Source organism: Molossus molossus, unplaced genomic scaffold (assembly GCF_014108415.1).
Source record: "Molossus molossus isolate mMolMol1 unplaced genomic scaffold, mMolMol1.p scaffold_m16_p_3, whole genome shotgun sequence".
NCBI classification, from domain to species: domain Eukaryota; kingdom Metazoa; phylum Chordata; class Mammalia; order Chiroptera; family Molossidae; genus Molossus; species Molossus molossus.
Genome location: NW_023425366.1, coordinates 131699070 through 131843248, shown reverse-complemented (window position 1 = coordinate 131843248; position 144179 = coordinate 131699070). Strand labels below are relative to the sequence as shown.

Genomic DNA, 144179 nt, shown 5'->3' with positions numbered 1-144179 from the left:
ATATGTTGGTAGTGGGCCCTTGGCACCCAGCTTTTGTTTTTTTGTTTTTAACTAACAGAGAATACAGGAGTACCTCTGTATTCACTGGGGATACATTCCAAGACCCCCCAGTGGACCCCTGAAACTGTAGATAGTATTGGACCTGATAGGTACCATGTTTTTCCTATACAACCAGACCCTTCCTCTTAAGGAGTCACTTGGCGACTTCTCTTTGGCATCTGTGAATTACCAGCATCACTACTCCTACGCTTTGGGGCCATTGTTAAGTAAAATAAGGGTGACTTGAACACAAGCACTGACTGTGCCATCTTGAACTTCGACCTAGTGACCAAGACCACTAATGCCAGACCAAGGACGGGGCATCTACAACCTGGAGACCTTGGAGGCAGGGATGATGCACATTCCAGGTAGGACAGAGCAGGGCACTGTGAGATTCATCACGCGACTCCGGATGGCACACACTTTCAAACCTCTGCAGTGTTCATTTCTGGAATTTTCCATTTAGTTTTGGGACTGCAGTTGACTGTAACTGAGACTGCAGGAAACAAAATCATGGACAAGGAGGGACAACTGAGGTCATCAGTTTCAATCACAGGAGGTAAGAATCATTGACAATCTTTGGTCTTTCTCTGTCTGACTTATTTTACTTAGCATAATACCCTCTAGGTCTATTCATGCTGTCACAAATGGTAAGATTTCATTCTTTTTTATGGACAAATAATATTCCACCTGTGTATATGTATTAAAGCATTTGTATCCACTCGTCTACTGATGGGCACTTGGGCTGTTTCCATATCCTGTCTATTGTAAATAATGCTGCATATATTCTTTCAAATTAGTGTTTTGGGTGGGTTTTTTTTTTATCCTCATCTGAGGACATTTTTCCATTTTTTTGTTCAGATAGAGTGGGGGAGAGAGAGAGAGAGAGAGAGAAAGAGAGAGAGAGAGAGAGAGAGAGAGAAACATCAATGTAAAAGGGACACATTGAGTGGCTGCCACCCGCACAACCAACCAGGACTGGGGACAAACTGCAACCGAGGTACATGCCCTTAGCGGGAACTGAACTCAGGTCTCTCTGGACCACAGGCTGATGCTCTAACCACTGAGCTAAACCGGCCAGGGCTTTTTTTTTCCCAAATATTTCCCCAGGAGTGAAATCTCTCAATTGTAAGGCAGTTCCATTTTCCACTTTTTTCTTTTGAGGAACCTCCGTACTATTTTCTACAGTGGCTGCACCAATCTGCATTCCCACAAACAGTGCACAAGGGTTCCCTTTTCTCCACATCCTCACCAATAATTGTTTCTTGATTTATTGATGATAGCCATTCTGACAGGTGTGAGGTGATATCTCATTGTGGTTTTAATTAGAATGTATTTGATAATTAGTGACATCGAGCATCTTTTCATATATCTATTGACCATCTGTATGTCCTCTGTGGAAAAGGATCTATTCAGGTCCTCTGCCCATTTTTAATTGGATTGTTTGATTTTTGGTGTTTAGTGGACGAGTCCTTCATAAATGTTGAATATTAACCCATCAGTTGTATCATTGACAAATACGCTCTCTCATTCAGTATATATTTACATCCTTGGTTAAATTTATTCCTAGGTATTTTATTTATTTTTTGATGCAATTGTAAATGGTATTGTTTTCTTAGTTTCCCTTTTTGATAGTTCATTATTAGTGAATAAAAATGCAACTAATTGGATATTAGTTTGGATATTTATTTGGTATCCTGCTACTTTACTGATATTCATTTATCAGTTCTAGTAAATTTTTTGGTAGAATCTTTAGGGTTCTCTATATACAGTATTACCTGCAAACAATGACAGTTTTACTTCTTCCTTTCAACTTGGATGCCTTCTATTTCTTTTTCTTGTCTGATTGCTATGGCTATGACTTCCAGTACTATGGTGAACAAGAGTGGTGAAAGTGAACTTTCTGATCTTGTTCCTGATCTTAAGGGTAACACTTTTGGTTTTTCCCCATCGAGTATGATATTACTTGTGTGTCTGTTATATATGACCTTTATTATGTTGAGGTATGTTCACTCTATTTTCACTTTGTTAGAATTTTTATCATAAATGTGTGCTGGATTTTGTCAAATGTTTTTTTCTGTATCCATTGATACAATGATGTGATTTTCTTTTCATTTTTTATGTGGTGTATCACCCCAGAATATATTCCACTTCATCATGGTGTATGACCATTTTAATGTATTGCTGAATTCAGTTTGCTAATATTTTGATGAGTATTTTTGTCTCTATAGTCATCAGGGGCATTGGACTGTAATTTTATTTCTGTGTAGTGTCTTTATCTGGTTTTGGAATCAGGATAATACTGCCCTTGTGAGAAAAAAAAAAAAAGCTTGCGAGTCTTCTTTTCTCTTGAATTTTTTGAAATAGTTTGAGAAGAATAGGTGTTAGTTTCTCTTTGAATGCTTGGAAAATTCACCTGTGAAACCATCCAGTTCAGAACTTTTATTTGTAAGGAGATTATTATTATTATTTTTATTGCTTCAATTTCATTGGTTGTTATAGGTTGATTCAAATATTCTGTTTCATCTTGATCCAGTCTTCCAAGATTGTATGTTTCTAGGAATTTATTCATTTTTTCCAGATTATCCAATTTGTTTGCATATAATTGTATCATTTTTTAATAATCCTTTGTGTTGTGGCACAACAGAGTCAAAGAAAGACCATTAGAGACTTGAAGTTCAAATAAGAGCCATTTATTAGCCGGCCAGCATCTGATTCCGAAAACCCCTGTGACAGAGTCTTCAGAAATCAGCCCTGATATGCTTTATTACATGTCTTTTATACCTTACAGCAAAAGTTTAATGATATAAGAAAATAGGATCTTCTTAATATAATACCCAGGGCTACAACAATGCTGTACAGAATTAGTTTGCCTTGCAGATAACAGGAACACCCAGGCACACCCAGAAACATCCAAGCACACACAGGTATTTCAAGGTACATTAGGTCACACTTAGCTCTGAGCTGCACCAACACAATGCAAGCCTAATTTCTTGAGATTGTGGGGGAGGTCAAGTATCTGACTCAAGACCTCCAGGCTCCATGGACTCTGTCAAACATGTAGCCGGATCCCAACAACTTTTTAGTTCAGGGGTATTCCAATTTACTGAGGTTATTTTGATCTCTATCCTGTTGATTAAATTCTTTACAAAACAAGTTCAGCTAGCGGGCACACAGTGACTTTCCCAATCATCAATTATGGAGCTATAAACAAGTCAGCACAATAATTTACCAATCATCAATTATGGAGTTATGAATGTGTCAGCACACTTTGCATTTTTGTGGTGTCAGCTAATACTTCTCTTTTATTTCTAATTTAATTTATATGGGTCTTCTCTCTTTTTTTTTCTTGATGACGCTGGTTAAAGGTCTATGGATCTTGTTTATCTTTTCAAAAAACCAGATCTTTTGTATTATATAAAATTCTATTTTGTATATTTCAGCTCTGATCTAGCTTAGTTCCTTCCTTATTCTAACTTTGGATTTTTTTATTGTTGTTGTTGTTGTTGTTTTTATCCTTACCAGAGGACATTTTTTGCATTTATCTTCAGATAAAGCAGGAGGAAGGGAGGGAGGAAGAGAGAGAGAGAAACATCAATGTGAGAGAGACACATAGACTCGTTGCCCCCACAAGACCCCATCTGAAGCCAGGGACAAACCACAACCAATGTATGTGCCCTTAGTGGGAACTGAACTTGGGACTCTCTGGTCTGCAGGCTGACACTCTAACTGCTGAGCCAAACTGGCCAGGGCACTCTGGATCTTGTTGTTCTTTTTCTGGTTCTATTAGGTGTAAGTTTAGATTGTTCATTTGAAAATTTTCTTGTTTCCTGAGGTAGGCCTGTATTGCTATAAATTTCCCTCTTAGGACTACTTTTGTTGTGTCCCATAGATCTGTGTGTGTGTTCATTTTCATTTGTCTCAAGGTATCTTTTTATTTCTTCCTTGATCTTATTTTAAGCCATTTATTGTTTTATAATATGCTATTGAGCTTCCATGTGTATGTATTTTTCAGATTTTTTTCCTGTGATTGATTTTTAGTTGTATACCATTGTGGTCAGAGAAGATGTTTGATATGATTTAAGTCTTCTTAAATTTATTGAGACTTTTTTTGTGGTCTAACATATAGTCTATCCTGGAAAATGTTCCATTTGCACTTGAAAATAATGTATATGTTATAACCCAGTAATTCTTCATCCCCTAGAAGAAGGAACCTCTCCTGGGTTCCTTGAACCCGAGTTGGTTTTACGAAAACTCTTGAAGAGGAAGGTATGCATCAGCCATGACCATAAGGGTATTGACCATGAGCTTAACTAATCAGGAGATGCCAGACGGGGCAATGAGACATTCAAGGCTGGGGTCTAGTAAATGTTAAGAAATATAAAATAACTTATGCAGCTGCTAACTGCTGATATCTGCTTCTGTACACGTAGCTTGTTTGCTCTACTAAACTCTTGAGTAGCCCCTATCCTATATAAGCAACCTTCCCCCTGAGCTCAGGCCTGCAGTTCTCCTTTGTGTAGGTTGGCTGCAATCCCTGCGCAGGTAATAAAGCTCCTAATATTCAAAATTACTTTGTGTCCGAGTGAGGTTGATTCTCCTGGGTTACAACAGTATATTCTGCAGCTTTGGGGTGATATGCTCTGAAGATATAAGTTAAATTAATCTGGTCTAGTGTCACATTTAAGGCCACTGTTTTTTTGTTGATGTTCTGTCTGGAAGATTCATCCATTGATGTCAATGGGATATTAAAATTTCCTATTATGATTGTATTACTGTAGATATTTCTTTTACTGTTAGTCTACATTTGCTTTATACATTTAGGTGATACTATGCTGGGTGCATAAATGTTTACAAGAATTATATCCACTTATTGGATCGATATCTTTATCATTATATAATGTCCTTCTCTGTCTCTTGCTATAGCCTTTATTTTGTCTAATTTAAGTATTGCTATCTCAGCTTTTTTTGTTTGTTTGTTTCTATTGGTATGAAATATCTTTTCCATCCCTTTACTTTTAATCTGTGTAAGTGTTTTGATCTGAAATGGGTCTGTTGTAGACAACATATATATGGGTTTTTTTTTTTTTTTTTACCATTTAGCTACCCTGTGTCTTTTGATTGGAGCATTTAATCCATTTAAACTTAAAGTGATTATCAATAGGCATGTATTTATTGCTATCTTATTATATATAATCTTCTTCTTTTAAAAAAAAATCCCTTTAATATTTCTAATAGTACTGTTTTGGTAGTAATGAATTCCTTTAGCCTTTTTTTTTTTTTTTTGGTCTGGGAAGCTATCTGTCCTTCAATTCTAAATGATAGCTTTGCTAAGTAGAATAGTTTTGGTTGTAGGTCCTTGCTTTTCATCAGACTATTTTATGCCAATCCCTTCTGGCCTGAAATGTTTCTGTTGAGAAATCAGCTGATAGTCTTAGGGGAGCTCCCTTTTTAAGATTCTCTCTTTGTCTTTAACCTCTGCCATTTTAATTATAGTGTGTTCTGGCATGGGGCTCTTTTGACTCATCTTGTCTGGAACTCTCTGTGCTTCCAGGACTTCTGTGTTTTTGTTTCTTCCTTCACAAAATTAGGAAAGGTTTAGTCATTATTTCTTTAAATGGGTTCCCGATTCCTTGATCTCTCTATTCTTATTCTTCTACCCCTATGATTTGGATGTTGTTATATTTGATGTTGTCCCAGAGATCTCTTAAACTATCCTCATATTTTTAAAAAATTTTTTATATTTTGATGCTTTAGTTGGGTGTTTCCTGCTACCTTGTCTGCCAGATTTCTGATTTGATACGTTGCTTCATCTAATCTGTTTTTGATTCCTTCTAATGTATTCTTCATTTCAGATATTGTACTCTTAATTTCTGACTGGTTCTTTTTAATGATTTCTATGTCATTTTATGCTTATTATTTCTTTGTTTATGTTCTCACTGAGTTAATTTATTCTTTTTCTAAGTTCCTGAAGGATTTTTATAACCATTGTTTTGAACTCTTTATCTGGTAGATTGCTTGCCTCCATTTCATTCAGTTCTTTGTCAGTTCTTCTCCTTCTCTTTAATTAGGGGCATGTTTCTTTGTCTCTCTATTTTGTCTACCTTTCTTTATTTGTTTTTATATATTAAGAATGTCTGATATATCTCCCAGTTTGGTATAATGACCTTTTGTTGTAGGTGTCCTATAGGGCTCAGTGACATATTCTCTCTGATCTGAGCTATGGGTTCCAGGAATGTCCCTAGTGTGGGTTATATGAGCTCTTCTATTGTAGTCGAGTCTTTTTTTCCCCAGTATTTATTTATTTTTAAAATCATTATTGTTGAGAGTATTAGAGATGTCTCCCCATCTGTCCCCCAGCAGTCCTCTATGCCTAGTTTCCATTCTACCCCAGGCCTTCAAAACCCTATTGTCTGTGTCCATGGGTAATGCATATATGCATGTAAGTTCTTTGGTTAATCTCATTTCACCCCCACCCACTTTCCGTCTGATGTTTGTCAGTCTATTCCATGTTTCCGTGCCTCTGTTTCTATTTTATTTATCTGTTTATTTTATTCACTAGGTACCACATATAATTGAGATCATGTGGTGCTTGTCTTTCTCTGACTGGCTTATTTAACTTAGCATAATACTCTTTAGGTCTCTCCATGCTGTCTCAAAGGGTAATAAATAGATCATTCTTTTTACAGGTACATAGTACCACAGCTTTATTATCCACTCATCTACTGATGGGCACTGGGGCTGTTTCCAAATCATAGCTATTGTGAAAAGCACCACTATGAACATAGGGGTACATATATTCTTTCTGATTAGTGTTTCAGGATTCTTATGATATATTCCTATGAGTAGCATCACTGGGTCAAATGTCAGATCAATTTTTAATTTTTTGAGGAAATTTCATACTGTTTCCCGTAGTGGTTGTACCAGTCTGCAATACCACCACCAATGTACTAATAATGTTCCCTTTTCTCATTATCCTTGTTAACACGTGTTGTTTATTTATTGTTGGTAGCCATTCTGGTAGGTGTGAAGTTGTACTTCATTGTCATTTATTTGCATCTCTCTGATGATTAGTGATGTATATCTCTTGGCCATTTGTAGGTTCTGTTTGGAAAATATCTGTTCAGGTATTCTTTCCAATTTTTAATTGGATTGTTTGTCTTTCTTAGGTTGAGTTATATGAATACTTTATACGTTTTGGAAATTAACATCATATCTGATATATCATTGGCAAATATGTTCTCCCAAACAGTGGGTTTCTTCTTCATTTTGATGTTGGTTTCTTTTGCTGTGCAAAAGCTTTTTAGTTTGATGTGGTCCCATTTGTTTATGTTTACCTTTGTTTCTCTTGCCCTAGGTGACGTATCAGTAAAAATTCTGCTACATGAGATGTCTGAAATTTTGCTGTGTATGTTTTCTTCTAAGATTTTTATGGTTTCATAACTTACATTAAATATTTTTATCCATTTTGAGTTTATTTTGTGTATGATGTAAGTTAATGGTCTAGTTTAATTTTTTTGCATGTACCTGTCCAATTATCCTAACACCTTTTATTGAAGAGACTGTCTTTTCTCCATTATATGCTCTTGCCTCCTCTGTCAAATATCAATTGAGCACAATGGTTGATTTCAGGATTCTCTGTTCTGTTTCACTGATCTATAAGTCCCTTCTTGTGCCAGTACTAGGCTGTTTTGATTACAATGGCTTTGTAGTATAACTTGATATCTGGCATTGTAATCCCTCCTACTTTGTTATTCTTTCTCAAGATTGCTGTGGCTATTTGTTTTTGTTTTTGTTCCATATACTTTTTTTGGAGTATTTGTTTTAGATCTGAGAAATATGCTCATGTTCTTTTAATAGGAATTGCATTGAATTATAGATTGATTTGGGTAGTATGAACATTTTAATGATTTAATTCTTCCAATCTGTAATCATGGTTTGTTCTTCCACTTGTTTATATCTTCCTCTATCTCTCTTTTCAACATCCTGTAGTTAACCTAGGTCTTTTACCTCCTTGGTTAAATTTATGCCTACGTATCTAATTTTTGTTGTTGTTGTTGCAATAGTAAATGAGATTTTCTTAGTTTATCTTTCTGATAGTTCATTATTGGTATATAAAAGTGCCATCGATTTCTGGGTGTTAATTTTGTATCTTGCTACATTGCAAATTCATTTATTAAATCTAGTAGTTTTTTAGTGGAATCTTTAAGGTTTTCCATGTACAATGCTATGTCATCTGTGAATAATGACAGTCTCACTTCCTCATTTCCTATTTGGATGACTTTTATTTCTTCTTGTGTGATTGTTGTGGTTAGGACTTCCAGTACTATGGTGAAACAGACATCCCTGTCTTATTCCTGTTCTTAGGGGAAATGTTTTCATTTTTGCCCTCTGAGTATAATGTTGGCTGTAGGTTTATCATATATGACCTTTATTGTGTTGAGGTATGATCCCTCCATTCTCACTTTGCTGAGAATTTTTATCAAAAATTGGTGTTGGATTTTGTTGAATGCTTTTTTCTGCATTTATTGATATGATGTGATTTTTTTCTTTCAGTTTGTTTATGTGGTGTATCACATTTATTGATTTGTGAATATTGTACCAGCCTTCCTTCCCTGGAATAAATCTCTCCTAGTCATGCTGTATGATCTTTTTAATATATTGCTGGATTCAATTTGCTAATATTTTGTTGAGGATTTTAGCATCTGTGTTCATCAGGGATATTGGTAATTCTCTTTCTTTATAGTGTCTTTATCTGGTTTTGGAATTAGGATAATGCTGGCTTCATAGAAAAAGCTTGAAACTGTTTCTTCCTCTTGAATTTTTTGGAATTGTTTTAGGAAGTTAGGTGTTAGTTCTTTCTTGGATGTTTGGAAAAACTCTCCTGTGAAGCCGGCTGGACCAGGGCTTTTGTTTGCTGGGAGTGTTTTGTTTATTCTACTTCCATTTCATCAGTTGTTATCAGCATATTCAGGTTTTCTGCTTCTTCCTGATTTTATTTTGAAATATTGTATTTTTCTAGGAATTTGTCCATTTTGTCTAGGTTGTCCAGTTTTTGGCATACAATTGTTCATATTATTTTCTTACAATCCTTTGTATTTCTGTGGTGTCAGTTATTACTTCACCTGTTTTGTTTCTGATTTTTTAAAAATTTGGGTCCTCTTTCTTTGTTTCTTAATGAGTCTGGCTAAAGGTTCATCAATCTTGTTTATTTTTCAAAGAACCAGCTCTTGGTTTCATTGATCTTTTGTATTTTTTAGTCTCTGTGTCATTTATTTTCTCTGTGATCTTTATTATTTCCCTCCTTTGACTTACGCTGGGCCTTTCTTGTTCTCATCTTAATTATTTAAGTTGTAGGTTTAGATAGTTTGTTAGAAATTTTTATTATTTCTTGGGGTAGGTTTGTAGTGCTGTGAACTTCCTTCTCAGGACTGCTTTTGCTGTGTCTCATAGATTTTGGGTTGTTGTGTATTCATTTTCATTAGTTTCCAGGAAGTTCTTGATTTTTTTTTCTTGATCTCATTGGTAGCATGTTAACTGTTTAAGAACATGCTATATAGCCTCCATGTGTTTGAATGTTTGAGTGTTTTTATTGTTACTGATTTTTAGTTTTACTTCTTTGTGATCATTCAAGATGTTTAATATGATTTCAATCTTCTTGAACTTGTAGAGACTTAGTCTGTGTTCTAACATGTTGTATATCTTTGAGAATGTCCCATGTACACTTGAGAAGACTATATTCTGCAGCTTTGGGTGAAATGTTCTGTAAATGTCAATTAAATCCATGTCATCTTTGTGTCATTTAGAGTCATTCTTTTCTTGTTGACTTTTTGTTTAAGAGATCTATCCAGTGATGTCAGTGTGTTGTTAAAATCCCCTAATATGATTATATTGCTGTTGGTCCCTCCCTTAAAATCCTCCTGAAATTTTTTTATATATTTGGTTGCTTCTATTTGGGTGCATATATGTTTAGCAGAGTTAAAAGCTCATGTTTTATTGATCTCTTTGATATTATGAAGTGATCTTCATAGTCTGTTGTTATAGCCTTTATTTTGAAGTCTAATTTGTCAGATATGAGTATTACTACCCCAGCTTTTTTTTTCTCTTTCCATTGCGTTTTAATTTTTTCCCCCATCCCTTCACTTTCATCCTGTGTGCATCTTTTTTCCTGAAGTGGGTCTCTTGTAGACAGCATATATATGTGTCGTGATTTCTTATCCTATCAGCTACCTATGTATTTTGATTGGGGCATTTAAGCCATTTATATTTAAGGTTATTGTTGGTAGGTACTTATTTGTTGCCATTTTTATTCTTTATGCCTTTGTTCCTCTTTTGCTCTCTCTATTTTTCTTCTTCTTACAACAGTCCCTTTAGCATTTCTTACAATGCTGATTTGGTGATAATACACTCCTTTAGCTTTTTTTTTTTTTTTTTTTTTTTTGTCTGTGAAGCTATTTATTTCACCTTCAGTTTTGAATGATAACCTTGATGGATACAGTAGTCTTGGATTCATGTGCTTGCTTTTAATTACTTTGTATACTTCATATCAGTCCCTTCAGGCCTGAAGGGTTTGCATTGAGAAATCCGCTGACAGACTAATAGGAGCTTCATTGTAGGTAATTTTCTGTCTCTCTTTTGCTGCTTTTAATATTTTTTGCTTTTCTTTAACATTTGCCATTTTAACTAGGTGTGGGTCTTTTTGGAGTCATTGTGATTGGGACTCTGTGTTTCCTGAACCTGAGTGACTTTTTCCTTCACCACGTTAGGGAAGATTACTGTCATTATTTCATCAGACAGTTTCTCCATTCCTTGCTCAGATTCTTCTCCTTCTGGTACCCTTATGATATGGATGTTGTTATGTTTCACATTTCCCCAAAGCTCCCTTAAACCATCCTCCTGCTTTTTATTTTTTATTTTATTTTTTCTATTTGCTGCTTTGATTGTGTGTCTTTCTCTTCATTGTCTTCTAATTTGCTGATTTGGTCTTCAGCTTTTTCTAATCTACTGTTGATTCCTTTCAGGGTATTCTTTATTTCAGCTATGTTATTCTTCCATTTTGATTGGTTCATTTATGAATTCTATATCTATTGTCATGCAGATTAAGTTTCTACTAAATTCACTGTAGCTCTTATTAAATTTCTTGTAGTTCTAAGTTGTTTGAGCATTCCTATAACCATTACTTTGAACTCTATATATGATTAATTGCTTGTCTCTATTTCACTTATCTCTTTTCCTGGATATTCTTTCATTTGGGGCCTCTTTCTTTGTTTCTCCATTTTTGCTGTTTTCTTTGCTGTGTGTGTGTGTGTGTGTGTGTGTGTGTGTGTGTGTGTGTGTATCAGATAAGACTGCTGTGCCTCCCAGTCTTGGTGGGGTGGCCTTCTTTTGGGACCCAGTGGAGTAGTCTCCTTGGTCTTCTGAGCTGTGTGCTCTAGGAATGACTCTTGTGTGGGTTATGTGGGCTCTCCATTTGAATTTGGGTCTTGATTGCTGTTGTCCATTTGTGGGTGAGCTCAGTCTTTAGGAAGAGACCAGAAATTGGGTAAGTATAAAGAATAAAAGATAGAAAATAATTAATTAAACAACAATAACAATAATTTTAGAAAGTAGTAATGCTAAACAAAATAAAATATAGACTAGGAAGGGAAAATTGGAAAGGAAAAGACAAAAGAAAAAAATTTGAATTAAAAAAAGGTAAAGAGAATGAGAAAAAAAATAGGCTAAAATGAAAGACAGTATTAAGAGAACATGGGGAAGAAGAGAGAATAGAGAGAAATTCCAAACAAAGCAAAAACAAACAAATGAATAAAACCACAAAACCCTTGGATCTGCTATTTGTGGAGTTCACTGGATTTTGTTCTTATGTAGTTGGATCTGGCCCCTTGGTGTATGAGTCCCTGGTCTCTTGGGCAGTTCTCTGGTATAGGCCAATATGAATCACTGTCCCTGCCTGGCTCTGGGCAACCTGTCTGAAGCCCTGCAGTGTGGTTGTGCCTAAGTAGTCCGGCGAGCAGGGTTTCCCTAGCCCAGAGGCTGGATTTGCTTCAGGTCTCACCCTTTGAATGTAGTTTTTCTGTGCTTCTTTCCCTTCCCCAATGGAACTGGGACCTGCAGGTTATCAGGTCCAGTCAAAATGGTTTAAATGGACTTATGTTGGGCATGGTGCCTGTAGCTTGTAGGAGAGGCAGGCAGGCACTTCCTCTTCTTCCAGTGCCTCAGCTCTGCCTGGGTCACTGGAATTCCCTGGTCACCACCCCACACAGGTGAGGATATAATGAAAAAAACAAAACAAAGCACCTTGCTTGGCTCTCTAATCTTTCTGCACAGCCGGCTCTGGGCGGGCTTCTGCCCAGGCTCCCACCAGGCCAGATGTCCTGTCCCCAGCACCACCAGGCCTAGCCTCTGAGGTTCAGATTTCTAGCCCAGAGCTGTTCCATGGGTGGGGGAAGGGCTGCTTTCTTTGCTAGAGCTGGGGAGGATTGTGCCTTTTCCCCCAGGGCACTCTGATTAGTCCCTGTCCTGCTCTCTGCTGAAAGTTCTTTCAGAGAATAACTGGCCCCTCAGATTCACCGCTGGGTGACCCACTCAGACCCCTCTTTAGGTCCAGAGTTTTGCTTAATGGTGCCTACTTCAGACCCAATCAGGGTGAGATTCCCAGGCTGGTGTTACAACCAAACACATGCTTTTTGCCTGGAATAGTGCAGTCTGAGCACCCCCCCGCCTCCGGTGGGCTGAATCACCTCTGATTCCGTATCTGATGCCACAGGGGCTCCTCTTCCCTTCTCTGTTGCTCTTGTTTGGGGATCCCCATATGGGGCTGAGTCCCCCATTCCCAGGGGCTGTTGCACTTTCCCTCCAGCCTCCCAGCCGCACCCTGCAGCTGCGTGAGCGGGCTCCCCACTCTGCGTCTTCTCCTGTCCCCTCTCCACACTCCCTGCTCACAGCATTTCCAGTCAGCTGGTTTTTCAAGTCAAATATTCTGCGGTTTAGCCACAAGTCCAATCTGGTGCTAGGAGCTAGGGGAACTTTCTTAGGCGGCAGCCGTCTTGCCTCTCATCTCTGAAATCTACCTTTTCTAATTGTGATTTGAGTCTTAATTGCTGTTGATCCATTCATGGATTGGGTTGATCCTCAGGCTGGTTTACTGTGAAGAGTGACCAACCACAGTGTTTGAGCTATTGTGTGGCTGACTCCCTGAAGCAGAATTCACCTCAGCTGAGTGGTGCCTGCCGCAGTCTCCCACTGCATGTGCAGCTTCTGGATCTCATGGGTTTGTGCTCTGCTGTGATCTGAAGCACCAGGTGTGCTGCTTCTGGGGCTTCTCAGGAGGAAGTCTGGTTTAGGTCAATGACAGACACCACCTGTGACCAACCCTGGGATACCTGTTAGTAGCTACAATGTGATCCTGTTGGCCTAGGTGTGTTTGGGAAGAGCGAAGCTTCCTGTCCAGGGCAGCTTCCACAAGTACCGAGCTACAGGCAGGTTAGTAAAGGGCCCACGCCACCAGAGACCCACCTCTAGCTGCCAAGTGTCTCTTAGGCATCGCTACTGAAAGGGCCTCTGGCAATACATAAGCTGCAGGAGGTAGGCTCTCTGTAAGCCATCAGGTAGGGGAAAGTTAAGCACCAGGTTGATAAAGATTCAAACTCAGTGCTGGTGCTGGGTCCAAGGCCATTTACCATAAGTGTCAGGGTACACCAAGACCATCCACCATCCACGTGAGGCCCATGGATATTTGTGGGGGGCAGGGTCTCAGGGAGTCATCAGGGTGAGGTCAATAGTGTGTATCAGGCTAAAACAGGTTGAGGTTTGGATGTTTGAAGGGAGGGCTCTGCACAGGAATGGTGACACTGGTCAGGGTGCATGGGGACAATGGCCCTTGTTTTAACCACACAACTCAGTCTTACCCTGTGTGTCTCACACCCTCTGTGTGTGCCTGAACCTCCTGAGAACCTTTTGAAGAAGACTGCACCGCAGGCCCAGGCTGCACACAGCTAGCTGACTTTTCCACAGGGTGCAAGCTCAGCAGGGCACAACCACTGGGAATTGGGAGGGTGGGGCTAGTGCATTTTTCCAGGTTGATGCCTTATAGAGAGGAGAGCTTGACCCAAGAGAGCATGCAAGAGGGTCTCAGCAAGGGACATTGGCAGCTGCTCATTCAGCCCTCTCCCTGAAGCCACACCACCCAGTCTCTTCCTGCATAACTCCAGTCCCCTTTGAGCCATCATCCTTCTGCCAGAAACCAGGGTGAATGTCCATGAACATTTTTGTGTGTTGGCCCTTAAGAGGGTGCCTAGGTCTCTAGCAGACTCCTGTCTCTGCCTGGCAGACAGAATCCCTGCTGATTTTCACAGTCGGATGCTATGTGGTCTCTTCTTCCTGGCGTTGGTGCTTTGGGCTGGGGAACCCCTCAGGTGGGACCTCTGCTGCTGAGATATGCCTCCTGATTCTGAACTATGCACAGGGGTGCAGGACCAGCCTGCTGTGTATCACCACCCTTGTTACCAGTCATAAAGTCGCCTCTTCCATAAATCCTTGATTATAAGATTTCTGTTCAGCTAGTCTTTAGCTGGTTATTCAGGTTGATTGTTATAATTTAGTTGTAATTTTGATTTGGTCCTGGGAGGAGATGAGAGAAAGTTTCCACATCCTCTGCCACCGTTTGGGATCTCCCTCCATAATATTTTCTTAATACATATTGCATTCTTGCTCAAATCAAAATTGTTGCCAAATGGTTTCAGAACCATGGACAGGAGCACAGCCATGCTTTTAAAGGGCCAGTACCTGTGCAACACAACAGCCCACAAGAGCAGTGGGAAGCCGGAGCCCGAGAGGGACTGGTGTGATCCAGCTGCCCGCCCATGGGACCCACAGGATGGTGGGGCACCAGAGATACCTGTGCAACCCAATAGCCCACAAGAGCAGTGAGAGCCAGAACCTAAGAGGGACTGGTGCCATCCAGCTGCCCGCCGATGGACTTGCAGGATGCGAGGGCACCAGAGAGGCCTGTGTGACCCAGCAAGAACTGTACAATCTAGTTACTCACAGGACATGCAGGGTGCTGAAGCACCAGAGAGACCAGTGCAACCCAGCAGCCCGTAACATAGGCATACAGCTGGGTCCCCAAAGGGACTGTGCTATCCAGTTACCGGTGGGACCTGCAGGTTGCAGGAGTACCAGAGAGGCCAGTGCTACCCAGTTGCGCACAAGATATGCATAGAGGATGTGAAAATGGAGGCAGAGTGAATGGAAGCTACACAGGTGATCTCCCAGGACCAAAGAGGAATTACAACTAAAATAAAGACAAATCCTTAGAAAAAAGGAACAAAAAAGCAGCAGGATAGGACCACATAACCAGGGACACTGGTAGGATCTGCGGAGGTGCGAGAGGGTGGGGAACTGGGAGCCCAGGGAGAGCAGCAGTCTTAGCTGTGAGCAGCTCCCTTTGGGAATAAAGACCAAGCCTGCTCCACAGCACAGAGAGCCAGGACCCAGCCCCAAAATAATCACAGCCACTCACCTGGAGGCTACGGCACAGGGAGGGCAGATTGGGCTGGAACTCTGTGGGGACACCCAGGATTTGGAGGGCACTCAGAGTTTTTGCTGAGTTGTGGCCACAAAGGATGGTGGCCATTGTGCTCCTTCCCAGATCTGTGGGGGAAAGCAGCAGCCCTCCCCCCCCTCAGAGATTCAGCCTTTCCCAGGTGAGGCAAAGAAATGCAAATTGAGGATCATTAATAGCCAACATCTATCCCACCCTCTGGAAATCCACTTATGCAGAACACCAAGGCTCCATTCCAAGGCACTGAGTAAATGAGACTACTAGGCACCAGGAAAAAGCTAGAGGATAACTGAACCTTTCTTGGGCTTGCAAATCTACCCAGGAAAGTAAGACTTAGTGCTGTATAACATAGGCCCACCTAGGTTCATCCAAACCCAGTAGAGGGAGCCACAAACAGCAGAACACCAACACCCACAGGGAAAATTTGGCAGGCTCCAAAACACACTGAGATAGCCAAAATGGTGAAACAAGGAAACAAATCCCAAATGAAAGAACAAGAGAACTCTATCGAAGATGAGATCAATGAAATGCAGTTAAGCAAATTATAAGAGGTAGAGTTCAGAACCATGATCTTGAGGAAGCTCAGCAGCATGAGTAAGCACATCAGCACCATGAGTAAAGATATAGAAATAGTGAAACCAACCAAGGGGAAATGAAGAATGACATAGCAGAAATAAAGAACACATTGGAAGGACTAACCAGCAGAGCAGAGGAAGCAGAGGAACGGATCAGTGAATTAGAAGACAAGGTAGGAAAAAAATTAACCAATCAGAAAAACAAAAGGAAAAAACAATTAAAAAACAGGAAGATAGCTTAAGAGAATTGTGGGACAACTGGAAACATAATAACGTTCACATTATAGGAGTCCCTGAAGAGGAAGAAAATGGGCAAGGGTTAGAGAATATATTTGAAGAAATACTGACAGAAAACTTTTCTAACTTGGTGAAGGAAGAAGGCATTCAAGTTCAAGAAGCACAGAGAGCCCCAAGTAAGAAGAACCCAAACAGGCCCACACCAAGACATATAGTAAATAAAATGCCAAACATTAAAGACAAAGAGAGAATCCTAAAAGCAGCAAGAGATAAGCAACAGGTTACCTACAAAGGAAACCCCATAAGTCTATCAGCTGACCTCTCAACAGAAACATTACAGGCCAGAAGGGAGTGGCATGAAGTGATCAAGGTCATGAAAAACAAGGATATGAATCCAAGACTACTCTATCCAGCAAGGCTGTCATTCAAAATAGACGGTCAAATAAAGAGCTTTCCAGACAAAAAGAGGCTCAGGGAATATATTAACACCAAACCAGTACTGCAAGATATGCTAAAAGGCCTGCTGTAATGAGTAGAAGAAATAGGACGAAAAATAGAACCACACTAAACAAAAATGATAATAAATAAGTACATATCAATTATCACCTTAAATATGAATGATTTGAATGCTCCGATAAAAAGACACAGAGTACCTGACTGGATAAGAAAGCATAACTCATAAATATGTTGTTTACAAGAGACCCACCTCACAATAAAAGATTCACATAGGTGGAATGTGAAGGGGTGGAAAAAAATCATTCAAGCAAATGGAAAAGAAAAAAAAGCTGGAGTAGCAATACTCATTCTGATAAAGTAGATTTCCATATGAAGGCCATAACTAGAGACAAAGAAGGCCACTGCATAATATTGAAAGAATCTATCCAACAGGAAGATATAACCTTGATAAACATATATGCACCCAATATAGCAGCACCAAAATATATTACAAATCTTCTGGAGGACTTCAAAGGAGAAATCAACAGCAATATAATCATAGCAGGGGACTTCAACACCCCGCTGACATCACTGGATAGATCTTCTAGACAAAAAATTAACAAGGATACACAGACTCTAAATAAAGCACTAGATCAAATGGATTTCATAGATACCTAAAGAGAATTATACCCCAAAAACTATAGAATTCACATTCTTCTCAAGTGCACATGGGACATTCTCAAAAATAGACCACATGTTAAGGCACAGAGTAAGTCTCCACAAGTTCAAGAAGATTGAAATCATATCAAGCATTATCTCAGATCACAATGGCATGCAACTAGAAATCAATTGCAACAAGAACATGCAAAGACATTTGAAAACATGGAGGCTAAATAGCATGTTATTGAACAATGAATGGGTTACCATGAAGATCAAGGAAGAAATTAAAAACTTCCTGGAAACCAATGAAAATAAACACACAACACCACAAAATGTATGGGATGCAGTGAAAGCAGTTCTGAGAGGAAAGTTCATAGTACGGCAGGCCTACCTCAAGAAGCAAGAAAAATTTCTACTAGACTATCTAACCTCACAGCTTAAAAAACTAGAAAGCAAACAAAAAGAAAACCCCAGAGCAAGTAGAAAGTTTGAAATAGTAAAGATCAGAGCATAAATAAATGATATGGAGACCAAAAACCAATTCAAAGGATCAATGAAACAAAGAGCTGGGTCTTTGAAAAGATAAACAAGATTGATGGATCCTTAGCTAGACTCACCAAGAAACAAAGAGAGACAACCCAAATACACTAAATCAGAAATGAAAGAGGAGAAATAATAACTGACACCACTGAAATACAAAGGATTGCTAACAAATATCATGAACAATTATATGGCAACAAATGCGACAATCTAAGCAAAATGGAAAAATTTCTAGAAACACATAGTCTCCCAAAACTGGACTGGAAAGAGATAGAAAACTTGAACAAACCAATAACAACAAAAGAAACTGAAGATGTAATCAAGACTCTCCCAGCAAACAAAAGCCCAGGCCCAGACGGCATTATGGGGCAATTTTACCGATCATTCAAAGAAGAACTAATACCCTTTCTCCTCAAACTATTTTGAAAAATTCAAGAAGAAGGAAGATTTCCAAACTCATTTTATGAGGCCAGCATAATTCTGCTTCCAAAACCAATAAAAGACACTACAAAGAAAGAAAACTACAGGCCAATATCCCTGATGAACATAGATGCCAAAATCCTGAACAAAATACTACTGAATCAAATCCAGCAATATATCGAAAAAAGAATTCATCATGACCAAGTGGGATTCATCCCAGGTATGCGAGGCTGGTACAATATTCATAAATCAATAAATGTGATACACCACATAGACAAAATGAAAGCTAAAAATCATATGATTGTATCACTGTACACTGAAATAGCATTCTACAAAATCTAGTACCCATTTCTGATAATAACTCTCAGCAATCTGGGAATAGAGGGATCATATCTCAACATAATAAAGGCCATATATGAAAGACCTACAGCCAACATCATACTCAATGGGCAAAAACTAAAAGCATTTCCCTTAAGAACAGGAACAAGACAAGGATGCCCACTTTTGCCATATACGTGTGTGTGTGTGTGTGTGTGTGTGTGTGTGTGTGTATATATATATATATATATATATATATATATATATATATTCTTACCTGAGGACTTTTTTTGATATTTTCTTCAGATAGAGTGGGAGGGAGAAAGAGAGAGAGAAACATCTACGTGAAAGGGACACATAGAGTGGTCGCCACCCACACGTCCCAACCCAGGCCAGGGACAAACTGCAACCAAGGTATGTGCCCTTAGCGGGAACTGAACCAGGGTGTCTCCAGACCACAGGCTGATGCTCTAACTGCTGAGCCAAACTGCCCTGGGCACAGATTCACCACTCTTATTTCACACAGTACTAGAAGTTTTAGCCACATCAATCAGACAGGAAGAAAAATTAAAAGGGATCCAAACTCGAAAGGAGGAAGTGAAATTGTCATTATTCACAGATGACATGATACTACACGCAGAAAACCCCAAAGACTCCATCAAAAATTTTCTAGACTTAATAAATGAATTTCTGCAAGTAGCAGGATACCAAATTAACCTCAAGAAATTGATGGCATTTTTATACACCAATGATGAACTCACAGAAAGAGAAACTAAAAAAACAATCTCACTTACCATCATGGCAAAAAAAATTAAGACCCAGGAATAAACTTAACCAAAGAAATAAAGGACCTATTTTCAGAAAACTACAAGCCATTGAAAAAAGAAATAGAGGAAGATATAAAAAAGTGGAAGCACATACCTTGTTCATGGATTGGAAGAATTAACATCATTAAAATGTCCATACTATCCAAAGCAATCTATAGATTTAATGCAATCCCAACAAAATAGTGACATACTTCACAGAACTATAACAAATACTTCAAATGTTCATATGAAAAAAAAAAAAAAAGACCTCAAATAGCCACAGCAATCTTGACAAAGAAGAACAAAGTTGGAGGGATCACATTACCAGATTTCAGGTGATACTACAAAGCCACTGTAATCAAAATAACCTGGTACTGGCACAAGAACTGGCACATAGATCAATGAAACAGAATAGAGAACCCAGAAATAGACCTAAGACAATATGCTCAATTAATATTTGACAAAGGTGGCAAGAGCAAAGACAGTCTCTTTAATAAACCATGTTGGGACCATTGGAAAGCTACATGCAAAAAAAATGAAACAAGACCATCAACTTACACCATACACAAGAATAAACTCAAAATGGATAGAAGACTTAAATGTGACTTGTGAATCCATAAAAATCCTAGAGGAAAATATAGGCAACAAAATTTCAGACATCATATGCAGCAGAATTTTCACTGATATATCACCTAAGAGAACAGAAACAAAGGAGAAAATGAACACATGGGACTACATCAAACTCAAAAGCTTCTGCACAGCAAAAGATACAATCATCAAAATAGAAAGGCAACCCACTGTGTGGGAGAGCATAATGCCCAATGATATATCAGATAAGGTGTTAATTTCCAATATATATAGAGTACTCAGACAACTCAATAAAAGAAAGAGAAAGAACCCAATTAATAAATGGGCAGAGGAACTAAATAGACACCTCTTCAAACAGGACATACAAATGGCTAAGAGACATGAAGAAATGCTCAACATCACTAATCATCAGAGAGATGCAAATTAAAACAACTATGAGGTATCACCTCATACCTGTCGGAATGGCCACCATCAACAAATCATCAAACAACAAGTGTTGGTGAGGGTGTGGGGAAAAGGGGACTCTAGTACACTGCTGGTGGGAATGCAGACTGGTGCAGCCACTATGGAAAACGATATGGTGTTACCTCAAAAAATTAAAAATTGAACTGCCATTTGACCTAGTGATCCCACTTCTAGGAATACACCCTAAGAAGCCTGAAACACCAATCAGAAAGAATATATGTACCCCCATGTTTGTAGCAGCACTATTTACAATAGCTGAGATTTGGAAACAACACAAATGCCAATCAGTAGATGAATGGATAAAAAAGCTGTGGTACATATACACAATGGGGTACTACGCAGCTGTAAGAAAGAAAGATCTCTTATCCTTTGAGATGACGTGGAGGGACCTGGAAAGTATTATCCTAAGTGAAAGAAGCCAAACAGAGAAAGATAGGTTTCATATGATCTCACTTATTTGTGGAATATAATGAACATAACAGTCTGAGGAATGGGGTAGTGCCAGAGACGTGGAAGTGGGGTAAAGACTGACAATCTCCCCAAGAGGGGGTGGTCGGGGAGAGAGAAACCACAGAACTTATATGCATGTGTGCATGAACAATGGACATGGGCAGCAAAGCTGGAGACAGGGCTGGGAGGGTGGGGGAGGGTAGAATCAGTGGGGGAAAGGGAGAAACATCTGTAACAGAAATAAATAATTTAATTTAAAAAATAAATCATACATGTAGGTAAATAGAAAAACAAACAAAGGGCCATTACCTAAGCTTGAGAAGGACCAAGGGTTGCAATCTGTGTATACAGTATTTGTAAAACAAGGATATTGCAAATATTAGTGAGGGTTTTGCAGGAAATTTTTAAAAAGCATATATATCTTTTTAATGCTTTAACCACCAGTAGAGCTTATGTTATTACTCTACAGTGCTAATACTCAAATATGCCAGATTTTATCAGACACATGCATTGGTCATGAAATAGAACCATATGATATTATGACCTGATAATTCTGACTCCTCATTAATAAAACTACAGGATGTCTTTAGCCTACGTATCAGCCTTGCATGATGAAACATTCACAGGGCACAAGCTGCTACTTCAGGAGAGAGAATGTGGGATGTCAAGGAGAAGATGTCAGAACGTCCTGCTGAAGTGGTTCATGGAACCAGAGAGGACTGGGCTTAAATACCAACGCATCATCACTCACTGTGACCTTGAGTAAACTTAATTCAATCCCCCCAAGACTCAGATTTATCATCTGAAAAAATGGAGGTGATAACATTCCCATCATGAGTTGTGGTGATGCTGTTTCTGACTTACTGCCCCCACATGGCTTCGCACTATTCCCACACACCTCTGCCTGATTCGCTCTGCCTGCCCCTCACTGCCGTGCCCACCACGCTTCCCTGGATCTCCACGCTTCCACGGTGCTGGTCTCCTCTTTGTTCCAGGAGAACTCGGGATTATTTTTATTTCAAGTCTGCTGCCTTCCTGCTCCCTTAGTCCGGATGCTCTCTGTGTGCCGCCTTCTTTTAACTTGGGATTGCGTTCTGTCACCACCTTCTCGAAAAGACCTTCCCTGCCTGATCTGTTAAAGGTTGTTTCTGCCTGACCCCAGTCACTCACCATTATTTATTTACGAACACTTATCACCACCTGAAACTATTTACTTCTTCATGTGTTGTCTTTGTAAGCGTCCCAAGGGCAGAGGCCCTCACTGTCCTTTTCTCTGGCGAATCACTATGTCTATAAAGGATCTTGATACATAGTAATTTTAATTCATATCAGTCAAGTAAATGAATGACCATAGGAGTACCTGGGACATGTGGCTGTAAACGGGTGTCCACCTTCTTGACCTTCACCATTTCATCCCTTGGCATGTTCAAGTTGAGAGTCTGGCCATGGGAGATGCTGAGCATTAATACAACAAATTTCTAACCATGATGGTTGGAAGACAAGCTCATGATGGTTTATAATATGCTTTTGAAAATGTGCTAGAAGCTTATTGGAAAGAGAACCTACCAATGTCAAGGTTGTGTGACTTTGGGCAAGGGGATCTCTTAGGCCTTGGCTTTCTTTGCTAACATCCCCTCCAACACCCAATGATGGAGAACTAAGAATAACCTTTGCTGGTTAGTTTTCAGTTGCTCCTTGATCTATTTTTTACTGTTTTGTGTCTTGTGGCCTTGTCACCATGGACTGTGTCACACAATGTCTTCCTGGGTGACTTCTGTTTGAACCTGGCCCGTGAGGGCATCTGCTGACATCAGGGATAGAACAGAGAGGCTGGGGCATTGCCTCCTTCTTGCCTGGCTCGCGTCATGTCTCTGGCCGAGGTGCCGTGCAGGCCCCTTCTCCAAATCACAGCCACATGGGGTGGCCATTGACCTGGGTCCCCCTTCACCTCATCGGGCCCAGGGAGATAAGGCTTCCTTTCATCTCCAGTTCCTGGGTGCCTCAACTGGTCTTGTTGGTTCCTTTATTCTTGCTCAGACTACTTTTAACAGTCTTTTGATTGAAGACTTTTCATTGAAACCATCATAGTGAAAGTTACTTTTCTCCAAGACTCTGACTGACATATAGTCCATTTGAAAATATATCCAGAGAAACAGATTCTAAGAACTCCTGCAGAAGCCTGTGAAGTTAATAGGCATCACTATGAAGATTTCTTTTTTGAGTTTGACCTGGAGCCTTCGTACCGCGGTCTAAGCCCCATCCCTGGGTCCTGTCTCCAGTGGGGAGAAGGCGCCATGGTCCTGACGTGCACTAGGTAACAGAGCTCGGCAGACCTGGTGACTCCTGGCGCAGAGTGATGAGAGGGCATCTTTCTTCCCAGTGGCCCTTAATCGGAAAAGTTTTTTTTTTCTTTTTCTGGCATGATAGTGACCGTCTCCCAGTAAACCAGGAAATTCGGTGCCCATTTATCCCAGTTGACAGGTCATTCTCCCTCCTGTGTCCGGCAAGTCTGCGGATTAATTGCAACCCTCCTCAGAAACTGAGCCTCACATTTAGCTGAGCACACTAATAAAAGGATTATTATTTTTTAACAGCTCAACTGCCATAGTTCACTCTTATCTGCCTCCGAGTTGGTGAGCAAAATTAATGAGGGTGGTGTGGACATGCATAACTGCTTATGTTTGTGACCTTCTTAGAAAATACTACTTTCCTGCATTTCCCTCCCAGCTACCTGTAAGTTACTTTCATTCTCCAAGTCCAAGTAGATCCAAAGATAGGTTGAGACAACAGTTCGCAGGTGGCTGTCAGAACCAATGGTGGTTTGTGTGGAAAACACATAGCTAGTTTGGCAGTGTGGCTGGAATTCCAGACAGAGCCAATTCAAACATTTCTACCTCCAAGGGAAAGGTCAAACCGAGTGTTTCCATTACGGTGCTGTTATAATAGATCTCCTGCCTGGATGATCGGGTTTGAAGAGTTGGAAAAGTATGCAATACACCCAACTCTAAAAAGGGCACAAAAATAATGTGACCTTTTGGAGCAGTGAGTCAGAATCTTGCAGAGAAGGCAATGAGGTGGAGTGGGAAGGATGAAGTGGTAGGTGACCACTTACCTTGCAGGCAACTGGAAAAAATGAACTTGTGTACCATTTTCTACCTGAGAATGATCTTTCTGAGATCTCCAAGAATTCGCTCAAGGCCATACGTCTAGTTTGGTGAAGCTGGGACACAAACCTATGATTATCTGACTTCAAAGTCTAAGCTCCTAGCTATTATGCCAAATTCCTACTTAAGATGAGCTGTCACTGTCTTGAAGTCACATAGAAGATGTACCATAAGAGCATTCAGAGTTATACCCAGTAAGCTACCTAATTCAGGATCACGGGAATCTGAGTTCAGTGGTCTTAAATTCTGAAAGATGTCGGCTTACCAGGATACAGGTCACACTCGGGTCTCATCCTAGCACCAGCACAGAGTATAAGTGAGATGCTCATTTAAACACTATCATCGGAATTCTGTAATGGCTTGAACATATATGCAATTACCAAACACCAAGAGTGCACCATATTAGAATTTATTATAATACAAACAAGTCTAAACACAATGTGTTATCTAATTAAGAAAATATGAACATTTACTATTTTTCTAATATAACACTCTATTCCATTATTTGAGCTGGAACAGCCAACATGAGTGTCTTTTATTCACTTCGGAGAGGACTCATGTTGAACCAGTAGGTACTACCTGTGCAAAGGAGTCTTCTCTGGCTGCAGGGTTTTCACAATGCAAGTTCATGCCCTCTCATGACCTGTCTTTATGGCTTGTCTGTCTCCTCCTCCTTCCCTTCCCCGTGAGCCATTTCAGTCCTCACACTGTCCGATGAGAAGACACGGTGCACATGTCTGCAGTGTCACTGCACGTCCTAGAAGGACACAGACACACAACCCAGGATGGCTAGTCGGCCATCCCTGTAGGAGGCACCACAGAAACCTGGTTCAGGCAACTCCCTAAGTGCCCTCAACAGCAGCTGTTTACATGACAGGCTTCAACATTCAAGGCTTTATTCCCAACACTGGCCTGAAAGAAAAGACAAAATCTTTTTCAAAAAACCTTTTCATTGTCCACAATCATTACTAAAACGAGTAAGTTAGGAGTCTGTAGACTATCTGAGGCACATTGTAGGAGGCATGTATTCACAAGCGTTCGGGTGCATTTTAATCAGAGTGCCTTCAAGAATCCACCTCTTCAGAGGGATGAAGTGCCCACTGGTAATTACAAAGTCACGGGGATGTGAAGTACAGTAGTTTGTACTTTAATATTGTGATGTCAGTAATATTGTGATAACCATGTGTAGTGCCAAGTGGGTACTGGAAGTATTGGGGGGAACATTTTGTAAAGTATATGATTGTCTAACCATTTTGCTGTCACCTGAAGCGAATACAAAATAATACTGAAAGTAATATGTAATTGTAAAAAAGAAATAAAGAATGCAAAAAAAGATTAAAAAATCAGACGTCTTTTAGATATTATTTTATCAAAATACAAAACATAGTCAGAAGGAAAGGAGGTGACAATACCGGTCGGTACAGCCTATGTTGTCGATAGAAGCAACACACATGTGCGTGAGGAGAGCCTTCCGGAGGCACACTCAGTTTTTACTTTTTAAGCCTCAACAACTAACTCTTACATATAATTAAAACCATGGGGCAGCGAGACTGACGCCGACACACACGTCCCTCTTACATATATTCTAGAAAAGGAATTGCCCGGCCTTGATAACTACTGCACCGTGGCTCAGTCACTATAGCTTAAACTAGCATTTTCCAGAGTGACGGATTTAAAAAATAAATATCTATCTCTATATCTTTTAGTGTAGGTAGCCTTTGGTCAATGTTTTTTCATAAAGGAATGTGGTGGAGTAACAGCATACACACGTTGAATGAACACGCATTTGACCACACGTACTTAGCAAAAAAACCCCAGAAATGCAATTTAAGGGAGGTAGGGAGCCTGCCTCCATGTCCACCTGCTTTGGGGAGAGTGTGGCAGGGCCAGGACCTGCTTGTCCCTCAGTCACACAACTTCCACGAACCTCTGTGAATGTGGCCACACTGCTGATCCTAATATTCTCAGGTACTTTAGAGTCATACATCATGGACCTATCTTGTCCTCAACCCAAAAAACAGCAACCTGCTCCATTGCTCAAGAAAGATTCTCATTGCTCAAGAAAGATTCAGCTGTGTCAGATTGTTTGAAGGGACCGAATGTGGTCCCACGAGGCTCCTTCCGGGGGCGCTGCACAGGCAGCTTCGGTTCTGCTGCATGTTGTTTGCTTGCTGTTTGCACTGACTTTAGAACCTAACCTTTGGGTAAGATGACACTCTTCCGCAGGTCTGAAGCAGGAGTCGGAATTAGGATAATCAGGACTCCATCATCTAAACTTACACTGAGTCAGTACTGAGGGCAGTGGCTGAAGTTCAGGGCTTTTGTCGAACAGGCTGCTTCTCCTGCACAAATGTGTCAAAATTCTCTTTCCAAGGGTAGACTTGGCTTCTCCTTTAGAAACAGAAATGCCCGAGTAACCAAGGGTTCCAGGTGGACCATCTGCTTTTTGTCTGATCACCAAGAACATTACAAAATCCTAAAATTATTCTGGAAGATTTCTTCCAGAGCAGGGAATCTAAGAGGAAAAAGAAAAGGCTAAATAAGAGGAACTCCAGTGTGAATTTTCTTTTCAAAACACATCAGTGGATACATAGTAGCTAGTATCGTCACCTGTGTCCGTGCATGTGTGTGTGAGCATGAGCACATGAGTGGTGGTCCTCAGGGAAGCGTCTATTAATCACCACCTCGAACTGTTCTAGCCTTGGACAGGCAAGGGGAGAATAAATAAATACGTTTACATTTTATCATTCCGCAAAGGATTAGATTAAATAGCTTTGCCAAAAACGGGCACCAGCCTTCTGCGCCAGGTGCGTGGAAGGGCAGACAGCAGGCAGCGCGGGCACGTCCATGTCAGCTGTGTCTGCATTGTGGCCGAATGGCCACGTCGGCTGGACTGTGGGGCAGAGCGGGAGCTGCCTCTCTTCACACCTGGAGAGTTACTGCGCCTGACCTCAAAGATAAATCTAGTTCAGAAGTCACTTCAAGTAGAACAATCTGGTGCGGGCTCCAGCGAGTCGGGAGGCAGGGTTGGCCACTCCCCATGTGGGGGCTCCCTGGAAGCTGAGGTGGTATTGCAATAAGAAGCTGCTTTGACTGAAAGGTTTTGCAGTTCACAAGAGGATGGATGGAAACAATGGCAAGAGTAGGTTTTTTTTTTTTTTTTTTCTGGGCTCAAGAAATCATCCTTTCCCCCCATTACCAGGCAGGGCCTTTGTTTTGGAGACAGATAAATGTATACATCATGGTGAACAGAAGGACTGCATGTGGGTTTGGAGCATTTCCAAAGAAGCTCTGGCCAGGGTCTGGGTGCGGTTCAATACAACCCTGTTCTCACCGAGTCATTTTGCAGGTAGGGTTGCTAGAGCCACTTCAAAACCACAGCTCTCCCTAGGACAAAGGGCACCTTGGAAAAATCCCAAATTGGTCAGCGTGGTTAGCTGCTGGAAGGGCACTGGGCAGTGACGGATAACCTCAGCTCTTTGCAGATAGTGTGGGCTCGCTGTGTCGCAGACATGACTGTCCCCGCGAGTGTGAGTGGTGCCAGGCTGAGTCACAGGCATTCACGTGTTTCTCTGCTCCGTGTCCGGATGGCCGCAGGATGATGGCAGACCCTCCAGCGGCATCTCGGACCGGAGAACCGCAGCTGTCACGGAGACTGCGAAAGCAGCTGCACAGGTGGAGACAAGAGGCATGCTCTCCTTTCCTCTCTTCCGTCATTTCTCAGCCACCAGTCTGAGAACCGCTCGGTCAGTGGGGACAGGAAGTCAGGTGGCACTCCTACGGAGAGCTGCTGCTCAGCCCAGAGATCGGCTGCCCCGGCCTGGCAACGAACTAGACAGAGGCACTGGTGCCACTGCACGGTCACGGGGACGCTTTAATAGGTTTTCCATCTTTGTCGTACTGGTACACCAGCATCTTGATACAGTGTGAGTTGGCTGGAGAGATCCAGGGGCTACTGGTGATGGAAAAGTTGTGGTTGGGGTGGAACTGTACCGGCTGCTTCTGGCACTTGAAGAAGGCCTTCAGCGTCGCAGCCGCCATGGTGCGGAAACGCTTGCTGATGAAGCAGTAGAGGAAGAAGTTGATGGCCGTGTTGAGCAGGGCCAGCATGTTGGCCACGTCGGACACGACGTGCACCAGCCGGCGGTTCTCGATGGGCGCCCCGTACAGGTGGTAGAGGATCATGGCGATGCGGGGCGCCCAGAGCGTGGCGAAGATGGAGGTGATGGTGAACAGGATGGCCGTGGTCTTTCCCGTGGAGTAGCCGCGCAGGCGGAAGTTGCTTTTCCTCCTGAGCTTGTACACGATGATTGAGTTCAAGACGAAGAAGATGGAGCAGGGCACCAGGTACACAGTGAAGCAGTGGACCCAGATGAGGACATGATGCAGGGAGGTGCTGATGTAGTCTTCAGTCCAGATATTGGGCCACCAGTAGTAGGGGATGCTGGTCAGGAAGCAGGTGAGGTAGACGCTGACAATGACCTTCCGGGTGCGGGCGGGGTAGGACACCGTGTGGTACCTGAGCGGGTGGCAGACGGCGATGTAGCGGTCGATGGTCAGCGGCACGGTGATCCAGGTGGAGGTGTGGATGGAGGAGAACTCCAGCACTTCGACGATCTTGTTGGGCACCTGAGGCAGCTGCATGTTCAGGATGAAGTCTTCCAGGAGGAAGTCCACAAACACGATGAAGAAGAGGACCAGGATGTCGGCAGCAGCGAGGGCCAAGAGGTAGTTGTAGGAGGACTTCTGCCTCCTGGCCACCAGCTGGGAGAGGACGATCACGGTCAGGATGTTCGCTGTGGAGAGAAGAGAACCTGCTTTACCTCTGGAGCAAGGCGGCTGTGCGGCTGGGGTGGGGCCGGTGCCTGTCTGCTTCACACGCCCGTGGGGGTGGAGGGGCAGAGCCCGGGCTCCCGGGAGGTCACCTTGCGCTGCAGTGTCACCCCTGGGAAGGTCTAGATACTACTGGACAGTGCTTTCTGCTCATATTGTCATGTGCTTTTGTCCTCACACAGTCAGGACAGGTGAGCTGCCGCTGTCCTCACTGCAGACCTGAAACCGGCTCAGAGAGCTCAAGGAACTGCTTAGAGTTAGGAAGCAGTGGTGGCGGGGCCAAACCCAGACACACGCACCCCAAGTCCCACGCTCTTTCCTTTGTCTGATCGCAGGGAGAAGGGGCGGCAATGGCTCTTCCTGCTGCACGTGTCCAATAGGGGACTGGACTCTATGACCTCTTAGAACCTTTTAGAAACTGGATTTCAGGCCCTCTCCTTCTTAAGTAGATTTAGAATTGAAGGGGTGGAGAAGATCATGACCTTTCAATTAATTTAAAAATAATAATACTGTCAACAATAAAAAAATTAATAAATTATGTTTATTTTTTGAGTAGGTGATCTACACACATGACCCATAATTAAAAATAATAGCGGAGACATTAAATTATCCCTGCAAGCACCCCTGGGCCCGTCAGGACAGTCACGATTAATAAACAACCTGTGCTTTCGTAGTCCCTGTGATACGGCTGTGTACAGTTTTTGCATAGACAGCAGCACTATATTATTTTTTGGGGAGGTCAGATTTGTTTAGAAAATGCATCCACTTCATTTCTGATCAGTTTTGAGAACAAATTTCTCTTTAAATAGGACACATCTGGAAAGTCATTGGGGGTCCTCTGAAATGCTGCTCCAATGGGCAGTATCTGCACATCACTGTACAGGTCTGTGCTCACACGCTCTGGGAGCCAACCCTGAGTTCTGAACATGGTTAATGCTCTTTCGAAAGTGCAGCCCCTTGTCTGAAGTCCAGCAGCGGCAAAGCTGGGGTCTGGGTCTGGATATCTCTTCTTCTTTCTCTCCCTCTTTTTAAAATATTAAACACTAATTCACATGTAAAAAAATGTCTTGCAATATACACACCCTGGTGTACTCAAGTTAAACATATTTTAACATTCTGTCATCTTTACATTGGTTCTTTTTTTAAAAAAAGAGTTGACGTCTTATTTAAATGCCTGTGGTCCTATCCCCTCACCCTTCCTTCTTTTCCTCCCTTCCAGGCCGCACAGGGCTGCGTCCTCAGCACCATGTGGTGTCCTCTGACTTTCCTTGGTGCTGAATCTGCTCATTAGCATGCTCCTCTTTCAGTCAACATTCGTTTTTGAGACCTGTGTCTGTCGATACATGTAGCTCTTGGTCACTCATTTGAACAGCTATATACATTCCACTGTGTAAACTTACTGCAATTTATTTATTCATGTACATACATATATAGACATATCTCTACAATAGATATACACACATCTATATCTGTCTATAGCTGTTTATATATACACATAGACATGCACACATGTACATAAACATGTCTATGTGTTTATACATATACACACATTATACAGACATATGTGTGTGTGTGTGTACTTGTGTGTGCCTATGTGTGGGAAAGGGTTCCAGGCGGTGGGGATGGCAACTGCAAAGCCCCTGAGGTGGGCATGAACTCGGTATTCACGGGGCAGAAAGAAGGCCTCTTCCCTGTCCTATTTCCATCCTGTTTGACAGATGAGGAAACTGAGGCTCGGATTTTTGGGTGACTTGCCTGAAGCCACACACTGAGTGAGTGGGGTAGCCAGAAGGTGACTCTAGCTCTGTCTGAATTTCAGGTGTATGAAGTGCTTTGTTGAGTTTGGTCGTAGGAGAGGGAGGGACGAGCTTCCCCGTTCTCTGGTGTAGAAAGTGCTGTGGTCGTTTCTCAGAAGCTGCTTTCCTGCCCGTTGAGCGATGAGCACACTCTCTCCTGGCCCCACCTTGCCCTCGCCTCTTAACTCTTAGGAGGCCGGAATGAACAGATGCGGGGTCTCCCCAGGAAAAATGTTGTATATGTTCTGACTTTTCACTGCTGTCTCTCACTGCCCAGTCGAACCCTGCTTGATGTATGATACTGGAAGTTTTCCATATCAAACTCTTTAAAAATGTCTCTGCCCCGTCTAGTCAATGTTCTAAGGCAGGCAGACATCAACTCCAAGCAAAATTGCTAAGTAACCCTACTTGACATTTCCTTAAGTTGCTGGTAGTTCCTGCTCTTGAGAAACCAGCCCACATACACTTAGTTTCCTACTTCTGTGCAGGGGGACTCCCTCCAGGCACCACCAGGAACATCGGGGGTCCCGGGGTGAGGCGGATGTGTGGGCACCCGGGACCCGCAGGGTGAAGGAAGGGTGCCTGCGTACTGATGCTCTACAGAAGAAATGAGAAGATAGAGCTTTGAACTCTTAGGGCTTGATATTTGTTATAATTCCCCACATCAAAAAATCCTTTCGTTTCCACAGAGGTACGTTTTGCCCTAAAGAAAGGAAGTGGTGTGTGTTCATGGCGGGGAAGTGAAGGACCTGTCGTCGCTGATGGGGACTCCACGCCTCGCTTTTCTCTCTGACTAAGCAAAACTCTGTTAACCAATCATGAACCTCCTGATCAAAACGCAATGCTTCTACAGAGGTGATCTTTTCCGTTCATGGTGTCATCGGACAGGCTGAAGTTCCGGGGTAGCAGGAAGCCTGCGCTTGGTGACGGCAAAGCTTCTTTGTCATGCTCTTGGGGGGATTTATTGCCTGTACTTTGCAGCTTGCTGTGCTAAAACTTGAGAGGGTGGGTGTGGGAGTGGCTGAGAGGACACCGGTGAGGCTGTCGGACCCCAGCTCCCAACGGCACAGAGCGAGGTCAGGTCTTGCCCAGCTGTTTCTCTGTCCCAAGCGTCCCTGCAGGTTCTTTGTGAGAGGCCGCTGGAGAGAGTATTGACTGGGAGTTCTGGGTCTAAATCTCTTAGTTCTGCAATGCTTCTTTTTCTTTTTTGTCTTTGAAAATTAAATTTTTTCAATTACCAAAGTAAAACACACTTGTATAAAAGTAAACATATCAGTGCATAGTAATATTATTAGCTGACTTTTCCTGAGCGTTCAGTGTAAACAGGGCACTTTTCAGGGCTCACACACAATATCTCACTTCCCGTGCTGTGAGGTTGATACTATGGTTTGAGAGCATCAGTGCTCAGAGAAGTTCAGTGACTTGTTCGAGGTCACACAGCAAGCAAGTGGTGAGTCAGCACAATACACCAGGCCTTGTCTCCTGACTTTATACGGTTAGCTACCACTAAAAATCAGAAAATGAAAGTCTGCCTCAATCCTATCTTTTCAGAGGAAGTGCAGCGTCCAGCCTCTTAGAGGGCCCCAGTGCCATGCCCCCTGGTCGTCATGCCCTGTGTGGTCTCCTCCTCTGGAGTTGGAGCTGGCTCTGGACTTAATTCTGACCAGCTGACTATGGCAAGAGTGACCCTGCATGCTAGGGTCATAACTGGTTCTTTTTTGTTGTTGTTTTTTAAAATATTTTTTCTTTATTGATTTTAGAGAGAGAGGAAGGAAGAGAGAGAGAGAGAGATAGAAACATTGATGAGAGAGATCATTGATTGGCCACCTCCTGCATGCCCCCCACCTGGGATCAGGCCCACAACCTGGGCATGTGCCCTGACCAGGAATCGAACCGGTGACCTCTTGGTGCATGGGTCCACGCTCAACTACTGAGCCACACCGGCTGGGCATAATTGGTTTTTTTGAATACTTGCTTTTGGGGTGCTTCCTCTTGGAACCCAGCTGTGAGAAGCTCAACCCACACAGAAAGCCATGTGTAGGGACTCTGGCTGAAAACCCAGGTGAGCGCTAGCTGACATCCAACAGCCACGTGAGCCGTCTCCAGCCAGCTCAGTAGAACCCCCAAGTGACTGCATCCCCGCTCCTCCTGGATGCAGGCACAGGGGCTGCCCCGGTCGCCCAAGTGCCCTGATAAATAATCATCTACTGTGGTTGTAAGCCTCTAAGTGTTAAGGCAGTTTTCTGTCCTACACTAAATAACCAGCACAGAGCTTTGCGAACCATTTGGTTGATATCTCCAGGATGTTTCTATGCCTATATTATAAAGATAATTAGTGATAATGATGATCACCACAAAATGAGATCATACAATAATATTGTATGCCAGATGATTTTTTTTTCTATGTCAGTAATACTCCTGGAATAGTCATCCATGGCTGGACAGTATTTATTTAATTTTTTGGCCACTACAAACCTTCGGTAAACATCTTTGTATATATCTGTCGAATAAATTCCCCAAAGTAAAAATGCTGGTTTAAAGGATAACACCCTGTTTCTCCCTCCTTTCTTCCCTCTCTTCCTAAAGGCAGCTCAGAAGATTTGTAAGAAAAGAGCTCAAGCTGGAGCCTCAAGAGGACTTAGGTCAGATACCAAGAAGAACTTTCCAATTGCAATGGCAGTTACGTGAACTGGAGCAGGCCACTGACACCATGGTTCCTTGGTCCACGCAGGTCTTCAGAGAAGGGCAGAGTTGCTTATCTTAGCTGAGTAAATTCCTGGGATTACATTCTGCAAATCCTCTGTCTCTGCCTTCTAAATTATGTTCTTGAGAATTTCCGAGAAGAGAGCCATGCTCCCCTTTCTGCTGCCATCCCCAGTGACTCGAATGCATCCTTCCTCCTTCCGGTTGCCTGTCTTTACTCTTCTGTGCTAGCAGAGTCAGCCCTTGTGATTTGCAGACACGTGAGAACTCCCCACACCATGGACAATTCCAGGGGTGTTCTTTCAGCTGTTCCCCGGAGGTGCCCCTTGTGCGGATCAGGTGGGAATTCGAGACTGAACTGAATGGAGGGGCACTGCCTCTTGGAGTGGAAGAAAGGGGAAAATAAAGGGTGATGCCTGCAAGACTCAGCATTCAGTCTCTTGGCTGCTGGTGTCAGGAGGTCGGCAGGAGGTTCTGTCCTGAGGTCCAGGTCTCCCCGGGGCAGCTGTCCCACCCCGGGGCTCCAGCCTTGTTCCCACCGTCCCGCTGCCCTAAGGCAGCACTTGGAGCATGGAGAGTCTTTCCTGCAGCTGGCTACTGGGGCACAGAACTGCCTGTGGTGGGAGAGTGGAGATCAGACAATGGGAAGCCCCTCGGGCTTAGGTGGGATTCCGACAGCAGCCCCTGTGTGCCCATGTGCAAGTCTCTTTTCTCCCCAGATCTGCAGAATGGCCCAGTGAGTGTAAAGCAGTCGTAACAATAGTAGTGTCATGCTTCACACCCGGTGAGGAGAGTGCACGTTGAACAGGTGGACAGGGCAAGAGGGCTCTGTGGGAGGGAACAACGTGTGCAAAGGGTAAGAGGTGTGGAAGATGACACCCCACTTTCTCTCAGAGCTGCTAATGGTGTCACATGCTCACTCTGTGTTGGGCCTCAGCTCCCCTTTCCATACACATGGAGTCTATTTCATACTAGAATGTTACATAGTATCTAATATTAAGTATCCAGGTTAGCTACTCACTAATGAAGTCTGTCCTTGCTCCATTCCCTGAGTGTGGATGAGAAAGGCCGAAGCTGGCGGGGGGGGGGGGGGGGTGCAGGGGACGATGACTGAGGTTGGACACAAAGGAAGAAACTGTCTGTTACACCAGAGATGAGCACATTTAACAACTATTTATTTATTTATTTATTTATTTATTTATTATTGTTTAATTCTCACCTAAGGATATTTTCCCATTGATCTTTAGATAGAGTGGGAGGGAGAAAGACACACACACACACACACACACACACACACACACACACACACTGGTTGGTTGCCTCCCACATGATCCAGACCAGGGCTTGGGATTGAACCTACAAACGAGGTATGTGCCCTTGACTGGGAATGGAACCCAAGACTCTTCGGTCCATGGACCCACATTCTAAATGGCTAAACCAAGCTGGCCAGGGCATGGTGCATTTATTAATAACAGTTCCCTTTATTAAGCACTTACAATATATGACTCACTTGGGAGTAGCTTTACTTGCATTAACTCTCATCCCCACACAGTAACAGACAGGTACTATTAATATCCCCATCATAAAAATTGGACAGCTACATGCAAAAAAATTGAAACTAGGACCACCAACTTACACCATACACAAGAATAAACTTAAAATGGATAAAAGACTTAAATGTCACTCATGAATCCATAAAAATCCTAGAAGAAAACATAGGCAATAAAATCTCACACATCACATGCAGCAGAATTTTTACCAATACATTGCCTAGGGCAAAAGAAACAAAGAAAACAATAAATGGGACTACATCAAACTAAAGAGCTTCTGCACAGCAAAAGAAACCAGCATCAAAATGAAAAGGGAACCCACTGTATGGGAGAGCATCATGGCCAATGATACATCTGATAAGGGGTTAATTTCCAAAATATATAAGGAATATGTACAACGCAACACCAGCAAGACAAACAATACAATTAAAAAATGGAAAGAAAACCTGAATAGACACTTCTCCACAGAGATGACTAACAGACATGAAAAAATGCCCAAAGTCACTAATCATAGTCGAGATGAAAAGTAAAACTACAGTGAAGTATCACCTCACACCTGTCAGAGTGGCCGCCATCAACAAATCATCAAACAACAAGTGCTGGCGAGGGTGTGGAGAAAAGGGGACTCTAGTACACTGCTGGTGGGAATGCAGACTGTGCAGCCACTGTGGAAAACACTATGATGTCTCCTCGAAAAATAAAAAAATGAACTGCCATTTGACCCAGTGATCCCACTTCTAGCAATATATCCTAAGAAGCCTGAAGCACCAATCAGAAAGAATATATGTACCCCTATGTTCACAGCAGGGCTATTTCCAATTGCTATGAATGGAACCAGCCTAAGTGCCCATCAGTAGATGAGTGGATAAAAAGCTGTGGTACATGTACACAATGGAGTGCAGTGTGGCTGTAAGAAAGATCTCTGACCCTTTGCAACAGCATGGACCCTTTGGATGGACCTGAGAGTATTATGCTAAGTAAAATAAGCCAGTTAGAGAAGGACAAATATCACCTGAGCTCACTTATATGTGGAATCTAATGAACAAAATAAACTGAGAAACAAGATATGTCCAGAGGCACAGATGCATGGAACAGACTGACAGAGCTCAGAGGGAAGGGGGGTGATGGGAGATGGGAAGAGATTAGTCAAAGAACTTATATGAACATATGCAAAGTCCATGGGCACAGACAATAGGGTGTGAAGGCCAGGGGTGGGGCGAGGGCTGGGTGAAAGGGGGAAAAGAGTGGTACCGGGGAGACATCTGTAACACTGTCAACAATTTAAAGATGAGCAAATAAAATGAAGTGGACCACACGTCTTGCCCAGGGTATTTTTATAATTAGCCATGCAGTTTGCTTTGCCCCAGAAAAGACAATACAGGTAACTATTTTCATTGCTTTCAAAATAAATTTATTTTCCTGTTTAAAAAAATATCTCCATTCTAGAGACAGGAACACTGAGGCTTAGTGGGATGAGAGCCTGGCCCAATCGGACACTAAGCGAGGACCAGACCCGGCACTGAAAGCCCGTGGAGTAGACTCGAGCCATCCCCTGTGCCTGCTTGCCCACATGGCCCCAGAATTAGCTCGAGGGAGCTGACCATTAGCTGGAAATGAATCCGTTCATTTTTCTCCTCCTCCTTTTTTTTAAACAGTGTGTATCACCTGGCATGTATGTGCCACAGAGTAACTTGGGGAGAATTCCCTCCAGAGGGTTTGTAGGCCTTTGAGAATACCCACCACTGCCAGCCCCGAGGCATCAGTGGGGATGAAGAGACAGCAAGTTCATTTCTGCCCCTGAGGATCGAATCACGTTCTTGAAATTTAGGGCATATGCCCCTCACAGCATCTCATGACACCCCACTGGCCAGTTCTCCCCTATATCATCCTAGGGGCTCCGTTTCCAGCAACATGGTCCACGCCCTCGTGTCTGGCTGGTGACTGCACAGAGTGCTCATTTGTTTTGCTGTTTTGTGGGAGATGGACGCTGGGTGCCAGGGGAAAGCAGGAAGTCAGAGGCTTCTGGGTTCTTCATTAGAGTTCACTGGGGTGTCAGAGGCTAATTGTCCCTCTGCTTGGATTGTCATTGTTTGATTCAACATCTTCAGCAAAGCACCACCCACCTGCCTCCCGGTGGCGGCCTTGGGTAGGAATTTTTAAGTGTGGGCAAATAGCTTATCAACACAGCCAGCACAAGCCTTCATTTTCTTTTTATTCTATGTTTTCCATCGCCATTTATCTCCTCTATGCCCTCTCTCACCCCACCTGTAACCTGCCCCTGCGGTCACTGCTCTGTTGCAAGCCTTTCTTTTCTATTGCTGGTCTTCTTTGGAAGAGTTAAAGGAGGTTGTTCACTTATTCACTCAACAAACATTGACTGAGCCACCTGCCATGGTACTGGGCCAGAAATGGGGTCTGGCAATGACCAAAAACACAGTGGTTCGAGTCCACAGTGAACTTCAAACCTACTTTGACAGTGAAATTCTGAGCTGCCACCTACTAGCTATGTGGCCTTGAGTAAGCCATCCATTTTTCTGGGCCACCTTCTTTCCTTCAGAAGGTGTGTGCTCTGGGCACTCAGTGCTGAGCTGGGGCTGAGGGGAGGCGGGTCGTTCCTTCCAGGGAGCAAAGCAGAAAGGAAAGGGGTTGAGTGATCAAGCAGCAAGTGTGACCTAGGAGGCCCTGGCATTCTCTTGGGCCAACAAAGAGAAAGTGGCGATGCATTTTGGGAAGACGACAGAGGCATGGAGGGGGCATGGACAGGGGTGAGTAATGCAGGCGCAAAGGAGGCCCAAGCTGTCTCCCTGGCCTTGGCATCTCTTCCAGGGACCACACCCTGGGGCAGCTGGTTGCGGCACAGCTAAGGCCACATAGAAACTATGTGATGAGCTGTGACTTTGCACCCAGCTGCTTCCTGGTATCAGTCCTGCGTCAGGTGTCCCCCACTTACCAAAATAAACAGCAGCGGATGTAATGTCAAGGGAATGAGCTATTATGTACAGATGTTCCATTAACACAGACTCCACCCGAGTGACAGCATAAGGCCAGCACTCTCCTGCTGCAGGGGGCACAGCAGGGGGCACCCCAGGGCTCCCTGTGTCATTCCAGTAAGACAAGTGGCAAAGAGCACAGATTTGGGGGCCAGGCTGCGAGGGTTCAGACCTGCCCCTGCCGCTCCCTAGCTGTGTGCCTGTGGGCGATTTACTTCCTGTGCCTCAGTTCACTCACCTCTGAAAAGCATGAGGACATGGCCCCCGGCACAGGCTTTAGTGAGCAGCCAATGAAATGATACGGGGGAGGGGAGCCCGAGAACAGTGCCGGGACCAGGCGCGCTGCATGGATTCTACCATTATCACCCTTGGGCAGATTAGTAATTCAGAAGGGCATCAGGTATGTCTTCTTTGCTTATTATTATTAATAAGTTGCCAATCCATTACTTAGTTTCTGGCATAGAGTAGTTGCTCCATAAATGTCTGTTGAACGAATGAATGAATGAATGAATGAGAGTATGAGTATGAGTATAGTTTCACACAGCATCATAGACATGCTGAAGGGCTGGTTAACATTCTGAGTAAACTAGAAGTTACTAAGGGTTTACTGCAGAAAATTAGTCAGGCAATGTGATCAAGGGTAACTGGAAATTAATTTAGTGTTCAATGTGTGATAGAGATCTTTTGGGGACTATCAGCTTCCTGAGAAGAGGTTTTGTGCTAAAATCTTTCATGTACATCCAATTCAGTTCAATGTAAATTTAGTGATGTCCAACTATGTGCCAAGCCTGGATCAGGCTCTTGGGAACCCATTTCCTGGGTTCAAGGTGCTCAGAAGTTACTGAATAAATCACACCAAGGAAGACCAAGGAGTCATTTAAAACACCCTTTAATGGCTCTATGCCAGGGCTTGCGAACTCACCTGGGGGCTGGGGCCAGGCAGGTAACATCAATATGTGAGGTGGGCTGTGGGCAACTTTAGTGAACTAGATAGCTCATGCCCCTTTCAGCAGGGCAGCCACTGTTTTGTTCTACCTGGTGGTTTCCTAGGCGGGATGACAGCCAACTGTGCTAGGTCTTCCAGTGTTTCAACAGAGGCTTGCAAGCAACACACACACACACACACACACACACACACACACACACACACACACTGTGGCCAGTGGGTCACTGTTTTGAGACCTCCACTCTACAGCCAAAAGCCAGTGTCATGGCACAGCTCACGCCATCAGCTCCCTTCTGCAACCCATGCTAATGCCCTTCACTTGACAAATTGCCTGAATGAGCAGTGCTCTCTCTCACCTGCCCAGCAGTGTATGGGCTGTGTCTGCTGCCTGGAATGCCTTCCCTGCCTACAACCCTTTATTTGGCAGGCCTTTTATTTCAAAGTCATCCCTGATCTCATTGGGCTGAATTAAGAATCTCACTGGATAAAGTATTTAAAACATTTTTTTTAACGATCTTCAAAATCTTTATCACCTGTGTTCCCTGGGTGCTCCTAAAAGGCAGGGGCTGTGTCTCTTTTTTCTGAACCTTGAGGGCTTATCAGGGCAGTCCAGGAGTATGTACTTAATTAGTATTTGTGGAACAGAAAAGTGTCAGATGGATGGATGGATGGATGGTAGGTGAACGGATGAATGGATGGTGGGTGGATGGATGGATGGATGAATGGATGGTGGGTGGGTGGGTGGGTGTATAGATGAATGGTGGGTGGTGGATAGATGGATGGCGGATGGATGGATGGATGGATGGATGGATGGATGGTGGGTGGATAGATGGATGGTGGGTGAGTGGGTGGATGAATGGTGGGTGAGTGGGTGGATGGATGGATGGATAGATGGATGGATGGGGTGGGTGGATGGATAAATGAATGGTAGATGGATGGATGGGTGGTGGGTGGGTGGGTGGATGGATGGATGGATGGATGGGTGGTGGGTGGGTGGGTGGATGGATGGATGGATGGATGGGGTCGATGGGTGGATGGATGGATGGTGGATGAATGGATGGGTGGATGGGTGGATAGATGGATGGTGGATGAATGGATGGGGTGGATGGGTGGATAGATGGATGATGGATGGATGGATGGTGGGTGGGTAGATGGATAGATGGATGGTAGATGGATGGATGGGTGGTGGGTGGGTAGATGGATAGATGGATGGTAGATGGATGGATAGATGGTGGGTGGGTGGATGTATGTATGTATGAATGAATAAATTGATGATGGGTGGACAGATGATAAATGGATGGATGGTGGGTGGGTGGGTGGATGGATGGTGGGTTGGTGGGTGGATGGATGGTGGGTGAGTGGGTGGATAGATGGATGGTGGATGAATGGGTGGGGTTTGTGGGTGGATAGATGGATGGTGGATGGAGGGATGGATGGTGGGTGGATGATGGTAGATGGTGGGTGGGTGGATGGATAGATGGTGGGTGGATGATGGGTTCTTCAAGGCACTCTCTGTGGAACAGTCACCTGCTTGCTGTCACTTTCCTGATAGTCCATGATGTATGCATAATGAATGGTTGTATCCCTTCCCATTGCTTTCTTCTTTCTAAACCCAGTGTCTCTAGGTAGCCTCTTGGGACCTCCTTTCTGTTCTCTGCTATGATGGCTGGGGGATTCGAAGTCCAATTCCCATTTACTCAACTCAGTTTCCTCATCTGTGCAACGGGGACAATGACATTTTCCCATGTGGCTTTTAAGAAGACGGAGTAAGTTAACATATAAAAGTGTTAGTACCATGTGTAGCTGCAGTGGGTACTCAGACATAGTGTTCACTTTTCTATTGAGTATGATAATTTCTTTCTTAGAGTCTGACACTTGTCCTTGCTGGAAGGTGAAGGGGGTAGGAGCACCAATTCTGAAATCAGAATTTGTGGGGTTGGGTGCCAAGCTTGCCCATTCCTAGCTTTGTGGTCCTGGCCAGTTTCTTAAGTACTCTGTGCCTCGTTGTTTCTCATCTGTAAAGTAGGATAAGGATACCTGTCTCAGAGGGTTCTGGTGGGCATGCTACCAAGTGTCTCAAAGAGCACCTGGCACAGAGTGAGTGCTCAATCAATGTTAGTTTTGTTGCTCACCAGCTCAACCCAGAGCCTCTGGGTGAGGGAGGCTTTGCATTTTGCTGAGAATACTCAGGCCAGCCTCCCCAAACCCTTCCTTCTACCACAGAAACTCACTCACTCCCTGCTGTGCCCAGGTACCTTGCTATGAGCTGCCATGTCATAGTGAAACCAGAACCTGTTTATTCTCTTCCGGTTCTTCCGACCTGGCAGGAGCCAGAGAGATGTCCAGGGAGAAGGGCCAGGACGAGAGAAGACAACTATGGAGCACTTACTTCAGAGGGGTGACAGTCTACCCTGGAGGATGTGAAAGGCTTCTTGGAGAAAGTGGCGTGTGTGCAGTGACGAGGAGTGGGAGCCAGTCACCTGACTGGGGAGCAAAGCATGCCAACAAGAGGGGACAGAATGTGCAGAGGGCCAGAGGCGAGTGAGAGAAGATGGCTGTTGGAGCAGCTGGACTGGAGGCCTGCCTGAACGAGTGCTGAATCAGTCACCATCATTTCACATTGGAGTATTTCATGTCCAATCAAGGATTTGAGGTTCTTTTGAGAATTAGATGGGGAAGCCTGCTGGGCCCACATTTCCACGGGGGCCGCTCTCTAGCTCCACAAGCCCCACTGGCCGCACTCATTTCTGTCGTCTGCCTGCCCCTGCAGGGAGGGGGCTGGGAGGGTCCTGCAGGAGGAGCAGAGGGCAATCATCACCCAGCTCTAACCGCCTGACTCTGTCCTGGGGCACCGGGAGTCCTAGAAGGGCTTTCAGCATTAGGCAGTTCTACTAAGTAGGGGCTTGTTGTTTCTGTACCAAACCACAGACATTCCTGAAAAAAGACAAGTTGGGGTGAAGAGCTGAGAGAGGGTTCTTTATGCACCTCAATGGCAGTTTCAAACATGGGTTGGCATTGCAGCTTCCTCATAAGTGAAACTGACAGGAGCCCTGGAAGTGCTGACAGGCAGCACCCCACACTACATGCCTGTCTTCGCGTGGGCGGGCAGGGGCACGTTCTGTGGGCTCTGGATGTCCAGGAGCGTGCACATCGCCAGCTGCATCTCTCCAGAGCCACCGTCGCGTGAACGTTCTGTCCCACCGTGGGACCTGCGTCCCTGCAGATGTGAGGTTGAAGAGCCAGGGCATGTGGGTGGAGGGAACAGGCCATGCCCAGAACACAATGTATAATTACCTGGGGACCTCAGCAAGCAATGGCTCTGGTTGAAGAAACTGGTTTTTGAGCCTCCAGCCCATGCACTTAGCCAAATGACATGTAGGTCAAGGAGGCATAATTATATGGAAATGGGTTTATGTTTGGAAACTTCTAAAAACCCACCTTTGCACACTGGGAGGGGCAGAGAGAGGGAGCAATGTCCATTCTGCCCTAGTGGGGGCCACAGGTGAAGGATGCCTTGCTTCCTGTCACTCTGGAGGGGTCTGTTGCTTTTCTGGCTGCAGGACATGTCTGGATGTCACAGAGAAAAACAGTCGATGCCTTCTTGGTGCAGCATGGACGCTGGAACCAGGCCTGACACGTACTTGCTCTGTGACCTTGGGCAAGTGCCCTCACATCTCCGTGCCCCCATCTACTCGTCTGTAAAATGGGTGAGCACTAGATGAGTGAGTGCACAGAAAGAGCTTAGAAGAGTGTGGGCTGCAAAGAAGACCTCGACTGGCTCTGCTCCCTCTTCATCCCACTTCCTTCCTGCCCGCCCTCTGTACCGGCTAAGGAACCACTGCACCCGAAGCCCCCAAAGCCACACTCTCCAGCTGCTGGGCCTTTGCCTGTTCAGTTCCCTCTTCCTGTAATCTTCCACCATCCACTGTCTGCGCCTCAGGAGTCAGCCTGTCCAGTCCCCAGTGCTGCCCTCCTGCCTCGGACAGAACCACCGCCTCCCTTCGTTTCCGGGGACAGTGTTAGTAGGAGAAGCAAGCAGGTTTTTTCCTTTTTAGAAATAGGGGAATGTAAATAACCATAGCAGTAGTAACAGTGATAGCAATGATGACCATAAAGGGTTCTATACCTTTTTCCTGCCATGAGGGAAGTGGCCTTAATAATAAAATAGCTTCTATTTAGCAACCTTTTATTATATACTAGAAACCTTGATAAGTGTTTTACACTTAGTAGTCACCGCTGTTATAAAGGTGGATATTTTTAGATCCTTTCTGTAGAGGTGGGGATTTCAGATTAGGTTGAAAGACTTACCCGAGAATACATGGCTAGTACTAGTCACAAAGTCCAGAGTTGAACTCGGTTCAGCCTGGCTGCAAAGCATTACTGCTACATTCCTTAAGAAGGCAGCAGGTCTTAGGGACATTGCTTCTGATGACAACTAAGTCAGGTGAGAACAGAGATGGTGCCCCTCGGCCTGCTGGTCTACTCCTGACATGCATACTATTATTGGATGCTCCCTCTCCAGGCAGCCTGGACCTTCTTCGCTGCCCCAGGGAGCAGAGGCCTTTTCCCGCCTGTCCAGGGCTTCCTGGAGTGAACTGGGTATTCCTTGGTGAAACAAGAAAGGGATGGACTTCTTTCTTGGCAGAGGGAACCACAGTGCAGAGTCAAGGCCATTGGAAAGCATGCTGTGTGTGCAGAACTGCAAAGTGACAGGCTCGGCTGTGTGTGCATCACGGGGAAATGAGGCGTGAGAATTCGGGAATCCAGCGTGATAACCTCAGTGAAATTGCTTTGCAAACTCCTAAGGTTGTGTGGGGACGAAGGAGACAATGCACAGGGAGCCTCTTTGCAAGACGAAAAAGTGTTTAGGCAAATGTTAATTATCATGAGATACTTCAGAGGTGGCCTGATTGGTATCAGGAGTGAGATAGCAAACAATTAAAATATCTGCTAATTTCTGTGCAATCCATATTCTCAAAAGCATTCATAAATTTTAAAAAGTTCTAATTTCCTTGTTCTCACCTCCTTTTTCAGTGAACAGGCTGTCACAGACCTCAGAAGCCCACACAAATCCAGTCAATTCCTTGGCCATTATCAATCACACTGCCCAGCTTTGAGACTTAAAGTAATTTATTGTTGCCCACTTGTAAGACCACATCTAGCTGATTCTTTTTTTTTTTATCCTCACCCAAGAACATTTTCCCATTTTTTATTCAGATAGAGTAGGAGGGAGAGAGAGGAAGAGACAGAGAGGGAGAGAAACATCGATGTGAAAGGGACACATCGAGTGGCTGCCACCCGCATGACCAACTAGGGCCGGGACAAACCACAACCAAGGCACGTGCCCTTAGCAGGAACCAAACCCAGGTCTCTCTGGCCTGCAGGCTGATGCTCTAACCACTGAGCAAAACTGGCCAGGGCGGGGCCACATTCTTGACCACTAGCACAGTGCTCGCACAAAGTAGGCACTTGACACTGTTTGGTTATCATCATGTTACCCCGAGATCCTGCAGGGACTCCTCAGTTCTGTCCTAGTCCCTCTGTGCCCACAGCGATCTGTCTGTTTGCTCAATAACCCGGTCCATTTTCCCCAGTTTAATAAAATACTATTGGTAAACTAATTTCACTAACATTAAATACGGATGCTACTAATAAGGGATTCAAACCTACAACTTAGCCACAGTGATAAGGCAGGAAACTAAAATAAGAGGTGTAGCCATTGAAGAAGACACAATAGTTAACATTATTTGCAGATAATGTAATAGTATGCTTAGAAAATGCAAGAGAATTAGCTGAAATGTTACTGGAACCAGCAAGAGTCCTCAGGAGGACCCAAGCCCAAAGGTAATGGCAGTGGCTGGTTAAACAATAGGATGGGAAGGAAATTCCATTCACAACACTCCAGATGCCAACACCCTCCAAGGGCTGCACTCCGAGAACAGGTGGAGGACGGCCTCCTTTTCAACACTGGGCTGCATTTTTACCCCAGGTGCCCAGGAAGCTCTGCTTGTGCCCAAAGTGCCCCAAAATTTCCCACAAAATTGTTCTGTCAGCTCTAGCTCTTACCAGTGTAAAAACCACGTTCAAACCCAGGCTGCCTGATGGAATCAGACGCTGCCCCTCTCATGCTCATCCTCCTTTCAGGGGACACCCATCACCTGTGAAGATACACCTCCACCTGCAATATGGACAGCTTTTGTGAATCTACGCCCCCAAGGTGAAAGTGGCTGTCTCCATCCCCATCTCCATTTCACAACAAGAGATCTTGCTTGAATAAAAGCGCCCACCTAGGTGGTCTTGCAACCCAAGTGTCCTGAGCAAAAGCACTGCTGAGCAGACAGGAGCACGGGCTCCAGGTCCTGATGTCCGGGTCATGAGCCTGGCTTTGCTCCAGCACAAACTGCATGACCTTGAGCCACTTGACAATTTACCATATGCTTCAATGTCCTCATCTGTAGAATGGGCTAATAATAGCACCCGTTTCATAGAATTAGAAGGATTAAATTAGTTAATTTATGGGAAGCGCTTAAAGCAATGCCCAATAGGTAACAGGCACTCAACTAAAATTAGTTATCATTATGGTAACTGAATATTCATTTAGTTTCTACCAGCAATTGTGCCGTCCACCTTTTAGTCATGGACACTGCTGCATGGGGGGGGGGGCGTGGGTGCCATTCTGGGCCACTGGTTTGGGCTCCCACATCCCCTGAGATTTTCTTCGGAACAGCAAGTTATTACACTACAGGGTAAAAGTTTAAACCATATAAATGGACATTTAAAAGGTAAGAAGTGGTCAAATATTGACAATTTCACATGCTATAACTTAATAATTTTCCTTTACTTGTTTCTCCCACTGGACAATACATATGTCTTAAGCATAGGCGAAGTTTACCCTTCCTCTTGTCCCCAGCCCTTGGCCAAGGTCCTGATGCTCAGGAATGTTTGGTGCATGCATGTGATGAAGCAACAGGCTTCACCACTGAAGCCATGTGGTCTGAACACACACTGCATGTTGGGTCCCAGAAAGGAAGAAGGTGAGTTCCAGATAGTGAGACAAAAGTCCGCCCTGACAGCCACACTGCATTCCCAGGACTGGGACTGTCCATGGTCAGGGGCTTCCTGCTAGAACCACACACCAACCTCCATATTAGGTAGTTTGCATCTTCATTTCTCCACCTAGGTTATGTCCTCTCTGAGGGCAGGAATGAAGACGTATTTGTCTTTGTGGCACCAGAAATTAGCACACAATTTGCAAATGAAGGCATAATTCAAAGTCCCAGCAGGATTCAGAGGGGTGGCTCCATTTGGGGGGTCATTCCTGCCTTTGTATATTTAGTGAGGTCTAAGATGCAGCTTGGGTTGCAGCCCTGCCAACCAGTAGTCACTTGGAAAAGCTCTTGATGGATGAAGTAGCCCTTTGGAGATTTTAATTCACTTTGCATATTGGCCAGCACTACATTAATATTAATGACTATTAATGATGGCACCTTGAAAGCATTAGGAATAGAGCCTGGCATGTAATAGGTGGTCAGTAAACATTCATTACCTAAACTGCACTTGGGATTCTGAGCACTTGATGGAAATTGAGCCCACTTATGGCTGATAAAGGAAATCTTGGGAGGATTTGGAAGATGACAGATTTCTCAGGGGAACTGTTTCATCACAATATTCTACTTAAAAAAAAAGGCAACTCAATTTTCATTTTGTAGGTAAGGTGTGGGGAGGAGAGGGAATTCACCTGTCCATCCTTGCTTAAAAATAATTTCAAATAGTTAAAGCATCTGCTTGGGAAGAGGGCAATGGGGATGTTGGGAGAATTCCTAATCAGGGAAGAAAACATAGTCCTTCAAAACTGCTGCAAAGACCAGGCGGGGGGAATGAACCAAGGGAGAGAGGTCTGCAGACACAGCGTTGTCTTTCCCGATGCCCTGAACACCAGTGTCTGCAGCAGGCCCAACCGCAAGCACCGAGCACAGCAGTGACACACATCTCATCACAGCTCAGCTCTGCTGCCCAGTAGCTGTTACCTTGGGCAGGCCACCTCGCTTCTCAGGGCTTCAGTTCCCCCATCTGTCAAATGGGGGATGATAAAAGTACCATCTCACAAGCAAAGCTCTGAAGGTTGAATGAGGCAATGTGTTTGATCTAGGGCTTGGCTCTGAGTAAGTGCTCAGGAGGTGGTGATAATGATGATGAAGGAGAAAAAGAAAAAGGAGGAGGAGAAGGAGAAGAAGAAGAAGGAGATGGAGAAGAAGCAGGAGAAGAGAAGAAGGATAAGGAGCAGGAGCAGGAAAAGAACATGGAGAAGAAGACAAAAAGGAGAAAGAGAGGGAGAGGGAGAGGGACAGGGAGAAGAAGAAGAAGAAGAAGAAGAAGAAGAAGAAGAAGAAGAAGAAGAAGAAGAAGAAGAACAACAACAACAACAACAACAACAACAACAGTGGCAGAAGCAGCAGCAACAATAACAAGAAGGAAAAAGAAAGATGATCAAGCTATTGTCCTCATCTCTTCCAGGTTGGTATGTAAGTTACATTTAGGGGATTAAGAAGGCAGTATATACATCCATCCATCCATCCCTCCATCCCTCCATCCATTCATCCCTCCATCTCTCCCTCCTTCCCTCCCTCCCTCCATCCATCCATCCCTCCATCTATCCCTCCATCCCTCCATCTATCCTTCCATCTATCCCTCCCTCCATCCATCCCTCCATCAATCCCTCTATCTATCCCTCTATCTATCCCTCCATCAATCCATCCCTCCATCCCTCCATCCATCCCTCCCTCCAACTATCCCTTCATCCCTCCATCTATCCCTCCCTCCATCCCTCCCTCCATCCATCTCTCCCTCCATCCATCTCTCCCTCCATCCATCCCTCCATCTATCCCTCCATCCCTCCATCAATCCCTCCCTCTCTCCATCCCTCCATCTATCCCTCCATCTCTCCATCAATCCATCCATCCCTCCATCCCTCCTTCCATCCCTCCATCAATCCCTCCCTCTCTCCATCCCTCCATCTATCCCTCCATCTCTCCATCAATCCATCCATCCCTCCATCTATCCCTCCATCCCTCCATGCATCCATCCCTCCATCCTATACTTAGAAGGCCTCTCACCATGTGCTGAGGCCCACTGGAGGGTTTTAGAATCAAGGAGAGCCTCTGACTCCATGCCTACTGTCAAGGGCTAAGAGCCCAACTCCGTGTCTTTCTCAAGTTCCCAGGCAGAGATAAGTTTGAGTCCCTGTAGGAATTTAAATGCCTCACCCTCACCCTTATTAGAGAATGTGTAACACTGTGTTGTGGTTATTGATTTGCCTTTTCTACCTAAGTAAAGTGTGAGTTCTTTAAGGACAAGGACCGTTTCATGGTCATCTTTGTCTTTCCCTCCATGGCTGTCCCCTAGAATTCCCGGCACAAGGCAGGGCCTTGAGGAATGGAGCCTTGCCCTTCGTGAAGCCTAGAAGGCCCAGCCGGGGACCTGACAGGAAACCCTTGCTGGTCTTCTGTTTGTGAAGCACATGGCCTGGGCCAGGCGAGTTACGTTCATTGTCCTCTGCATTTCCTCCTACACAGCGGGCTCTCTAGTGCTATTTTATAGATGTGAAATCAGAGAAGTTAATGACACAGTCAGTTGGACGTACAGTCAAGGTCTTACCAATGTCCCTTCTTGCAGGAGAGCATATAGAGAGACAAAGAGGACAGGAGGCCAGAAGCGTGACAGTGGAAGTGTGTGTGCACTTGTGTGTGTATGTGTGTGTGGGGTGTGTGTGTGCATGTGTGTGTGTGTGATGTGTATGTGTGCATGTGTGTGATGTGTATGTGTGTGTGCATGTGTGTGATGTGGGTATGTGTGTGTATGTGTGTGTGATGTGTGTGTATGTGTGTGTGCATGTGTGTATGTGTGTGATGTGTGTGTGTGCGTGTGTGTGTGATGTGTATGTGTGTATGTGTGTATGTGTGTGTATGTGTGTGTGCATGTGTATGTGTGTGTGATGTGTGTGTATGTGTGTGTTATGTGTGTGCCTGTGTGTGATGTGTGTGCCTGTGTGTATGCGTGTGATGTGTGTGTATGTGTGTGTGATGTGTGTGCCTGTGTGTATGCGTGTGATGTGTATGTGTGTATGTGTGTGATGTGTGTGCCTGTGTGTGTGTGATGTGTGTGTATGTGTGTGATGTGTGTGCCTGTGTATGTGTGTGTGATGTGTGTGCCTGTGTGTATGTGTGTGATGTGTGTATGTGTGTGCCTGTGTGTGTGTGTGGTGTGTATGTGTGTGTGATGTGTGTGTATGTGTGTGTGTGTATGTATGTGCGTGTGTGTGGTGGACATAGTCACATCTGATGAAGGCATTAATGCAGTAAATTCAAAATTCTACAGGGGGCAAGGCAGGGCCATCCGTGAGAGAAGCAGGCTAGGCATCAGAAGACAGTCTCTGGTTGGAAACATGATAGGGTGAGGTGGGGACTTGGGGGGACTGGGCAGCACACAGCCAGGGAGAGCTCAGCTTTACCAGACATTGACATTTCTCAGTAGTCTGGATTGTTATGAGCTCACTTCTAAATGTTAATAGGAGAGAAACTGCTTTTTAGAATGAGCAGGTTTCTCCCCCACGCTGAGAGGTGCATCTCCAGGGGGCTGTGGGCGGGTTCTGACCCCAGGCCTCTTCAGGAAGTTAAATGAGGGAGTTGAGAAGGATGTTGACCAGCATGCATCTGACCAGCTTTCCCAGGGAATATTTAGTGATGACAGTGACGAAGAAAAAGAAAATTCTCTTATTTCCCAGAGCCACCTCTTCTGGCCAGAGATCAATTCTGAGAAGAGCCGGGGGCCACCGGCCTTCATTTGCCCCTCCCGTGAGCTCTGTCCCCTCACTTTCAGCACACCCTCAGAGCTTCCTCCTCAGTCTCAGGGCACCCCTCTTCCTGATGGACTCTGGGTCACCGGAACTGGAGGCGTTCACAGCGACCTTGCCCCTCCACCACACCGGCGAGAACGCACTCCCACTCATCTGTCAGATGGCAGTGCTGACAGTCACTCTGTCCTGCCCGTCCAGGTGCTCGCTTCCTCTCAGTGCAGGACTCCTGCAATCCATGGCTGGGTAAGGAGCAGGGCCCGCCCACCACCAGGACAAACGCCTTGGCTCTCTGTTGTGCTGCGATGCTCCCATGGCCTCTGGCAAGCCAGGCACACACCCTTGGTGTCTGAGGACATTCTTCGTCTGCTCAGTTCTTTTGCTGGTTTACTGGGAGACTGAGGTCATGGTGCATGGGGGAGGAACAGGATGTGAGGGCTGTGGCCATGACCCGTGGCCCCCACTCCTGCTGTGTGCTGGTGGTGGGCCCCAGAGGTGTTGCTCGCTCTTTCCTGCCAGAGCCCAGAGGGCTAGGCAACCACCTCCTTACCTTCTCGCTGCCTCCCTCGCCCCGTATTCCATCTATTCTCTCCACAGCAACAGAGAGACCTTTGAAAAACTCAGATTAGATCACTGCATCTGCTTAAAAGGCTCCTGTGTCTTATGCAACACTTAGAGAGATGTTGTCCCTGAATATCCTCAGGGGGATTGAATCTAGGACCCCCAGGGACACCAAAACCCTGTGGTGCTGCAATGCCTGTGTGGAACAGCATGTGTTTGCATGTATCCTGCACACATCCTCTGCATGACTGACAGCCCCTAGATCATCTATGACACCGAGTACAGTGGGAATCACCGTTATCCTAGATTGTTTGGGGAATCAATTTTCTAGATTTTTATTTTCTAGTATTTTCACTCCTTGTTCAGATAGAGTGAAGAGAGAGAGAGAGAGAGAGAGAGAGAGAGAGAAACATTGACATGAAAGGGACACATCGCGTGGCTGCCACCCGCACAACCCAACCAGGGCCAGGGACAAACTGCAACTGAGATACATGCCCTTAGCGGGGACCGAACCTGGGTCTCTCTGGACTGCAAGCAGATGCTCCAAACCAGCCAGGGCTATTTTCAAGTATTTTCAATCTGCAGCTGTGGGACCCCAGAGAGGAAGGCTGACTGTGCATCCAGATTCCTCACCATGGATCCCAAGGCCCCCACCCAGCCTGTGCCTGCTGCTTCCCTGCCGTCTCCTGCCCCTCTGCCTCTGGCTCACTGTTTTCCCGCCTGGTGGTGGGCACCCTGCAGGTGTGCTCACTGCCTCCTACCAGAGCCCCGGGTCCACACCGCAGCCACACTGTTCTCTGAGCCAGTGCACTGTGCCTCCAGACTCACCCTGGCGGGCCCTCTGCCTGGAACCCTCCCCGTGCTCCCTGGGGCTGGCTCCCTCTCCTTACCCCAGCCTCAGCTCAGACGGACATCAGCTCTTCGGAATGCCCTTCTCTGACCCCCCACCAAATACAGCTTCCTGTGCTCTAGCACGCTTGGTTACCTGACGGCCCGTTTCCGCATCCAAAACCATGTAGTCTGTGCATTTGCCTACTGTTCGCACTCATCTCTCTGGTGGGGTGGAGGCCTGAGCGGGTCTGTGCTGCTCCCCGGTGCCCAAGAGGTGCTGGCCTATGACAGGGCTCCACTTGCAGCAGTCGGCCTTTGTCCATGGGAGACATGTTCCTGGAACCAAGGAGAGCGCCACAGCCCGCACAGACTCTGTCTGTATATGTGTGTACCTCTGATACAGTTTAACGTACACGTTAGGACAGTAAGAGGAACAACAGTGATAAAATGGAACCATGGCAGCAACATGCTGCAGAGAACGTGGACGTGGACGTGGCACTATTACGTGGACGTGGCACTATTAAGAAAGACAAGAGTGCCTTGAACACTGGTACTGCCACACTGCGCAGTGGCTACCACACGACTAATGGGCAGGGCGCGCCTACCGCACGGAGACTCTGGGCAAAGGGCGAGTCACATCGGGGGGAGCAGTGGGACTGCATGAGATCGACATCAAAACTTGGTCATTGTGTCCTTTTGGAATTTTCCGTTTACTGTTTCAAGCTGCAGTTGACCACTGCTGGCGGAAACAGTGGAAAGTGAAACTGGGTGATGAGGGACTACTGAGTATGTGCCAGGTGAATACAATGGGCATGTTCACCCCATTCCCTGAGGAGAAAACTGAGGCTCAGAGCAGACCTCACAACTAGCAAAGCTGCAGCGCTGGACTCAAATCCAGGCCAGGGGCCTAATTCCTAAACCCATGCTACTTCCCGAATGCCCTCCCACTGGGAGAAGGGGCGTTGGTGCTCTGGAAGGGTGCTGGCTGTGGAGGGTGGACATGCTGTGGGTACTGTGCTCTGTGAGGGTCACGAGCGTGGGCCCAGCCCACTCTCCTCACGGCACCAGCCCTTCCTGGGTTCTCTCCCATCACTGCCCCTTTCTGCCACCTTTCAGGGAAGCTGCTACATTTCCTTCAAGAGGCAGATTATGGTTCTTGTCAGCAGCTCTGTGGTGAGGTCAGGAATGCTAAAAGCAAAGGGTTGCAGCCAGAACAGAATAACCAGCCAATCCTATGCCTTTGACATGGGAGGTGCGTGTGCATGGCTCTGTGTGTATATGTATGTGTGTGCATGCATGTCTGTCTGTGTGTGTGCATGGTTCTGTGTTTATATGTATGTGTGTGCATGCAGGTGTCTGTGTCTGTGTGTGCACATGGTTCTGTGTGTATATGTATGTGTATGTGCATGCATGTCTGTGTGTCTGTGGGTGCACATGGCTCTGTGTGCATGGCTCTGTATGTATATGTATGTGTGTGCATGCAGGTCTCTGTGTCTGCATGTGTGCATGGTTCTGTGTGTATATGTATGTGTGTGCATACAGGTCTGTGTGTCTGTATGTGTGCATGGCTCTGTATGTATATGTATGTGTGTGCATGCAGGTCTCTGTGTCTGTATGTGTGCATGGCTCTGTATGTATATGTATGTGTGTGCATGCAGGTCTCTGTGTCTGTATGTGTGCATGGTTCTGTGTGTATATGTATGTGTGTGCATACAGGTCTGTGTGTGTGTGTGTGTGTGTGTGTGCATGGCTCTCTGTGTAGAGTTCCTCCACTGTGGCTGTTAGTTTGCTCTCTGTTTAAGCTGAAAGTAATAAGAAATATCTGTGGCAGGAAAGTAAATCCCCCAGCTCTACTGACTGCCAAAGGTGCTGGTACATGAGGAGGAAAAGAAAAGAAGTTGCTGGTAGACACATCAGTCCTCTCACTGTAGCATGTGTTGTCCCAGCTCAGGGTCCATTTGCATGGTTATGAAGCTCTGGCTTTCTGTTTCTCTTCTGCTTGTATCACACACCATGTTCTCCCCCGTCCCACCCCACCTTTCAGCACTCCAGACTCCGGCCCTCTTTCTGCCCCAATATGTGTGCAACAGACCTTCTTCTGCCTCAGAACCACTGCACAGCCTACTCCCTTTGTCCTCTTCCTTTCATCCTTCCTTCCTCTGCCTTCAGGTTTCAGAATGTTCCTCTGAACATGGGTGGATGCATGGATGCGTGGATGGATAGACTCATGGATGGATGGATGGATGGATGGATGGATGGATGGATGGATAGATGGATGGATAGACTCATGGATGGATGGATGGATGGATGGATGGATGGATGGATGGATGAATAGATGGATGAATGGATGGATAAATGGATGGATAAATGGATGGATGGATGGATGGATGGATGAATAGGTGGATGGGTGGATGGATGAATAGATGGATGGGTGGATGGATGGATAGATGGATGGATGGATGTTTAAATAAGTGAATCAATGAATGCAGATGCAGTATAATTGTGCTCTATGGGTTCTCCTCTCATCCTTCTTTACAATAGAGCAAAATGAAAACATACATTTGGGTTAAACGTCCTTGTGTTCTCTCATTATTGTTCAGCTGGTCATTGCCTTTACTCAAGAGAAGAAAATTCTTTTTTTTTTCACTTTATAGAAGAGCAAAGAAGTTTCCTCCGTTTGCGTCTCACTGGGACCCAACGTTGTCATGTCCCTGCTACACCCGACCCTAATTTTCTTATGTTTCATTCGGAGTGGAGAGGCAGGTTATTCTTGTTGCAATGTCCAATGCACACTGAATTTGGAATCTGGGGAATTTAGGGCCAAGGTCACCCCTGGATAAGTAAACCTGGGTAACTTCTTTGTCCTCTTTGGGCAGCGGTGTCTTCATAATGAGCATTGTTAGATCAGTGTTTCCCAGGTTTTGGTGACTGGCCCACCAACATTATAATTTTTGTTATACTCCTGTGTCCCTGCACTATTATTTACTTAACACTGTGTTTAAATTGAATGGCCTTTTTTCTTGGATTTATACTCTATGCCTTGTTGCTGTCCAATCTAAAGGTAATGTGAGCCACATAAGAAATCTCAATTTTTCTGGCAGCTACAGTTAAAAAAATGAGAAACAAGTGAAATAAATTTTAACAATATGTTTTATTTAACCAGGTTTATCCAAAATGTAATCAAAGTAAATTATTAATGAGATATTTAACTTCTTATTCACACTAAATGTCCAAAATCAGGTGTCCATTCTACACTTCCAGAAAAACTCTCTGTAGAGGCGAAATTTTCACTGGGTATCCCTGCTCTCTGTGCAGGTGTCAGAAACGTGCAGTTGAGGGAGTAGGTTCATACATCCAAGATACCCTAGGTAGACAGTTATTTTCCAATAACTGAACTGAGTCGAGTATCAGGTTTTAATTGCACACTGATTAAAATGAACGAAACGAGACTTGGTCCCACCCTTGCTCTAATCAAAGGTCAGGTGCTCGGAGCCACACGTGGCTGGTGGCAGTAACCAGCGTGGACGTATAACCAGTCGCCTCCCGTACAGACAAAGAAAGTCTTCACAATAAATGCCACGGCTGTGCATCCAGCTGGGCTCCGCTGCCTGCCGAGGTGCCTGCTAGGCCCGCTCTGTGCCTGTCAGCAAGGAAGGGCTAGCGCGTATGAAAAGGTGTTAAAGACAGGCTAGCACCCAGCTGAGACTTTCCCTGTGATGGAACCAGGAGGATTAAGAACTGACAAGGGATTTACTAGTGCAGCCTGTACCACCTAAAATAACACCACAGTGAGACGACAGCAGCCACCCCAGCAGCTGGATGATCACGGAGCTCTAACATCCAGCTATTTCTTTTATTCCTGTCACCTTTCTCCCTCCGAAGAGACCACTGGCAGTGTGAATTCGTGAAAAGCAAACTAAGCGGGAGTTGGAAAAACTGCATCTGGTTCCAACTCTGCCATCCCTCACTCTGTAACTTTGGGTAAGGTCAGGTTCATTGTATAAAACGGGGTGTTTAGAGCAGCCACAGAGTGGCAGGTGTGGGCTGTACCAGCCACAGATTGTCCCGTTTAGTCCACACCACCAGCGCTGCGGGGAAGGCACTGCTGCACCCATTTTTCAGAGAGGACTACTGAGGCCCACAGTGGCCCAAGCAACTTGCCAGAGCCTCACCAGTAGAAAGCCACATACTGGAATTTGAATCCAGGACTGGGTACCACTGAGCTCATATTCTAATCTACCACCCTGTCAGTGTCTAAGAGCTCTTCTCATTGCAAAAAAAAAGGTTGGGTTAAAAGTTAAAAAAGCTTTTATAAAAAGGTGAGTTTGTGTCCCAAAACATGTGGGCACGCAAGCTGGCATCGCTTGGCGCTGCCCTCCCAGACGGGCACCCTGCGTCGGCGCGCACTTCCCGCACAGCTGCGCATTTCTTTGGTGCTCCAGCTCCGTGATCTTTTGCTCCTTCCTCTAGCTTCTTGTTTTTATTCTCCTCCCACTGTGCCCGCCTTGGTGTTTCTTGGTGCTTCTGGGAGCTCTGCCCACCCTGGAGTGTATGACTGGTCTCCCTGCTGGGCCATGCAAGCCGCAGACATGTTTCACGGTTCACATGGTGCTGGCTTCCATGGTGTTTTAACAGGTTTAAATTAGTACCAACATTGAAACAGAAACATTTCATATGAAAATCTGGATTTCTAAATTATTTAAACTGTTTGGCAGCACTGAACCACTGGCTGAAGGCCGAGTGGCGGCCGCACTTTCCGACTCCCCTGGTCCCCGCTCCCTAGTGTCTGTCACCCCACCCTTGACCCAGCCTGAGCGGCAGCTGTCAGCTGTCACTGTGTGTCCTTGCTGCCATTTTATTATAAGACAGGTGCACAGCAGTCCTGAGTGTCGCTGTCATCATCTGGCTTTGTGACTCTGGGTAAGTGCCTCAACATTTTCTTCTGAGAAATGGGCATAATACTTGCTTGTGCCCCAAAGGGTTGTCATGGGAATTTAATAAGTTAATCATGTAGAGAGCTTTGAAGAGTCCCTATCATGTAGTAAGAGCTACTTACATGCTGGCAGTTATCTAGAGGAGAGCACAGTGTTTTGGTACATATGTCTCTAACAAAATGAGAGAGAACAAAAGAGCCACAAGTTTTCAGAAAAACAGAGAGGAAGCATGATTCTTTGGGTAGGTAAAGCATTTCTTAAAACTGGGCCACTTTGCTAGGCCGGTGTGGCTCACTGGTTGAGCGTCGACCCAGGCACTAAGAGGTCGCAGATTCGATTCCGGGTCAGGGCACATGCCCAGGTTGTGGGCCCGATCCCCAGTGGGGGTCATGCAGGAGGTGGCCCATCAATGTTCTCTCTCATTGGTGTTTCTCTCTCTCTCTCTCTCTCTCTCTCTCTCTCTCTCTCTCCTTCTCCCTTCTTCTTTCTTTAAAATCAATAAAGGAAAAAAATAAACTGGGCCACTTTGCTCATTTATACTATCTGAGTGCCCCTTGAATTTAAGATGCCTACCCTCCACCACCCCCAGCATTTCTTGTACCCTCTGCAGAGCTGGCAATCCCTATCAGCATCACCCACATATTTCAGATCCATAGGGAGGTTCATCGGCAGAACATGTGTTCACTCCCTGGTCCCTTTTCTGCTGCTGACCCTGACGGCAGCGTGCAGGGCTTGTCAACCTCTACCAGCTTTAGCTGATATTATTTCTGTAGCTGATATTATTTCTGGACTGATATTATTTCTGCAGGTTTCTCCAAGGGCCACAGATTCCCTAAGCTCAACATGAAATTGACTGCTGAATCCATCAGCTCACTTTCCAAGGCACAGAGTCTCCTGTCTGGAGGGTGCCCTGCGAGGGGAATCCTGCGTTTGTGGAAAGACTTCTGCGTGAAGCGGAGCGTGCTCCAGGGCACCGGCAGGGCTTGGACATGCTGACACATCAGACAGAGAAAACCAAGCCGGCTCCTGTTTGTGGAGCTCCCTCAGTGTGCATGGGCTACAGCATGTCTCCCCCTCTGCGTGCAGGATTTTGAATCACCACAGCAATAATACAAGGCACAGAAGGTTAATAACATTTATCGAACTCTTACTCGATAAAGAACAAACATGTGCCAGGAATGATGATAAGCATTTTTTTGCAATTTTATTTAACCCTCAGAACAGCCCTGTGAGATAGATACTATTACTCTCCCACCTCGCTGGTGAGGAGGCTTGGAGAGGGTGAGAAATTTGCCCTAGGTCACAGACTAGCAAGTAGGGGAGCTGGGATTAAACCCAGTCAGCCTGACATCAGAGACCACTTGCTTAATTGTTAAATGTGACTATCCCTTTCTTGCAAATGAAAACTGGGACTTGGAGAGATGAGGTGTCATATCTGAGATCATACAGCACACAAGAGTAAGACACAGGATTCAAATCCATGTCTGTTCAGTTCCAGAACAATGCCTTTTACACTCGTTTTCACAGATTAGAACGGACACAGGGGACCATTATGGAAAGTGCTGGGGCAAGGGTTCCAAAGCTGGTATTCTGGACCCCAGCCCAGGCCGCTGAGAGCCTCCAGCACAGCTACTTGATTGGTCTGTGCTCGTGCCTGTCTATGGGCCGTGTCTCCAACTGAGACCACAGCACAGCCCAGTTCTCCTGGGCCTTTGACAGGCCCATCAAGAAGGACTTGTCCAAAGTCACTCAAGGAGTTATTACCAGAGCCAAGCCTGGAATCTAGGGGTCCTCATGCAGTGCTCTTTCTCTGCCTGTTATAACAGGGATCTTAAGGCCAAATGTACATAGAGGGGCTGGGAAGGTCACAAAGGAGAATGAGGCACACCACTGAGGAACTGTTTCAAGTTGGAGTGCCAACTGGAGTGCTTTTGAAAGGGGCAACTATTAAATAAATTAGGGTACAAACATACAATGGAAATAAAATAATGAAAAGTGTAATAGACACTACTATGGGTGATTAATCTATAAGTGAAACACGGCAAGATATAGGACAGTGTATATAATGTGTTCATTTTGCAGAGAGTAAAAATGGAAGAGTTAAAATTACAATGTGTGTCTATTTACATTTTTAGGTTTTCTTAATAATATGAATGTCATTACCTATTTAGTGAACACAAACACACACACACTCACACACACACACAACTGCATAGGAAAAGCAGCCTATTCCTTAGTTCCAGCCAATTAAATCATCTGTGAATAGAAACAATTTAATTCCTTCCTTCCTGTTATACCTTTTGTTTTATTTTCTTGCCATATTGCACTGGCTAGGACTTTCAGTGCAAAACTGAATAGAAGTGGTGAGAACAGACATCCTTGCATTGTTTCAGATCTTAGGGGGAAAGCAATCTATCTTTCAGCATTTGATGTGATGTTATCTGTATGTCATTTATAGGTACCCTTTATTACCTTAAAAAAATTGTACCTCAAGGACTTCCAGCCAAAATGTTGGTGCAGGTAAACATGGTATCCCCTCCTCCCACAACCACATCAAAATTACAACTAAACTACAGAACAACCATCATTCAGAACTGCCTAAAACTGAGTTGAAAGGAAGTTCTACAACTATGAAGTTAAAGAAGAAGCCACCTTGCCAGGCCAGTGTGGCTCAGTGGTGAGCATCGACCCATGTACCAAAAGGTCACTGGTTTAATTCCAGGTCAAGGCACATGCCCAGGTTGTGGGCCAAATCCCCAGTGGGGGGCATGCAGGAGGTGGCCAATCAATGTTCTCGCTCATTGACGTTTCCCTCTCTCTCTCCCTCTCTCTTCCACTCTCTCTAAAATCAATAAAGAAAAAAATTTAAAAAAGAAGCCACCTCAAAACTGGTAGGAGGGGCAGAGGCACAGAAGGGCTGGCAAGCATGGCAGATAAAAATCAGGAGGGATACCTCAGCTGTGAAGGTCCTCGCTGAGGATTGAGGGGTCCCCATACCAAACCAGGCCCTCCAGCTCAGGGTTTTAGTGCCAGAAAGAGAAGTCCCCATCACTTCTGGCTGTCAAACCAGTGGGAACTTAGGCTGAGGGAGGCTGAGGTTTCTAGAGTCCCAGGCAATTCTTCTTAAAGGGCCCATGCACAGACTTACTCAGACTCACTCTCTCCAGGCTCCAGCATGGAGGAGGCAGCTTGAAAGGCACCACAGACATATGGTTTAGAACAGAGTTGTTTGGCATCAGGATAAGAGCTGGAGAGGCAGCTTTCTCCTAGTCAAACATGCTGGCAGAGGCCATAGTTCCTTTGGTGAGCCCTTCCCCTATGGGGCACCCAGACAGCTGCCAAATTTGGGACTCACAACCTGGCTCACACTGTTTGCCCCACCCTACCAATTCCCTGAGGCCCTGCACCACCCAACTTTTGGGCCCACCCAAGCTGTTTTGTGACTTTACCATAGAATTGGCCTATCTTGGCTCCTGCTTCAGATTTTCCTAAATTCTCTCAAACAAGCAGCATTTGGCCTTAGCGAGCCCCATACCTCTTACTAGGTGGCCCCAGGCCTGGCACTAGAAGCAGCCAGCCTTGGTTCACAGCCTGGCTTTCCCTGGGCACCTCCAAGCCCAGCACAAGAAGCAGCCTTCAGCAGATCACTATGTAGCTTATGCCAGGTGGCTCCAGGTAGAACACAGGCAGGGGCTGACCTTGCCCCAGAGCCAGCACACCCAGTGGACAGCTTCAGATCATGTCAAAGCACCACCACCCAACCACCTCTACAAGTGGCACACTGAAACAGTAAGCTCATTGGGTACCAGAGCCCTGCTGAAGTAAGACTTGCTCTGTGTGGTGGGCCCCTGCACATCTGATCCTCCAAAGTAGTCAGAGGTCAGTGGTCAATGGGCATAGCCAGTCCTTGCAACTGATCAGCCTGAGTAAATCCCTCCCATTGACATCCCAACAAGAATCAAGACTCAATAACAACTGAAGTGTATACAGTCTACACAAGAGGTGCACCCTGATGGCCCAGCTGGGGTGAAGAGAGAGGCTGTGCAACCAGATCCTTCAAGACACCTACTACAATAGGCTACCCTATGAAGGCTAGGAGACATAGCAACTCTACCTAATACATAGAAACAAACATAGGGAGGCAACCAAAATGAGGAGACAAAGAAATATGTCCCAAATGAAAGAACAGAACAAAACTCCAGTAAAAGAACTAAATGAAACAGAGATAAGCAATCTAACAAATGGAGAGTTCAAAACACTGGTTATAAGGATGTTCAAAGAACTTAGTGAGGGCCTCAAGAGCATAAAAAAGGGGCCAATCAAATATAAAGGCTGGCACTACCTGAAATAAAGAATAATTTACAGGGAATAGGTAAAGCCAAGAAGCAAACCATAGATTTGGAATGTAAGGAAGCAAAAAACACCCAATCAGAATAGCAAAAAGAAAAAAAGAAAAAGAGGACAGTGTAAAGAGCCTGTGGGACAACATTTGCATCATGGGGGTGCCAGAAGGAGAAGAGAGAGAACAAGAAATTGAAAAGCTATTTGAAAAAATAATGACAGAAAACTTCCCTATCTTGGTGAAGGAAACATACATACAAGTCCAGGAAGCACAGAGAGTCCAAAACAAATTAAATCCAAAGAGGTCCACACCAAGACACATCATCATCAGAATGCAAAAGGTTAAAGACAAAGGAAGAATCTTAAAAGTAGCAAGAGAAAAGCAGTTAGTTACCTATAAGGGAGCTCTCATAAGACTGTCAGCTGATTTCTCAAAAGAAATTTTGCAGGCCAGAAGGGAGTCACAAAATGATGAAAAGCAAGGACCTACAACTAATATTACTCTATGCTGAAAAGCTATCACTTAGAATCAATGGACATATAAAGAGTTTCCCAGACAAGAAAAAACTAAAGGAATTCATCACCACCAAAGCAGTATCATATGAAATGTTGGAGGGCCTTCTTGAAGAAGAAGAGGAAGAGGAGGAGGAGGAGGAGGAGGAGGAGGAGGAGGAGGAGGAGGAAGGAGGAGGAGGAGGAGGAGGAGAAGAAGAAGAAGAAGAAGAAGAAGAAGAAGAAGAAGAAGAAGAAGAAGAAGAAGAGCAAAAGAATGGCAATAAATACATATCTACCAACAATCAAAATAAAACGAATGTACAAACAAAATGAATAAGTAGAACAAAAACAGACTCATAGATACAGAGAACTTTTTGTTGGTTGCAGGAATTAAGAAGTACAAATTGGTTGTTAGACTGATGTACCTCAAAGGGATGTGGGGGGTCAGGAAAATATAAACCAAAGAACTTATTTGCATATATGCATAACCAATGGATACAGACAATAGTGTGGGGAAGGCAGGAGGAGGTCAGGAGCAGGGGTAGGGGGTCAATGGAGAAAAATTGGGGGATATCTGTAATACTTTCAACAATAAGATAAGTTTTAAGAAAGAGATTCTATTTCTGTTCCTAATTTGATAAGTTTTTATCATAAATGGATAAATGTTGTCAAAAACCTTTTCTGCATCTATTGGAATTATCATATGGATTTCCTATTTTAGTTTGTTAAAATGGTGAATCACACTCAATGATTTTCCAGTGTTGAACCAGCCTTGCATTCCTTGGATAAAACCAACGTTGTCTTGATGTATTAGCCTTCTTATATAATACTCCTGGATTAGACTTGCTAATATATTTTTGAGGATTTTTATGTCTATGCTTATGAGGAATATTGGTCAGTAGTTTTTCTGTAATATCTTTGTATTTGATATTAGGGTAAGCTGGTGCCAATTATTCCTAGGAAATATTTTTTTATCCTCACCCAAGGATATATATATATATATATATATATTTTTTTTTTTTTTTCTTTATTGATTTTGAGAGAGAGAAGAAGGGAGAGGGAGAGAGAGATAGAAACATCTATGAGAGAGAACATCAACTGGCTGCCTCCTGCATGTCCCCCACTGGGGATTAGGCCCACAACCTGGACATGTGCCCTGACAGGGAATCAAACCGGCGACCTCTTTGTGCAGGGTCAACGCTCAACCACTGAGCCACACCACCTGAGCAGGATATATTTTTTAATTGATTTTGGAGAAAAACAAAGGCAGAGAAAAACATTAATTGGCTGCCTCCCATTAGCACCCCAACACGGGATCAAACCTGTAACCTAGGTATGTGCCCTGGCTGGGAATCAAACTCTCATTCTGTTTGTGTACAGGACAGTGTTCCAATCAACTGAGCTACCTGGCTAGGACTTAAATGATAAAAAACAAGTTATTGGGTACGTACTGTGTGCCAGACATTGTGTTAAATGCTTACGCCGTCGAATCCTACCAGCAACCCTATGAAGTGTGTACTATATGTATCTGTGCTTTATGAATGAGCAAATTGAGGTACTGTGTAAAATCAGTTTCCTAAGTCACATGACTTAGGACTCAGAGGTCCAGCTCCAGACTTTGTACTCTTAACCTGTTTACTACATTTTCTCTAAAGATGTTACCAGGCAGAAGAAACCACATCTGGAAGGCTCAGTCAGCCATCTCTCCACCTCTGGTTGACAACACCAGTGACTACCATGTGTCAAAGCTCTAACTACCTGTCAGGCTACAGACTAGTCACCTCCTTTCATCTTGAGCTCACCCTCAAAGGCAGGCATCATTGCCCTTACTTGGCAGGTGTAGAAACGCTCCCACCTGCTTGGCGGCCTATGGTTTCAGGCTATCGTCCTCTTCACCTTGTCTCCCCTAACATCCGTGGCACCATTGAGAAGGTACAATTTAAAGACTACCTTTGGCCCTGGCCGGTGTGGCTCAGTGGTTAGAGCATCAGCCTGAGGACTGAAGGGCCGTGGGTTTGATTCCCGGTCGTGGACGCGTACCGGGGTTGCAGGTTTGATCCCCCAGCATAGTGCAGGAAGCAACCAGTTGATGTGTCTCTCTCACATCAATGTTTCCCCCCCCTCACTCCCTTCCACTCTCTCTAAAAAAAAACAATGGAAAAAATACCCTCAGGTGAGGACTAACAACAACAACAAAAAAGTATAAAAACCACCTTTTATATCGGTTTCATTTTGTGCTCCTCCTTCCTTTTTGGTGGCTCAGCTGTCCTCCCTCCCACACTCTGTCCACAGGCATTAGGCTCTTTTTTCCTCCTGCACTGTATCCCAGCTGGCCCAACGAGGGTCCCCACCTTGTTGGTCTGCTGGCTTCCTGTGTGTTTCAAACAGTTAGAGACATCTTGCTTACGTAAAAAGGAGGGAGAGAGGGATGGAGTTTACGGAACAGCTGAGCCAGCAGTTTTCACCACTGAGCCCGCAGCCTTAAAGACAGGTTAGCTCAAAGAACTTCCAGGAGTTATGAAGGTATGGCTATGCAACAGGTTACACAGACAATCTTATTTCATATAAACTCCCTGTCCTTTGACTTTACAGGGGAGGAAATTGTGGCACAGAGTAGCTGGGAATTCCTCAGTGGCCAAGCTCTGTGCACCCTTCAACAGCCCACAGCCGACCAGTTAAATGAATCTGTCCGGGGCAGGTGGTTGGACCATAGGACCATCTTAAACTCTTCCTCTGAATCAAGAGATTGAAGGTGGTAAGAAAAGTTGGCCTTGCTCCTAGTGACTGGCTCCCCCTTGCCACTCAGCCACTCCCCATCCGTCCATCAGTCCACATCCACATCTCTGACCTCCCCGGGAGAATTTAGAACTGCCAGGAAAAGTGATTCAATTAAAATCTCAATTTGCAACAATATTACCAAGCCCTGTGGTCTGCTACTTCACACCCAGCCTGGCTGTGCTTCCCAGTGCTGGCTGGTAATGGGAGTTTGCTAATTGCTGGTGGCTGGGCTGGGAAGGGCGGGAGAGCTGGAGTGAGCTCAGGAGGAGGAGCAGGTGCTGAGCTGGGGCCTTTTCTCCTCGGGTCTCCCTCTTTGTACAACCAAACCAGCTTCCTGATCACCAGAACTGCAACAGCACCAACCAATGTGTGGGTGGCAGGCACTGAGCCCCATGCCTTACTCTACCAACACCTCAGCCAACACAACGACTTCTCAGCACAGTTCCAGGAGTTATGCTCTCATAATGCCTGTTTCTCAGATGTGGAGATGGAGGCACAGAGATACAAAAGGCCCACAATGAACACCCAGGTCCGCTTCGTTGTACAATCTGCATTCTTGATCACCAGGGCAGACTTGCCTGCCCTTGTGGTTTTAAGAGAATAACTTAAGGATTTCACCTTTGAACCACCTTGCAAACAATGAACAAAACCAGCCTTCATCAGCCTGTGACCTTCGTGCCAGCAGCCTCTCCGATGATTCTTCTCCAAAATGCTCGGTCTCACACCCGTCGCTGCCTCTAGAACCATAAGCTTACACTTGTGAGCTCCTTGAACTCAGGAACTGCCCAGGGGTCTCTGAGTCCCTTTGGCACACAGTAGGTGGTCATAACGCTTAGTTGAGTGTATAAACACATCAATGCCCTTCAGTTGCTAATCTCAATCCAAGGCCGCCCTCCCTTCCTCCACTTCTAAAGTCTCGGAGCCCTGGCTCAGCCTTGTCCATGCCTAGTACCATGCCTGGTGTAAGCAGGGGCCAATGCTGTGAGTCAGGCAGGCCCTCGCTCGCATGGGACTTAGGCAGTAAAGGTATGAAGCGCCTTGACTTCCACCTTGAGGTGTCTGAAGGTCTGAGCTTTATCTCGTTCTCCCTATCCTCATGTCCCTGCTTTGGGTCAGCCTCTCCCTGTCCTTATGTCTCTGTCCCTTAATGGCTTTTCAGAAGAGAAGCCTGAGAGGGTGGCTACTGTGGCTACTTCCGTCAGCAGAGGAGATGGAGGGTGAAGGGATGGGCAGTGAGGGCTGCAGGGGGAGGGAACTGTCATTTCTCCAGTTCAGCAACCTTCTGAAAAACTCACTCCCCAAAAGAGAGCTCTGGAGAGGCTCAGGAGGGCAGACCAGGGGTGCACACTGGGCGGAAATCAATTCCAGCTCAAGGTAATTGTAGGACAGGACACGCAGACGGCCCAGCAGGGCAAATCAGGGGCTGAGCCTCTTTCCCAGGGCAGCCAGCATGATCAGTTGATCAGTTAGTAACAAAAGCCTCATCACTGGCGGGGGGAGGGGGGGGGCAGGAGGGGGGAGGGGGGCAGCATTAGTAAATGTGTGGTTTCTGGAACCTGCCTGATTTGGCAGGGGGGTTATTTCAACTATCTCATTGGGACCTGGCTACGGAGGTGGATGTTTTGGAATGGAAATCACAGAGAAGCTCTCAGGAATACAGCTCTCAGGTCCCCTGGATCTCAGGATGCTGAAGGTGCAGGGATGATGATGCTGCGATGCCGGAACGTACATGGGATTTTTTTTCCTGCTCCCTTCTGTTCCTCTCTCCCGGCTGCCTGCAAGCGCTCATTGGGAATCTGCCACACAGACTGTCAAGCACTCTCTGGAAGATGGGACCATCTCAAACCAGAGCCCCATGAACCCCCCCCCCTCACAGGCAAGCACCCCCCTTGACCCTCCCCAGCTCAGCTCTTTTAAGGAATTCAGCAGAAATCTCAGCCACACTTTGGAGAGGATGCTAAGACGTGGGACCTCAGCAGCAGCAGAGAGCTGCCCAGGGTTGGTGGACCAGATGGCAAAGCCAGGGGGCGAGGCTTGTCCTCAAGGAGACTGTGACCCTCTGAGGTGGCGGCCTTGGCAGCGGGCCCATGAGCCTCTGTACCTTGCCCTGGCCAGAGCATGGTCCCAGAGCCAGCCCCGACTCTGGCCTGGAGACGAGTCCTGCTTAGGGGCAGCAGGGGCTCCCTCCTTCCTCCATCCCAATGCCTCCCCTTTCCCAGCAAGAGACTGCCCAGCACCAGGGTCTCAGGCTTGGTCCGGGGTTGGACAGGGACATTCAGCGGGGCAGAGGTGTCCCGGGCTGGGGTGAACGTGAGAACCACGGCAGAAGTGACACCTCCACTAGCCATCTATCCGGATGTACAGTCCAGTCACACAGCCCTCACTGGACCTCACAGACTACAACCCCTCCAGCCCACAGTCACACGCTGCCCGTGCCTGCAGCGCACACGAGCGAAACACACACACACACACACTCGTGAGTCCAGCCAGGTCACAGCAACTTCCTTGTTCCCCAGTCTGCAAATGTCCGCAGTTGCCCTTTAGGCTGAAACTTTTTCAGAAGGGACCCCAAAGACCGCAGATGGCGAGGCGAAGGTGAATAGCCTGGGGTCCTGGGCAGCGGCGCCCCACACTGAGGGCTCCCGGCTTCCCTCCCTGTCCCCGGACCCCCTCACCTGGTAAACCGAGGCACAGCAGGAGGCTGTAGTAGACCACGGGCACGAAGCCCAAGCCGCAGGCCGCGCTGGGGGACCAGGACAGCGAGCTGTTGGCTGCGAAGCGGACGTGCGTGTGCTCCATGAGCGTGTGCTCCATGAGCGCACCCCTCGCTGCCGTGTCTGCGCCGGGCCGGCGGGTGCGCTCTGCACGCTGGATCGCTGGCGGCAGCCACCGAGGCAGCAGCTGGACTCGCTCCTACCCTTGGCCGCGGTCCCTCGGCTCCGTCCGCACCTGCCGCCTGGAGTCCCGGCCCAGCCCTCCCGCCGGGCGCAGGGCTCAGGAGGGGCTCCCGGAGCCGGTGCTGCGCCTCCCACCGAGCACCGCTCCGCTCCCGCCTCGAGGCCGAGGGCGGAGCGGGTTGAGGGAGACGGGACGCCGCTCTCCACAGCCAATCAGCAACTGCCTGGACGGGGGGCGGGGGCGGGGGCGATGCACCGCAGGAGGGGGTCCCAGCCGCCTCTCTAGGCTCCTGTCAGGAGAGAAGAAGGAGTTCGACTCGGAACCCCGAGGAAGACGGGTGGGAACCGGGAACCGGCTGCCCCATCTCCACCCCCTGCGGAAGGGGCGTGGTGGGCGCCCTCCTCTCCCAGCGCCGTACTCCTCCAGCGTGTCCCCAGTTTGCCTTCTCCTCCTCCCAACCGCCTCTCTTCCAGTCCATCTCCATGGAGGGCTCCTCACCCACGGCCTTGTGGGGAAGGGGAGGCTGCAAAAGCAGGCGGCGGTCGCTCCGCTGGACCCTGGACCGCAGGAGCGGAGATGGACAGGAAGGTGCACGTGTCCGAGTGTGCGCGGACTCTGGGGGAGGCCAGAGGGCACCTGTTCCTGAGCTGGAGTGCCTCGGGGCATGCAGGCTGGCTACGAGGAGCCTGCCACCGGAAGTCCTTCTGTCAGGAGTGAGGATATCGCAGCCACTCAGACACACCCACACTCACACAGACACAAGGTACCCAGCCACGAGGGCACACGCACACACTCGTATGGGTGCGCGGATGCCCTCATTCCACACTCAGACACGTGAAAACACAGGGCATCCTCACCACCACCACACCTCCCACCATACACAGAAACGCACATCAGAGTCATCTGGGCGGCGGTCCAGTGTTTGAAGCCTGGGTGCTGGTTAAGAGGGGTAAAGCAGGTGGGATCAGGGTTATCTCAGGGCAGGCAGATGGAGAGTTCCCCAAACCGCTCTTATGGGGGCCACAACAGAATTCAGAAGAGACGTCTGTACCGGGTTTAAGACTGTGTGTGAGACAGAGGAAGGAGAGATGTTTGCCAGGGCGTGTGGCAGCTGCTGACACTGAGCTGTGATGGCTCAGAGAAGCCTGAGACCCCTCTCTGCTCCCCGGCACCCCACCCCTATAACACCCAGTTTAGGGAGAAGGAACTAGCTGGGCTATCCCAGCTTCTTCCAGGTTTCCCAAGTTGGAGGGGGCCCCTGCACCTCATGCTGAGCGAGGGGCATGTGTCCAGTATTGCTAAGGGCCCCCCAGGCAGACTCCAAGGCACCCAGGATGGGGCAGTCTGCTCAGGGAGGGATCCACTGGGCCCGCTGGGTCTGTGATGCACAGGGAGGCAGGGTCCCCAAAGGGACAGATTACTTCTGAGAGTCCTGTGGCCCCAGTGATATCTCAAGCCAAGTTAGATATTGAAATTTTGTTCTGAACTCTGTTGTTTAAATGTGACTAATCCCAAACAAAAACTGTACTGTGATGGATGATAAATAAAGTGGTGTCATTGATAGCGGTTCAATAAATAATTGTTCAAAAACCTATAGCTTGGATTTATCTACAGGCAACCAGATGGAGATGGAAATGGGCTGGGGAAGGGAGGGTATGGGATTTGACAAAGCTCCCCTGTGTGTTCAGAGATCTCCCCACATTGTTGCAAACCACGGGTGGCACCTTGAGGGTTAGCACTGGCTGGTCCTCTGCCTGGAATGCTCTTTCTCCAAAGAGCCCGGTAACCTGCTTCCTAACCTTCTTGGGGTCTTACGTATTGTCTCCTTCTCATTCAGATGTGCCCTAACAATCCTATTTAATTGAAATTTCCACTTCAAAGTGCTCATTTCCTCTGCCTCTCCCCTGCTTACTTTTTCTTGACAGGGCTTAGCCATCTTGCATACCATATACTATTTATTTAGTTTCTTACCTGTTTCCCCCCTTGAGGAGCAGACCCTGCTGTGTATTTTGCTTATGGCAGCATCACTGACTTCCACACAGAGCCTGCGTGTTGCAGACTCTCCATAACCTTTGACAAATGAAGGGCCCCAGCGTCCACTGACATGCCGGGTGAGAATACAGGTTTATCTTTGCTTGTTTCAGCAGGCCACGTGGCATGCCATTAGGTTTGGGGTGGGACCCAACGTCAGATTCAGCACATGATTGTCTTATATGATTAGCCATTCTAAAAATGATGTGTGTGGATTCTGCAGCTATCATTAGCCTCTTTATAAAACTAGAAATTTGGCCAGGCAGAGTTACTGGGCTGCATGAGGACTCTTAAAGAACTGTATTGTTCCTGAGCCTCCGTTTCCCCACCTGCAGAATGGGGATGACCAGAGATCCTTGTCCCAGGATGCTGAGCAAGGAGAGAGGGCGAGGGGCTGCGGGTGCTTGCAGACTGCAGTTTGGAGAATGGGGACTAGCCCTGCATCTTCTGTCTGGCAGCCTGTTGAGACCCTGGTCCCCCAGGAAATGGATGGATGAGAACTTTAAGGTCCGAGGTAAGGCTTAGGTCCCAGGGAAGGGGAGGGATGAGTCAACATCAAAGGCTAACTTTGCCACCTGACTGGCTCTTTAGGACAATGGATGCTTGAGCTGACCACTGTGGTTGGCTACATTCATCCACTAATTCATTCTTTCAAAAGACTCTTACTGGGTATTTAATGTGTTTATCAGGACTAAATACATAATTGCAGAGTTTGATGCAGAAATAAAATATTAAAAAATTAAGAATTTCAATAGAAGGACATTAAGCCAAGAATCAAACCCTCCTAAATGTGGAGCCCTGGGTCACTTCACAGGCTACACCCCACGAACTTGGTCCTGGTTAAGGTACAGAGCTGGGTGAGGGGTTCACATTAATTAGGGCTTATTAGGAGAAAAGCTACATCTAAACTCTCTTTATCCTTAACAATAGCACTGGGCAGAAAGGGCAGTGACAAGTCCCATTTGACATGTGAGAAAACCGAGTCACGGAGAAGTTTGGCAATTCCCCGAGGCCTCCAGCTGGAATTGGGGCCGGGCTGTCTGGCCTCCGGTTCTGGGCTGTAACCACTGGAGGAGCTAGTCTGGCTAAAGGACAAATATATGACACAAAACCATCACAGAATAGATTGTGCATTTGAGTGACACAGGGGCAGAAACTCATCTGCATTGTGCTCCCTCAGCACTGTGTCCCCACTGCCCAGGACAGCGCCAGGAAGGAGTCCAGAGTAAATCTAAATCAGTAAATGTGTAGGTACAGTGGACAAGGATAAAGAATACTAGAGGCAAGGACTGAAAACACAGACACCTATGAGCCTAGGCAGTAACTAACACCGTGTGGCAGATGTTGTACATTCTTTCCTTCCATAAAGAAATATACTGTCTCCCATTTACAACTGCATAAAAGACACACCTAGGAATTTTATCCAAGGAGATAAAAGACCTATATTGAGAAAATTATAAGATTGAAGAGATAAATGAAAGAAAATACAAATAAATGGAAGCTTATGAATTGGAAGCATTAACATAATGAAAATATCCATACTACCCAAAACAATATATAGATTCAAAGCAATTCCTATCAAAATATCAATGCATATTTCACAGAACTAGAACAAATATTCCAAATATTTATATATAACCACAAAGACCACAGATAGCCTTAGCAATCTTGAAAAAGAAGAATAAAGTTGGAGGTAACATGCTACCTGATATCAAACTATACAACAAGGCCATAGTAATCAAAGCAGCATGATACTAGCATAAAAAAGACACATAGATCAATAAAACTAAAAAGAGAGCCCCAAAATAAACCCACACCTATATGGTCAATTAACATATGACAAAGGAGGCAAGAACATACAATGGAGGTAAAGATAGTGTCTTCAATAAATGATTTTGGGAAAACTGGACAGAAACATGCAAAAAACATGAAACCAGACCATCTTCTTATGGTATACACAAGAATAAACTCAGAATGAATTAAAGACTTAAATGTTAGACCTGAAACCATAAAACTCTAAGAAGAAAACATAGACAGTAAACTCTCTGACATTGCTCTCAGTAATATTTTTTTCTAATGTATCTCTTTGGGCTACAGAAACAAAAGAAAAAGTAAACAAATGGGACTACATTAACTAAAAAGATTTTGCACAGCAAAAGAAGCCATCAACAAAATGGAAAAACATTACTGAATGGGAGAGGATATTTGCCAGTGATGAATCTGATAAGAAGTTAATACCCAAAATTTATAACGAATGCCTGCAACTTAACACCAACAAACAAACAATCCAATTAAAAAAATGAGCAGAGGATCTCCCGAATAGATACTTATCCGAAGAGGACATACAGATGGCCAGTAGATATATAAAAAGATTCTCAATGTCACTATTCATCAGAGAAAGGCAAATTAAAACCACAATGAGATAAGTATGATCCAACACCTGTCAGAATGGCTGTCATCAATAAATCAGCAAACAAGTGCTGGCGAGGCTGTGGAGAAAAGGGATGCCTCATGCACTGCTGGTGGAAATGCAGATGGTGCAGCCACTGTGGAAAGCAATACGATGTTACCTCAAAAAAATAAAAATGGAACAGCCTTAGGACCCTGAAATTCCACTTTTGGGTATATTTTTGAAGAAACCCAAAACACTAATTTAAAAGAGCATATGCACCCCTGTGTTCACTGCAGCATCATTTACAATAGCCAAGATGTGGAAGCAGCCCAAGTGCCCATCAGAAGACAAGTGATAAAAAAGCTATGGCACAGTTACACAATGAAATATTACTCAGTTGTAAAAAGAATGAAATCTGGTAAGATTTGCAATATCATGGATAAACCTAGGGGGTATTATGATAAGTTAAATAAGTCAGAGAAAGACAAATACTGAATGCCATATGATTTCACTCATATAAGCAATCTAAAGAATAAAATAAATGAACAAACAAAACAAAAACAGACTCACAGGTACAGAGAATAGTCTGATGGTTGCCAGATCGGAGGGGGTGTAGGGTTTTAGGTGAAAAAAAGTGAGAGAATAAGTAGTACAAAGTGGTAGTTACAGAATAGTCACAGGGATGTAGAGAACATAGGAAATACAGTCAATAATACGTGATAGCTACGTATGTGCCAGGAGGGCACTAGACTTATCAGCATGACTGCTTTGTAAATTATATGAATGTCTAATCGCTACACTGTGCACCTGAAGCTAGTACAAAATAATATTTAATGTCAACTGTAACTGAAATACAAAGATAAAAATAAAATTACAAAAAAAACATTCTGTCTCCTCCAATTTTTCTAGAAACCGTTGGCCCTCTAGCTTTCATTTTCCATTCTGAGAGAGGACAGGCTGAAGGAATAATTCTTTAAGAGAACAGCAGCAGGAATGTGACATGAACTGTAACGGACACTGTACTTAGCCTTGGGAGCAGCAGGAAGTGGTGAGGACTGACACACCTGAGGTGTGGGCCAGCCACTTGACTGTGTATAGAGTTTTACAAAGTTGACATGGATGCTTTCCTGGATCTTAAGTGCACGAGACAGGCAGGGATCAATCCATCTGAGGTACACATGGTTATAAATCTTGGTAAGTGCAATAAAGGAAAAGTCAAAGGAAAAACCACGTCCCAGAGAGATCTGATGTGGTCTGGCAATCAGGAAAGGCTTTTCTGAGGAAGCGATATTTGAACCTAAGATAAGAGGTCAAGAATGAGTGAAGAAGTGGGAGGGTAAAAGACAGTTGAAGAACCAGAAGACCAGGAAGGCTGGAGTGGGCGGGCACATGGAGCTGGATGCAGTTGGAGGGTGGGAAGGTCCCATAGGCTGTGCTGAGTCTTGTCTTTATCACTGGTTTCAAGCAGGGAAGTGCTGTGACTAGACTTTCAGTTGAAAACATTTGCTTGTTCGGGGAGGTGGAGTATTGATGGATGGAGGTGAGAAGACAAGTCATGAGGCTGTTGAATTAGGCATATGAGAAATGACGGTAACCTGGGCTACAGTGCAACTAATGATGGAGTGGACTGTGTTCCAGAAGGTAGGAGAGTGAGTGCGTAAAGGAGGTGGAGGGAGAAGGGGAGGGAGAGAGAGGCAGAGAAATTGAGCAAAAAAGAAAAAAAAGACAGAGATGTGGAGTTAGAGGCAGAGAGACAACAGACAGATGATTGGGCAGAGGGATGGGTAGTGAGGAAGAGAAACACAGTGACTAGGACTGAGATTGTTCTGGGTGGAGGGCTGGAGAGATGGAGCTTGGAGCACCCTGGGACCACTCTGCAGACCCACCCTGTTACTTAACCTCTCCACAGAGTGTGACTTGGACTTTGGTGTCCTCTCAGTTTTCTGTACTCCTCTAAAGGGTCACTTCATTCTCCAAGCCTTTCCTACCCTGCATGTCCCTGCCACAGATTCTCCTTTTCTATACCACTTACCACATGGTGTCACCACTGAGGGGCTCTCTGTTACCTGCTCTTCCTGGATTCAGATCACGTGGCAGGCAAGGTAAGTTTCCTTCCTCTGTGCATCCTCAGGGCAGGGCCTGCTTGCAGGGTAGGTGGTGAATCCTTGAGCCAAGACCTGCGTGTAAATGCAGGCAACCTTAATGATTGTGTTTTCGCCAGAACTCTTGTCATCAATACTGATAAAATAAAAGCTCAAAATAGTTGAATTTTTAAAAAAGCAATGTGTTTACTTCTATAACTGAAAAGTACATGCAGACGTCTGCTGGATTTTAGTTTATGTCTGCTACGTCAAAGAGCGAAGGTCCCTGTACTTGGTCTTTAGTGGGCTCTTTGCTTTGGATTACCTGCATTTTAAAAATATTTTGTTGTTGTTGAGAGTATTACAAATGGCTCCCATTTCCCCCTTTTGCCCCCTCCACCCAGGCCTTCACACACTATTATCTGTGTCCATGGGTTATGCATAAATGCATATAAATTCTTTGGTTATTTTTTCCCCACCACCCTCTAACCTTCCCTCTGAGATCTGTGAGTTTGTGCCATGCCTTTGGACATATTTTGTTCATTAGATTCCACAAATAAGTGAAATCATATGATGCTTATCTTTCTCTGGATGGCTTATTTCGCTTAGTGGAATACTGCCCAGGTCCCTCCATGTTGCCTCAAAGGGTAAGAGAGATCTTTCTTCTTCATAGCTACATAGTATTCCACTGTGTCCAAAATGTGCCACAGCTTTTTTTTATCCACTTAATCTACTGATGGACACTTGGGCTATTTCCAGATCTTAGCTATTGTAAATAGAGCTGCTATGAACATAGGGGTGCATTAATTAGTGTTTCAGGATTCTTAGGATATAATCTTAGGAGTGAGATCACTGGGTTAAAGGGCAATTCGATTTTTAATTTTTTGAGAAAATTCCATACTGTTTTCCACAGTGGCTGCACCAGTCTGCATTCCCTCTTCTCCACTGCCTCCCAACACTTGTTTGTTGATTTGTTGATGGCAGCCGTTCTGACAGGTGTGAGGTGGTATCTCATTGCCATTTTAATTTGCATCTCTCTGCTGATTAGTGGCATTGAGCACTTTTTTCACATGTCTCTTGACATTCTGTATGTCCTGTTTGGAGAAGTGTCTATTTAGGCTCATTTTTTAGTTGGATTGTTTGTATTTCTTTTGTTGAATTGTATGAGTATTTTATATATTTTGGAAATTAACCTCTTATCCGACGTATCATTAGTAAATATTTTTTCCCATATAGTGGGTTCCCTTTTCATTTTGAGGATGGTTTCTTTTGTTGTGCAGAAGCTTTTAATTTGAAGTAGTGCCATTTGTTTATTTTTCTTTTGTTTCTTTTGCCCTAGGAGATGTATCTATGAAAATTCTGCTACACCAGATAACTAAGTTTTCAGGCCTATGTTTTCTTCTAAGATTTTTATGGCTTCACTATTTACAGTTGAGTCTTTTATCCATTTTGAGATTATTTTTGTATATGATATACTCCGGTGGTCTAGTCTAGCTTCTTTCTTTTTTGGGGGGTGGGAGGTGTACCTGTCCAATTTTATTTACTGAAGAGACTATCTTTGATCCACTGTATGTTCTTGCCTTCCTTATCAAACTTTAATTGAGTGGAATGGTGTGTGTTGTGTGTTGATTTCTGGGCTCTCTGTTCTGTTCCATTGATCTACATGCCTGTTCTTGTGCCAGTACCAGGCTGCTTTGATTGCAATGGCTTTGTAGTTTAATTTCATATCCATTATTATGGTCCCTCCAACTTTGTTCTTCTTTTTTATGATTGCTGTGGCTATTTGGTGTATTTTTGGGTTCCATATAAATTTTTGGATGATTTGTTCTAGATGTGTGAAATACACCATTGGTATTTTAATAGGGATTGCATTGAATCTATAGATTGCTTTGAGTAGTATAGGCATTTGAATAAGGTTAATTCTTCCAATCCATGAACACAGAATATGCTTCCACTTGTTTGTGTCTTTCTCTATTTCTTTCTTCAATGTCCTGTAGTTTTCTTAGTACAGGTCTTTAACCGACTTGGTTAAATTTATTCCTAGGTATCTTATTTTATTTGTTGCACTGGTAAAAGAGATTGTTTTCTTAGTTTCTCTTTCAGAGAGATTATTGATGTATAAAAAAAGGCATTGATTTAGATGTTAATTTTGTGTCTTGCTACTTTGCGGAATTTATTTATTAGATCTAGTAGTTTTTTTGGTGGGTTCTTTAGGGTTTTCCCTAAAGAATTGTACATACAATATTACGTCATCTGTGAATTGACAGTTTTACTTCCTTTTTTCCAATTTTGATGTCTTTTATTTTTTATCCTTGTCTGAGTGCTGTGGCTAAGACTTCTAGTACTAAGTTGAATAAAAGTGGTAAAAGTGGATATCCCTGTCTTGTTCCCATTTTTAGGGAAAACACGTTTAGTTTTTGCCCATTGAGTATGATGTTGATTTTAGGTTTGTCATATATGGCCTTTATTATTTTGAGGTATGATCTATCTATTCCAAGTTAGCAGAGTTTTTATAAAAAATGGGTGCTGGATATTGTTGAATGCTTTTCCTGTATCTATTGATAGGATCGTGTGATTTTTATCTTTCATTTTGTTAATGTGCTATATAACATTTATTAAATTGCAAACACTGTACCAGCTTGTATCCCAGAAATAAATCCCACTTGGGCATAGTATATGATCATTTTAATGTATTGCTGGATTGTATTTGCTAATATTTTGTTGAAGATTTTAGTATCTATATTCATCAGGGATATCAGCCTATAATTTTCTTTCTTTGTGGTGTCTTTACCTGGTTTGGAATTAGGGTAATGCTGGCCTCTTAAAAAGATCTTGGAAGTCTTCCTTCCTCTTGAATTTTTTGGAATAGTTTGAGGAGGATAGGTGTTTGTTCTATTTTGAATGTTTCATAAAATTTCCCTGTGAAGCTGTTCAGAATAGGTCTTTTGTTTACTGGTAGTTTATGCATTACTCCTTCAATTTCTTTAGTTGTTATTGGTCTATTTAGGTTTTCTGATTCTTTCTGATTAGTTTTGGAAGAGTGTATATTTCTAGGAATTTTCCCAGGTTGTCCAGTTTGTTAGCATATAGTTGTTCATAATATTTTCTTACAATCCTTTGTATTTGTGTGGTGTCAGTTGTTTCTTCACCTCTTTTATTTCTGATTTTATTTATTTGGGTCTTCTCTTTTTGTTTCTTGGTGAGTCTGGCTAACGGTTCACCAATCTTGCTTACCTTTTTCAAAGTAGCAGCTCTTGGTTTCACTGACTTTTTAAATTTTTTGTTAGTTTGTTTGTTTTTTTGGTCTATATGTCATTTATTTCCAGTCTGATCTTTATGACTTTCTTCCTTCTGTTTACTGTGGGCTCTTCTCGTTCTTTTTCTAATTCTTTTAGTTGTAAGTTTAGATAGTTTATCAGAGATTTTTTCTTGTTTCCTGAGATAGGTCTGTAGTGCTATGAACTTTCCTCTCAGGACTGCTTATTTGTGTCCCATAGAATTTTGGTTAATGTGTGTTCATTTTCATTGGTTTCAAGAAAGTTTTATTTCTTCCTTGATCTCATTAGTAACCCATTCATTGTTTAATAACATCCTATTTAGCCTCCATGTGTTTGAATGTTTTTGTGTGTTTGCATTTTAGTTGATTTCTAGTTTCATGCCATTGTGATCCAAGATGATGCTTGATATTATTTTTTTATTTAAAAAAATATGTTTTTATTGATATTTTTTAAAGAGAGAGGAAGGGAGAGAGAGATAAGAACATCAATGTGAGAGAGAAAAATCTATTGGCTGTCTCCTGCATGCCCCCTACTGGAGATCGACCCCACAACCTGGGCATGTGCCCTGACTGGGACTGGAACCAGGACCTCTCAGTCCATAGAGAGGTGCTTAATCCACTGAGCCACACCAGTTGGGAACTTAACATTTTTTCAATCTTCTTGAATTTATAGAGACTTATTTTGTGTCACAACATGTGGTCTATCTGTGAGAATATTCTGTGTGCACTTGAGAAGAATGTATATTCTGCTTTGGGGTGAAATGTTTGTAAATGTCAATTAAATTAATATGATCTAGTGTGTCATTTATGATCATTGTTTCCATGTTGATTTTTTTTTTTTTTCTGGAAGATATATCCTGTGATTTCATTGGGGTGTCAAAGTTTTATACTATGACTATATTGCTGTTGATCTCTCCCCTAAAGTCCTCCAAGATCTTTTAAAAAATATATTTAGGTGCTCCTGTATTGGGTGCATATATTTTTACGAAGGTTATAGTCTCTCATTGCATTTATTTTTTTAGTATTATGTAGTGGCCTTCTTTGTCTCTTGTTATGGCCTTTGCTTTGAAGTCTACTTTGTCAAATATAAGTATTGCTACCCCTGCTTTTTTCTCTTTCCATTACCATTGAAATTTTATTCCATTCCTTCAACTTCATCCTCTCTGAATCTTTTGTGCTGAGGTGGGTCTCTTATAGACAGCATATATATAGGTCATGTTCTCTTATCCATTCAACTAACCTATGTCTTTTGATTGGAGCATTTAATCCATTTACATTTAAGGTTATTATTAAAATGTACTTATCTATTGCCATTTTAATTTATTATGCCTATATTTCTCTCTATATAAATTTCTTCTTCTTACAGCAGTTCCTTTCACATTTCTTGCATTGCAGGTTTGGTGGCAATAAACTTCTTTAGCCTTGTTTTTTTCCTCTGGTAAGCTCTTTAATTCACTTCAATTTTGAATGATAGTCTTGCTGGATAGAGTAGTCTTGGTTTTATTTATTTATTTATTTATTTATTTATTTTTGGTATGTGCCCCTAGCGGGAACCAAACCTGGGACTCTCTGGTCTGCAGGCTGATGCTTCAACCGCTGAGCCAAACTGGCCAGGGCAAGTAGTCTTGATTTTAGATCATTGCTTCTTATCACTTTAAATACTTTATGCCATTCCCTTCTACCCTATAGTATTTCTGTTGAGAAATCAACTGACAGCCTTATAGGAGTCCCCTAGTAGGCCCCTGACCATCTTTCTCTTGCTGTTCTTAATATTCTTTCTTTGTCTTTAACATTTGCCATTTTAATTATGATTATGTGTCTTGAAGTGGTTCTCTTTGGGTTCACCTTGACTGGTACTCTCTGTGCTCCCTTAACTTGTGTGACTTTTTTCTTCATCAGGTGAGGGAAATTTTCTGTCATTATTTCTTCAAACAGGTTCTCTAATCCTTGCTCATTGTTCTTTCCTTCTGGTACCCTTATGATGTGGATGTTGTTCCATTTCATATTGTCCCAAAGTTTTCTTTAACTGTGTTCACCCATTTGAAGTTTTTTTTTTGCTCCTCTGATTGAGTAGTTTTCTATCTTGTCTTCTAATTCACTTATTCAGTCCTCTGCTTCATTGAGCTTGCTTTTAATTCCTTCCAGTGTATTCTTGATGTAAGATAAAGTATTCTTTATTTCTGCCTTGTTCTTATTCATAGTTTCTATGTCTTATTCATGCTAATGTAATTCTTATTTAGTTTTTTGTAGTTATTGTTGAGTTCATTGTTCTCACTAACTTCCTGGTGCAACTTTATAACCATTACTCTGAACTCTATGTCTAATGACTTGCCTACCTTCATCTTGTAGTTCTTTTGTTGGCAATTCCTCCTTTTCTTTAATTTGAGTGTTGTTTCCTTGTCTCCCCATTTTAGTTGTCTTATTTTGTTTGTTGCTATCTATTAGATATACTTGCTATATCTCCCAGTCATTGTGGGGTGACCTTTTGTAGTAACAGTCCTGTGAGACCCAGTGGTGCAGTTTCCTTGTACTACTGAGCTCTATGCTCTAAGTGTGACCTTCTTGTGGGTTATCAGGGTTCTCCTATTGTAATTGGATTGTGATTGTTGTTGTCCAATTTGCAGGTTGGCTCACCTCTCAGGCTGGCTGGCTGTGAGGCTCAGCCACAACCATATCCTGCAAGTTGTACAGGTGCTGATAGGTCAAAACAAAAACAAACAACCACACAGGAAATGAACAGGAACATACAAAAGATCCCCATAACAACATCAAAAACAACCACAAAGAAAGAGAATTAGGAAAGAGAAAAGAGAACACAAGTAATAAACAAAAAGAGAGAGAGATAATATTGCTAATAGTAAAATAAAAAATAATGAAGACTAATGGGATAAAAAAAGATTCTAAAAGGCAAGAAGGAAGAGCTAAAAATAAGAGCAAAAAGTAGGAAAAGGAAAATGTTAAAGAGAGAGAGAAATAGAGAGAGAGAAGAAGAAGACAGAAATAAAAAATATTATGTGAAGGTAAAATGAAGAGAGAGAAAGATAATATGAAAGAAAGAATAGGAAAGAAGAAAGAACAGAAATAGAGTAAAAAAAAAAAAAAAGGCCAATAATAGATATGAAAGAAATAAGGGAACAAAGAGCAATAATAATAATAATAATACCACCAAAGTATTATAGAAGAAAAATTGAAAAAAAAAAAAGAAAGAAACACGCCAGCCAAATGAAGACTATCTAGGCAGATTATATTGTCTGAGGCTCACTATTTTATATGCTAATTTCAGGCCTCCCAGGAAGTACTTTTGTGTCAGCCAATGTCAGGAGCTGTCCAAGTTTGGCTTTCACGTCCTGTTGTAGCTGTGGTTGGTCTGAGGCTCTCTGAGGACCACCTCCTCCTGTCTACTCCACCTCTCCTTGAAACCTCTTAGTTCTTCCAAAGAGTCTTTAGGGTGGAGTCTGGCTAGAGCTAGTGGGCCCCCTGCTTACAGATTATACCATCATGCTCTCAATGCGGGAAAATTAATTTCTGCTTCAGAGCCAAACTCCTCAGTGTCTACCGTATCCTCAAACTCTGGTTCCCTCTAGGTGGCCTAGTGCAGGCAGGTTGGACACAGCCTGACTTTTCTGCAGGAGAAGTCAGCTGCCCTGGCTCAGTCTGGTTGATCAAAAGAGATGCCAGTTGAGAATATTACCCACACAGCCCAGGAGGGGGCTGAGCTTTTCCTCCTGGTCCTAGACAATGGCCTCAGAGGGTCTTATTCTTGAAATATCCTGCTCTGTGCTGTTCTCCTGAACCCAACCTGTTCTCCTGACCTCAACTGTACTGCACTCAGCAGGGTTTCTGGGGCTTCAAAGAACTAATCCAAATGCTTTTCTATTGGGGGTGGTGTTCCTAGACTGAAGGAAGGGGAGGTGTGCTCTACCCCTTCTTCCCTGACTGGCTGGCTGAATTCACAGGGTACTCAGATCAGCCTCCCCACCATGCAGTCACAAAGTCCAGTTCTGGCTTGTCTGTTTCCCTCGTATAAGCCTTCCTGGAGAATGCCAGAGGATGCTGTCCAAAAACAAAAACTAAAACTCTACTCTGTATGGACCTGGCACCCTTGCACCCCAGGTCCAAGCAGAAGGGATATAAAGTCAGCCCCATGTAGTACTCCAGTCTCTTTGCATGGCTGGTCTCAGTAAAGCTAGGGCTGAGAATCCCAGCTCCACTTGCACTCCCAACTCTCTTCAGTACAGGTCAAAAATCCCCGACCGGTCCTGCCACCACCTCCATAGGTTGGAGCAGTCCATGCAGCTCCATAGGCAGGGAAAAGGGTTCCAACCTCGCACTTGCGGTGGGATAATCCTCTTCCCTTTCCCATACCACACAGTTCAGTTGCTATCTGGGGCTCTGCACATTGCCATTCATTAAAGCAGAGGGTCCCTGAAAGTCACTACTAGGTGCAGGCATCAGACACCCCCCCCATGTTCTTTTGACCTAAACACCACAGTGCAACCTTTCCAGCAGCCAGAGCCCAGGCTGAACCTCTGGCTGGGGCTGCCGAACTTAGAGGCACCTCTTTCACTGGGCAAGTAGAGACCCAGCCTCCCATGCAGACAGACTTCCCCTGGATCCCTTTGCCCCATGCTGCACCGGCTCTCCTTCCGGTCTCTACTGTTCAAGGTTTGGGATCCCCACGTGGGGATGCGAGCCCACACTCCCAAAGGGACGGAGCTTTGCTGCCAGTATCACTCAGGCCTCTCAGCTGAGCACCAGATCCAGGGGGGCTCCCTGTCTTACCAGTCTCTGTGTTGTTTCTTCAGTGCCCCTTAGAGAAAATGTGTGCAATCAGCTCCACTCATCTTTTCCAAGCTGACCATGCAGTGTTTTAGCTGTGAACCTGTCCCTGGGCAGGAGGAAGAGCATGCAACCTCCTGCTACACTGCAGCCGTGACGCCCCTTCTCCTCGGATTAGCTGCTTCTAAAGCAGGTTCCTGCAGCATCATAAGAAGATGGACACAAGCATTCCTGAATGCACCTTAGCAGCTTAGTAACCTGATCTGAAAGAGAATTTCAGCAACAGTTCTGGGGGCAGGCTCTCGATGAACCAACTTGATTCATGTGCCCATTGCAACCATAGTCAGCAGATTTTATAGCTAACCCAAAATATGCTGATTGGCCAAGTGGGGTTCCTGAGTCCTGTGACAGAGCCAAGAGCTGTCTTGGTGAGCAGCTGAGAGTCGATTCCAGCACTCCAGTCCGTTGAGGGGCACATCAGTGCTCACAGAATTTGGATAAAGTCTCTACTTGCTTGTCATTGACCTGTCAAGGTGGGCAGGGGGTGCCACAGAGCAGGAAGAGACTGTTTCCACAGCTGCATCTCTCTCTCCCTTACAACCCAGTGGGGGAGAAGAGAGTCCCCATTGCACTTGGGTATGTTTCATTAGGAGGTAAAGAAGAGGTGTAGGTGAATTGAAGGAAATGGGGACTTTGCCTGAGATGAAGAGGCAAGGGTTAGGGAGGTGTGTGTGTACATTTGTGCATGTGTATGTGTGTGTGCTTGGGTATGTGTCTTTACATGTGCACATGTGTGTATGTGTATATATGTGTTTATGCATGTGTATTGTGCACAAGCATGTCCGTGTGTGTAGTAGGTTGGGAGAGGGTGTCATTGATCACATTTGAAGCACAAGGCAAACAGTCTTGTCTCTCTGGTTCAGAGAGGCCCAAGGGACTTCCAAGTACCCTTCAAGACTCCCTTTGCTCCTGCCACCTTACCTGACAAGAGTGTGTTGGGGGAGAGAGATAAAGAGGAAGAAAGGGACAAAGAGAGAGGGGGAGGAGGAAAGAAGAGAAGAAGAGACAATAGGAGAGAAGAAGGGAGAAGATGAAAGAGGAGAGGGAGGAAACAAACAAAAAAAACCAGTCTGTCTCACCAGATTTTCTGTTAGGTAGGGAAATGTGTAAAGGCAAAAGGTAAAAATAAAGTCTCATCGTAGTATGACACATTGTGACTAAGCATTTAAGCCATCTCTAGGCAGTAGTTATTTTGCATCTAGGGGCTGCACGGAATCTTATTCCCCTTCCTAAAAGATTCTGACTTCTTCTTGGAGAGTGATCCTCTCCATAAAATATGCTCTCAGGAGGAAAATGAATTATGGCACCTGCCACTCCTTAATGGAAGTAGAAGAGGCCAAATCCTTTGACTCAGGACAGGCAGGGTGGGTGGGTGGACAGATACCCTGCACTTGGCCACTTACCTTCTTTCTTCTGGGGCATAGAATCTTGAATGGGTGAAACAAGGGCAGGAGAAGAGTGGATTCCATTGATCTTTGTGGGGACTACTAGAGAGAACCCATCTGCTCTGAGGCCATAACTGTGGTTCTTGTCTCCTGCGCATTCCCAGATGTGTGGTTTATTGTTTCCCCATGACCCCTATAGTGTTCCCCCACTCCCATTTTCATGACAGCATTTTTCACAGGCACCAAGATGTAGCCACAACTTGAATGTCCTTTGATGGGTGAATGGATAAGAAAATGTACTAGTATATACATACAATGAAATATTATGTGACCTTAAAAAAAGAAAAAGGTAGCCCTGACTTGTGTGGCTCAGTTGGTTGGAGTGTCAACCATACACTGAGAGGTCATGGGTTCCATTCCCAGTCAGGACACATGCCCAGGTGGTAGGTTCAATCCCCAGTTAGGATGGGTATGGGAGACAGCTGATTGATGTTTCTCTCTCGAATTGATATTTCTCTCTCTCTCTCTCTCTCTCTCTCTCAAATCAATAAAAAACATATTTTGGGGTGAAGATTAAAAAAAATAAAGAAAGAAGTATTTCCCACAGAGGGTTCTGGGCCCTGAGCCTGCTGAGAGGTGGTAGTGGATGGTGAGCAGTGGCTACTGCTGAGAGGCAGCACCTACTAGTCACTTGGTCTCGAAGTCCAGCTGCATCTGTCTGTCCTGGGCAGTGGACTCAGGGACCAGGGGTCTGGTAGAGACTGCCATTCATATGCAGTGGAAACAGGGCCTGAGCCCCGAGGTACTGAAGCTGCTCAGTGAGAGGTGCAGCCACTCCATCTCATCGAGCAGCGGATGCATTCCCACATGCCCATGATCAGAGGATCCAAGATGGCGGTGAGGCAGGTGGAAGCTACACACTCACCTCCTCCCCAGACAAAACTGGAATTACAACTAAAGTATAGAAAAATTATCCTGAATAACCAACTGAAGACTAGCTGAAGAAAAGCCTTATAATCAAGGACTTACAGAAGAAAACCACATCAACACTAGTAGTAAGGGCAGAGGCACAAGAGAGCAGAGGCTGAGGTGCCAGAGAGATATCTCAGCTTCAAGGGGTTCTCCCTGAGAACATGGGGTTTCCAGCTTTGGCTGGGCTCCCCATCCAACTGCACCAAAGCCAGGAAGAGGTTCTCACATAATATCTGGCTGTGAAAAGCAGTGGAGTTTCTGTCTGACAGGGAGAGACAGCTAGAGACACAGGGACCGTCTTAAATGGCCAATTCACAAAATTCCATTCACAGCTATTTATCCTGAGCTGCAGCAGAGGGAAGGCAGAGTGGACTAGAGCTGTGTGAGGAGAGTTTGAGGTTTGTGGCTGTGGGAAGAGAGCTTAGAGGACAGCCACCAGGATCTCTGTGCTGAGTTATTCCCCCATAGTACAGAAGACATCTTTCTTAGGTGGAGTACTCCCTTTTGTGTGGCATCAGCCTGGGAAAAAGCAATAGTCCCACCCTCTGGAATACCTCTCATCCCATCCTGCACAGCTTACACCCTGCTGAGGAGTACAGCCAGGGGCTGTTTCAGTAACTGAACCTAACAGGCAGTTGGCAGGTTGTGGCAGATCTCTGGGAGCTTTGGGACATTTGCTGACCTGCCTCCAGTCTGGGAGATGGTAAAAAGTCAGCTTTTGTTCACAGCTTGATTTTTTATGCATGCACCCAGGTTCAGCAGAGGCAGCCACAAACAGTGAATCACTGATAGTTCCAACCAGGTTACCCAGGGCCAGTCACAGGCCATGTCTGACATTGGTCTGCACCAGAGTCCCTCCCAAGAGGCACAGAACCAAAACACCCAGTGGCCAGTTTCAGACAATATCAGAACAGGATTCAATAAGCTTCACAAGAAGCACATTCAAAGGTGGTCCTTGGCAAACACCAAACCCTGCTAAGGCAAATTCTGCTTTGTGTGATGGGCACCTACACAGCAGCTCACATGCAATGATCAGGGTTGAACCTCACTGCGAGACATCCTGAGGGTTAAGTCCATGCATGAATTGGTCAATAGCAATCAAGATTCAATTATAACAAGAGGGCCCATGCAAGATCCACAAGGGACATTCTTAGAGCACCCAGTTCTGGTGATCAGGGAGATTGTGCCACTGGGTCCCATAGGTCACCTACTACCTAAAGCCACATTACTAAGACTCAAAGAAGATCTACCTAATACATAGAAACAAACACAAACAGGCCACAAAAATGGGGAAACAAAGAAACACGCCCCAAGTGAAGGAATGAGAGAATTCTCCAGAAGAGCTAAACAAAGTGGAGGTAAGCAATTTATTAGATATAGAGTTCAGAGTAATGGTTATAAGGATGCTCAACAGCATGAAAAAAATATAGCAACCATAAAAAAGGACAAGCTAGAAATGAAGAATGCCATATCTGAAATAAAGAATACACTGGAAGGAATAAACAATAGGCTCAGTGAAGCAGAGGCTCAAATCAGTGATTTAGAAGACAAGGTAGAAAAAAATACCTAATCAGAGCAGCAAAAAGAAAACAGAATAAAAAAAAATTGGGGATAGTTTAAGTGGCGTTTGGAACAACATAAAGCAAAACAACATTTACATCATAGAGGTATCAGAAAGAGAAAAGAAAGAGCAAAGGATTGAGAACCTATTTGAAGAAATAATGACCAAAATCTTCCCTACCCTGGTAAAGGGAGAAACACACACACACACACACACACACACACACAAGTCCAGGTAGCACAGAAAGTCCCACAAAAGATGGAACCAAAGAAGCCCACACTAAGACACATCATTATTAAAAGGACAGACATTAAAGACAAAGAGGAAATCTTAAAAGCTGCAAGAGGAAGGCAGTCAGTTACCCACAAGGGAGCTCCAATAAGACTGTCAGCTAATTTCTCAACAGAAATATTTCAGACTAGAATGTATGGGCATGAATTTTTCAAAGTGATGAAAATCAAGGACCTACAACCAAGGCTACTTTACAAACAATTATATACCAACAAATTGAACAATCTGGATGAACTAAATAAATTTCTGGAAAATACTATATTCTAAAATGAAATCAGGAACAATCAGAGACCGTCAATAAACAGATTACAACTAGTGAAATTGAAGCAGTAATCACAAAACTTCCCACAAGCAAAAGTTCTGGACAGGATGAATTCACAAATGAATTCTACTAATCACTCAAAAAAGAACTAACAGATATCCTTGTTAATCTATTCCAAAAAATTCTAGAGGAGGAAAGACTCCTATATTCATTTTAATGACACTGGCAATATTCTAATTCCAAAATCAGATAAAGACACTGCAAAGAAAAAAATGACAGTCCAATGTCCCTGATGAATATATATGGTAAAATCCTTAACAAAATATTAGCAAACAAGATCCAGCAATACATTAAAATGATCATACACCATGATCAAGTGGGATCTATTCTGGGGATACTAGGTTGGTACAATATCTGTAAATCAATAAATGTGATTCACCAAATAAACAAAAAGAAGGATAAAAACCATATGATCATATCAATAGTTGTAGAAAAAGCATTTGATAAAATCCAGCACCCATTTATGACAAAAACTCAGCAAAATGGGAATAGTGTGAACATACCTCAACATAATAAAGGCCATACATGACAAATCCAATATCAACATCATATTCAATAGGCAAAAAGTACAAGCATTTCCTTGAAGATCAGGAACAAGACAGGGACGCCCACTTTCACCACTCTTATTCAACAAAGGACTGGAAGTCCTAGCCACAGTGACCAGACAAAAAGAAGAAATAAAAAGCATCCAAATTGGAAAGGAAGAAGTAAAACTGTCTTTATTTATAGATGACATGATATTGTATATAGAAATATTAAAGATTCCACCAAAAAACTACTAGAACTGATAAATAAATTCAGTAAAGTAGCAGGATATGAAATAAACATCCAGAAATCAGTCATATTTTTATACACCAATAATGAACTATCAGAAAGGGAAACTAAGAAAACAACCCCATTCACATTTGCTTCAAATAGAATAAAATAGCTAGGCATAAATTTCACCAAGGATGTAAAAGACCTGTACTCAGAAAATTATAAGCCACTGAAGAAAGAAATTGAAGAAGATACAAATAAGTGAAAACATAATACCGTGTTCATGGATAGGAATAATTAAAATAATTAAAATGTCCATGCTACACAAAGTAATCTATGGTTTCAACACCATTCTTGTCAAGATACCAACAAATATTCCAAAAATGTATATGGAACCACAAAAGACTCCAAATAGCAACAATGAGTTTGAAAAAGAGGAATAAAGTTGGAGGAATCACCCTACCTAATATCAAACTAGACTACAAGGCTATAGTAATTAAACAGCATGTTACTAGCATAAAAACTGACACATAGTTTAATGGAACAAAATAGCCCAGAGATAAACCCATGCCTTTTTTTTTTTTTATCCTCATCTGAGGACATTTTCCCATTTTTTGTACAGACAGAGTGGGAGGGAGAGAGAGGAAGAGAGAGAGAGGGAAACATCGACGTGAAAGGGACACATCGAGTGGCTACCACCCACACGACCAACCAGGGCCGGGGACAAACTGCAACCAAGATACGCGCCCTTAGCGGGAACCGAACCTGGGCCTCTCCGGACCGCAGGCGGACGCTCTAACCGCTGAGCCAAACCGGCCAGGGATAAACCCATGCCTTTATAGACAATAAACATTTGACAAAGGAGGCAAAAACATACAATGGGGTATGGACAGTCTCTTTAATAAATTGTGTTGGGAAAATTGGACAGATACATACAAAAATAAATGAAACTAGATCCGCTTCTTATACCATACACAAGAATAAACTCAAATAGATTAAAGACTTAAATGTTAGACTCCAAACCATAAAAATCCTAAACAAAAATATAGGAAATAAAATCTCGGACATTGTTTGTGATAATATTTTTTTCTGATATATATTCTCAGGCAAGGAAAACAAAAGAAAAAATAAACAGAGGGGACTACGTCAAACTAAAAGCGTTTTGCACAGCAAAGGAAACTATCCACATAATAAAAAGAAAACCCCTTGAAAGGGAGAACATACTTGCTGATATATCTGACAAAGGATTAATATCCAAAAGTTGTAAAGAACTTATAAAACTCAACAGCAAAAACAAACAAACAAAAAAACCCAAACAATCCAATTAAAAAATAGGCATGGGAACTGAATAAACAGGCCTTCAAAGAGGATATACAATGGCCAATAGACACAAAAAAAGTCAGTGTCATGGATCATTGGAAAAATACAAATTAAAACCACCACCTCACAGTCAGAATAGCTGTTATCAACAAATCATCAAACAAAAAGTGCTGGCGAGGATGTGGAGAAAAGGGGACTCTAGCACACTGTTGGTGAGAATGCAGACTGGTGCAGCCACTGTGGGAAACATTACAGAGTTCCCTCAAAAAATTAAAAGTGAAACTGCCTCATGATCCAGTGATTGCACTTCTGGGAACTTATCCAAAGAAATCTAAAATGCTAATTCAGAATATATGCACCTTTATGTTCATTGCGTTATTTACAATAACCAAGATTTGGAAGCATCCCAAGTCTCCATCAGCAGATGAGTGGATAAAACAGCTGTGGTACATTTACACAATGGAATAGTACTAAGCTGTAAAAAACAGGGAAACTTTACCCTTTGTTGACTGCATGGATGGACCTGAAGAACATTATGCTGAGTTAAATAGCCAGTCAGAGAAAGACAAGTACCATATGATCTCACTCATGTGGAATCTAATGAACAGAATGAACTAACGGACAACATAGAGAGACTGGTAGATAGAGAGCAGACTGACAGCTGTTGGGGATGGGGGGCTGCACTGTGTGGTGGAGGGATTGAGCAAAAAAGTGGAAAAGAGAAAAAACTCATTGACTCAGACAACAGTGCGGTTATTGCCGGGGGGGGGGGGGAAGGGGGGGGTAAAGGCAGAGGAGGGTACAGGGGCATAAATGGTGATGGAACATAAATAAATAAATAAATAAATAAGTCACCCAATTTAAAGAAAAAAGAAGGAATTCCAGCCATATGTGACAGCATGAGGACACTGCTGAGCGAGATGAGCCAGGACGCACACTGTGAGTCTCCTTACAGGGCACCTACAGAGCGAAGCTGTGGGGCAGAGAGTGGGACGGAGACCGCCAGGGGCTGGCACACAGGGACAGGGGGAGCTGCCACTCAACGGGTGTGAAGCTCGTTACACAAGATGAAAAAATTCTAGGAATCTTGTCTTTTTTTAATAATTAATTTATTTATTTTTGTTAAAGATGTTTCTCTCCCCCCCACACTGATTCCTCCCTCCCCCTCCCTCCCCACCCTGTCCCCAGCTTTGTTATCCATGTCCACTGTTCATGCATACATGCATATAAGTTCTGTGGCTTATCTCTCCCCCCAACCCCTCTTCTGGGATTGTCGGTTTATACCCCACTTTCATGTCTCTGGGACTACCCCATTCCTCAGGCTGTTATGTTCATTATATTCCACAAATAAGTGAGATCATATGATACTTATCTTTCTCTGTTTGGCTTGTTTCGCTTAGGATGACACTTTCCAGGTCCCCCCATGTCGTCTCAAAGGATAAGAGATCTTTCTTTCTTGTGTATATGTACCACAGCTTTTTTATCCATTTGTCTACTGATGGACATTTGGGCTATTTCCAGATCTTAGCTATTGTAAGTAGCCCACTGTATGGGAGAGCATAATTGCCAATGATGTATCAGATAAGGGGTTAATCTCCAATATATATAGAGTGCTCATACAACTCAACAAAAGGAAGATAAAGAACCCAATTAAAAAATGGGCAGAGGAACTAAATAGACACCTCTCCAAACAGGACATACAAATGGCTCAGAGACATATGAAGAAATGCTCAACATCACTAATCATCAAAGGGATGCAAATTAAAACAACAATGAGGTATCATCTCACACCTGTCAGAATGGCCGCCATCAACAACTCATTAAACAACAAGTGTTGGTGAAGGTGTGGAGAAAAGGGGACTCTGATACACTGCTGGTGGGAATGCAGACTGGTGCAGCCACTATGGAAAGCAATATGGTGTTACCTCAAAAAATTAAAAGTTGAACTGCCACTTGACCCAGTGATCCCACTTCTAGGAATATATCCTGGGAGTTCTGGAACACCAATCAGAAAGAATATATGTACCCCCATGTTCATAGAAATCTTATCTTTGAGGCTATGCCTGTTGTACACTTAAAGTTTGTTAAAAGGGTGGATCTTAGTTAAGATCCTTAGTTAAGGGTGGATCTTTCTAGGTAAGACTATAGAGGTGTGAAGAATACCTCTCAAGAAAAATTCCTTTCATTTAAGTTGGTCAGAGAAGGATTCTGTTTGTAGCAGCTGGAGGACAAGCCCTAGTCAGCTGGGATCTCTGTTTCCATTTCAGTAGCATTTCACAACTGATGGGACTGGACTTGAACACAGTGGAGTCCTGTGAACCACTTTACTTTCTTCCTCGTCATTACTGACTTGGAGTGGCCAGGCTGTGATCGGCTTGCTTGCAGGAGAGATCTGTGGCCCAGAGATAGCAAGCACTGTGCCCACAGTTACCCTGGGACTGAGAACTTTGGAACCCCTCGGTGATTCTGTCCAGCTCCGCCATCTCGCAGAGAAGCTGAGGGAAGGGTTAGTGGCCGCTGTCAGTTGGAATGGACATGCAGCATTGATACCTTGGAGTCTAACGCCCCAGAGACAATCATTGTTACAGTTGCATCATGTCTGTGTGTTGTGTGGATAAAGTCACCGTGTCATTCCCTTTGTGTTTTACAGCTTCTGAGGCCAGGAATTCTCACACACGGCATGTCACCTGTAGCCCTCCAGGTACCCAGGCTGTCAAACCAGAGGAGGAGGAGGTTTGAGCCTCCTTTCCAGCCTGTGAATCATGAGAACCTTCCCCCAAACTTGAGCCTTTTTTCTTTCACAACCATTGCACTCCGACTGCTGAAAAGTTTGATTTTCTTAAGAGCCTCAGAAATAGCCCTAGGAGAAAGGCACGGAGTATTAAGAGCAGGGAGTGTAACGGAGCGACCGGAATCTTCCCTGCAGGGATGAAACATTAAGGTTTTCAGAAAGCATGACTCAGCACGCACAGATGAGGTCAGGTCCCCAATCAGAAGGGCAGAGGCAGAGCTGCGGGACAGGCCCGCAGAGAGCTAGTCTGGTGGCTCGAATACGGGGCAAAGGCATGAGCTGTCCTGCTCAGGAAAATTCCAGAATGCCCTGAGCAGCCTGAGCTGAAAGACGTTTCTCTGGAACTGTCCTGGGGACTCTGTTGCGGATCTAAGAGACCGACTCCCAGTGAAGGCAGTGTGGGCTTCCAGTACCACTGCCTCTCTCTCCAGCTGCCTCTGGGGAAGGATCCGCTGCAGAGACCCGGAGAGAAGTCAGCCTGGCCCAAGCTTTCGCAGGTGCAAGTGAGCCACACCTGGCAGCAGATGTCTAACCCCAGCAGGTCCCTGAAGCCTTGTTAAGAGATACAACTGGTCCTGGAAACCAACACCGTGGCCTGTCAGTGCAGTGAGGTTTCAGACCTCGGTGCAGGTGGAACTGGGTTGAAGAGGCCTGTGTGACCTTGGCCCAGTCACTTCTCTCTGTGTACAGATTCCTACATGTAAACAGGATGTAAAAATGGCAGCTACCTCATAGGGTCGCTATTAGGATAAAAGAACTCATTCAGCATTTCCTGAAATGTAGCCATTTGAATTCCAGTTATAAGATTTTTAACACCTGTACTATCATTATTTTTTTGTTGTTGTTTTTGGTACGTGCCCCTGGCAGGAACCGAACCTAGGACTCTCTGGTCCGCAGGCCGATGCTGCAACCGCTGAGCCAAACCGGCCTCCTGTACTATTACTGACATGGTGTTTTCTTTCAGTTGACTCACAGAGAAATAACTATTTAAAAGATTGGATATTTAAAATGTATTTTAAAATTAATTTGTATCCTGTGTAGGCAAACTACTCTCTCTTGCTCTGTGAAGAAGGAAACCATTTATAAGAGCATGGGGTAGACAGCAACGTCGTTAGATGCTAGCTGGGGTCTCCCCTGCGGCGGCGCCGCGTCCAGGGCCTGCTGAAGGGAGTCAGCGAGCCCTCCAGGGCAGCCCGTGCTTTCAGCCTTCCCTGGGGGCACCAGAAGGATGGGAGAAGGGTGAGCAGAGCCCTGTCATTCACTGATACTTAATTTGGGTCTAGGAACCAAGCTGCCTCTGGGGGAGGGTAAGACAGCTTTCGGGGATTCAGGCCATTCTGGAACTCCTGGAGCGGGGCAGCTCGTGGCTCGGCCCAACCCGTGCAGCCAGCGGACTGACTCCCTGCCGGCCTTGCTGGCTGCCCTCTTGTCTCAGTCTGCGCAGACTGTTCTCACAGACGCACAGAGGGGTGGCCTTGAGACCACGGAAACGCATTTCTCCCCGTCCTGGAGTCTGCGCAGCGGCCGGTTCCCTCCCACTGTGCCCTGGTTCGCAGCCTGGAAGCTCCTCCAGCACGTTCTTTTAGCGATTTACCGAGACTTCATTACACAGGCGCAGTTGATTGGCCATTGCGGATTGACCGCAACCTCCAGGTCCGCTCCCCTCCTTGGAGGTGGGGGTCGTCGAGAGTTTGGCCCTCTAATCACTTGGCTGGTCCTCCTGTCACCAGCCCTCAGCCAAAATTTGGTGTGCACCAAAATTTGCCTCATTAGCATAATGTAAGGCACCTTTATTGCTGCCACACTCAGAAAATTCCAAGGGCTTTAGGAACTCCGTGCCAGAATGGACAAAGACCAAATAGATACTTCTTAGTATAAATCACAATACCACAAAGCCAAGGCAAACCCCACAGCCGTCCTTAACAAGTGTGCCCGCAGAGACAGGCTGCATTCCTGCAGAGTCACCCATCTGGCGGCGCTCACATTCTGTCCCTACTGCCCGCTCTAGACCGTGCTGCCTGCTTCCTCCCACGGTCCCAGCTCAGCACACCTGACAAAGCGCAAAGAGCTCCCCTCAGCCGGGACTTCACCCGTCCTCCCCATCCGACCCACCTCTGGCCCAAACTGCTTCTGTTTGGGACTCAAACCCAGTTAGGTTTGAATCCTAGTGCCCTGCTTACTAGTAGTGTGGAGTTTGGCAAGTCATTTAACCTATGTCTATGTATCTATCATCTATCTATCTATCTATCTATCTATCTATCTATCTATCTATCTATCATCTATCTATTATCTATCTATCTATCTATCTATCTATCTATCTATCTATCATCTAGTTATTTATTCATCAAATTGTGCTGAGATTAAGTGACCTAGTGCATGTCAGTTGAACCTTCTAAATCTGCGTTTATCTGAACTCGGAATCGTCTCCTTTCTGCTTCAGTTCGGGAGGTTGTCTGAGGCCACTGCTTGCTGGAACCCCCCATACCCTGGCTTTCCCAACTCCGCGAGCTTCCTTGTGCTCTGCCAGCTCCAACATGCTCACCTGTGCAAAGCCTTCCAGGCCCCTGTCAAATGCCCCATCCTTCAGTTCAGCTGACCAGCGTCAGGGCTCTGGGTGTGGGTGTCCTGTCTGTCTGCTGACTAAATCTCCTTAAGCCTCAGTTTCCTCATGTACACAAATAAAGACAGTGTCTCCCAACCTTGCAAAATGATGAGGAACATTGTGTCACCCACACAATATCTGCTGACTGCATGAATTTCATTTCATCTTAATGACACGTTGAGATGGATGTCATTATGTTCACTTTAAGGACAAGGAAACAGAGGCTAAAGAACACTCTGTAAGTCTTTGGCCAAGATCTCATGGCCAGTGGGTGATGACACTGGATCTGACTATAGACTGCAACTCAACAGTCTGCTCTGAGCCATCTCCCAGGGTCCCAAGGGCGTAAGTCATCATCAACCTACGAAGGTTAGTTTTCTCTCTCCCACTCCACTACATACTTGTAAAATGGAGTTAATAATAGTATTTACTTGGTGAGATTGCTGCAAGCATGAAGCATCTAATGAAATATCAAATCTAAAGAGCTTAGTGAAGTATTTGGAATGTAGTAAGTTTACCATGAAGCTTATTTTTATAAAGGTATTATAATGGTTGATTGTCTCAGGATGCATTTGGCTGCAAGTAACAGAAAATCTGATTCAAATGGATGAAACAAAAAAGATATTTCTTTTCTCACATGCAAACAAGTCCCAGTGCAGAGCTGCCCAGAGCTGCTAAGTTAACGGGGCTGGTTGAGTGGTAATCACCAAGAGCTCGGGTTTCCTTCTGCTTCTGCTCTGATCTCTGATGCTGAGTTTTCCTCTTCTGTTTGCTCTCCTGTTTGAAATGCTGGCAGCTGTTCTGTGTAACTTACACCAAGGAGGGACCATATCTTTCCGTGTACATCTTTTTTTATTTTTCAGTGAGGGGAAGCTTTCTTAAAAGCTGCCTTGCTCCCTGAAACCTCTCGGGTCTTCATGGCAGGTGTTCTATTGCCCTCCCATACCTCTGCCAGCTACTAGAATTGCATAAGAATGAGTAGGAGGGCTTCACAATGATCACAAAACTAACAATCCACCTCCATCCACTTCCTGTTTCAGTGACAGCAGGCAAGTGACTTCTCTGTGGAGATACCACTGACTGATTCTCAGTGTTATAATGAGATTAAGGAAGGTAATGCCAGGTACTAGACATGTTCCTGGTTAATCAGTCTTTCTCTCATACTCAGCCTCAGTCATCACAGAAAAGTCAAATGACACCGAATGTTCAAAAGTTGAATGTAAGAACCTGACCCATCATTTAAAGCTCCGAGACGCTGGCTAAATTGCTTAATTTTAATGTTCCATACCATTTCAGTGATAAGAGGGATAACTATAATAGTAATACTTGCTACCTTTTACTATGTGCTTGCTAAATGCCAGGTATCACAATAGATACTTGACTTGCATTTGCCAATTTAATTCTCATGGCAACCTGTATTACCTAAACATTGACCCTCTTTTACAGTTTGGGCAGTTAGTACCTTGACAAGATTCCATAACTAGTAAGTGCTGGAGCCAAGAATTGAAGGTGGGTTGTCTGTTTTAAAATTCTCACACTTTAAAAAGTATCTTTCAATCACAGTTTAGTTTCGTATTTTGAATTAGTTTCAGGTGTACAACATAGTGGTTAGATAATCACACACTTCACAGTGTGTCCCCTGATATTTCCAGGGCCCACCTGGCTCCATACAAGCTACCATGGCATCACTGACTATATCCCCATGCTGTACTTCCCATCCCGGGACACTCCAGTAACTAGCAATTTGTACTTCTCAAGCCCTTCCTTCTTTCACCCCACCCGAACCCTCCACTCTGGTCATTAACAGTCCACTCTCTGTGTTTCTAAGTCTGGTTCAATTCTGCTTGTTCATTTATTTTGTTCTTTAGATTCCACATGTAAGTAAAATCACATGGTATTTGTCTTTCTCTGACTGACTTATTTTCGCTTAGCATAATACACTAGAGGTCCAGCCATGCTGTCGCAAATGCTAAAATTTCATTCTTTTTTATGGATGAATAATATTCCATTGTATATACATAACACCACTTTTTAAAAAATATGTTTTTATTTATTTTTTTTAGAGAGAGAGGAAGGGAGAGAGAGATAGAAACATCGATGTGAGAAAGAAACATCAATCAGCTGCCTCCTGCATATCCCACACTGGGGATCTAGTCAAAACCCAGGCATGTGCCCTGACCAGGAATCGAACAGGGACCTCTCAGTCCATGTGATGATGCTCAATCCACTGAGCCTCACTGGCCAGGGCTTGTTCCAGATCTTAAGGGAAACCTTAAAACCCCACACTTTTATTTGTTGTTGTTAATCCTCACTCAAGGATATTTTTCCATTGATGTTTAGGTACAGTGGAATGGAGGGAGGAAAGGAGAGAGGGAGAGAGAGAGAGAAACATTAATGTGAGAGAGGCACACCGATTAGCTGCCTCCCACATGACCCCAACCAGGGCAGGGGATCGAACCTGCAACCCAGGTATGTGCCCTTGACTGGGAATGGAACTGTGACTCTTCAGTCTGCTGGCCAATGCTCTAACCGCTGAGCCCAACTGCCCAGGGCTAAATGCCCCAATGAAAGTACCTCTGATTCCCAAATTATGAATATCAATTTCCTCGTCTGTAAATGGGCATAGCAAGATCTTCCCTTGCCCACTTAACAGGGTTTGGGAAGAATCAAATAAGTTTGGTCAGAAAAATCTCAATGAAAACTTTGAATTACAAGAGCTCACTCTTGTTAACATGGATAACAATTGGCAGTAGACAGGAGAATCACAGTCCAGCACTCTCAGGGTAGTCACTCACACTGAGTCACCACCTCTGTCTTCTCCCCCCTTACAGAGTTCAAATCTGTAGTCACCCTTTCTTCCCCCAACCTCAGGCTGAAGTATTGATATTTCTCAATCTCTTTCATATTCCCAGGCAACCTAGCTCTTCCTCCAAGGTGGCAACTAGATAATATGATACATTAATCGGTATCAAGGAGCTAAGGGGAAAGTGATATAGGTGATGCTAGAAGCACCATACTTGGCATCCTCCCTCCCTCCTTCTCTTCCCCATGTCTTTTTTCTTGTCTTCTCCTCAACCCCTCAAGAAGTCCATGCTGATTGATGATAACTTATGGGGAAATGTGCTCTGTTACCCATCTCACAGTCCTCTTCTGCAGTGGCTGTCAATTGGGAGCGTGTTTGCTTCCCAGGGGACACTTGGCAATGTTTGAAGACATTTTGATAGTTGCACCCGGGAGATGGAGCTCTGCATTGGGATGTGTCTGAGCACCCTACAATGCACAGAACAGACCCCACAATAAAGCATTGTCTGCCCATAACACTAGTAGTGTCGAGGATTCTTAACTAAGGAAGGTGGAGTCAGTGGGAGGAGGATAGTCAAGACCTATTTTGGTTTTATGTTTTAAAGGTGATTTTCAGTTTACAGGTTTTGTTTGCACAGCATCCAAGATAAATCGTACCCCAAGACATAGGTTTAGAAGATTGGTCAAAGGGGAAGAAAGACCCACACGTGACCAGTCAGAGTCCCTCCCTGAGCTTTTTCTTTCAAATGGGAGGCAGAGGAGAACATTCTTTTTCTGCTCCGAGTCCAGGAATGTTAGAATGTAGACTCAGAGAAATCCCAGATAGAAGATCATGAACCTGATGTGAAGAAACAGGCAGACCACCTAAGACAGATGTGGAGGGCAAGCTGATGGCATTGGAGATACTGATTCCAGCCATTTCATAGTACCAGCCCTGACCTTCTACTGCTGGCCTTAAGCTAGTTCAAACCGAGTACTGTCACTTGCAATCAGAGTTATAATTTATCCATGTTTAAGAAAAGTTCTTGGACAAGGAGGGTTTTCTGGGTGCCGGGTGCACTTTATTTTATGTGGGTGGGACTTGACTAAGGAAAAGTGGTAGATGGGATTTGGACCCTCTTAGGGAACAAATGAAAAATAAAATGATGTTTTTGAAAATTCTAAGTAATACACATATCAAGAACAAAAGTATTTATAAAGAAAGGATCATAAAAACAAGTTTCAAATATTTCCCTCTTCTCATAATGATGATTTATCTATTCTTCAACCATCAAACATAATTTAGAAAACTCAAGAGGAAAAGGAAAGCCTGTTTTATTTACCCATATTTTTATTTACCATGCTTTTTCTTCTTGATGCTCTAACTTTTCTTTTAAAATTATTTACTTTCTGTTTAGAGAGCTTTCTTTCCTCATTCTTTAGGCTACTGGTCACAAAGTCTCTAGTTTTTTGTTTGCTTGTTTGTTTTTGCCTAAAAAAATGTTGATTTTCTCTTAATTATTGAAAGACATTTTTACTGGGTATAAAATTCTGGATGAACAGTTCTTTTCCTTCAGCAGCTGAAAATATTGTGACATTTCCTTCTAATATCCATATCTTTTGATATGGATAATAAATAGGATGTTATAATAATAAATAGGATGTTATTTATAATAGGAAAAATAGGATGTTATTTGCATAGGTTGTCTGCCCCCCCCCCCCATTAGTAAGGTGTTATTTGTCTTTTTCTGTCTGTTTTAGGATTTTTAATTTTTCACTAGTTTCCAGAAATTTAATTATGATGTGCGAATTTCTTAGGGTTTGGGAGTTGCTTAGCTTATTAAATCTGTGGGTTTATTCTTTCAAATTTGGAAAGTTTTTAAACCACTATTCCTTTGAATACTTTTTCAGACTCAGTCTTCCTTCTCTTATTTTGGGATTCTAAAGACATGAATGTTCATCTGTTATAGTCCTACAGGTCCCATGGGCTCTGCTCATTTTTCTTGTTTCAGTCTATTTTCTCTCTGATGTTCAGATGGCATAATTTCTCTTGTTTTGTCTTCTGGTTCACTGGCCATTTCCTCTCTCCCATCCATTCTGATGTTAAGCCCACTCCCTGAGTTTTAAAAAATTGTATTTTTTAGTTTCAATTTTGTTTTGTTTTGTTTTTTCTATGTCTTTTATTTGTTTGCTGACACTTTCTATTTATTTACTACAGTTTTAAATTTGTTTCAAGTATTTTTTTGATTGGTCATTAAAGTATTTTTACAATGGCTGCTTTCAATTTTTTGTCAGACCATTTTAACATCTCTGACATCTTGGAGTTGACATCTATTGATCTTTTTCTTTTTCATTTACTTTGAGGTATTTCTGGTTCTTGGTATGATGAGTAATTTTCAACTGAAACCTGTACTTTTTTTTTTTTTTAAATCCTCACCCGAGGACATTTTTCCATTTTTTGTTCAGGTAGAGTGGGAGGGAGAGAGAGGAACAGAGAGAGAGAGAGAGAAACATCGATGTGAAAGGAACACATCGAGTGGCTGCCACCCGCACAACCGAGCAGGGCCGGGACAAACTGCAACCAAGGTACACGCCCTTAGCGGGAACCGAACCTGGGTCTCTCCGGACCGCAGGCCGACGCTCTAACCGCTGAGCCAAACCAGCCAGGGTGAAACCTGTACATTTTTTATTATGTTATAAAACTCTGGATATAACTAAAGCCTCTGTTTTGGCTGGTTTTCTCTGACACTTCTCTATCAGGGCAAGAGAGGAGTGCTGCCCTGTTACTTTCAGGTAGAAGTAGAACTTGTACTTGTACTTGTACTTGTACTTGTGTAAATGCAGGGATTTTAGTTGTATTTAGCAGGAGAAATAGGGAAAAGCACATCTACCAAAAGCCAGAAATGTAGTGTAAAGCTCTCACACCCTGCAGTCAGATCCAATTAAGTCTGAATCCTGCATCCAATCACTTATAGGCTCTTCTGAGGATCAAAGAAAATATGTAGCATTTCTCTAAGTACTTTTGCTTAAATTCTCTCCTCTAATATTTATATCAAATCTGTGAATTGACCTTTTTTTTTTTTTTTGTACATGCCCCTAGCAGGAACCGAACCCAGGACTCTCTGGTCCGCAGGCTGATGCTTCAACTGCTGAGGCAAACCAGCCAGGGCTGAATTGACCTTATCAATATAATTTTGCAGATGAGAAAAAAGACTCAGTGAGGCAAAATAATTTTCTTAGGATAGTTTGGCCTTGACTTGCCACCCCACTATGGATGAAGAGGAGATAAAGAAATATACAGGAGGACTCTGGGGTGGCAGCTCGGGGTTCAGAGGCATGAGAAATTAGAGGGAAGGAAACATGAGAGGCTGGAAGTAATCTTGGAGTAGACATCAGAAGACCTTGGATCTTGTTCCAACTGAATCACAAGGTTAGTTGTGTAATCTCAGACAAGTCGCTTTGCCACTCTGTGTCTTTTCTTCTACTTTAATGCAGAAGTGAAAGGTAGATGGTACCTAAAGTGCTTTCACTGCTATAATTTTATGATGAATCTAAAATATATTAAGTTCCAAGGACATTTTAGGTACAATATATGGGTGAATGAAGACCTATTAAACTCAGAAACAGACACACACAACATCAATACAGAGCAGTGCTGAAAATACATTGGCAAGGACCTTGATCAAGGGGAGAAAAGAGGTAATTATCCATAAAGGCCTTTTAAATACCTAAATGTCATCAAATAATTCAGGATAAATCTTCTCTTGGAAGAGATGTCATTTTTTTAAAATCCTCCCCCAAGGATATCTTTTTATTGATTTCAGAGAGAGAGATGAGAGAGAAATATTGATCAGCCACCTCCTGTATGTGCTCTGACCAAGGATTGAACCCACAAGCAGGTATATTACCTGCCTGGGAATGAAATCTGCAGCCTTTCCGTGTGAATAATTCTCCAGCTAACAGAGGGACACAGCCAGGGTGAAAACGATGCCTTTTTATGAGGAAAGTGGGATCTTTCTCTTCCTTGAGACCTGCCTTGGTGCCTTAGGCTGACATTCATTACTTCCCACCACTTGGTCTCTTATCATATGTCTTGTTCTCTTTTATTGTTGACAGTATGACAGATGTCCTCCATTTACCCTGCCTTTGCCTCCCTCTACCCAGCCCCTACCCACCCCAGGCCTTCACCATATTATTGTCTGTGTCCATGGGCTATGCCTATATACATATGTGTTCTTTGGTTAATCTCTTCCCCTGCCCCATGACCCCCATCCTCTCTGAGATGTGTCAGTCTGTTCCATGTATTCATGCCCCAGGACCTATTTCATTTGTTAGTTCATTTTGTTCATTAGATTCCACATATAAGTGGGATCATATGATATTTGTATCTCTGAATGGCTTATTTTGTTTAGCATAATAATCTCCAGGTCTACCCAACTGTCACAAAGGGTAAAAGATCCCTCTTTTTTTTACAGCTGCCTAGTATTTCACTGTATAAATGTACCATAGCTTTTTAATCCACTCAACTGCTGATGGGCACTTGGGCAGTTTCCAGATATTAGCTCTTATAAATAGCGTTGCTATAAACACAGGGATACATATATTCTTTCTGATTGGTATTCAGAATTCTTAAGATATATTCCAAGAAGTGGGATTGCTGGGTTCAAACAGCAGTTCCATTTTTAATTTTTTGTGGCAACTCCATACTGTTTCCACAGTGCTGCACCAGTCTGCATTCCCAGCAGTGCAGGATGGCTTCCTTTCCTCCACATGCTCACCAGCTTATGTTTGTTCATTTACTAATTGTAGCCATTCTGTCAGGTGTGAGGTGATACCCTCACTGTAGTTTTACATTACATCTCTCTGGTGATTAGTGACACTGAACACTTTTTTCACATGTTTATTGGTTATCTGTATGTCCTCCTTGGAGAAGTGTCTATTCAAATTTTGTTTTATAGTGGCTTTGTAGTATAGTTTGATATTCGGTGTTGTGATCCCTCCTACTTTGTTTTTCTTTCTCAAGATTGCTGAGGCTATTTGGTGTCTTTTTTGGTTCCATATAAATTTTTGGAATATTTGTTCTAGATCTGTGAAATATGCTATTGGTGTTTTAATAGGAATTGCATTGAATCTGTAAATTGCTTTGGGTAGTATGGACATTTGAATGATGTTAATTCATCCAATCTATGAACACAAGAATATATTTCAACCTCTTTGTATCTTCCTCTATTTCTTTCTTCAATGTCTTATAGTTTTCCAAGTACAGGTCTTTTACTTCCTTTGTTAAGTTTATTCCTAGGTACCTTATTATTTATTTTGTTCTGATTGTAAATGAGATTGTTTTTTTAGTTTCTCTTTCTGAGAGTTAAATTTTAGTATATAAAAATGCCATCAATTTCTGGACATTAATTTTGTATCCTGCTACTTTGCCAAATTCATTTATTAAATCTAGTAGTTTTTTGGTGGAGTCGTTAGGGTTTTCTATGTACTATATTACACCATCTGTGAATAAAGACATTTTTACTCCCTCTTTTCCAATTTGGATGCTTATTATTTTTTCTTCTTGTCTGATGGCTGTGGCTAGGACTTCCAGTACTATGTTGAATAAGAGAGGTGAAAGCAAACATCCTTGTCTTATTCCTGATCTTAAGGGAAACACTTTTTGTTTTTACCTATTGAGTATGATGTTAGCTATAGGTTTCTCATATATGGCCTTTCTTACTTTGAGATACGGTCCCTCTAGTCCCAATTTGCTGAGAGTTTTTATTATAAATGGGTGCTGGATTATGTTGAATGCTTTTTCTGCCTCTATTGATATGATCATGTGATTGTTATTCTTCATTTTGTTCATGTGATGTATCACATTTATTGATTTGCAAATATTGTACCACCTTGCATCACCAGAATAAATCCCACTTGGTCATGGTGTATGATATTTTTAATGAATTGCTGGATCCAATTTGATAACATTTTATTGAGGATTTTGGCATCTATATTCATCAGGGATATTAGCCTGTGATTTTCTTTCTTCATAATGTCTTTATCTGGTTTTGGAATTAGGATGGTGCTGGCCTCATAATAAATAGCATATATGTCTTCTCTCTTCTTGAACATTTTGGAATACAGTGATACCTCGGTTCTCGAACATAATTCATTCCAGGAGGACGGTCGAGAACCGAATTGTTCGAGAACCGAAGCAATGAAACCCAATAGGAAAGCGTGACTCCACAAAGCGTGACTCTCTGCACTCACACTGATGACGCAAGCAAGGCGCGCTGGGCCGAATGAACGCCATTCGGCTCAACTCGGCTCATCTCGGAAGTTCGAGTTCCAAATATTTGTTCGGATTCCGAGACAAAAGTTTCTTGAATCTCCTGGTCGAATACCGATTTGGTCGAAAACCGAGGCGTTCGAGAACCGAGGTATCACTGTAGTTTGAGATGGACTGGTGTTAGTCTTCTCTGAATATTTGGTAAAACTCTCCTTTGAAGCCATTCAGTCCAGGACTTTTGTTTGTTGGGAGTCTTTAAAATTACTGCTTTCATTTCATTAGTTGTAATTAATGTATTCAGATTTTCTGATTCTACCTGATTGTATATTTCTAGGAATTTGTCCATTTTCCCCAGGTTGTGCAATTTGTTGCTATAGAGTTGTTCGTAGTATTTTCTCACAATCCTTTTTTATTTATGTGGTACCAATTGTTACATCACCTCTTTCATTTCTGATTTCATTTATTTGGGTATTTTATCTTTGTTTCTTGATGCAGCCTGACTAAAGGTTCATCAATCTTGTTTATCTTTTCAAAGAACCAGCTCTTGGCTTTATTGATCTTTTGTATTATTTTTAAGTCTCTATGTCATTTATTTCCACTTTTATCTTTATTACTTCCAATCTTCTACTTACTCTGGGCTTTTCTTATTTTTCTTCTAGTTCTTTTAGTTGTAGGCTTAGATTGTTTATTTAAGGTTTTTCTTGTTTCATGCAGTATGTCTATAATGCTATGAACTTCTCTCTCAGACTGTTTTTCATTGTGTCCCATAGATTCTGTGTTGTTGTGTGTTTATTTTCATTTGTTTCCAGAAAGATTTTGATTTCTTCCTTGATCTCATTGGTAACCCATTCATTGTTTAATAGCATGCTATTTAGCCTCCATGTGTTTGAATGATTTTGACTTTTTCTTATTGTAGTTGATTGCTAACTTTATGTCATTGTGATCCGAGAAGATGCTTAATATGATTTTAAAGTTCTTGTACTTGTTAAACCTTATTTGTTTCCTACCATATGGTCTATCTTTGAGAATGTTCCATGTCTAGTTGAAAAGAATGTATATCTGAAGCTTTGGGATGTAATAGTCTGCAAATATCAATTAAATCTATCTGATCTGGTGTGTCATTTAAGGTCATTGCTTTCTTGTTGATTTTTCTGTATGGAAGATGTATCCAGTGATATCAGTGGAGTGTTAAAATCCCATATTATGGCTGCTGTCTATCTCTCCTTTAAAGTCCTCCAAAATTTTTAAAAATATGTTTGTTGGTGCTCTTATGTTGGGTGTATATGTATTTACCAGGATCTTATCCTCTTGTTATATTGATCTTTTTAGTATTATGTAGTGACCTTCTTTGTCTTTTGTTATGGCCTTTGTTTTGAATCTGTTTGGTCAGATATAAGTATTGCTACCTCAGTTTTTTTGTTTCCATTTGAATGAAACATATTATATTTATTCCTCCAATTTCATCCCGTGTGAGTCTTTTGTTCTGAGGTGGGTCTCTTGTAGACAGCATATATATGGCTCATGTTTTCTTATCCATTCTACTACCCTATGTCTTTTATTGGAGCATTTTATCCATTTACATTTAAGGTTATTATTGATAGGTGTTTATGTATTTCCATTTTAATTCTTTCTGCCTCTGTTCCTCTCTCTATATATTTCTTCTTCTTCTTACAGCAGTACCTTTCAGACTTCTTACAATGTGAGTTTGGTAGTAAAAAACTCCTTTAGCATTTTTTAAATCTTGAAATCTCCTTATTTCATATTTAATTTTGCTGGGTAGAATAATCTTGGTTTCAGACCTGTGCTTTTCATTACTTGAAATTATTCATGCCATTCCCTTCTGGCCTATAATATTTCTGTTGAGAAATCAGCTGACAGTCTTATGTGAACTTCCTTGTAGGTAACTGACAGTTTCTTTCTTGCTGCCCTTAAGATTCTCTCTTTGTCATTAACTTTTGCCATTTTAATTATGATGAGACTTGGAATGTGTCTCTTTGGGTTTATCTTGATTGGGGCACTCTATTTCCTGAACTTGAGTGACATTTTCCTTCACCATGTTAGGGAATTTTTCTGTTCTTATTTTTTCAAATAGGTTCTCTATTACTTGCTCATTTTCTTCTCCCTCTGGTACCCTATGATGTGGATGTTGTCATATTTCATGCTGCCCCAAAGTTCCCTTAAAATATCTTTATGCTTTTAAGTATCTTTTCTTTTTGCTGCTTCCACTTAGTGTTTTTTTCTACCTTATCTTCTAATTCACTGATTTGATCCTCTGTTTCCTCTAACCTACTGTTTATTCCTTCTACTGTGTTCTTTATTTCAGATATGTCATTCTTCATTTCTGACTGGTTGTTTTTCATGGTTACTATGTCCTTTAGCTCTTTTTCTGGAGATTTTTCCTGTCTTTCATTTGGAGCTTGTTTCTTTGTTTCCCCATTTTTGCTGTTTCTTTGTATTTATTTCTATGTATTAGATAGGACTGCTGTGACTCCCAGTCTGGATGTGGTGGCATTCTTGTGGGACCCAGTGGAGTAGTCTCCTTGATCTTCTGAGCTGGGTGCTCTAGGAATGACCCTTGTGTGGCTTATGTAGGCCCTCCTGTTGAATTTGGGTCTTGATTGCTTTTGTCCCATTCATAGGTGGGCTCATCCCTCAGGCTGGCTGCCTGTGAAGCTCATCCCTGATCACATTGTATCAACTGTTATACAAGGACTGACAGACAAACAAGACAACAAAAAACTAAATCAGCCCTGCCAGTTTGGCTCAGCAGTTTAGCATTGGCCTGTGGACCAGAGAGTCCTGGGTTTGGTTCCTGCTAGGGGCACATACCACCAAAAAAAAAGAAAGAAAGAAAGAAAGAAACTAAACCAAAACAATGCACAAAAGAAGAGAATATGAAAAAAATGAAGTAAAAAGAAAAGAATAAGAATTTAAAAAAAGAATATGAAAAGATAAGTAAAAGTAATAATACTGAATAAAATAAAATATAGAATAGAAAAATAAAATAAAAAAACACTTAAAAAGAGAACAAAATAAAGATATAAGAGAGAAATATGAAATAAAAAAAGAGAAGAAAAATTTTTTAAATGATATATAAAAGAAAAAATAAAGAAAATATTAAAAAAGTATGGAGTTCACCTCCACAGATTTTTGTGCCAGCTAAAGTCACCCTTTGGATCTGCTATTTTGAGAACTTACTGGATATTGCTCTGATGTTGTTCAAATCTGGAACAAGCCAACATCAGTCACTGTCCCTGTCTGGCCCTGGGCAACCTGACTGAAGGTTGTCGAGCCCCAAGAAGTCTGGAGAATGGGGCCTTTGTAGTCCAGTGGCTGGGTCTATCTCGGGTCTTTCACCTGAATGTACCTGTTCTGAGATGCTCTTCCCTTCCTCCAAAGAACTGCACTCTGCCCGAGTGGTCTAAACAGACTTGCATTCAGAGTGGCACTCATAGCTTGTAGGAGGTGGAGGTGGGGACTTCCTCTCCTTCCCAGGGCTGCACTGGCTGCACTCACTGGGTAGCTTATCTCTGGTTTCCTTTTATGCAGCCAAAGGGCCTCAACAGAAGTCCACCCTGGAGACTCAGTTGCAGTGCCTCAGCCCTGCCTGGCTCCCTGGCATCCCCTTGCTTCCACATCAAGTGAGAGGGGATTTTAAAAACCAGTCTTGTTTTGCATGCCAATCTGTCCACATGGCCAACCCCCACTGGGCAGAGCCTCTTCCCAGGCTCCCACCAGCCCAAATGTTCAAGTCCTCCATGCCGTCAGACCAAGCAGTGCAGGACACAGACATCCAACCCAGCAATACGCCCCCTTGCCTTGGGTCTCAGCAGGACAGGAAGACCCAGCGGTTCTTCAGGTGGGGAGGGTCACTGCCTGTGCACTCAAAGTGGGCAAGACTGATCCTTTTTCCTAACCACACTGTCCAGCCCCCCACCAACTTTCTGCCCCAAAGTTCTTCCAGATAATAAAGGGCCCCTCAGAGTCACTGCTGGAGTATCAATAAACCCCTCCACTGGCCCCTCCCACAGAAGCAGATTGGAGCAAACTCCCCAGGCTGGTGATATAACACAGCAATCACTCTTTGCCTGAGATGGTGCAGGCCAAGTCTTCCAGGTAGACTGAATCCCCACTGGTTCCCACCACCTGATGCCACATGTGCTCTCCTTCCATTTTCTGTTGCTCTGGATTGGGGATCCCTGCATGGGACTGACACCTCGTGCTCCCAGGTGGGGGGCTCCTCTGCCGTAGACTTCCTCCGGCTCTCCAGCCACCGAGTTGGCTCGACCTCTCCACCTCTCCTTCTGTCCTTCCTTGGGTCTCCCTACTCTCAACATATCAGATCAGCTCCAGGTCCACTTGTTCTTCAAGCTGATGCTCTGCAGTTTAGTCACGAGTCGGGTCCAGTGTTGGAAGCAAGCAGGCGGAGCCTCTGGATATTCTGCAGCCGTCTAGGAACCCTCTCGTCACACGTTTGACGTATTTACAATGTGCTTCCCAGATACGCTGAGCTCCCTGCCTGAGGGTGTCTGAGCACTCCCTGTGCACTAGGACTCAATTTCTCACCAACAGTTCTAGGAGCTGTCATACATTACCACCCCCTCCATTTTATATGTGACAACAGAGGCTCAGAAAGGTTCAGGGACGTATCTAAGGCATCCAGCTTGTAGGTGACAGAGCCCACGTGTTGACTCAGTTCTCTCTGCTGCTGACCCTCGTTCTTTTATTTGTTAATCCTCACTCAAGGATTTTTTTTTTTTATTAATTTTTACATAGAGTAGAAGGAAGGGAAAGGGAGAAAAAAAGAGAGAAACATCAATGTGAGGGAGGCAGAGGAACACATCAATTGGTTGCCTCCTGCATGACCCTGACCAGGGCTGGGGATTAAGGCTGCAACCCAGGTATGTGCCCTTGACCAGGAATCGAAACCACGACTTTCTGGTCCATGGGCCAACACTTTAACCACTGAGCCAAACTGGCTGACCTTCATTCTTGACCACTATAATATGTTATGTCTTATGTCTTATCTTTGTAAGCCCAGAGCCCAATACAGTATTTGGAACAGAGTAGTTGGTCAATAAATGTTTGTTGAATCGATGGATTGAAAGAAGAAAGGAAGGGATATCTGAAGGCAGAAGTAATGATGAAAGGATTGACTAGTAAAATGATAGATAAGAGAAAGAACTCAAGGTTGATAATTGATTGATAGGTAAAAAAGATGGGTCTGTAGATGAAAGGATGAACAGATGGATGGATGGATAATTGGAACACCCTGAACAAAGTTGAGGAGGCATAGATACATTAGAGAGCCCAGGCCACACTTAATAGAGAACTAATAGTCCTGTGAGTCCTGTCTTTCTTTCTGCCAACCATTCATGCAGACAAAACAGCAGAGTATTGTAACCTGTCAGCCTGATGCAGTAGAAAAAGTTCTTGATACGTCTAGTATAATTCTGGAGAGCATCCCCAGACCTACAAGGGCGGAGCTCCATTGCAGGAATGTCTGAGCACTGGGGTTCTCGTGGCCAGGTGGGTGAAGGTGAGGTTTTGGAAAATGGAAAGGGAAGAACCAATCAGCTTGTAACAGATACAGAAACTAGGTCCAGTTCCCAGGGCAGGAAAGTGACAAGGGTTAAGTAACTCAGATATGACAAGCTGAGTCTTTCATAGTAATTAGCTGGGTGACCTTAGGTGAGTTATTTAATCTCACTGAGCCTCTGTCTCAAAACCAGGGTATTGGTACACCCATTTTACAAGGTTATTGTAAGAACCAAGTGAAATAGTGTATGTATAAAAATTCCTGATATGAGTTCTTAATAAATGATAGCTGTTATTATTATGCCTATTATTATTATCATCAAAAAGCCCTTGGATTCAGGAGTGACTTTGAGCCTCAAGTCGGGGAGCGACCACAAGATGTGTGAAAAGGTCACTCAACCTCTTTACTGTTTTGCACTCATCACACAGGTACTGCTGGACTGTCAGGCACAGGGTGAGCTGGGGAGTGTTGTTGACATGCCTTGGTCTTGGCCTAGAAGAGCTCATGAGTTAGCAGAGGAGACCGACATGCACAGCAAATACAGCCCGAATATAACCCAAGAGCTCATGGGTATCATAACAAACTGGTTAACATTTGGAGTCCAAAAGACAGGGTGTAATTCCTGACTCCACCCTTACCAACCCATGGGCCAGAGTAAATCATTAAATCTTTTGAACTTAGGTGCAATGATAATAGAACGTGCCTTACAGAGTTGATTTGAGCTTTCAGTGAAATTATATATGTCAAGTCCTTAGCACAGGGCCTGCCACATATAAAGGAAAAGTTTGAGGACTTTTTGCATCTGTGTAATGGGGACATTAATCCCTATCCTGCCTGCATATGTCACAGGGATATTTGAATATTAAATAAAATAATATAGACAAGTGGGATTTTTAAGGTGATATAAAATTTAGTTGCTACCATTCTAAATTTCTGGACAGAAAGCCATGCACAGAAATGCTCAGCATCCACCATCTAAACTGGTCATGAAACAAATATTTGTGGATGCACTGTTGTGAAGGCAGGCCTGTCCTGTTCTCCCTCTTCTCCGATGGAGCTCTGCTTCCAGGTGTTCTGCAGCAGAGGGGTGGAGCAGAAGCAGGAAGAGCAGGTCCCAGGTGAGCGTAAAATTTGGATAGCAGGTGATCACATGCGATTTATTTTCCAAGCAGCTGCTTCAACTTCACGCCTGTCTCTTTATGCCAGTTCCACAGGCCACCTCCTGCTGTCCTCAGCACAGGCGTGGGCCATGAGAGGGAAGGAGAGAAGGAAAATCTAAAGCCGGCCAGAGAGGAGAAAGCTCCGCCCACAGGCTGGGTGCTGCTGACGGGGGCGGGTGGGTGGTGCTGGAATTAATGAAGGTGGCTTTGAGTTTGCCTGCCTGGGCTCTGTCTGCAGCTCTACATGGATTCGTTCTGTTTCTGCAATTCAGTCATTCAAGAAACATTTTTTTTTTGAGCATCCATTAATGGCCCATAATTGCTAGGCATTACATCTAAAGGAGTAAGCAAGTCGTCAGCTCTGTCTTCCCAGAGCTTTTGCAGGGATCCTGACTTCAAATGCCTGTGGGGGCTGTGTTAGGGTACCATTAGCTGCTATAAAAACAAACAAACAAAAGAGAAAAACCAACATCTCAGTGGCTTTCATGCAATATGGATGTTTTACTGTCTAATAAAGCAGTCCCATGTCGATGTTTCTGGTGGGCAGAAGGAAAGTGGGAGGTCTCTGTGCAGTCGTTAGTAACCTGGGCTGATAGAGGCTTTTCCATCTTTAACATGTACCCCCAGGATTGTCCTGGGCATCAACATTCAGCCGACAGAGGAAGGAAGAGAAAGAGGATCTTGCACTGGAGGAACTCAAGGGATTCCAACAGGATCTAAGCACCAACGTACTCAGGGCCCAAGGGTGCAAACGGAGGCCCACATACCTTATGCCTAAATATTTCCAATTATCTATTAAATTTTAAAGATCAAATACTAATGATAATAAATATCAAAATGCAAATTAAGATTATTTAAATAAAACTGAAATTTATTTTAGCTTCAAGAACTCAAACTCAAACTCATTAAATGATGTTGGCGTGCAAAGTTCAGCAAGTTGTCCCCGCGACGAACAGACACCATGCCTCAGGCTTGTCAGGAATAGAATCCAGATCAACAGCTGTGCAAACTCCAGAGTAAAGTAAATCATTTAATATTGCAAAATATTTCTCATCTGCCATATCCAACCACTGCAAATGGCATGCTAATTTTTGAGTACCCCTGAACCCATAAACTGCAACATGAAGAGAAGCAAGACAATGGTCGCTTGAAAATGCTAGGAAACAACGTGTCACGTTGTAAGAATATATTTGTGTTTCCTCTTACCCAAGCGTTCAGTGTGCAGTCTGCCTTCCACAAGCAGGGAGGCCCAGAAACACCCTTCCTGTGCCGCTCGTTTAGACGTACAGAGCCAAGGGTGCGGGGAAGCATTCCCGTGGGGCTTGAATCACGTCAGTCATGAGCGTGGATGTTTAGAATGTGGGTCCCACTGGGCTGGCATCAAAGGCAAGATCTCAAGTGTTGCTGAGAGTTGCCCTACGCTCTTTAACATGTGTATTCTTCTGTGTGTTTATGATATGTGGGTGGCCCAAACTGTCTGAGCCCAGGGTGGGGCCCTGTCCTTCCCAGACCTACGGGAGGGTTGTACTGACTTACGGAGTAAGGAAGACAGAGGCCCCTGAGAATTTCAGGGAGCCGGCAGGGACCCAATTGCAGAGGGTTCGCATTTTATCCTAAGTGCAGTGGGAAGCCACTGAGAGGTTTCAGCGGGAGACTGACATAAACAGAGTTACAGAGTTGGATTTTTAAAATATCCCTCTGAACATCACGTAGAAGAGAGATCTGAACGAGGCAATAGTGGAGCTGAACCTTCATTCAATACCGAATTTGACGCGCAGTCAGGAGGCCACTGTCATCGTATCTCACACCCGAGCCTCTGGGTCTCTGAAGATGTAGCCTTGATGGGGTCCCATGCTGAGAGGACATGTTAGCCTTCATTCTGGATTTGTTTTCAGTTGGGAGGGACTTGGACGTAGCGAATGCTTTCATGGGCTTAAAGAAAAGCCCTTCTCTAATATTTAAATATTTGGTGCAAAGATTCTTCAGCCTTGGAGGAGGCGGGGATTGGGAGACCTCCTCCACCCCCTTATGAGTGGAAGTGCAGATGGGAGGTGACAAGAGGGAGGGGTGTGGACATCTGGCATCATCGGCGGGGTGTCCCCGGCCTCTCCAGGGGGTGGAGGAGGTCACAGGCTCCCATGGCCACTCTTTTCCAATGGACAAGGGGTCTTTGATTTGGGTGTTATTGCACTGGTCTCACTTACTTCCCTTTGGAAAATTCCTGCGAGCATTAGGGAGAGGGACATGGAGGAAGAGAGTTCCTTTGATTGAGCAAGTCAACATTGTTCTCAGACACGTGGGAATTAACCCCAGAACATGGTATTACTTGGATAAGAGCCACACATGTCTTCACCACACTGAACAGTGGTCAGCTCTGCATTTCAGAATTTCCTTTGCATCGTCCTTGCCCAACACAAGCCAGGCTGAGGTTGCCTTCCTGGATTCTCCTCCGCTTATGTCTTGATCCCCTCATCGAGGACTCTATAGTCATGTGTCATACTGTGAAACGGACTTGGGTTCTGCGGTCATAGCAGACTGAATCCGAATCCCAACTTTCTCAGGGTAACTGATGTCATCTCTACAAATCACAGTTTACTCACCTGTGTAATGGGAACCATCACAGACCTATTTGAGGAAGAAACAAGACCATGTGATTCAAATACCCAGCATGGTTAGTTCCCTTCTTTCCTGAGTTAATTTAAGGGCTAGCTGTGGTCAAAACTAACACTTGGGTACCGTGGAACTAGTAAGGGGCTTGTTACCTGCTTCCAATCCCCCTTCTCTCAGGCACTGACTGCTCTCTTAAGAGACCTGCTCTGGTTTTGAGCGCTGGGGCTCTGTGGGAGGATCCACTCTTCCAGTTCGGCAGTGACTGAAGCTGCAGGTGTCCCATCCGAGAGCCACCACACCTTCTCCCTCAGGAACGGAGCCGGTGGCGGGCTCTGGAAGGCGAACCACAACCTCAGCCTCCAGCACCGGACCCCAGCTGGCCCGGCTCTGTCCCTCGCCACGTGGATGGCCTTGTGCAAGTCACGATACCTCCACATCTCGGCACTGACACCCATGAGATAGGAAGACTTGTGGCCTTTGATGAAAGGTAGTTGTCCTGGTTCTTCCATGGACATCTGACTGCTTCGCCTTTAATTACATCTAGAGAGATGAATTTCTAATCACATTGGTTCAGAGTCTGTGATTTCCCCTTAAACATCCCTTCTCACACTTCAGTGTGCCCTGGAATCAGCTGGGGTCTTGTTGAAATGCAGGTTCTGACTGAGCAAGTCTGGGGTGGGACCTGGGGCTCTGCATTTCTGACAGGCTCCCAGAGGATGCCATCACTTCCGGTCCGTGGACCACACTTTGAGTAGCCGAGGTTTACAAGGACTACAGGGGAAGTCCTGTCGAGGAGGGGGTGACGCAGGAGACGCCATCTGTCTTCTCTGCACACTTTGCTTCTCACTTAGGCTCCTCTGGCCTCCAGTCCCGCGGGAGGCTCTCTGCTGAGTAATGGTCGTCTGATTTTGGAGACCTCACTTCTCGGGTCACCCCACGCAGGCAGAGCCACAGCTGATGGCTGATGCTTCGAGTCCAGTCGGTGCGTTTCGAGTGTCGGCCCCTTACGAGCAACACATTGTTCCCCAAGTTGGGGTTTCTGTCCAGTTGCTCAAGCAAACCTAACTTTTCAAACCGACTGCGTGCGCCTGTCCGGCAGGCAGGGCCCTGGGAGGAGGCCATTCTGATGAGGGGAACTGCGTTTGAAATGCAGCTTCTGAATGGTCCCTGCAAATAGCATCTCTGCCGAAATAGATACGTCTGGAGGGTGTGGCTGGAATTCAATTTTGGGGTGATGTGAGGAAGGCATGTGCCGTCTGATACCCTGGAGTGACATCACCTGGGTTGTGTCCTCAGACTTGCTGGAAAACGGGGTTCGGGCTGCTGGGCCTCGCGTTGCCTCTTCTGTATAGCTGTCTGGGGCCCAGCTCTCCTCAGTGTCTAGCACATGCTTGGCCCCTTCCGCCCCGCTCCCTCCCCAAACTGGGGGACATTCTTTGCTCTGACTGTGCTGTGTCTCCTGTCTTAAGGACTCATTTTAGAAGTCACCTTTCCCTGAAAACTGCATCCCCTCCTCCACCACTGGCAACATCGGTATCACTGTCCTCTTCATGTCACCAGCTGTCAGAAAGGCTGTCATGTGCCTGGGATCATAGAGGTAGAAGGTGATGAAGCTGGGATTTGAGGGTAAACGCTCCCCAGTGCTCATGCCCTTAATTGTCATGTTGCCAGTTTCTGGATCTTAGAGCTAGAAAAGCGAGACCCAGCTGTGCCGAGTCCAGGCACCATCCCTCAGCCTGTGTTCCATCTGCACACCAGCACCATCCCTCAGTCTGCATTCCATCTGCACACCAGCACCATCCCTCAGTCTGCATTCCATCTGCACACCAGCACCACCCCTCAGTCTGCATTCCATCTGCACACCAGGCACCATCCCTCAGTCTGCATTCCATCTGCACACCAGCACCATCCCTCAGTCTGCATTCCATCTGCACACCAGGCACCATCCCTCAGTCTGCATTTCATCTGCACACCAGCACCATCCCTCAGTCTGCATTCCATCTGCACACCAGGCACCATCACTCAGTCTGCATTCCATCTGCACACCAGCACCATCCCTCAGTCTGCATTCCATCTGCACACCAGCACCATCCCTCAGTCTGCATTCCATCTGCACACCAGCACCATCCCTCAGTCTGCATTCCATCTGCACACCAGCACCATCCCTCAGTCTGCATTCATTGCACACCAGCACATCCCCTCAGTCTGCATTCCATCGCCACACCAGGCCACCATCACTCAGTCTGCATTTCATCTGCACACCAGCACCATCCCTCAGTCTGCATTCCATCTGCACCACCGCACCATCCCTCAGTCTGCATTCCATCTGCACATCAGCACCATCCCTCAGTCTGCATTCCATCTGCAACCAGGCACCGTCCCTCAGTCTGCATTCCATCTGCACACCAGGCACCGTCCTCAGTCTGCATTCCATCTGCACACCAGGCACTGTCCCTCAGTCTTGCATTCCATCTGCACAACAGCACCATCACTCAGTCTGCATTCCATCTGCACACCAGGCACCATCCCTCAGTCTGCATTCCATCTGCCCACCAGCACCACCCTCAGTCTGCATTCCATCGCACACCAGGGCACCGTCCCTCAGTCTGCATTCCATCTGCACACCAGGCACCGTCCCTCAGTCTGCATTCCATCTGCACACCAGGCACCGTCCATCAGTCTGCATTCCATCTGCACACCAGGCACCGTCCCTCAGTCTGCATTCCATCTGCACACCAGGCACCATCCCTCAGTCTGCATTCCATCTGCACACCAGGCACCGTCCCTCAGTCTGCATTCCATCTGCACACCAGGCACCGTCCTCAGTCTGCATTCCATCTGCACACCAGGCACCGTCCCTCAGTCTGCATTCCATCTGCACACCAGGCACCGTCCCTCAGTCTGCATTCATCTGCACACCAGGCACCGTCCCTCAGTCTGCATTCCATCTGCACACCAGGCACCGTCCCTCAGTCTGCATTCCATCTGCACACCAGGCACCGTCCCTCAGTCTGCATTCCATCTGCACACCAGGCACCGTCCCTCAGTCTGCATTCCATCTGCACACCAGGCACCGTCCCTCAGTCTGCATTCCATCTGCACACCAGGCACCGTCCCTCAGATCTGCAATTCCATCTGCACACTCAGCACCATCCCTCAGTCTGCATTCCATCTGCACACCAGGCAGCGTCCCTCAGTCTGCATTCCATCTGCACACCAGGCACCGTCCCTCAGTCTGCATTCCATCTGCACACCAGGCACCGTCCCTCAGTCTGCATTCCATCTGCACACCAGGCCACCGTCCCTCAGTCTGCATTCCATCTGCCACACCAGGCACCGTCCCTCAGTCTGCATTCCATCTGCACACTCAGGACCATCCCTCAGTCTGCAATTCCATCTGCACACCAGGCACCGTCCCTCAGTCTGCATTCCATCTGCACCACCAGGCACCGTCCCTCAGTCTGCATTCCATCTGCACAATCAGGGACCACCCTCAGTCCTGCATTCCCATCTGCACACCAGGCACCGTCCCTCAGTCTGCATTCCATCTGCACACCAGGCACCGTCCCTCAGTCTGCATTCCATCTGCACACCAGGCACCGTCCCTCAGTCTGCATTCCATCTGCACACCAGGCACCGTCCCCTCAGTCTGCATTCCATCTGCCACACCAGGCAACGTCCCTCAGTCTGCATTCCATCTGCACACCAGGCACCGCCCTCAGTCTGCATTCATCTGCACACCAGGCACCGTCCCTCAGTCTGCATTCCATATGCACACCAGGCACCGTCCCTCAGTCTGCATTCCATCTGCACACCAGGCACCGTCCCTCAGTCTGCATTCCATCTGCACAACCAGGCACCGTCCCTCAGTCTGCATTCCATCTGCACACCAGGCACCGTCCCTCAGTCTGCATTCCATCTGCACACCAGGCACCGTCCCTCAGTCTGCATTCCATCTGCACACCAGGCACCGTCCCTCAGTCTGATTCCATCTGCCATCTGAACCCCAGGCACCGTCCCTCAGTCTGCATTCCATCTGCACACCAAGGCACCCGTCCCTCAGTCTGCATTCCATCTGCACACCAGGCACAGTCCCTCAGTCTGCATTCCATCTGCACACCAGGCACCGTCCCTCAGTCTGCATTCCATCTGCACACCAGGCCACCGTCCCTCAGTCTGCATTCCATCTGCACACCAGGCACCGTCCCTCAGTCTGCATTCCATCTGCACACCAGGCACCGTCCCTCAGTCTGCATTCCATCTGCACACCAGGCACCGTCCCTCAGTCTGCATTCCATCTGCACACCAGCACCATCCCTCAGTCTGCATTTCATCTGCACACCAGCACCATCCCTCAGTCTGCATTCCATCTGCACACCATGCACCATCACTCAGTCTGCATTCCATCTGCACACCAGCACCATCCCTCAGTCTGCATTCCATCTGCACACCAGGCACCGTCCCTCAGTCTGCATTCCATCTGCACACCAGGCACCATCACTCAGTCTGCATTCCATCTGCACACCAGCACCATCCCTCAGTCTGCATTCCATCTGCACACCAGCACCATCCCTCAGTCTGCATTTCATCTGCACACCAGCACCATCCCTCAGTCTGCATTCCATCTGCACACCAGGCACCATCACTCAGTCTGCATTCCATCTGCACACCAGCACCATCCCTCAGTCTGCATTCCATCTGCACACCAGCACCATCCCTCAGTCTGCATTCCATCTGCACATCAGCACCATCCCTCAGTCTGCATTCCATCTGCACACCAGGCACCGTCCCTCAGTCTGCATTCCATCTGCACACCAGGCACCGTCCCTCAGTCTGCATTCCATCTGCACACCAGGCACTGTCCCTCAGTCTGCATTCCATCTGCACAACAGCACCATCACTCAGTCTGCATTCCATCTGCACACCAGGCACCATCCCTCAGTCTGCATTCCATCTGCACACCAGCACCATCCCTCAGTCTGCATTCCATCTGCACACCAGGCACCGTCCCTCAGTCTGCATTCCATCTGCACACCAGGCACCGTCCCTCAGTCTGCATTCCATCTGCACACCAGGCACTGTCCCTCAGTCTGCATTCCATCTGCACACCAGGCACCGTCCCTCAGTCTGCATTCCATCTGCACATCAGCACCATCCCTCAGTCTGCATTCCATCTGCACACCAGGCACCGTCCCTCAGTCTGCATTCCATCTGCACACCAGGCACCGTCCCTCAGTCTGCATTCCATCTGCACACCAGCACCGTCCCTCAGTCTGCATTCCATCTGCACACCAGGCACCGTCCCTCAGTCTGCATTCCATCTGCACACCAGGCACCGTCCCTCAGTCTGCATTCCATCTGCACACCAGGCACCGTCCCTCAGTCTGCATTCCATCTGCACACCAGGCACCGTCCCTCAGTCTGCATTCCATCTGCACACCAGGCACCGTCCCTCAGTCTGCATTCCATCTGCACACCAGGCACCGTCCCTCAGTCTGCATTCCATCTGCACACCAGGCACCGTCCCTCAGTCTGCATTCCATCTGCACATCAGGACCATCCCTCAGTCTGCATTCCATCTGCACACCAGGCACCGTCCCTCAGTCTGCATTCCATCTGCACACCAGGCACCGTCCCTCAGTCTGCATTCCATCTGCACACCAGGCACCGTCCCTCAGTCTGCATTCCATCTGCACACCAGGCACCGTCCCTCAGTCTGCATTCCATCTGCACACCAGGCACCGTCCCTCAGTCTGCATTCCATCTGCACACCAGGCACCGTCCCTCAGTCTGCATTCCATCTGCACACCAGGCACCGTCCCTCAGTCTGCATTCCATCTGCACACCAGGCACCGTCCCTCAGTCTGCATTCCATCTGCACACCAGGCACCGTCCCTCAGTCTGCATTCCATCTGCACACCAGGCACCGTCCCTCAGTCTGCATTCCATCTGCACACCAGGCACCGTCCCTCAGTCTGCATTCCATCTGCACACCAGGCACCGTCCCTCAGTCTGCATTCCATCTGCACATCAGCACCATCCCTCAGTCTGCATTCCATCTGCACACCAGGCACCATCCCTCAGTCTGCATTCCATCTGCACACCAGGCACCATCCATCAGTCTGCATTCCATCTGCACACCAGGCACCGTCCCTCAGTCTGCATTCCATCTGCACATCAGCACCATCCCTCAGTCTGCATTCCATCTGCACACCAGGCACCGTCCCTCAGTCTGCATTCCATCTGCACACCAGGCACCATCCATCAGTCTGCATTCCATCTGCACACCAGGCACCGTCCCTCAGTCTGCATTCCATCTGCACACCAGGCACCGTCCCTCAGTCTGCATTCCATCTGCACACCAGGCACCGTCCCTCAGTCTGCATTCCATCTGCACACCAGGCACCGTCCCTCAGTCTGCATTCCATCTGCACACCAGGCACCATCCCTCAGTCTGCATTCCATCTGCACACCAGCACCGTCCCTCAGTCTGCATTCCATCTGCACATCAGCACCATCCCTCAGTCTGCATTCCATCTGCACACCAGGCACCGTCCCTCAGTCTGCATTCCATCTGCACACCAGGCACCGTCCCTCAGTCTGCATTCCATCTGCACATCAGCACCATCCCTCAGTCTGCATTCCATCTGCACACCAGGCACCGTCCCTCAGTCTGCATTCCATCTGCACACCAGGCACCGTCCCTCAGTCTGCATTCCATCTGCACACCAGGCACCGTCCCTCAGTCTGCATTCCATCTGCACACCAGGCACCGTCCCTCAGTCTGCATTCCATCCTGCACACAGGCACCGTCCCTCAGTCTGCATTCCATCTGCACACCAGGCACCGTCCCTCAGTCTGCATTCCATCTGCACACCAGGCACCGTCCCTCAGTCTGCATTCCATCTGCACACCAGGCACCGTCCCTCAGTCTGCATTCCATCTGCACACCAGGCACCGTCCCTCAGTCTGCATTCCATCTGCACACCAGGCACCGTCCCTCAGTCTGCATTCCATCTGCACACCAGGCACCGTCCCTCAGTCTGCATTCCATCCATCTGCACACCAGGCACCGTCCCTCAGTCTGCATTCCATCTGCACACCAGGCACCGTCCCTCAGTCTGCATTCCATCTGCACACCAGGCACCGTCCTTCAGTCTGCATTCCATCTGCACACCAGTCACCGTCCCTCAGTCTGGACACTGTAGTTTGTACAAACGTGGCCCCTGGAGCCGGACATTGTGAATGTGGTGTTGACTGCCACTTCCCAGAGATGTGATTAAGAGTGACTGTCCAAATCCTTTTGGCTTTTATTTGTTCAGCTGTAAAACTGGGACAAAACATCTTCTTGCAGTTGTGATGGGGTTATATGAGTGGACAGTTCTAAGCCAGTGTTGGGTGTGTCCACTGTCACTGTTACCCAGCTGTGCTGTTTCAGTGGGCTTTTACTGACAGTCATCTATTTTGTTCAAGCATCAGTTCAACAAACATATATTAAACACCTACTCCTTGCCAGCTACTGTGTTGGTGCTACAACTGCCAGTGGATATCGGGTTCTTTCAGGGGGTCATGTGGAAGCGTTCCACAGACACACGCACAGGAGGCTGTGGAGTGGCGAGGTTCATTCGGGTGAAAATGGAAGGCTGCCTCTGGTTTGTCAATGGCACATCTCTGTTTGTCCACCAGGGCAAAAGTCCAGTTTTGTCTTCATCAAGGCCAAAAACAGGCCATGGACCAGGGTTTCTGTTTCATGTTAAAGTTTAGTTCTTTGGATTCCATGTGATCTGCTGAGGACCGGCTGGCCGAGGACCGGCTGGCCGAGGACCCGCTGGCCGAGGACCCGCTGGCCGAGGACCGGCTGGCCGAGGACCCGCTGGCCGAGGACCCGCTGGCTCAGGACCCGCTGGCTGCAGACCCACATGGTCACGTCTTTCTCAGCAAGAGAGAGCTCTTTTTTCCCTTGGGGTTATACTGTCTTGTGCTTGGGAAGGAACAGGGGTTTTTTCAAAATAAGCAATCCATTTCCCAAACTTTCCTAGGCTGGTGTTGGGCTGCCCCTGACCAATCCATTCTTTTTCCAGGTAGACTGACAGACCTCTATCCTTGCCACGTTGGCTCCTTTCACATGCTTCCCTGGTCCCAGGGAACTGCGGGGAGCAGACCTGTGGTTCCCTGGGGAGTGTGTGAAGCTGTAATTTCTCGGTGAGACAAGCGGGCTCATGCTCTCCAGTTGATTATTTGTAATCATATCTGATTCCCTTTGCTCCCTCCCTTTCTTAATATCTAGCCACCTATGCTGGCATTATAAATGTTCTTTACTTATTCCTCACTCACTGTGGCCCAAAATAGCTGGTTGCCACACGGGCAGCCTCCGTTGCCGCCTCTGCCAAGTGGCATTAATAGAGACCTGATCACAGGATGGTGTGGACAGTTCAGTGCCTCTTATCTTCACCACACAGAACATGAGTGAAAGTGCTCAGCAAGCCCTCATCCTCCCCTGGGGACTGACCATACTCCCCAGGTCCAGAAGTGATCCATCCTCCTGGCCACAGTGATTACTTCATAGATGTGCATGCGACCCATTTACAACTAATTAGAACTAACTGTGGAGCTTTTTATGAACATTGAAAGGAAGAGTCTTGCTGTCATGATGCAGAGAGGTGGTAGGAGCCTACAAAGAGCACAGAAGAGCCTGGCTGGTGTAGCTCAGTGGTTAAGTGTTGACCCTGCACTAAGAGGTTGATGGTTTGATTCCCGCTCAGGGCACATGCCCAGGTTGTGGGCCCAATCCCCAGTGGGGGACATGCAGGAGGCGGCCAATTTATGTTCTCTCTCATCGATGTTTCCATTTCTCTCTCTCCTCTCCCTTTCTCTCTCTCTAAAATCAATAAATAAAAAAATTTTAAGAGCACAGAAGAGCCAAATCCTGGGGAGGGTTCAGGAAAAGAAAATGCCAAAAAGATGGATAGATACTAGGTCCCGACGACAGGCATTGAACACCTGCAGGCTATACCTGAAGCCCAATATCCCTGACCTTTGAAATTGCAGAGCCAGTAATTCTGACTTCGTCCCATCTTTGTTTGGCACAAGCTTGTGTATGCTGGGTGTTCTGTCCCCCTGAGTTGCGAGTTGTGACTGAAAAGGTCTCATTTGTTTCGGGTCCTTCCGATGTGAATCAGTTTCCAAAGGAGTCGGCAGGAAAATCTGGGAGGGTCTTGTAGAGGGAAAGGGAGCTGCGCCTCTGCCCCCACTCAACCTCAGCCCGTGAGGTCGCCCAGGGCCCCTGGTGCTGTGCAGTCTGCCAGACACCCGCTGTGCCGCTGTGCCAACTGGAGGAACTATTAAAACTCTCTGAACCTCTGTGCCCTCGTCTGAAAAGCCAATATATTAGTGTCCAATTATCACAGTTTTTATGAAAATTAAGTGAGATGATTTCTTAAAATGCAGTGTTTTGTACAGAATAAATATTACTATAATTATCAGTTAAATAAGTGTGTATGTGGAGGGTCATCTGGGACCTTATATTACACACTTTATAATGCGATTCCTATGAACAGATATTTTTCAAGTTCCACACCCTGAGTCCTCACCTTCGGACCCCAGGAGGAGGATCCTGGGCGATGCCTCTGCGATAGGAAATGTGAAGTTTTAGAGGGGAGGGATGAGGAGTCCCCTCAGGCCAGACGGCACTTTCACCCCAGCTCCCCAGCGGCAGTGCATGTGGGCTCCAGACCTGTTTGTCAGCTGGACAGCCCCCACATTCTATCACTGGGGATGCCAAGAGAGTGTGAACTTCCCTTGAGGAGGGGACAGTGATGTTAAACCTCATCGTCAAACCTTCCCCTGAAATTTCTCCTGGGAAACAATGGCCGTGGATGAACGCAGCGCTTTCCACAATGTTCAGTAGCTATGTAATGTGAGCTGCACATGAAATTTAAAACTTTCTAGTCTTCACATTAAACATTAAAAAGAAACATGTTTTTTTAACAACTATCTGACTTATATCTAAAATATCATCATATTAAAATTATGAATGAGATAGTTTGCATTCTTTTTCACAGAAAGGCTTTGAGATTCAGTATGCGTTTTGCAGTTATTGCAACTCTCCTTGAAACAGCCACGTCTCATGTGCTCACACCAGCATGTGGCTGGTGGCCATCCTAGTGGCTCAGGGAGCGAGTGAGGCCCTAAGGATTTGCTAAGCTATCTTGCTGGAGATAAAGAGGGGACTGGTAGGAACATTTAATGAAGAAGGTTCCAGCAAAATGGCAGAAGGTATGTATGTACTTCTGCAAAGCATCTTGAGAATCCTCTCTGGGTACCAACAAACACTGTGGAAAAGTGAAACAATCCCCTCTTGCAGGTGTGGGTGGTTTTGAATGAAACCTGGAGAAGAACTCGAGTTTCCCATTGGGCAGAATGTGATCAGCCAGTGGAGGCCATGAAGTTCTTCTATTGCCCTGGACTTCCCAGAGGCTTTGGGAGGACTTTAAGCAGGAGTGGAATTCACTGGGAAATGAGGGCTCAATACAATCTTATTTAGCTCTCACAGCTGGTAACGGGGTCACACAAATAACCACATATGTTGAATGATAAGGGAGAATAGGAATTGCAAGAACAAGGAGGCCGAGATATTTAGGCTGTCTTGAAGACCAGATGCATAGGGAGGGGAGGCAGGTCTTCCCAGAGGAGAGGACAATGTGTGTGAAGGGCCAGAGACTGGAGAGAGCAGGGAGCACTCTGGGAATTTCAAGGACTTCCCTCTGGTGGGAACATGAGTATGCGGGGCAGGGTGGTAGCTGGGAAGGAAATCAGGAATGCAGAGGGAGGTCCTGAAGGGCAGGGGGAGTGCTGGTGAAGAGTCTGAATTTCATCCCAATGCTACGGAATAGAATGTGTGTGTTTAAAAAATCACAGCCTGTGGGAGAATGTCAGAGGGACCAGCGGTCCATCAGAGGACTGAAGTTGTCCGCTGCGATGTAATGACCACCCTGGCTGTGGTGGGAGTAGTGGAGACAGATGAAAAGGCCAAACTCTGACGGGCAGCAAGAGTGGGTGTGGGCTGGAGGGACATGCGAGATGGTGCGGGACTCGGACCATTTCCAAATTCTAAACAGGACAGTTGTGTAAAGATGATGCCATTTAATCTGAAATGAACTCTGAGGGACACCAACAATAAGGGCAGTTTTCTAAATCCTTAAATGAAGACCCCGATGAGGGGAAGAATAGAAGAAGTCAGATTTCTGCTAAAAATTTCAGAGGCTGTTAGCTCTCAGAGTTGGAAAAATTGCATTTCCTCTCTTTTTTTTCCATTTGCAAAATGAAAATAACAACTCTTGCTTTTATAAGGGGGCCGGCAGAATAAAATGCAATGATAGCTATAAAGGCATTTTGAAAGTAAAGCATTCAATTATTATTGTTGTTATGCTTATTGGAAAGGGTTTGGTAAGTCCTCGCCATTGTTATTGAAAATCAAGCTCCAGGCCCTGGGCTAGTGGGGTATGTAGAGAACTATCATCAGAGACAGTCCCCCTTTAACAGTTCATGTAATACTGGTTTGGTGGTGATGAACTCCTTCAGCTTTTTCTTGTTTGGGAAGCTCTTTATCTGACCTTCAATTCTAAATGACAGCTTTGCAGGACAGAGCAATATTGGTGGTAGGTCCTTGCTTTTCATCACTTTGAATATTTTTTGCCACTCCCTTCTGGCCTGCAAAGTTTCTGTTAAGAAATCAGCTGATAGTCTTATAGGTACTCCCTTGTGGGTAATTAACTGCGTTTCTCTTGCTGTTTTTAAGATTCTCTTTTCATCTTTAAACTTTTGCATTTTGATGATGATGTGTCTTGGTGTGGGCCTCTTGGGGTTCATCTTGGTTGGAAAACTCTGTGCTTCCTGGACTTGTATGTCTGCTTCATTCAACAGGTTAGAGAAGTTTTCTGTCATTATTATTATTATTATTATTATTATCCTCACCCGAGGACATTTTTCCATTTTTTGTTCAGGTAGAGTAGGAGGGAGAGAGAGGAACAGAGAGAGAGAGAGAAACATCGATGTGAAAGGAACACATCGAGTGGCTGCCACCCGCACAACCGAGCAGGGCCGGGGACAAACTGCAACCGAGGTACGCGCCCTTAGCGGGAACTGAACCCGGGTCTCTCAGGACCGCAGGCCGACGCTCTAACCGCTGAGCCAAACCGGCCAGGGCTCTGTCATTATTTTTTCAATTAGGTTTTCAATTTCTTGCTCTCTCTCTTCTCCTTCTGGCACCCGCATGATGCAAATGTTGCTACACTTGAAGTTGTCCCAGAGGCTCCTTATACTACCTTCATATTTTTGGATTCTTTTTTCTTTTTGCTGTTCTGATTGGGTGTTTTTCACTTCCTTATATTCCTTTTTTTTTGTACATGCCCCTAGTGGGACCTGAACCCAGGACTCTCTGGTCCACAGGCCGACACTCCAACTGCTGGGCCAAACCGGTCAGGGCCCTTATATTCCAAATTTTTATGTGGTTCTTGGTGTCCTCTACTCTACTATTGATTCCCTATGAATTATTCTCTATTTCAGTTAGTGCCTCCTTCATTTCTGACTGGTCCTTTTTTATGTTGTTGATGTTCTCACTAACTTCCTTGGAGTTCTCAGTAAGTTCCTTGAGCATTTGTATAGTTATTTTTTTTAACTCTGTATCTGGTAGTTTGCTTGCTTCCATTTCATTTAGTTCTTTTTTCTGGAGGTTTCTTCTGTTCTTTCATTTGGGACATGTTTCTTTCTCTCTGCATTTTGGCTGCTTCCCTGTGTTTGTTTCTATGTATTAGGTAGAGTTGCTGTGTCTCCCAGACTTGGTAGAGTGGCCTTGTGTAGTAGGTGTCCTGTAGGGCCCAGTGGCTCAGCCTCCCAAGTCACCTGGGCTGTGCACTCAAGGTGCACCCTGAAGGGAGCTGTGTGCACTGTCCTGTTGTAGTTGAGTCTTGATTGTTGTTGGCGTCACTGGGACAGACTGACCTCCAGGCCAGTCGGTTGTGAGGACCAGCTGCGACTATAGCCGTAGAGTTGCTGTGCAGGATCTGACCCCGTGGAGCAGGACTTGCTTCAGTGGAGTGTTGGTGCTCACCAAGTCTGTCCCTTGAGTGTGTCACTCATGGAGGTGGTAGAGTTGAATCTGGCATGGTCTGAAGCTGACCACCAGGTGCACTGGCTCTGGGGCCTCACAGGAGGTGCAAAGTCAGCTACTGCCTGTGCCCTGCCTGGAGCCACCTGGCACGAGCTACAGAGTGATCTGCAAGTGGCTGCTACTTGTGTTGGGCTTGGAGGTGCCCAAAAGAGGCCAAGCTGTGAACCAAGGTTGGCTGCCACTAGTGCTAGGCCTGGGGCCACTTAGTGAAAGGTATGGGGCTCACTGAAATCACCTGCTGCTTATTTGAGAGATTTTAGGAAAGATAAGCTATTCATATGGAAAATCCCCTGGAAACACCTTGGATGAGCCTGCAAGTTGGGTGGGTGGGGTCTCAGGGAATCACCAGGGTGGGGTGAACAGTGTGAGCCAGGTTGATGGACACTCAGATATGGTGCCTGGCTGTGGGCTCTGTGGCAGGGGAGGGGGCTCAGCAAAGGAACAAAAGCACTATTTTCTGGGAGAAATCTGCCCTCCACCCAGTTCATGCCCTGATGTCAGAGAAGTTAGTTCCTCCCCATGTGTCCCTGGTTCCTTTCAAGCTGCTGCCCCAATGCTGAAGTACAGAGGGAGTGAGTCCAAGTAAATCTGTGCACAAGCCCTTTAAAGGGAAAAGCCTGGGACCCTAGCAGCTTCTGTATCATTCAATCACCACCCCCGACATGGGGACTTCTCTTCTCAGCCCTGGAGCCCTGGGCTGAAGGGCACGGCATGGTAATGGGATCCGTCGTTCCTCGGGGAGACCTTCACAGCCAAGATATCCCTCCCGATTACAAACTGCCACATGGCCCAGCCAGTGCGGCTCAGTGGACTGAGCGTCGTCCCGTGGACTGAGAGGTCCCGGTTCAATTCTCAGTCAGGGCACACGCCCGGGCTGTGGGCTTGGTCCCTAGTAGGGGGCGTGCCAGAGGCAGCTGATGGATGTATTTTTTTCATGTCAATGTTTCTATCTCTCTCTCCATTTCTCTCTCTCTAAATGGATCAATAAAATCATATTTAAAAACAAAAAGAAGCCACCACATCTGGGTGTGGGACAAGCCTGTTCCTTGTCTCCGCCCCTCCTACCGGTCTCAGTGTGGCTTCTTCTTTGACTCCCTAGTTGTAGGACTTCCATTCAGCAGATTCCAGTCCGTTCTGAATGATGGTTGTTCTATAGTTTAGTTGTAATTTTGATGTGATTGTGGGAGGAGCTGAGTACCCCTTTAACCTATGCCACCATCTGGACCCCTATCTACCATTTATTGAGGGCCTACTGTTTGCTACTTTACTTTACAAATGTGATCTAGTTTTAGTCTCACAAAACCATGCCAAGTAACCATCAGCTTGTACCGTTTTACAGCAAGGAAACTGAAGCCCAGATGTGTGAGTGACCTGCCCAAGGGCACTGCTAGTATGTGGCTGAATTGCGGCTGGAACTGAGCTGTTTTGATGCTGAGTGTCCTAGCTCCACAGGAGTTTGGGAAGAATCCCTTAGCTAGGACTCTGTTAAACACAGGATTGACTTCATCTAGGACTTCCCATCCCCCGCCTGACCTTCCTGGAGAGGGGGCAGTCTTGGAGCAACCAGAGATTTTCAGTGGCCAGGGAGAGAGGGGATGGTTGAGGTCTTTTGCGACCAGGCTCTGCCTCTGAGTTCCGTTTGCTTCATAATCCAACCTCTGCTGAATGTCCACAGTGACTAAGCCATTGGCTCACTTCTGTTACGCCCTGAGGAGTCCAGCGCAGAAGCAATGTCAGCACCTGGAAGTCAGCCGCCTGCCAGCATCCACTTTCTGTCAGAAGTGTGCCTTGGGTGTCTGAGGTGGGGACACCCAGAAGGGCCATTTGGGAGGATTTCCATACCTTACACCATTAACGTTCATATGTGCCCTTTCCCGGTCACTGCACTGGGAATTATTGCTCTTATTTTAAACTCAATTTAGTTTCTAAACAGATATTTTAGGTAACAAAAGTTCTTATAGCTTTTTTTGCAGTTCTTACTCAGCCTCAATACTACTAATTCCACAGCAACACTGGTACTACACTAGCCAAGGTTTATCAAGCACTGACTTTGTGGCAGGCTATTACACACCTGGGCTAGCTATGACCTTATTTCATCCACACCTCTCCCTGAGGTGGGCACTAACATTATCTTCATTTAAGGAGGAGGAGACTGAGTCTCAGAGAGTTACTTAGTGTGCCCAAGGTCATGTAGTTGAAGTTGTGTTATAGAATTGGACAGGCTGGCTCCAGAGCCCACTATTAACCAAAAGGCCGAAATTGAAGGACATTCAGGATGTAATGATATGTCATTTTATCCTCTGCCTTTTGAAAAAAATCAGGAGGGAGCTGCAGGTTGAGGAGCCTCAATGATGGGCTTACCAACTGCTAAGAGTATTCACCAGATGCATTAGATATTTTGTGCTGGGTGACGTTATCCCAAAGCTTTGAAGCTTAAAAGAACTTCTTTTTTTCATAATTTCTGTGGGTCAGGAATCTGGAGTTGCTCAGTTGGGTGGTTCTGGCTCAAGGTCTCTCCTGACGCCTGGGGCTTCACTAAGCTGAAGGCTCAAGTGGGGAGGATCTGCCTCTGTGTTCACTCATGTGGCTGCCGTCAGCCTCAGCTCCTAGTGGACTGTTGACTGGAGGCCTCTTGGTGGGGTGCCTGAATGTCCTCACAATATGGCCCCTGGACTCCCCCAGAGTGAGTGGTCCAAAAGCAAGAGCAAAACCAGACAGAAGCCTTAGTATTCTGTAGCCTACCGTCAGAAGTGACTTACCATCACTTCTGTCACATTCCATGGGTCACACAGGCCAATGCTGGTGCAATGTGAGAGGGGATGGTGGAAGGGTGTGAAGGCCAGGAGGTGGCATCCTTGAGGGCCATCTTGAAGGTGGGTTCCTACCTGTGCCAGACATTGCACGTATTTCACCAACTACACCCCCCTTATTTGAAGGTCAGAGAAAGATGGTTTACATTCTGATTCCCTCACTCTGGGTGAGTCATGGCTCCTTCTGGCTCTCTATTTTTCTGTTTGATTCCTACCCAAGAGGTATAGTGAAGAGGCTGGCCATGGGCACTGGGGTTCACCTGGGCTCAAATTCTGGTTAATTAGTCCTGTGACCTTGGGCAAGGTATTTAATCTCTAGGCTTTCAGGTGAAACAGGAATAGTTTGTATACTTCTCAGGGGTGTGTGGGATTAAATTAGATAATTATGGAAGATGGTAGATGAAAAGCACATGCTTACCCCAGAGCTTAACTCAAGCAGGCATTCTAGAATAAGTTAGAGCTGTTACATTCTAAATGAGATGGTTGGACTCAGATTCTTCTGGCCATAATCTGAACGTCCCAGTCACCCAGAACAGCTTCATCAATAAAGTTTGAAATGCAAATACTACACACTCAGGTCCACCCTCCTGCCCTTCACCTGTTTCACTGTTACCCCCACTAAAGCTGGCTACGACCTCTTCAATTTCCATTATGTCTGCCAGCCCCCACCTGTCTTCACTTCCTGCCCTGTCAAGTCTGGGAACTATCATCCATCATTTGAGCAACTTTATCAACAATGGAAACATTGCAATTCTAAAGATCCATTCTCAATGTAGCTTAGGATTCTTTCTCATTTCCAACTTTTGTAGCTTGCTTAAACTGTACTCCACACCATCCCTTCTTTTCTTTACTTTTTTCCCTGATATGTTTTACCACCTTTGATGCTGGCGAAAATGGGGTCCTTGTGGTGTCACAAGAAAAGCATTCCAGGAACCAGGCATGGGAGGGTGTGGTATAGCGGTCAGGTCGATCAAAGCTGGGGCAAGCACAGACTGTCCTGGGGTCGTCCTCCCGCTGTGAAAAAAGTCCAGCCTTGTCTTCATCAGGCCCAGAAACAGGGCCGATGTCCAGAAATTCTGTGCCATCAGTTCAGCCCATGTTAAAGTTTAGCTTAGTTCAGCCTTCGTCCCATCCAGCAGCCTGATCTCTGTTCTCAGTGGAGGCCGGGCAGGTGCTGCATTGCTGTACTCAGCCTCGTGCTTGGAGTCCGTACTCGGAGCCCAAGCGGGCGCCCGACCCGCAGGGCTGCTATGGGGAGAGAGTGCATGAGTGCATGGGTGGGGGGATCGTCTTTGTTAGGATATAGACTCAGGCTTGGGACGCACCAGGCGACCCTTCAAACTAACCAATCAGCTTCTCCAGCTTTCAGATAGGTGCTGGATCCTCTCCCTAACCAACCCATTTTCTAGATCTTCGGGGCTCTGTGTCCCTTGTCCAATCGGATCCCTTTCCCAGGCTAGGCTCCGCCCCTGTGGTTGGTCTCGGCTCCCGCTGCACAGCCTCAGGGTGGAAGCACCTCCCCCTGGGCCATCCTGGCCTCTACTGCCCTGTGCCCAGCGGGGACTCTCCCCTCCACTGTGTATTCTTCCACCACAGTCTGGGTGAGTGGACCCTTGTGTGTGTGTGTATGGAGGGGGTCTGTTAATTCCCTCAATGGGCAAGGCGTCCATGCTCTGGAGAGCCTATGGATGCTGCAACTTCCCCCTGAACAGGTTCAGCTCCCTAGTTTCTGATGCCTAATCATGTCCGATTCCTTTGCTCCCTTCCTGTATTAGCATCTAGCCACCTACACGGACAGCTTCACCAAGTGTTGATTGAGCACCTAGTATGTAGCAAGTGTATTTGTAGGTACTGGAAAATCTTCAGTGAGCAAAACAAGAGGGGTATGATCCCTGTCTGTTGGAAGTTTCAGAGAATAGAAATCATCAGATGGGGATTATCTGTACTGTCTGTATTAACAGGAAGTTGTGGTTATACCTTCCTTCAAATTTATCATTTTCTTCTCCTTTGTATCATCAATACCATTGTCATAATCTCATATCATGCCAGTATGTGCTAGGGATTGTTTCAAGCAATGTATATACATTAACCCACTTAATACATTGTATGCATGTACTCACCAAAACCCTAGGAAGTAGATACTATTATATCTCTCTTTACACATGAGAAAATGAAGCCCAGAGAGGTTAAGTTACTTGAACAAATTACACCACATTTATTATAAAATTCATCCTCTACTCTTACAATGAAAGTACTCTGGCCACTATTGAAGGTTAATCTGTACATATTATTTAAAATTTGGGGCTTCTAGATTTAGCAACTCAAAATATAGAATGTCCAGTTAAATTTGTATTTCAGATCAACAATGTGTAATTTTTAACGTATGTATGTTATGCAGTACTTCGGATATACTTATACTGAAAGTTATGTCTATAATAATGCATATAATTAATTCTGTAATTTGTCTGGCAACCTGTCTGGATCCCATGCGCTATCCTCGGGTACTTTACTCCATTAGTCACTCTTCACCTCTGTCTCCTCGGAATGTCACATCCTGGGCCAGACACTCTGAGAACTGCCCTTTGGGGGTCCCCCCAATGGGGTAGAGGTTGGAGGCAAGGAGACCACGGATGGTAATGATCTGGAAATGTGACTCCATTTTCCAGAATCACACTGCCCTTCTCAGGGGGACCCCTGGAGCGGGAGGGGAGGGGAGCCTGGCTTTCTTGACCAACAGGGTGCAAACAAGTGCCTCACCATGCCCCTGAGCAGAAGGCTGCACCTCCCTGAGAAATGAGGTTAGCAGGATAGAGGGGAACACTCCCTGGTCATTTATTACATCCAACATTTACACCTCATTAAATCCAGTCAAACTAGCCTCTTACCGCATTACAGTGGCAAAAGAGGGATTGTGTGAAGCAGTGCTGATCGGAGAGGAAGTAGAAGCTGGAAGTCCTGTGTCAGGTCCTGACACCCCTGTCCAAGAGGAGGGCGTGTGCTCCCACCCCTACCCACAACAGTCACGGTGACCTTCCCCAGACTGTGCTGAACGCCAGGCATTGCCACAGGAAGGGGACAGAAGTCCTGAGCCCTGCAGAAGCCAGGCTGGGAAGTGAGGTACCAGAGGAGACAGTACATGTGCGTTGGGGGAGAACTAGTTTCAAGACAGAGTGTTGCCTGGGATTCGGAGTCAAACTCTGATGCTTACTAATGCGGTGGGCAAATTGTTTGACTTGTCTGATGCTTCGTTTTCTGATGCTTGGTATTTCTGTTAAACAGAGGTTGGTAATGTTTGCCACAGCAATGGGTCCTGCAGATGGTATTCCAGACAAAGTCACTGTTCTCAGTTCTCTCTTCATCCTCTTCATTGCGTGAAGGAGAAACACGCAGTTTGGTGCTAGGCTGTCTCCAGCACCTCTTTCATGCTCGCACAAACTCCCTGACCCTTTCGGGGGCCCGAGGGTGTGAGACCACAGTTGAGGGCAGTGTCATCCAGGCTCGCACTAGGATCCTCCTGCCATCCTTAGTAGTTGCGTGGCCTGGCATCCAGTGCTTCAGCCTTGGGCTTCAGTTTCCTCACCTGAGAAATGGCAATGACAGTAGCACCGCATAGGTGCTTTGGTGTGTAAATGAGCTCGTGAGTATAAAATGCTCAGGACAGAGCTCAGCTCACAGAAAACAGTACATGCTGTTTCTCCTCTGCCTCCCTGTCCCAGACTCTCACCCCTTCGTAGTGTGTGCCTCTGGACTACGCCATGCCTTCTCCTGTCTTGGGGCTTTGCACATGCTTTCCTTCGGACTGGAACATTCTCTGAGAGTCTTTCCTGCCAACTGCTGCTCATCTTCCAGGCTTCAGCTGACGTATTTCTCTTCGCCGGGCACCTGTACTGACTTGTATTCCCCGTTCCCTGTGGTTCTTTCTGTCGGTAATTTGTTTCTCTCCTCTCCTGGGAAGCCTGGGAGCTTCATGAAGGCAGAGTTCAAGACCCTGGTCTGCCTTATTTCCCCTTCTAGTCTTGGCACAGAGAACAGAATCTGACACCTAGTAACTGTGGCCTGAGAGCTCACCAGGATCTGAAAGGATCTATGTACTCGACATACATTAACTTGCTTAATTCTCGTAAATTTCTGAGATCAGTTTAATTTTAATAGCTTTATTAAAATATAATTATATACCATTATGCATAAAGTATACAATTTGATAAAGAAACCACAATCAAGATCATGAATTCATCAACCAAACATTCGCTTTGCCTCTGTGTAACCCTCTGCCCACCCTGTGCCCAGGCAGCTGCTGGCTCACTGTCTGCCATGAGGCATAAGTCTGCATCTTCTGAAATTTATGTAAATGGAATCGTACGATATGAATTCTTTTTGTCTGGTTAGTTTACAGAGTATAATTATTTTGAGATTCATCCACTATTGTTGCATATATTACTGATGATCCCTTTTGTTTTTTACTGTGTAGTATTCCATTGTATGGGTACACCACAATTTTCTTACCCACTCACCTGCTGATGGTTGTTTCTAGTTTGGGGCCACAACAAAGATGGCTGCTATGGACATGGGTTTTATATTTACCCAATTTTATAGACAAAGGGACAGAGGCAGGGAGTATATCAGTTGTCTAAGGCCACCGAGCTAAAACATGGCAGAGTCATAAGCAAAGCGAGGGACTCTAGGTCCTGAGCCCAAGCTCATTCCCCTCTATATTAAGAAAAGTTTCAAACAGAAGCAAAGCAGAGAGAATAGAATAATACACACCTGTGGGTCCATCAGCTCCAGTAATAAGTCATACCATATTATTTAATCCTTCTTTCTACATTTTAAATCTTTTTGCTGGGATATTTTACTTTATTTATTTATTTATTTTTTTATCCTCACCTGAGGACATTTTTGCATTTATCTTCAGACAGAGCGTGAGGGAGAGAGGGAGGAAGAGAGAGAGAGAGAGAAATATCAACATGAGAGAGACACATCGACTGGTTGTCACCCGCACAACCCTAACCGGGCTGGGGACGAACTGCAACCGAGGTACGTGGCCTTGGTGGGAACCAAACCCCGCACTCTCTAGTTCATGGGTTAACACTCTAACCAATGAGCAACTGGCCAGGGCTTGCTGGGATATTTTAAAGTGAATCTCAGATATAATGTTATCTCACAAATATGCCAGTTTATGTTTCTGACTTATGCAAATATTTAAAAACTTAGTGAAAAATGTAAATCTAGGCAAAGGTAGAGATAATAATATAATAACTTCACCAGTAATGTGTCATCAGTTTTGACAGTTATCAATTTTTGGGCGGTCTTATTGTATTATACCCTCATCTGAATTCCTTTTCTCTCTCCTGCCAATTGTTTTGAAGCAAATCTCAGATATTTTATCTGTAAATAGTTCAGTTTGTAGCTATAAAAGACAAGGACTCTTTCTTTCTTTTTTTAAATTTTTTTGATATGTGCCCCTAGCGGGAACTGAACCCAGAACTTTCTGGTCTGAAGGCCAATAATCCAACCACTGAGTCAAACAAGCCAGGGCGACAAGGACTCTTTCTAAAGAACATAGTCATTACCTGCCAATGTGTAGGTAATGTAAATATAAGTGGCTTAAATGCTCCAATCAAAAGACATTGGGTAGCTGAATGTATAAAAAAGCAAGAGACCCAGCTCAGAACAAAAGATACATACAGACTGAAAATCAAGGAATAGAAAAAATATTTCATAAAAATGGAAATAAAAACAAATTGGGGCAGCAATACTTATATCTGAAATAAACTTTAAAATAGACTTTAAAATAAAGGCTACATAGTAAGACAAAGGACACCACATAATGATAAAAGGAGCAAGCCATCAAGAGGATATAACCCTGGTAAATATTTATCTACCCAACATAGGAGCACATAAATATATAAAATAAATCTTGATGGACATACAAGGAGACACATAATGCAGTCATAGTAACATCCATTGACATCAATGCATAGATCTTCCAGACAAAATCAGCAAAAAATACTGACCTTAAATGACACACTAGATACATGGCTTTAATTGATATCTTCAGACTATTTCAGCCCAAAGATGCAGAATATACATTCCATTCAAGAGCACATGGAACATTATCTACAATAGATTGTATATTAGGACACAAAATAAATCTCACAAATTTAAGATTTAAAAAAAATTTTTTTAATTGATTATTTTTGTTACAGATGTCTCTCCTTTCCCCCCCACTGATTCCCCCCTCCCCAGTCCTCCCCACCCTGTCTCCAGCTTTGTTGTCCATGTCCATTGTTCATTCATACATGCATATAAGTTCTGTGGCTTATCTCTCCCCCCAACCCCTCTTCTGGGGATTGTCAGTCTGCACCCCACTTCCACTTCTCTGGGACTACCCCATTCCTCAGACTGTTATGTTAATTATATTCCACAAATAAATGAGATCATATGATACTTGTCTTTCTCTGCCTGCCTTGTTTCACTTGGGATAATACTTTCCAGGTCCGTTCATGTTGTCTCAAAGGATAAGAGATCTTTCTTTCTTACAGCTGCATAGTACTCCACTGTGTATATGTACCATGGCTTTTCTATCCATTCGTCTACTGATGGACATTTAGGCTGTTTCCAGATCTTAGCTATTGTAAATAGTGCTGCTACGAAAATGGGGGTATGAATATTCTTTCTGATTGGTATCTCAGGCTTCATAGGGTATATTCCTAGAAGTGAGATCACTGGGTCAAATGGCAGTTCAATTTTTAATTTTTTAAGGCAGCACCATATTGTTTTCCATAGTGGCTGCACCAGTCTGCATTCCCACCAGAAGTGCACTAGAGTCCCCTTTTCTCCACACCCTCGCCAACACTTGTTGTTTGATGATTTGTTGATGGCGGCCATTCTGACAGGTGTAAGGTGATACCTCATTGTTGTTTTATTTGCATGTCTCTGATGATCAGTGATGTTGAGCATTTCTTCATATGTCTCTTAGCCATTTGTATGTCCTGTTTGGAGAGGTGTCTATTTAATTCCTCTGCCCATTTTTTAATTGGGTTCTTTGTCTTCCTTTTGTTGAGTTGTATGAGCACTCTATATATATTGAAAATTAACCCTTTATCTGATGTATCGTTGGCAATTATACTCTCCCATAGAGTGGGTTGCCTTTCCATTTTGGTGGTTGTTTCTTTTATGTGCAGAAGCTTCTGAGTTCGATGTAGTCCCATGTGTTCATTTTCTCCTTTGTTTCTGTAGCCTTAGGTAATGTATCAGTGAAAATTCTGCTGTGTATGATGTCTGAAATCTTGTTGCCTACATTTTTTCTTCTAGGATTTTTATTTTCATGAGTTACATTTAAGTCTTTCATCCATTTTGAGTTTATTCCTATGCATGGTGTAAGTTGATGGTCTAGTTTCATTTTTTTTTTTTTTCACGTAGCTGTCCAATTTTCCCAACACCATTTATTTATTTATTTTTAATCCTCACCCGAGGATATTTTTCCATTTTTTGTACAGATAGAGTGGGAGGGAGAGAGAGGAAGGGAGAGAGAGAGAGAAACATCGACGTGAAGGGACACATCGAGTGGCTGCCACCCACACGACCAACCAGGGCCGGGGACAAACTGCAACCGAGGTACGCGCCCTTAGCGGGAACGGAACCCGGGTCTCTCCGGACCGCAGGCCGACGCTCTAACCGCTGAGCCAAACCGACCAGGGCCCAACACCATTTATTAAAGAGGCTGTCTTTACTCCACTGTATGCTCTTGTGACCTTTGTCAAATATTAATTGAGCATGTTGTCTTGGGTCCATTTCTGGGTTCTCTATTCTGTTCCATTGATCTATCTGCCTGTTCTTGTGCCAGTACCAGGCTGATTTGATTACAGTGGCTTTGTAGTATAACTGGAAATCTGGTAATGTATCCCTCCTACTTCATTCTTCTTTTTCAAGATTGCTTTGGCTATTCAGGATTTTTTTGTTGTTGTTCCATATGAACTTTTGAAATAATTGTTCTAGTTCTGTGAAGTATGTCATTGGTATTTTGATGGGAATTGCATTGAATCTATAGATTGCTTTGGGTAATATGGACATTTTAATGATGTTAATTCTTTCAATCCATGAACAAGGTATGTGCTCCCACTTTTTTATATCTTCCTCTATTTCTTTTTTCAATGACCTGTAGTTTTCTGGGAATAGGTCCTTTATTTCTTTGGTTAAGTTTATTCCTGGGTATCTTAATCTTTTTGCCATGATGGTAAATGGGATTGTTTTCTTAGTTTCTCTTTCTGTGAGTTCATCATTGGTATATAAGAATGCCATCGAGCCCTGGCCGGTTTGGCTCAGCGGTTAGAGCGCCCGCCTGCGGTCCGGAGAGACCCGGGTTCGGTTCCCGCTAAGGGCATGTACCTTGGTTGCAGTTTGTCCCCGGCCCTGGTTGGTCGTGCGGGTGGCAGCCACTCGATGTGTCCCTTTCACATCGATGTTTCTCTCTCTCTCTCTTCCCCTCTCTCCCTCCCACTGTCTGTACAAAAATGGAAAAATGTCCTCGGGTGAGGATAAAAAAAAAAAAAAAAAGAATGCCATCGATTTCTTGACGTTAATTTTGTATCCTGCTATTTTGCCAAATACATTTATTAAGTCTAGTAAATTTTTGATGGAGTCTTTGGGTTTTCTACCTATAGTATAGTGTCATCTGCGAATAATGACAGTTTCACTTCCTCCTTTCCAATTTGGATCCCTTTTATTTTTTCTTCCTGTCTGATTGCTGTGGCTAAGAATTCCAGTACTATGTTAAATAAGAGTGGCCAAAGTGGACATCCTTGTCTTGTTCCTGTTCTTAAGGGAAATGCTTTTAATTTTTGCCCATTGAGTATGATGCTGGCTGTAGGTCTTTCATATATGGCCTTTATTATGTCGAGACATGATCCCTCTATTTCCACATTGCTGAGCGTTTTTATCAGAAATGGGTGCTGGATTTTGTCAAATGCTTTTTCAGCGTCTATCAATATGATCATATGATTTTTATCTTTCATTTTGTTTATGTGGTGTATCACATTTATTGATTTGTGAATATTGTACCAACCTTGCATCCCTGGGATGAATCCCACTTTTGATGTATTTCTGGATCCAATTTGTTAGCATTTTCTTCAGGATTTTGGCATCTATGTTCATCAGGTATATTAGTCTGTAGTTTTCTTTCTTTGTAGTGTCTTTTTCTGGTTTTACAATTAGAATTATGCTAGCCTCAAAAATCAAGTTTGGAAGTCTTCCTTCTTTTTGAATTTTTTGGAATAGTTTCAGGAGAATAGGTATTAGATCTTTTTTGAATGTTTGGTAAAGCTCCCCCGTGAAGCAGTCCAGGCCTGGGCTTTTGTTTGCTGGGAGAGTCTGGATTACCTCTTCAATTTCCTTAGTTGTTATTAGTCTGTTCAAGTTTTCTATCTCTTCCTGGTCCAGTTTTGGGAAACTATGTGTTTCTAGAAATTTGTCCATTTTGTTTAGATTGTTTAATTTGTTGCCATATAGTTGTTCATAGTAGTTGTTAACGATCTTTTGTATTTCCGTGGTGTTGGTTGTTACTTCTCCTCTTTCATTTCCGATTTTGTGTATTTGGGTTCTCTCTCTTTGTTTCTTGGTGAGTCTAGCTAAGGGTCCATCAATCTTGTTTATGTTTTCAAAAAACCAGCTCTTTGTTCCATTGATCCTTTGAATTGTTTTTTTGGTCTCTAGGTCATTTATTTCTGCTCTGATCTTTACTATTTCCTTCCTTCTACTTACTCTGGGGTTTTCTTTTTGTTTGCTTTCTAGTTCTTTAAGTTGTGAGGTTAGATAGTCTAATAGAGATTTTTCTTGTTTTTTGAGGTAGGCCTGTAGTGCTATGAACTTCCTTCTCAGAACTGCTTTCGCTGTATCACATACATTTTGTGTTGTTGTGTGTTCATTTTCATTGGTTCCCAGGAAGTGTTTAATTTCTTCCTTGATCTCCTCGGTAACCCATTCACTGTTTAATAACATGTTATGTAGCCTCCATGTGTTCAAATATCTTTGCATGTTCTTGTTGTAGTTGATTTCTAGTATCATGCCATTGTGATCTGGGAAGAAGCTTGATTAGATTTCAATCTTCTTGAACTTGTAGAGATTTAGTTTTTGTTCTATCATGTGGTCTATTTTTGAGAATGTCCCATGTGCACTTGAGAGGAATGTGAATTCTGTAGTTTTGGGGTGTAATTCTCCGTAGATCTATTAAATCCATTTGGTCTACTGCTTCATTTAGAGTCTCTGTTTCCTTGCTAATTTTTTGTTTAGAGGATCTATCCAGTGGTATCAGTGGGGTGTTGAAGTCCCCTGCTATGATTGTATTATTGTCGATTTCTTCTTTGAAGTCCTCCAGAAGATTTTTAATATATTTTGGTGCTGCTATATTGGGTGCATATATGTTTATCAAGGTTATATCTTTCTGTTGGTTAGATTCTTTCAATATTATGTAGTGGCTTTCTTTGTCTCTAGTTATGGCCTTCATTTTGAAATCTATTTTATCAGATATGAGTATTGCTACCCCAGCTTTTTTCTCCTTTCCGTTTGCTTGGAAGGTTTTTTTCCATCCCTTCACTTTCCACCTATGTGAGTCTTTTGTTGTGAGGTAGGTGTGTTGTAAACAACATATAGATGAGTCATGCTTTCTCATCCAATCAGCTACTCTGTGTCTTTCTATGGGAGCATTCAATCCATTTACGTTTAAGGTGATTATTGATATGTACTTATTTATTGCCATTTTTGTTTAGTTTGGTTATATTTTTCTTCCTATTTCTTCTACTAATTACAGCAATCCTTTTAACATTTCTTGCAGTGCTGGTTTGGTGCTAATGTATTCCCTTAGCCTTTTTTTTTTTTTTTTTTTTTTGTCTGGGAAGCTCTTTATTTGATCTTCTATTTTGAATGACAGTCTTGCTGGGTAGAGTAGTCTTAGATTCAGATCCTTGTTTTTCATGACCTTGATTACTTCATGCCATTCCCTTCTAGCCTGTAGTGTTTCTTGTGAGAAGTCAGCTGAGAGCCTTATGGGGGTTCCTTTGTAGGTAACCTGTTGCTTATCTCTTGTTGCCTTTAGCATTCTCTCTTTGTCTTTAATGTTTGGCATTTTAATTACTATGTGTCTTGGTGTGGGCCTGTTTGGGTTCTTCTTACTTGGGACTCTCTGTGCTTCTGGAACTTGAATGCCTTCTTCCTTCACCAAGTTAGGAAAGTTTTCTGTCAGTATTTCTTCAAATGTATTCTCTAACCCTTGCCCATTTTCTTCCTCTTTGGGGACTTCTATGATGCAAATGTTATTACGTTTCCAGTTGTCCCACAGTTCTCTTAAGCTGTCTTCCTATTTTTTAATTTTTTTTTTCCTTTTGGTTTTCTTATTGGTTGATTTTTTTTACCCTGTCTTCTAATTTACTGATCCGGTCCCCAGCTTCCTCTACTCTGCTGGTTAGTCCTTCAAATGTGTTCTTAATTTTTGCTATGTTGTTCTTCATTTCCACTTGGTTGATTTTCAATGTTTCTATATCTTTACTCATGTTGCTGATGTCCTTAATTATGCTGTTGAGCTTCCTCAAGATCATGGCTCTGAACTCTACCTCTGATAATTTGCTTAGCTGCATTTCATTGATCTCATATTCAATAGAGTTCTCTTGTTCTTTCATTTGGAATTTGTTTCTATGGTTCACCATTTTGGCTATCTCAGTGGGTTTTGGAGCCTGACAAATTTTCCCTGTGGATATTGGTGTTCTGCTGTTTGTGGCTCCCTCTACTGGGTAAGGATGAGCCTGGGTGGGTTAAACACCAGAGTCCAGTCTTATTTTCCTGGGTAGATTTGCAAGCCCAGAAAAGGTTCAGTTATCCTGTAGCTTTTTCCTGGTGGCTAGTAGTCTCAGTCACTCAGTGCCTTAGAATGTAGCCCTGGTGTTCTCCATAAGAGGATTTCCAGAGGGTGGGATAGATGCTGGTTATTAATGAGCCTCAATTTGCAGTTCTTTGCCTCACCTGGGAAAGGTTGAATCTCCAAGGGGCGGGGGCTGCTTTTCCCCACCGCTCTTGGAAGGAGCACAGTGGCTCAGCTTTTGTTGTAGTTTTTGGGGATGATCTCAGCTGCTGGTCTGTCCTTCTGTTGCCTGGGGATGGATGTGTGCTCCCCAGCCTCTGTTGCTGGGGGTATATCTTGACTCTGATTGGGCTGCTACTATGGGGGATGGTGCTGAGTCTGGGCTGTCTGAGGCTTTCTTGACCAGCACCTTGGGAGCTCCACTACTGTGCACTGGTCTGTGTTGACACAGAGTGTCCACTGGTCCGATGGTGCCAGGTGTGCTGGTGGGCTCAGGTTGCTGGGCCCTAGCCGCTCCCACTGCCTCCTCCCAGGGAAGACAATGGATCTTCCAAAATGGTGGGACTTCCTTGCGGCTCAGGGAGAATGGCCCTGAAGGGCCGCTTACTACGGTAGCTGCCTGCCCCTGTCCACAGCACAGAAACTTACTGCTCCATGGCTCTGCACTGCTCAGCTTTGGTCGTCCACCTTCGCGTCCTCTCACACTCTCTCACACCCTCGCTCACTCTCTCACACACTCACCCTCCCTCCGGTTCTGCCTGCCTCCATCTTCTCTGTTTTAGGGATTTTGAAGTCAAGATCCACGAGAGCTTTTGTTGCCTTTGGTGATGCTGATTCTGAGATGTCTCCTGCCCTAGGCAGACCCCTTCTCCACCGGTCAGGCCAGTGAGGGTCTGCTGCCAGCCGCTGGCTGTGCTCCCCGGAAGCGTCTTGAGTAACTGCTGAAGAGATGGGCATGTGCCTAGGCAGGAGTGCGGAGGGAGCGGTGGTCCCAGCACCCCTGGAACATTGCCTGGAGTCTCCTGTTCTAGACAGAGTTGGTGACTTCTGCGTGTGTGCGCACGTGCACCCTGTAATCTCACACAGACGCCTCAACACGGAAAGACTGTGAGTGCTGAATGTTTAGGAGTCTGAGCCCTGATCCCACACTACTGGGTCAGAGTCCTGGCCTCACTGCTTCTGAGCTGGGTGACCTGGGACCTGCCACTGAACCATTCTGAGCCTTGGTTCCTTCTTTTCTAAGGATCTAATGCAAAGTGCTTACATCTGTGACCAACATGCTGAGTCCTCAATAAATTCGACTCTAATCATGATAATTAATGTTATTAACAGGGAGGGAAGGGGAGCCTGACAGGACCTGTGGGTCCCCTTCTAGAGCTCCCTGGAGCGCAGTTAGACAATCTCTGGCCTCAGTGACACCCGAAGGCTTCTCCCTCTGCTCTCACTTTGTTTGGGGCTCATGGCACCCCCAGACCCCTCCACCCCCAACCCAGCAGTCTGCACAGGAGGTCACTGGGCCGGCAGGGCTAGGGCTCACACTCCCTGGCCTAAGTAGGCCAGAAGCCCCTCCCCCAGGTCAGGCATGCCACTCCCAGGGATCCTCTTGCAGACATGAGGCAAAGCAGTGCGTGTCGTGTTTTGAAATCCAAACCCTGAAACTGATCTTCTGCAACTTTGCTGGCAAACAAGTCCATCTGCTATTGAAACAGGCTTCTGTGTGCCATTCAATAACCTCGGCCCACTGACGGGGTCATGGCAGGCCTGGGAGCAGTGTCAGCAGGCGAATCGGAAGCCACGGAGCAACGCCAGCCACCCAAGCCTGAGGCCTCTCCTTGAGGCCCGGCTGTAGTCAGCGGTCACTGAGGTCTGCTCTGCACTGGGCACTGTGCCGAGTTTGTCCCCCTCATTTCATTTTCATAGCATCCCTAGGAGGTGCGTCAAATTGTACCCATTGTATAGATGAGGAAAAGGAGGCTGAGTGAACTTAAATCATTTGTTCAAGATCTCCATGGGGGTCTGAGCCCGGTCTGTTCAGAGCTGTTGCCCAAGACCCTGACCTTCCTCTTGCCCAGGAAACACGTAGGTTCACAGGATGCCTTAGGCCCCAGGGTCAGAATTCTGGGTTAGCTGAGATTGGAAACTGTTGTTTTTCTTCCTGTAAGAGGACATGCCTGTGTCTCCTAAAACACGTTCAATCTGAAGATAAGTTCAATGTACGCGAAACAGCATTGCAGGTCTACAGGGGGGAACCTGTCCTTGTTTGATGGTTCACTGGTTCATGTCCAAAGATGTTTCCCTAGAGACAGTGTGTGGTGCGCTGTAGCAGATCTGAGCCGCGTGCTTGCGTTGGGAATCCCGTTCGGGACACTATGCTCGGCCTCGCTCTCCTCAGTCCACAGCTCGGACCTCCCTCGGCCCAGTGTTTTCCTTTCCCTCTCCCTTCTCTCTCCTCTGTGGTGTTCTCCCAACTCTAGGGTGCTCTGGGGAATGGTGTGTGTTAAACACACACGGACACGCGTTCCCGCACACTCCCAGCACAGTGCGGTGACACACCCTTCACGACTTGGCCAAGACTATTTCACAGGGTATTGAAATTTTGCTTGGGACAATATGCCCGAAAAGTACATTTCTTCTTGAACTTGGCTTTCTGAAAATAATGTCTGTGTGGAGGGGGTGCGGGCGGGTGGGAGTGAGGGGAGATGTCAGCAGTCACCAGTGGCCTGAAAACATAATGGCCTCTTTGAGGGAGGAGAAGTCATCTGTACCGGCAGGTATCCTATGGATTGTAAAGTTATAAACAAACCGATTGCAGGCTGACCTCGTTAAAGAGAAAGACACGATGCGATGAGAAAAACAAAACCACCTTCACGCTCCGGCACGCTGAACTTGGAGCTGACTCAGGTGACGGGTCACCGTCGGAGGACTGGCTCAGGCCACACCTGGACTCGCCTAGACTCTGCATTCTTCTCACACCCACACCCATGTCAGCCTGCCTTTGGGAGGAGGGAAGATACGTGGACACATCTCCCTGCCACCACCTGTGTGCCAATCACATCGGCTCGGCCTGGATTGCGGCAGCGGCCTCCTACCTGGCTTCCCGCTGGGCTCCTCACCACAGCCGGAGGGCGCTGTGAAGACATGGGTCAGACCCTGCCGCTCCTCCACTGGCTCCCGCCTTGGCCAGATGAAAACGAAGTCTTTACCTTGACCGGCACGGCCTTCCCGGACTGACCCTGCTGTCTTCCCCCACTCACTTCTGCTCCCTCCATTCCCCTCCCGCCATGCTGGCTTTCCCCTGCTCCCTGAGGACACTTGTAGTCAGGCTTCACCCCAGGGCCTTTGCACATGCTCTTCCTCTGCTCAGAATGTTGTTCCCCAGAGAGCTGCACTGTATTCAAACACCTTTCATGGCCCTCCTCCTGCTCAAAAAAATGCATGCCCCGCCTCCAACTCTTCATATGCATCTTCTCTCTTTTATTCTTTTCCTTATAAGCTCTTATCATCTAATGCATCATATACTTTATTGTCTTCCTTGCTTATTGCCTGTCTCATTGTTAACGCTTCTCGCCCCCATGTCTAAAACAGTGCCTCACAGCCAATGTGGGCTCCTACAACAGAACACTATGAACTGGGAGGCTTATAGACAACAAAATGCATTTCACAGTCCGGAGGCCGGGAGCCCGAGGCAGTTGGCAGTTTCAGTCTAGTGAGGGCTTCCTGGTTCATCACAGGCTCTTCCTTCCGTGTCCTCACAGGGCGCAGGGACGAGATGCTCTCCTGGGGTCGACCTTTACTTCCATCCGGGCTCCGTTCTCATGACCGAAGCACCTCAGAAAGGCTCACCTCCAAGTCCCATCATAGTTTCCACACTGGGATTTGATTTCAACATGTGAATTTGGGGCCGGACACAAACATTCAGTCTATAGCAGTGAGTTGGTATTTTTCAGGTGGTCCTTACAAACCCACATTATTTACACTAATAGGTACAAGTTTATCATTAGGCTTTTTCCCTTTGGTGATGCTCACTAGACACCCTTGCATGGGACCCACAGCAGACAGTCTGACACTGAACCCATGTTGTGGTTTTGTGGGGGCACTGACTTTAAAATCGGGGGGCTTCCTGAAAGATAACTGAGAAGGAAGACAAGGATGAGACTAGAGAAAGAGAGTCACCTTTGGGAGACCAGCGCTGCAGGGCAGGGGAGATGGCGGGAAGGCCGGATGGGATCCAGACGACCGGCACGGGCACTTCCTTCAGACCAGCTGGGTTCAAATTTCGGCTCTGCTTCTTGCTGGTAGGGTAAGAAATCTGGGCGTGCGAATGTCCCAAACCTCAGTCTCTTCGTCGGAGCAATAGCGGTGGGGATGCTCGTGCCCACCACCATGGCTTCAGGGACTCCGAGAAACAAGGTGTGCGTGATGCTGAGCAGGGTGACGGGCGGCGGGGGGGCTCGTAAAGGTGTGTGTGGTTCTCAGCTGAAGAAAGAGGGCTGGTGTCACTGGGACAGGGGTCCGTAGGACTGTGTGGGCCTTGGGTGTGACACTCAGAGCTCTGCAGAAAGGGGCCGGTTAAATTTCCAGCGCTCGACGCTGACAACATGTGAATGG

General features: G+C 45.0%; 1 protein-coding gene across 1 annotated transcript; it reads right to left on the bottom strand.

Moving 5' to 3' along the window:
* Positions 1 to 28120: 28120 nt before the first annotated feature.
* Positions 28121 to 66759, bottom strand: GPR139 (G protein-coupled receptor 139). Its single transcript, XM_036280706.1, has 2 exons — positions 66542 to 66759; positions 28121 to 29055 (listed from the first exon to the last, which is right to left on the bottom strand). Exons 1-2 carry the CDS (start codon positions 66678 to 66680, stop codon positions 28121 to 28123), a joined length of 1074 nt encoding a protein of 357 aa, XP_036136599.1. The 5' UTR covers positions 66681 to 66759.
* Positions 66760 to 144179: the final 77420 nt, after the last annotated feature.

What these genes read in the sequence shown, in the direction of transcription:
- GPR139 (XM_036280706.1), bottom strand. Translation starts at nt 66,680, where the DNA reads ATGGAGCACACGCTCATGGAGCACACGCACGTCCGCTTCGCAGCCAAC. An exon ending in GCTGTGCCTCGGTTTACCAG is followed by an intron (nt 29,056 to 66,541) that starts GTGAGGGGGTCC and finishes TTCTCTCCACAG; the next exon opens with CGAACATCCTGACCGTGATC.